The following is a 144,179-nucleotide window of genomic DNA, read 5'->3' on the forward strand; positions in this document are numbered from 1 at the left end:
GGAAATTGAAGCAGTCATCAAAAATCTCCCAACAAACAAAAGCCCAGGGCCAGATGGCTTCCCAGGGGAATTCTACCAAACATTTCAAGAAGAATTAATACCCATTCTCCTGAAACTGTTCCAAAAATAGAAATGGGAGGAAAACTTCCAAACTCGTTTTATGAGGCCACCATTACCTTGATCCCCAAACCAGACAAAGACCCCATCCAAAAGGAGAATTACAGACCAATCTCCTTGATGAACATGGATGCAAAAATTCTCACCAAAATACTAGCCAATAGGATCCAACAGTACATTAAAAGGATTATTCACCATGACCAAGTGGGATTTAGCCCTGGGCTGCAAGGCTGGTTCAACATCCACAAATCAATCAACGTGATACAATACATTAACAAAAGAAAGAACAAGAATCATATGATCCTCTCAATAGATGCAGAAAAAGCATTTGACAAAGTACAGCATCCTTTCTTGATCAAAACTCTTCAGAATATAGGGATAGAGGGTACATACCTCAATATCATAAAAGCCATCTATGACAAACCTACAGCGAATATCATTCTCAATGGGGAAAAGCTGAGAGCTTTTCCCCTAAGGTCAGGAACGCGGCAGGGATGTCCACTCTCACCACTGCTATTCAACATAGTATTAGAAGTCCTAGCCACAGCAATCAGACAACAAAAAGAAATCAAAGGCATCCAAATCGGCAAAGAGGAAGTCAAACTCTCCCTCTTTGCAGATGATATGATACTTTATGTGGAAAACCCAAAAGACTCCACCCCAAAACTGCTAGACCTCATACAGGAATTCAGTAAAGTAACAGGATATAAAATCAATGCACAGAAATCAGTGGCATTCCTATAAACCAACAAGACAGAAGAGAGACAAATCAAGGAGTCGATCCCATTTATAATTGCACCCAAAACAATAAGATACCTAGGAATAAATTTAACCAAAGAGGCAAAGGATCTGTACTCAGAAAACTATAAAATACTCATGAAAGAAATTGAAGAAGACACAAAGAAATGGAAAAACGTTCCATGCTCATGGATTGGAAGAACAAACATTGTGAAGATGTCAATGCTACCTAGAGCAATCTACACATTCAATGCATTTCCCATCAAAATACCATCCACTTTTTTCAAAGAAATGGAACAAATAATCCTAAAATTTGTATGGAACCAGAAGAGACCCCGAATAGCCAGAGGAATGTTGAAAAAGAAAAACAAAACTGGCGGCATCACAATTCCAGACTTCCAGCTCTATTACAAAGCTGTCATCATCAAGACAGTATGGTACTGGCACAAAAACAGACACATAGATCAATGGAACAGAATAGAGAGCCCAGAAATGGACCCTGAACTCTATGGTCAACTCATCTTTGACAAAGCAGGAAAGAATGTCCAATGGAAAAAAGACAGTCTCTTCGGCAAATGGTGTTGGGAAAATTGGACAGCCCCATGCAGAAGAATGAAACTGGACCATTTCCTTACACCACACACAAAAATAGACTCCAAATGATTGAAAGATCTAAACATGAGACAGGAGTCCATTAAAATCTTAAAGGAGAACACAGGCAGCAACCTCTTCGACCTCAGCCGCAGCAACTTCTTCCTAGAAACATCGCCAAAGGCAAGGGAAGCAAGGGTAAAAATGAACTATTGGGATTTCATCAAGATAAAAAGCTTTTGCACAGCCAAAGAAACAGTCCACAAAACCAAAGGACAACTGACAGAATGGGAGAAGATATTTGCAAATGACATATCAGATAAAGGGCTAGTATCCAAAATCTATAAAGAACTTATCAAACTCAACACCCAAAGAACAAATAATCCAATCAAGAAAGGGGAAGAATACATGTGCAGTCATTTTTCCAAAGAAGACATCCACATGGCCAACAGACACATGAAAAAGTGCTCAACATCGCTCGGCATCAGGGAAATCCAAATCAAAACCTCAATGAGATATCACCTCACACCCGTCAGAATGGCTAGAATTAACAAGTCAGGAAACGACAGATGTTGGCGGGGATGCGGAGAAAGGGGAACCCTCCTACACTGTTGGTGGGAATGCAAGCTGGTGCAACCCCTCTGGAAAACAGTATGGAGGTTCCTCCAACAGTTGAAAATAGAGCTACCCTACGATCCAGCAATTGCACTACTGGGTATTTACCCCAAAGATACAAATGTAGGGATCCAAAGGGGTACGTGCACCCTGATGTTTATAGCAGCAATGTCCACAATAGCCAAACTGTGGAAAGAGCCAAGATGTCCATCGACAGATGAATGGATAAAGAAGATGTTGTATATATACACAATGGAATAGTATGCAGCCATAGAAAGGAATGAGATCTTGCCATTTGCAACGACATGGATGGAACTGGAGGGTGTTATGCTGAGTGAAATAAGTCAATCAGAGAAAGACATGTATCATAGGACCTCACTGATATGAGGAATTCTTAATCTCAGGAAACAAACTGAGGGTTGCTGGAGTTGAGGGTGGGTGGGAGGGATTGGGTGGCTGGGTGATAGACATTGGGGAGGGTATGTGCTATGGTGAGCACTGTGAATTGTGCAAGACTGTTGAATCACAGATCTGTACCTCTGAAACAAATAATGCAACATATGTTAAGAGAAAAGAAAAAGAAGATAGCAGGAGGGGAAGAATGAAGGGGAGTAAGTCAGAGTGGGAGATGAACCATGAGATATGATGGACTCTGAGAAACAAACTGAGGGTTCTAGAGGGGAGGGAGGTGGGGGATGGGTTAGCCTGGTGATGGGTATTAAAGAGGGCACGTTCTGCGTGGGGCACTGGGTGTTATGCACAAACAATGAATCATGGAACACTACATCAAAAACTAATGATGTAATATATGGTGATTAACATAACAATAAAAAAATTAAAAAAAAAGAAACAGAACACAAACACATGAGGAAGACATTCCAAACACCATACAAACAGATAAGAGGAATTCAGCAGATAAGAGGGATTTTGTAATAACTTTGTAAAGTCAAGTGTGCGGTGTGAAAGTATGGAGGCTCCTGGGATTCCCAGATAGGTTGCAACTATCAAGGGCTTCTCCCCGGGCCCCTGCCAGGTGCTCTCTAGTGAGGCTGGGGGTGGGGTAAGAGTTGAGAGAGTGTCTCCCCAGCTGGTGCATAACTGAGGGAAGGAACTGGCATATGGAACAAAGCTCAAACCACTGTGGAAAAGGCAAAAACCTCTGTCACCTTTGGGGCTTAAGTGAAGACTCATTGCATCTCTGGAAAAAGTGAAAGAAAAATCCCTCTGTCCATGGGATCAAAGATCAAGAAGGAGTCCTGGGTCTAGGATTCTATGCCAATGCCATTAGATAGCTCCTGCCATCGGGGAAGGACTGGGTGCAAGATAATTTGGTTGCCATGAAGAAGAGGGGAAGGACTACTGAGAAAGACTCATCCCTGAGACCCAGACATACAAAGTGTGCCTAAGACAGAAGTTGGACCAGGGCAACAAAGAACCCCCATCATCTTCCCCACTGAGGAACCATAGTCTACAGCTTAGAGAAGGGCAAGACCATGGACAGAGAGCCTGTCTGAGGACTAGTCTCACAGAGAAGGCTGAAAACAGAGTGGGAATATTGAGAAACCCCTCTCGAGCCCACTCTAAGCACAAGGGATCACTGAAGCTGGTGGTGCACTAAAGGTAACTCAGCAACACCAAAATCAAGCTGTAATTCACCTCCTCATACAACTGACTTAACCTCCACAGAGCAATCTATCAAAAGGAAAGGTGTGCCCATTTACCAAGAATGAATATTGTTGACCCCAGGCTTTTCTGTTCCATGCACAATGTCTGGCATTTGATAAAAAATTATGAGATACAGGGGGGAAAAATACAAGACAAAAGCAATCTACCACCAACAGACAAAATAATCAATGGGTCCAGACTCAGAGATAACTCAAATTTAAACTATCTGAGAATTTAAAATAACTATGATTAATATATTAAAGACTCTAGTGGAAAAGGTGAACAACACGCATGAGCAGATGAACAATCTCAGGGGAGAGAAGCTACTAAAAAGATTCAAATGGAAATGCTGGAAATCAAATTAGTATGGAGAAAGCTTCCACAGGCTCAATCCTAGACTCAACACAGCCAGTTAATTACTGAACATAAAGGTAGCCCAATGGAAATGACCAAACTAAAGCATAAAGAAAAAAAGGAGTGGAAAAAATAGAGCAGAGAACGCAAAGGCTATGAGACAACATCAAAAAGTCTAGCATAATTAATTGGCATCCCAGAAGGAGGGGTTGGAAGAGGGGAGTGGGGACCAGAAGAAATATTTGAAGTGATATCAGTCAAGGATTTATCAAAACAGTCAAAAACATCAGACCACAGACACAAGAAGGTCAGAGAATCTCCAAAACAGGACAAACACTAAAGAAGAATAAACACACCAAGACACATCATATCCTAACTACATAAAAACAAAGATAAAGGAAAAGTCTTGCAAACATCATATTACCAACGTAAGACCAAAGGGAAGAATTTGTAGGAGACTTCTTGTTAAAAACTTCGCTAGCTAGCTGTGAATTGTGCAAGACTGTTGAATCACAGATCTGTACCTCTGAAACAAATAACGCAACATATTTTAAGAAAAAAGAAAAAGAAGAAGATAACAGGAGAGGAAGAAAAGGGGAGTATGTCAGAGGAGGAGACGAACCATGAGAGACGATGGACTCTGAAAAACAAACTGAGGGTTCTAGAGGGGAGGGGGGGAGGGGGATGGGTTAGCCTGGTGATGGGTATTGAGGAGGGCACGTTCTGCATGGAGCACTGGGTGTTATGAACAAACAATGAATCATGGAACACTGCACCAAAAACTAATGATGTAATATATGGTGATTAACATAACAATAAAAAAATTAAAAAAAAAAAAAACACTTCGCTAGCTAAATTCTAGAGAGAGATTGATCCTGACCGGCCCCGCTAACCGCTATTTTCCCTATTTGAGCAAAGCTGTGTGTCCCTCTGACTTATGGCTGTGGCCAAGTGACCACATTCACCTCTCCTTGAGCACAGTCTGAATTTCCCATGCCATGCCTCTGCACACTTTTTAGATAAGACACCATCTGGAACCAGTTATGGAAGAAAATGCATATGTTGACAAATGGATTTTATTTTCAAGTACTGTCAAAATAAGATATATCGTATAGTCAGTGAACCTGGGCACCAAGGAACAGACTTTTCAGCAAGAAAAATGGAGCATCAGAGTCTCCTGGAAGGAGAGTATTTGGGTATAGAGTGCTGAGGATGGCCTGACACAGCACATTTCAGACTACGTGGAAAATAAAATCTAGAATGAAACTTTGGGACACCTCAATGCTTATCCGAGGTGTTTTATTACCATGGTTTTTAAAAGAAAATGGGAGAGAAAATATGGATAATAAAGATTTATTTTCAATTCCATTTGCACCCTGCATATTTTTATTTGAACACTTTATATTGAGCCTTTCTATATTTGAGAAGCAATAAAGGTGGGGGTTAAGAATCTGTTCTGCATATTTTTATTTGAACACTTTATATTGAGCCTTTCTATATTTGAGAAGCAATAAAGGTGGGGGTTAAGAATCTGTTCTCAGGCTACGACTTGCCTCTTAACACTATTTGACTTTGGAAATGTTAAGTTACCTCTGAGGCTGTTCCTTCGTCCTCAGAAGGTCATTATGAGAGTTAAATAGAATTCAGGGCAAGTGCTAAGCACAATGCCTGACACGCTATAAACACCCAATAAATTTTAGTTGCTGTGAACTTAATTACTACTGTTCTTCTTCATTCCATTATTTGGTCAGTGTCACTTTTATCTTCGCAAGGACACAATCTGCTAACTGTCTCTCTTTGTGTGCCTTATTCTTTGGACCCCTCCAAAGCCCAAGATACATTTTTCTGTGACTTTTCACACTCGTTGCTCATTTTTCTTTATGAGGTTTAAAAGGTGAGTGCCAGCTCTGAGCTTGGACGCTGACACAACTCTGCACAGACCCAGAACATCATGTGCTTTCCCTATGATGCAGCCAGAGAACCTTTCCATCCCTGCCTGGGCCCAGTGTGCTCTGTTTGATGGCTCCGCTCATCTTGGAGGATGAGGCACAGTGGATTAGCATGACTTGATCAAATGAACTTTAACCCAACCAGCACTCTGTGGGTCTGTAAAAATATTTTTTTTAAGATTTCATTTATTTATTTGACAGAGAGAGACACAGCGAGAGAGGGAACACAAGCAGGGGGAGTGGGGGAAGGAGAAGCAGGCTTCCCGCGGAGCAGGGAGCCCGATGTGGGACTCGATCCCAGGACCCTGGGGTCATGACCTGAACCGAAGGCAGATGCTTAACGACTGAGCCACCCAGGCGCCCCTGTAAAAATATTTCTAAGAATTGTTCCATTTGCAGCGATTGTCATCCAATGGACCTGTGTTGTACACACAGGCATCACTTGCAGTAGGATTGTGTTCTGGATCAGAAGCTAGCAAACTTTTCTGGAAAGGACCAGATAGTAAATATCTGGGGCTTTGTGGGCTACACACAATCCCCTTTTGTCTTCGTATTCTCTTTCTTTTTTTTCCTCCACAACCCTATAAAGATGTAAAAAGTTCTTAGCCTGTAAACTCTATGAAAACAGACTATGGGCAAAAATTGGTCCACAGGCTCTAGTTTGCTGACCCCTCTTAGAGATCTCTGATTTCCTCTCTATTAGACAGTTTGGCAATCAGGAAGAATACACCCTTAAATTTTCTTCTCTTCGCTAGAATCACACTAAAATCTTGTTTTCAGCTTTTAGGGAATTGGACTCTCAGAGGTTTACTTGGAAAAAAAGAGGTATTTTGTTGAAATACATTTTGAAATGCATCGTGTATATTCACATACACTCACATGTGGTCTCTGTATCCCAAGTAGTTGAAGTTAATAAAAATGTCTGAACTTTTTCATCTGGCTGCCATGGGAACATAGGTTAAGACAAAATGTATATCCTACACAAGCACCAGGTTTTCTGGCTGATGAAGTATTTCATGTGTTGACTTTGGAAGGGCGTTCTCTTTCCACTAGAGCCTGCCCAGATGGCTCTGCTCTCTGTCCCCTCCTCCTGCTCGCCTCTGTGTCCCTGTGACACACGTCCTCCTCCGTTGTCTCCTTGTCTGCTGGCCTCTCCCCTCCCCCCGCCCCGCCTCTTCACACCGCTTGCTCTGTGGGCCTCCAAGATGAAGGTCAAACATCTGGTTTCCATCTACCCACACTGTTTAACTGAAGCCCAGCCGACCAGATTTCCTGTTCATAAATCATTACTCATCTGGAACACACTCAGGACCACTTTGGGGACTGTTTACTCAGAGTATCTCCTTTTTTAGAAGAACTGCCTCCCTTCCATGTTGTTTCAAGTTGGCCGGCATCTTCCAGGTTGATAATTTACTCAATTTTTATATTTGAAAAGGAGACAACAGGGAAGTGATGAGGCATTTCAACAAATTATGTCAAAATTAGAGTTTGGTAAAACATAAGAGTTTACAATAATAAAAGTAGTGAAAACACTGGAAGTACATACCTGTGATATTAAGGAGGTATGGTGATTGATACTTTAAATAAACTTTTCAGCAGCAGAGGCTGTTAACATACACTCACAGCCATGTGCCAGGCAGCACTGGAAATCCTAACTCACCTAATTCACAACAACCCTGCGAAATAAGGACTTTTAGCTTTATGTTACAGACGAGGAAACCAAGGCACAGAAAAGATAAGTAATGGGCCCATGCAGGTAGGAAGCAGCCGCTCTGTCCTGTGATGGGAACCGAACAGTCTGGCACCAAGTCTATGCCTTTTAGCACCTGATTTGACTGTTTCCAAGCTTCTTCAAATGTACAATCATCCTAGCTTCACAGCTGGAGAAACTGAGGACCAGAGAATAAAGTAAATGAAACCATCATAGCTGTTTTTAAATTTCTCCAAATGCGGTCTCTTTTCTTAGGACTTCTGGTAGGTTTCAGTGCCGCATTTTATGAGTTTATTGTAAGCTTCCAAGAAACGTTTTAATTCCCCTATGTGGAATCAAAGTTAAAAACCCAATTTCAGGGCACCTGGGTGGCTCAGTTGGTTAAGCGACTGCCTTCGGCTCGGGTCGTAATCCTGGAGTCCTGGGATCGAGTCCCACATCGGGCTCCCTGCTTAGCAGGCAGTCTGCTTCTCCCTCTGACCCTCTTCCCTGTCTCATGCTCTCTCTCTCTCTCAAATAAATGAATAAAATCTTTTTAAAAAAAACCAATTTCGTTTTTACATTTTTCATAGAAGCACATGATGTGTGATATTTCTCTTAACTCAGTTATGTCATAGGAGAAATAAAATGAATATGTCAAAATATCTTAACCTAAAAATTGACCAAATCAATCAGACGTTTTTCCTATGGTCATAATGTCAATGACTTCAGAGGAATTAAGTAAGAAAATGAAAATGTGAATTAAGGTAAATGCCACCGAGTTCTGTTCTAGTTCTTGGGTCCTACTGGGCAATGACCAACATAAAGAACAGGTGATGACCGTTTGTGGTTTAGTAGATGATAAACACGGTGCTAGGTGCTGGGGGAAAAGAGATGGAGTTGACCATTTCTCTCCCTGAAAAGAATGACACTGTCATGGCAGACATAGTATCTGTAGTGAGATTCTTGTCAACTACAGCAATTTGCAGAAATGTAGGTTCTCTAAATGTGAGAGATCAGCTAGTCCTTCTCCAGCATTTCTCAAATGGCGCGTTAGTAGGATGGTGCTGGTTGTGGAGGGCAAATCATGTGTAGTAACCAACAACACCAAAATCTCAAGAGCTTCATACAGCAGAAAGTTAGTTTTGACTCACATTACCTGTCCTATATGGTGCAGCAGTGGCCCCCAGCCCACACAGTCACTCAACTTCCCAAGCTAATGATGCCTCCACAAATTTGTAGCTACATCACCAAAAACATGGGGCCAAGTTCATCATGGAGAGATTGAAGAGTGTGGTGTTTTTACTATCTTAACAGGATAGAACACATATCCCTTCTCCTTGGCCAGACTCATTGTCTGGACCCACTACCTGCAAGACAGACGGGATATAAGTGGGAGCTGGTGAGTCCCAATGTGTACTCAGGCCCAGAACAAGGAAAGTGACAAATCTGCTCCCTGGTCTCATTATCTCTTCATACCTTAGGCTCCCAAGAAATAACTTTAGGAATATGGACAGATACCCTATGTTAAGAGACAGATACCCTGTGAGGGATAATTGAATGGAGATATTGATTCTAAGATATATTGCAGCTAAATATATTAATTACTGGACCTTACAAATTCCAAGAACTTGGGCACATATTTTATAATCATTATATTTTTGAATCCTGAAACAACTCTATAAAACTAAACAATTTACCCGAGGATGCACAGGTCATAAGTGGTAAATCTCGTATTGGAACACTAGTCAATTAGACTCAAAAGTCAAATGGCACTCGTGTGCCATTATCCCACATGCAATGCTGTTAATAATCATCTTGTGAAATGCAAAGAAAGTGGTATGCAAGGTTTTGTGCATTTTTTAATTTGATTGGCATAAATATTTCCACTTTCTTCTCTTCTATGTATGCCTTGTAACTTGGTTGTTGCCTCTACCTTGTTCTTTCTTTAGTCTCTCTTATTTTGCAAATATCTTTTTCATTGGTTTGGCTTCTTTAATACAATGTGTGCCACTTCTACTGTGTCCCAAGTGGATGCACACATCATGGCCAAATAAGTACATACAGAAAAAAGCAGAAAAATATTTATTTTTAAAATTTATTTTTATAAAAAGATGGTATCCAGATAGTGCTTAATATATGATTCAAGTCTTCAAATTCTATAAGCCAACTCAATAATCATTAAAATTTCCCCTATTGCTTAGTGGTTTTTGCTATTTATAAGCAAAATATTTATACTAAGAAAAATTGGAAATTGATTTGGGGAACTGATACTGACATATGGAATTGGCTGCTAAACAGAGATGAGGTGATAGTCTTCAAAATCTCTCCAACCTGAGAAGGAAAGCTGACAATTCCTGTTAATCTCCTTGGTTTCAGATCACCTACTGAGACTAGTGCTTTAGAATACTTGATAACAAATATCATGGTACCAAGATGTCTTGACTCCCCCTTACTGCCTTAGTAAGGAGCTGAATGAGAATGCAAACTCCAGTCCAAGGTGATTGCCCAAAAGCAGAAAAATAATAGCAAAAGTTTATCATTTGTTAAGGAAAGTTCTTTCTCCCTGTTCCTGGCAATATAGTGATGCTAAGTTTTAGATAAACATTTCATTTGTGAAACTGCATCATTTCCAAATCTAAAGTTAATGTATCAGTAAGAAAAATGAGAACTCCTCACAATTGGAATGAAGCTATCTGTGAAGAGGCAGAGGAGTTCAAGATGCTAGCTCTTAATATCATTCTCAATGGGGAAAAACTGACAGCTTTCCCCCTGAGGTGAGGAACGCGGCAGGGATGTCCACTCTCACCACTGCTATTCAACATAGTATTAGAAGTCCTAGCCACAGCAATCAGACAACAAAAAGAAATCAAAGGCATCCAAATCATCAAAGAAGAAGTCAAACTCTCACTCTTTGCAGATGATATGATACTTTATGTGGAAAACCCAAAAGACTCCACCCCAAAACTGCTAGAACTCATACAGGAATTCAGTAAAGTGGCAGGACATAAAATCAATGCACAGAAATCAGTGGCATTCCTATACACCAACAACAAGACAGAAGAGAGAGAAATTAAGGAGTCGACCCCATTTACAATTGCATCCAAAACCATAAGATACCTAGGAATAAATCTAACCAAAGAGGCAAAGGATCTGCACTCAGAAAACTATAAAATACTCATGAAAGAAATTGAGGAAGACACAAAGAAATGGAAAAACGTTCCATGCTCATGGATTGGAAGATCAAATATTGTGAAGATGTCAATGCTACCTAGAGCAATCTAGACATTCAATGCAAATCCCATCAAAATACCATCCACTTTTTTCAAAGAAATGGAACAAATAATCCTAAAATTTGTATGGAACCAGAAAAGACCCCGAATAGCTAGAGGAATGTTGAAAAAGAAAAGCAAAGCTGGCGGCATCACAATTCCAGACTTCCAGCTCTATTACAAAGCTGTCATCATCAAGACAGTATGGTACTGGCACAAAAACTGACACATAGATCAGTGGAACAGAATAGAGAGCCCAGAAATGGACCCTCAACTCTATGGTCAACTCATCTTCGACAAAGCAGGAAAGAATGTCCAATGGAAAAAAGACAGTCTCTTCAACAAATGGTGTTGGGAAAATTGGACAGCCCCATGCAGAAGAATGAAACTGGACCATTTCCTTACACCACACACAAAAATAGACTCCAAATGGTTGAAAGACCTAAACGTGAGACAGGAATCCATCAAAATCCTAAAGGAGAACACAGGCAGCAACCTCTTCGATCTCAGCCGCAGCAACTTCTTCCTAGAAACATCGCCAAAGGCAAAGGAAGCAAGGGCAAAATGAACTATTGGGGTTTCATCAAGATAAAAAGCTTTTGCACAGCCAAAGAAACAGTCCACAAAACCAAAAGACAACCGACAGAATGGGAGAAAATATTTGCAAATGACATATCAGATAAAAGGCTAGTATCCAAAATCTATAAAGAACTTATCAAACTCAACACCCAAAGAACAAATAATCCAATCAAGAAAGGGGAAGAGGGCGCCTGGGTGGCTCAGTTGGTTAAGCGACTGCCTTCAGCTCAGGTCATGATCCCGGAGTCCCGGGATCGAGTCCCACATTGGGCTCCCCGCTGAGCGGGGAGTCTGCTTCTCCCTCTGACCCTCCCCCCTCTCATGCTCTCTCTCTCATTCTCTCTCTCAAATAAATAAATAAAATCTTAGAAAAAAAAAAAGAAAGGGGAAGAATACATGAACAGACATGTTTCCAAAGAAGACATCCACATGGCCAACAGACACATGAAAAAGTGCTCAACATCGCTCGGCATCAGGGAAATCCAAATCAAAACCTCAATGAGATACCACCTCACACCAGTCAGAATGGCTAAAATTAACAAGTCAGGAAACGACAGATGTTGGCGGGGATGCGGAGAAAGGGGAACCCTCCTACACTGTTGGTGGGAATGCAAGCTGGTGCAACCACTCTGGAAAACAGTATGGAGGTTCCTCCAACAGTTGAAAATAGAGCTACCCTACGATCCAGCAATTGCATTACTGGGTATTTACCCCAAAGATACAAATGTAGGGAGCCGAAGGGGTACGTGCACCCCGATGTTTATAGCAACAATGTCCACAATAGCCAAACTGTGGAAAGAGCCAAGATGTCCATCGACAGATGAATGGATAAAGAAGATGTTGTATATATACACAATGGAATAGTATGCAGCCATCGAAAGGAATGAGATCTTGCCATTTGCAACAACATGGATGGAACTGGAGGGTGTTATGCTGAGTGAAATAAGTCAATCAGAGAAAGACATGTATCATAGGACCTCACTGATATGAGGAATTCTTAATCTCAGGAAACAAACTGAGGGCTGCTGGAGTGGGGGTGGGGTGGGAGGGATGGGGTAGCTGGGTGATAGACATTGGGGAGGGTATGTGCTATGGTGAGCGCTCTGAAGTGTGCAAGACTGTTGAATCACAGATCTGTACTTCTGAAACAAATAATGCAATATATGTTAAGAAAAAAAGAAGAAGATAGCAGGAGGGGAAGAATGAAGAGGGGGAAATCAGAGGGGGAGATGAACCATGAGAGATGGTGGACTCTGAAAAACAAACTGAGGGTTCTAGAGGGGAGTGGGGTGGGGGGATGGGTTAGCCTGGTGATGGGTATTAAAGAGGACATGTTCTGCGTGGAGCACTGGGTGTTATGCACAAACAATGAATCATGGAACACTACATCCAAAACTAATGATGTAGTGTATGGTGATTAACATAACAATAAAAAATTTAAAGGGGAAAAAAAAGATGCTAGCTCTTTTGGGCCCCAACCAAACACAGGCCTAGCTCAGAGACTTTGTATTTATGGTTGCTCCTTCCAGGAATGCTCCCTCATTACCACACCCCTGCCTTTCATCATATATTTTCATGGCTGGCTCAAATCTTCACTTCCTTCAGATGCCTGCTCAAATGTGTTCTTTCCAGAAAGGTCTTCCCTCAGCATCATTTATAAAGCATACACACACATCACTCTCAATTCTCCTACTCTGCTATATTTTTTTTGCTCAGCACTTATCATCACCAAACATGCTATGTATTTATTTGCCTATCTTTGTATATTATTTAGTATAGGCTAAACTGATCAACTGATCTAATAACAAATAGACTTGAATATGCAGTGTCTCAATATAATACAAGTTTTATTTCTTGCTAAAGTTGGCAGTTCATCCCTATTCCACAGAGTCACTCAGGCATACATACTCCTTCCATTTTGTGGCTCTGTCAATCATTCCCCAAATCCAGAAAAGAGAAGATAATAAAATATGGGGAGATGTGCATTAGGAGATTTTCATTGTCCTCCAATCAGAATATATCACTTTTACTCATTTGATTGGAAAAGATCCTGTTATATGGCTATACACAGCTTTAAAGGACATTGAGAAATGGAGTTTTGGTGTGCATGCCAAGAAGAGACTGGATTTTGCTGAACAGCTTACAGTTTTGATCTAGTGTTCTTCCACTAAAATGTAAGCTACTTGAAAACGGCAACTTTGTTTTGTTCACGGTTATATTCACAGTTCCTAGAACAATGCCTAGAATATAAAGACTATCAGCAAATTCATATTAAATGAAGGAAAAAATGAGCATAAGCAAATTTGGTTTGAAGATTTGAATGTAACCTGAGAAGTCTGAGGCTACAGTCTGTATACAGATGTACACCTCAAAAATAAGAGAAAGGAATCTAAGCAATATTTTAGGTAGTTAGGGCACTAGAAAACTCCCAAGTGGAGCTAAGAGAGTCTTAGATTTTGCCTTCAATCTCCAAGATGCACCTCAGGAACGGGTTAGACTGATGAGTAGCCCACACACTCATCCACACCACAAGAGACTATGTCCTTTTACTCTCTTAAGCTGGTCCAGAAGGGCACTAGAACAAGGAAACATTCAACAGTAGAAGGTGTGGCCTCCAAACAGACTTACCAAGGGCTTCCATCCACATTCAGAGCAACATGTCAACAAAGAGACATACATTACTTTTTCTAGCCAGAAGAAAACAATAGGTGCTCTGAACCTTTGACTAGTAGATGGTGTTTTGCATTTTTCATCTTGTTTTGTCTCCACCGTTCACATCAGATGTGACAGACATTTAGTCATTTAGTGCCTAAATGTTGCAGGTTATCTGCACCATTTCAAGACCATGTATGGGAAGAAATGGTTTTGACCAGAGATCCTATACTTAGCAAGCAGCAACAGCTCTGTGTTATTACCTCTGGATGCACCAACTGTGTGTGTGTGTGTGTGTGTGTGTGTGTGTGTGTGTGTATCTGTGTTCTAGGTAGCCAACCACTGTTCTGCAGACTACACTAGACAATTTGCTTTGTACTTCCTTTCCGGAGATTAGACTTTCCTGTTATCCATATAGGCAACCGTATTAGGAGTGGGTAAGCAGGTACTTGGTCAGTTGGGCCAATTAACCTTTCTCCAAAAGTTGGAATGAGGAAGACAGGTGGCTCTGGATCTAATTTTAGTGATGATGTTTTCTGATACAGGGAAGCAGGGGATGTATTAGGAGGTCCTGCAAAGTGGAGAAGTATATTGATTATTTGGGTTTTTGTGACAGCTAAATGATGTTGGGGGAAAACTCACACATAAAAATGTCTTTCATAATAATGATGATGATGATCTTTTTACTGAACATACACAATATGTCAAGTAGGGTACTAGATACTTTACTTGCAAGAACTCTAAGATTAATTATACCATTAGTTATTAATATCTCTATTTTACACATTAAATAAAACTATCTCAGAGAGCTCAAACTAACCCAAATGTGCTAGTTTTCTATTTCTGCTATAACAAACACCACAAACATAGTAGCTTAAAACAACCCAAATTTATTATTTCCATTTTGGAAATTCTGACTTCCAAAATGGACCTCACTGGGTAAAAATCATGGTGGGCAGGGCTGAATTCCTTCCTGAGGGCTCTGGGAGAGAATCTGTTTCCCTGCCCTTCCCTCCTTTAAAAATGGCCAACATTCCCTGGTTCATGGCTCCTTCCCCCACCTGGAAAGCCAGCCACAAAGCATCTCTCTGGCCTTGAATCCATGATCACGCCTCTCTGACATAGAGTGTATTATTAACTTCAGGAGTAGAGGTCAGTGATTCATCAGTTGCATATAACACCCAGTGCTCATTCCATCATGTTCCCTCCTTAATGCCCATCACCCAGTTGCCCCATCCCCCCACCCACCCCCAGCAACCCTCGGTTTGTTCCCTAGAGTTCTGAGTCTCTTTTGGTTTGCTTCCCTCTGTGATTTTTCTCATTTTATTTTTCCTTCTCTTCCCCTATGTTCATCTGTTTTGTTTCTTAAATTCCACCTATGAGTGAAATCAGGTAGTATATTTCTTTCTCTGCCTGACTTATTTCGCTTAGCATCATACCCTCTAGTTCCATCCACATCGTTGCAAATGGCAAGATCTCATTCTTTTTGATGGCTGAGTAATATTCCATTATATATATACATGCACATTCCATTATACACACACACACACACACACACACACACACACACACAGCACCTCTTCTTTATCCATTCATCTGTTGATAGACATCTGGGCTTTTTCCATAGTTTAGCTACTGTGGACATTGCTGCTATAAACATTGGGATGCAGGTGCCCCTTCGAATCACTCTGTTTGTATCCTTTGGATAAACTGTTGGTGGGAATGCAAACTGGTGTAGCCACTCTGGAAAACAGTATGGAAGTTCCTCAAAAAGTTAAAAGTAGAGCTACCCTATGACGCAGCAATTGCACTACTAGGTATTTACCCATTTGGTTTTAAACCTTAGAGCTAAAAAGAACAAGAATAATTTTTCTCTTATAGAAAGCTTTTCATATATACGCAGGAAATGACCGATGACCTCTTACCTCCACATCTTCTCTTTGCCACAGGAAGAGCTCTGGTTCTCTCAACCACCCTCCCAGGCCAGGGACTGACACCACCTCCACACTCTGACCACACTGTCCTGCACATACTACGGTTTACCAGTGTTACTTTTTACCGATGTAATAGTTTACCAATACCAACTTTTCCAGAGTGGCAATTCCTTGAATGTGGCCTAATCAGACCTCCACCTAGATACCATATTTCTATAAATCCTGAGATCAAACTAGCTCTTCAGTGAGTATATCAGTGTCTATTCATATTTAACTGATACTAACACTGACTAGAATTGTTAAGATCTTTGCAATGTGCTACTACTAAATACTACTTCTTTATCTCATGTTGGAAAGTAGTTTATCTGTGGGACTTAAGTAAGCAGACCAAAACAAAAGTATTTCTATTTATGCCGATTGAAGTGGATTTTACAAATCCAGTCCCTTCCATCAGGGGCTCACCTCCCTGGTTTGCGCCACCTATAAGTGTGAAAATAGTGTCTTCTGTGTGTCTGTCCACGGCATGGATAAAAATGCTCAACAGTGTGGAACTGGGGACAGAGTTCTGCAATTCAAAGGCCAAAAATCTTTGGGCTATTGAGTCAACGGTTCCTTGGGACACCATTAGCCACTTAGCAATTCACCTTATTATACCAGCCCCCACCCCACAGGTGTCCAGCATGTCCACAAGCAGATCATAAAAGGCTCATCAAATGACTTGATGAGGAACAGATGATGCGTGAAGTCAACCACATTTCCCAGCTAAACTCCTACAAAAGAAAGAAATGATGTCTGTGGGTAGTGGCAGCTATGAGAGTAGTTCTTAGATCTTAGTTCCTAGATCTTCCACTGAGTGAAATGCAGTGATAGGGAAGATTTCATACTAGCCACCTTGCAAAACATTATAATTATCTTCTTTACTATGGTGAAAACATATACAATCAAAAAGCAGAGTCATATAACCAGGTATGACTTCGTAACTTTGGACATATCCCTGAGTGTCCTCAGTGTCCTATCAATGAAATGAATGCAATATCTATTCTGCCTGTCTCTCTGGGTTGCGATGAGTATCAATTTAGCTGAGATCATGAGCATATGCTGTGAAAACTACAGACACGCCCTCTATCCCTGTGTACTTGAGGCAATCTTAACATCATCTGAGCACACCTTTCATGGCCCCACCTCAATATCAACCAGCTAAGGAATGCCATACGTCTGGGTGCAAACCTCAGGAAAGTTCTAGTTGTAATAACTTCCTTAAAAATGCAGCTACTACATACAGACAGTTTGGAAGTTAAGAACAATTCATACAGCTGAAAACGTTAATAGTACTAATCCCCAAAACAAAGTTAATCATCCTTTGTTTTAATAGAACAAGTTTCATACTTGACAACCCAATTCGTATTTATGAAATGACTCTGGCACCCTTGTGATGGCTCATCCAAAGAAAAGAGTGAGCCAATCTCATTGAAAAGATACCTCTCATGTATGGACAGTCACACCTGCTAGTTGGTACCATTAAAACACCAAAGAAATGATCGACACAGAGAATAAGGGCTCATTTTCTGCACCTCTCATCCAACACATAGAGCACCTGGTCAGAGGTGTGAGAAATGTGGTGAAACAAGGATCACAGGCAAAAAGCCAGTACTCCTGCCAAGTGTGTGATCTTGACTTAGCCACTCCAAGCCTCAGAGCTTAATTTCCTCATCTGTGAAATAGGTTCATTGTACCGTCTTCTTCTCAGTACCTTATTCATCATGGTACCTTCTCCACCATTGTACCTTCTGTTGTGAGGGTTAATTGAAATAATGTATGTGAAATTGCCAACTCCAAAGCCAAGCTAGACCATAGGCTTTTCCATGACTAACGCAGTAACAAATGTTTTCCTTGATATGAATCATGGCTAATTCATACAAGACCAACCTCCACAGATGCCTGAGCATCGCCTTTGATCTCAAGTTTAACATTTGTCATGGAGTCAGAGCTTCCATCATTATATCACAATCCCCAACTGATCTTGTAGTTACAAAAAAAAAAAAAAAAAACTTACCTAATGTGTAAGCGCTTCAGAATAACCTTAACTTGATTGTACTTCCAATAATAAAATGATCAAACTTAAGATAAAAAGTAATTTAAAAGTAGAGAGCAGTGAGACCATGCTGAACTAAGATTAAATCGCAGAAATGCAAAGTAGCTTCCAGCTTTAACGGTAATATTTATAATACCTTTTGATAGTGAGGGAAAATCATGTTCTATCATAGCAAAAGGAAATATTCACTGAAGACTTAAAATAAAAAACCTATATTGAACAGTGCAGTTTATGAAGAACATTCCACATACATTAGCTCAGGGAACGCCTTTTGCAGATGTAAAAACTGAAGCTTAGAGAAGCGAAAGAGCTTCCTCAGTGCCACACAGATATTCAGCGCCCACGCTGAGGTCCTGTTCTACCCCACACCCCAGAGGCCGTGCCTTTTCCCTCTAACCCCAGGCTCTTCATGGTATAACTACTTGCTTCCAACCTCTACCTCACCACTCTTAGTGAAAATACAAAGAGTGAGCCTGAGCCTGCACCACACTGTCTCCCTTCCTGGTTACTATCCAGAGGACTTGGGCGCAAGGCATGCTGGAGATTAGGATATTAGCCACACAGGTTGTAGAGTCAGGGAAGAATGAGACATGGCTGGAGGAAGTCAGGAAGACCCATGCCTTGTGTCCAAATGGGAGAAGCACATTTAGACATATCCAAGCAGATGAGGCTACCCAAGGAAAAACCACAGGTGGATTCACAAGTGGATCAGCTTGCCTCCCAAACAGAGGAAGCTGGTGCTCCTTGTCCACCTGGCTCAGGTAATCTGCAGACAGGGGTGGGAGCAGAGGAACCAATATCCTGTGCTCCTGGAGGCTGCAGAAGTCAAGCAGGAAGCCAAACTTCAGCCAGAAGACACAGGGTGAATAGCAGCATCAGGCAGGGCATGGGGAGGGGCTTAGTCACACCACTTGGGGCTCACTAGAGGTTAAGGAAGCAGGAATTGGATATCAGACAGAAGAATAATTCAGGACCCTGCCAGGTGATGAGCCAAGGATGCTGACATATCTCCTGCCCTGGTGAAACTGGTCCAGGAAGGATGGGAATGGACTTTCCCAAGTCTAGATAAACATAGCTAGAAAAGGTCGAGGAAGAAGGGGCCCAGTGCTCATTCTGCCCCCATTACCCTCTTCATCTCCACCCTGTGAACACTGTGCTGCTTTATTGTTATTATTATTATTATTATTATCATTAAATTATATGTTCATTTATCAACAAAGAGTCATTGAGTTCCTACAATGACGAGGGGTTGTGCCAGGTGGTGTTTATCTGATGGTAAGTGAAGCAGTCTTGGACTCTGCCACCAAGGACAGACAGGCTAAGAGAGCACACTGGTGATGGGCAGAGGGGGAGTGGGACCAGGGTGAGACAGGGTAGTCACTCCCTTTGGTCACAAAATTTAAGGGAGCACCAAAAGCCTCAGCAATCAGGTAAATAAGACAATATTTCAATGCAATATTTTAAAAAGTTGAAATAAATGCAACACAACCCATGATGAATAAAATACAAAAATATCAAAATAAAAAGAGAATCTGGTGACAGAAACATACGGAGAAGAAGCCAAAATCACTCACTCTGCCATAGCTGGGGGTACTACTGTGGTGAGTCCTGCCTGCCTGCCTTTAAATATATATATATTTGCACACATCTGAATGTATGATGGGAGTGATGGTTCTCCCCTTGGTTGGATCCTTCAGGGTTATGTTTCAATCCTTTATCACTCAGAGGTGTTCTCAGGTTTGTATTGTCCTAGGAGGGGTTAAGTAGCAGCTGATGCTTCCAGCAGAGCATATTTACTGCCACCCCTAGTGTGTTCCTCACTTTTGCTGTGTGTCCCCTCCAGGGAGCCTTGCTTGCCCTCGTCCTCAGGAGCTAAGTGATGGAGACCCACAGTGTTATTCACTTCCTGGATTGTAGAGGCAGGAAAGGGGAGTGCGGGCCATGATATCATCTTCAAACTTCTCCCCTCAATACGTGGCGTGCCAATTCCACCCACACTACTGTTGGCCAAAGCAAGTCATGTGGCCGCACCTACCCTACAGGGGAGAGAGGGGGGCAGCTCTGCCATGGCTTGTGATCAGATCACGGCCATCCTTTGGCCAAACCATGACAGTGAGGCATTCTTGCCCCTTTGGCTACTGTGGAGGGAGATGGGCACCAGATCTGCCATCCCAACAGCAAAGAGAGAGGCATGCTGTGTAGAAGAGCAGAGAAGGCTGGGCAGCCAAAAAATGGCAATGGTCCAGGTCACAAACACCTTCAGCTACCCAAGGTTCCCATGCCTTTTACATGGGCGTTCTCTAAATAGCACACTCCCTGTTAATCTTTTCCTATTTGTTTTTTTTAATTTGTTTTTTTATTTTTTTTAATTAGTAAACTTTCTTTTTTAGAGCACTTTTAGGTTTGTGGGAATGCCGAGCAGAAAGTACTGAATAGGGCTCCCTTATATCCCCTTTGGACACACACAGAGCTTCCCTACTATAAACATCTTGCATTCATGTGGTACATTTGTGAAAACTGAACTGAATTGGTTGAGGTTCTTAGCCAGGGAGGAGCCCAACCCTTTGTGGCAAAGAATCTGAGTCCTTGGTGGTCCTGCCTCTATGGAATGGCAACCATTTTCAATTAACGTTGCCAGTGTGCTCAGTGGTCCATGGAGGCACAGCAGGGAAACCTGGGGGCTGCATCCCTATTCCCCTCCACCCAATTCGTAGCAAATAGCTTTTTTACCCTGGAGGGTCAGGATCGATCATGCAGGCACTATAATCCACTTCTCTGCCAGTTAGCTCTATAGCATGAGGAACTCTGAATGGCCAAGTAGCAGCATTATTTCCACGGGGTGGATAGAGGAAATAGTCCTTTCTAGGGCACTACAATCTCTAATGCAGAAGATCCCAGCATCGTGGCAACATGAAGAAAAAAAATGCAATCAGTTTATCAGGGATACTTGTGGAAAATTATAAATTCCCTTCCCTTTTATTATTCTTACACCCATATATATTAGTTATGAAAGAAACAGCACCATACCTTGACCTCTGGCTAAGAGTATATAGGACAGCCTGTAGGACAACACCATAACATCTCATGGTGTTATTCCCTGGCTGGCACAGATCTATGTTTTCAGCAAACCATTTTTATTAGTCATTAGGATGATCACATACATTCTGATTCTCCTCTCTTTCCAGCAAGCTAGTAGGAAAGTCCTTCCTCCTTCCCTGGAATTTAAGTTTGCCTTGTACCTCGATGTGACCAATGACACATGAGTGGAAGTGATAATGCCCATCAGGGTACACATTACCTTATTTTTTTTTCTACCTCAGGAACTGTGGAAACATTAGTGAGGATGAAGCCTTCATCAGCCTGAGTTCAGGCTGGATTGGACCTGAAATGTGAATGAAAAATAACCCATTGTTGTGCTAGGGTTTGTTTATTACTTCACCATAACCTAACCTATCCTAACTGATTCACCTTTCCTTCTACAAAGTCAGTTGCTTTTGGGCCATGGGGTACATGATAACGCCAGCGAAATTCATTTGTTGTGAAGTGATTCCCTTTGGAGACAATGCTGTGGCAGTGAATAAGGCATTCTGTAAGTCCATGGATGGTAGTGCTGGCAGAGCACAGTCCCCAGGAAAAGCAAACCCAAATTCAGATTGTCTGTTCCAAGTAGGACAGACCACTGCTCCCTCTTGGTGGAATGGGTCCAATGTTATCAACCCACCACATGGAGTTTTTGGTTGGTCCCTCAAGATACCATATTGGGAGATAAAGTTTGCATAATTTGCTGGCGAGTAAACCACACAACAGAGACAGTGACCAGGCTCACCTTGATAAAACAGAGTCCATATCATGGATCTCATACATAGGCTTGATCATCAGATCCAGGGCCCCTTGGGTGTTTTTAGACGTTGATCATTGGAGGAAAGATGCTAACAAAGATCCCCAGGGTGAGTCATCCCATCTGCCTGATGACTGAGAGCATCCCCTGCAGTGGGGATCTTTGGGCAGACTTTCAGGTGAGATGAATATTTTGGGCTCATTTCAAAAGGACCAGGCTTTTATCCCGAATCTCTTTGTCTCTAATCCTCCAGCCTGCTCATTTTGGGTCCTTGACTTTCATGCCATGGTCCATTCATCAGTATGGCTCCTCATCTCTCACTGTTTCTTCACCCCTGGTTGCTACAAAAGCAGTGTGAGGACATGTGCTATTGGTTGTTATTTTCCTCCCAATTAAGGTTACTTCACACCAAGTGATTGTCAAAGATCTGCCTGTAGAAGGTTTTCCCTTCTCTGCTTTCCTTCAGGGTACCCTGAATAAGAGCTTAGCACACCATCAGTCCACATCACATGGCACCAAGGCATTTTGCAATATATGTGTGTGTATATATATATATGACATTTGTGATAACGGAACTGAGTTGGTTGGGGTTACATATATACATATATATATACATATATGATATATATATCATATAATATATACGTTAGATATATTATGTATGTTGTGCTCCATCTTTCTTCTCCTCTGTTACTGTCACAGATGTGGGTTGAAGAAGGAATGGCATTGTGAGGGAAGTAGGAACGTCAGCTACTAGCTCACGCCAAGCTCCTGTGTCTACAGACCCTGCTTGTACCAGCCCAGATCTTCCACTAACTGATGGAGTGATGCTGGGTGCACCTGCCTCCATGGCAGTTTGGCAGGGTGTATCTGGCTCATGGCTGGCAACCTTGGTGGCATGACCACCTCATGCTCACTGGCATGACAGAAGCTATCTCCAGAAGAAGAGTCCTTATGTGCTCAAGGGGATGTGGATAAGTTCCAAAATCCACAGGAACTCTGCTGTGACGGTGTCCAGTCAAGGCTCATCACTGGCCTCTCAAAGAATTTCAGAATGGCTGTCCGTGCTGGATCAAAGGGACACGTAGGGGCCTCACAGCTGGCCCCCATGTGCTGTTCCAAGTGTCTGTCTTATGATAAACTAAAGTCTTTAAAGAAAATAAGCTAATAACAATAAAAATAAATTTAAAAGATGTAAGTCCTGAAGTTTACAAAATTAATTCTCAAAGCAATGAAAAAATAAAAAACTCAAAACGTTTTTAAATTTAGAAAGGCAAAATGAAGTAGCATCCCCTGAGGTTATGAACAATGAAGATGCCGTTAAAAAAGATTAAAGGATATATAAATGAAGGTTTAAAATGATTCAAGAGGAATAAAATAAAAATAATTTAATGATTATGGAAGAAAGCTGGAAATAACAGAGAGACAGTAACGCAACAAGATAGCCATTCTAATTCTAATACTTTTCTAGACGAAGACACAAAGAATCCTCCAAATGGTCTACACAATCCCTCTGATCTCCAGCTTGGTGGGGAGACCAGGCCATGTTCTCAAGATGGCTTCAAATCAGATAATTGGCTTCCTGCCTTACCCCAGCAAGGATGTGGAAACTGGCAGCCTTCGTAGCTGAGATAAATTGGCCCCCAGCAGGACTTTGGCACGTAACCCCAATGTCCCCAGAGATGTGCCCACACCCTGGTCTGGGCATCCTGCCAAGAGCAAGGCAAGGCCATATGCCAGGGTGTTACTGCTACTGGTCCCCCATCTTCAGAGGCCTTGCTTTTTCTCCACTAGCAGGTAATGGAGAGCTCAGGTCAGCCCACCGGCTCTTGGGCCCAAGGATGACCTAAGATGCTAAGAAACCCGAGGCCTCTGTTCACAACACCTGGGGTTTCTCTGGGCACTGAACCTTGGTGAGCTCCCTCTCCATTTCAGCTGTGGTACCCATGGTGTCTGAGCCACCGCCTGAGGCCTCCAAGCCAACCGCTATTAAACGCTTGCCTGCCTGACGTGACAATTGAAACTCACCTTGCTTCCGTGATTAATAGCTGACCCCGGGGACTCTGCCCCTTGCTGCCGTTCCTTGAGTAAGACATGGCTTCTGATGCGAGGAGGTGGGGCCATGGGGCACTTGCCAGAGAAGGGCCCGGGGCCTGGGCAGATGTCCAGACAACATCTGCTACACGGTGTTCTAACCTGCTTGTAGAGATGACACTTACACATGGGGGTAGCAGAGATGAGATTTGTAAGGGGAAGAAAAAAAAACAATAGATGTGAGTTCATAAAAATTTAAAGCCACAAAATGTAAGGAAATGATGAATACTTTAAAAATGTGCAATTAGTTAAAGTCATTCAATAAGTGAAGAAAGCTTTAAAACAGAACAATAAATAAGCCAAAAGACAAATAGCACAGCTAGCAAGATGGACTCTCAGACTGTGTTGAATCCAAAAGCCAATTTGCGTCCATTTAGCAGCTGTGTGACTCAGGGCAATTACAAAACCTCTCTGAGCCTCCGTCACCCTGTCTACAAAATGAAGAACTTGCACCTTTGTGGGGAGAACGTGATGTGCTGGGCGCCAGTTACAGAGTACAGTCTTGGGCCTGAAAAAGCCTTCATGTCTGTTACTGTTAGACTTTCTACAACAGTTTAGGATGAATTCTGTTGGTTTAAAATGTTAACTTCCCTGATAATTTAAAAAGTAAAATAATGCCACATAAATTCTCATATATCGAAGGAGCAAAGATTTAAGAAAATCAACATCTTTCCTATCAGACAGATGGGACATTCTAAAGCCCATTAGTAGGAGTAGGAATTGGTGTCACTTTTCTGGTGGGCAACCCGGTGACGCACACCAAACACAAGAAGGAGAACAGTCCTGACTATATACTTCCCTTTCTTACTATTTATTCTGCAGGAACAAAAATGTAACCGTGTTAAGGTCTATGCACGAAGCTACCTATCACCACGTTATTCATAATAGTAAAAAAGTGGAAACAATGTGGGTGTTTGAAAAATGAGCTGGTGTGATCGTGGGTCATGCACAAGCGTGAAAGATCTCAAGTGCGTGAAAATGATACTGCAGAAGCATTATCAGTAAGGAGGAGCACCGTGGTGAGCTGTTCAGCACTCAACAATTAATATGCTTTCCCCTTGACCTTCTCTCCTCCTTCACCCTTTGTTTGCAGAAGCAGCTCCCCTGTCTCCGGCTTCCCACCTCCCATTCCCTGTGAGCCCCAGCGAAGGTTCCACCTCCAGGTCTATCCTTACCTGCCAAGATCCCCAGCTCCTGCCTTGCTTCCCTTTGCTCTCTACACGTCTCTCCGGACAAGAGCATTGGCATTCAAGGCTTCAACGGTGCAGAGATTCTCCTGAATCTGTCATCCGATTGACTTCCACCTCTGCTTCACTTGTGCGGCTAACTGCTTGCTTGTTAGCTTACACACCGGAAGACCCTCAAAACCAGGATTGGTCATTTTCCTGACCGGTCCATAACTCATCACATGTTCCCCATCTCAAGGAATGGCTCTACCTCGAGCTCCGTTCTATAACCCGGAGCTGGAAGCCGCCAGGGGCTCACCCCTGTCCTCACCAGCCCATCCAGCCAGCCCCCCAGTCCTCTCATTCTGGCCCTGCACCTCCTCCATCCCTCCGTGGCACACAGCCCTGATGAGGGTCTTTGTCCTCTCTAGCTAGACCACTAATAGCCTCCTTTCCTGCCTCCCTGCTCCCCTTGATGGAAACCAAACAGTTCGTGGGGACCGCAAATGGGGAGTAGACTGTCCTGCTACAATGATGTGTAATCGTGCCATTTGCCCACTTAAATTTTTACTCGCTGTCCCTCCAAAACCTGCAAGCATTGGCTGGTGCCCAGGTGCACACGGAGCAGGGACGCTGCAACCCTCATGACCACACGGAGCTGCCCACCCCGCAGTCATGTCTCGCTGGTGCCCGCAGGACGACTCAGATGCACTTCTCTCTTTTTTATTCTCCCCTCCACTGGAACAAATACCACCGTGTGTTCACTCATGGGTGCAGCTGCCTCTGCATGCTACTTAAGAGCAAGGCCGAGATTTTCTATCTTCTTATCCTGCTGCCTTTCCCAGGGCCTGCCTCTCAGGGGCTCTGGGTCGCAGGCGCACCTTTATCCCAGCTCCGCACAGAGCACAGCCGACACTGTGTGCGCATCTGCTTGCCTGACTAGACCGGACAGACGAAGCCTCTGTCGTGTCCAGCGCTATCAACGCCGAGGCCCGCAGAGCACGTGGCACTGAGCACCAACACACACCGATGAAATAGTGAGTTAAAACTCACATGGACCGCCGCCGGCACACACTAGCATGACTGTCCCTAGATCTGCTTGGATTTTATAATTACCAGATGTGAGGATGACCAAAGGAGGCCAAAACCCAAGGCCAGTTTGAGAAGGGGGACCTGGTCTGTAGCTTCATTTCCAGAAACTTCTTCCTCTGAGAACTTGGTTTATGAAAATGTCTTCAGCATTCGGCTCACACTGCCCGTGGCCTTCTCTTTCCTCGTGGCCCTGAATGCCCAGCACATCCAGGACACACTCTGTTTATTTATTTTTTTTATTTAATTTAATTTTATCATGTTATGTGAGTCACCATACAGTACATCATTAGTTTTTGATGTGGTGATCCACGATCCGTTGTTTTTGTATAACCCCCAGTGCTCCATGCAGTACGTGCCCTCCTTAGTACCCATCACCGGGCTAACCAGTCCCCCCTCCCCCCTCCGCTCTAGAACCCTGTTTGTCTCTCGGAGTCCATAGTCTCTCATGGTTCATCTCTCCCTCAGAATCCCCGCCCCCTTCATCTTTCCCTTCCTTCTCCTAATGTCCTCCGTGCTATGCCTTATGTTCCACAAATAAGTGAAACCATATGATAATTGACTTTCTCTGCTTGACTTATTTCACTTAGCATAATCCCCTCCAGTCGCATCCATGTGGATGTAAACGTTGGGTGTTCATCCTTTCTGATGGCTGAGTCATATTCCAGTGTATCTATGGACCACCTCTTCTTTACCCATTCGTCTGTTGAAGGGCACCTCGGCTCTTTCCACAGCGTGGCTATTGCGGACGTGGCTGCTATGAACACTGAGGTTTATTCTTTATGAAGGCAGAGTTGCTGAACATAATCCTCCGACGGCTTTGGCAACTGTCCCAGTCGCACACGGGGCAAAGACCTCTCGGCCTTACCCTGTGTTCTGTCCTTCTGTTGGGGTCACATGCAGGGACCCTGCAGTCAGGAGGACTCCATTTCCAGGCCAGAGCTGCAAAGTTTTGCACAATCTATATAAAACAGACCAGATGCCGCAATCCTGAACTTTAACGCAGTGTCTCTGAACCAGAGATTGCAAACTGGTGGCCCAAGGCCCAGACTTGCCTAGCAGACATTTCTCTGGCAGCAGTGTGTTAACCTCGTCCAACCGGAATGCCTGTAAGAGAGGCATCTCCCCCCATCGGCCTCAAGCCCCACAGTCCCTCCTCTGGCCTTACTCATCTATGAACCTGCCCTGCCCGGGGCAGACGGCTGTGGGGTCTGTAACCACGCCTAAAGCAAGCAAGTGAGCTCCAGACCCGGGGCCAAGCCTGAGGGTGGCCTCTGAGATCTGTCAGATCCCTCAGATCTGGGAATGCATTTCCCCAGCCCGCTCTTCTCTGCCCACCCGGAAACTCCGTAGCGAGAAAGGTGGGGACCTCGGGGCGGGGCCCGGTCACCGAGAAGGTGTCGCTGTCCGCACTGTCGGGGCGGTTACAAGACAGAGTGGTCTGAGGCGCTCCATGCTGGTGCAAGTCCTCTCTTAAAACCAAAAATTAACTTGGGGTGGGCACTGAGGAGCGATTTCTGCTGAACAAACTAGGGAATCAGGGTCCCAGGGACACCCGGGACACGGGTCCTGTATTTTCGCACAGATGAACGGGGGCTGGGGCGGGCAGCAAAGCCTACTGCACCCAGCTATTTTTAGCTCTCCTCTCGGCCACACTGGCAGATGCTTTCCTGCTAAATGGCAGGCAATGGGTTCCATGTGTGCAATCAGGAATGCGGCGCCTGAAATGCTTCCAGAGGCTGAGTGTGTTTCCTTAAAAGGCCTGAGAAAGGGGACAGGAGCACGGACCCCGCGCGGAGGACGCATTTCCATCCTAGGGAGCTCTTCGGGGACAACCAGCAAACCAACGAGGACCTGCACCCGAGTGTCCTCTAAGTGAAAATAAGTTTTTATTTTAAAACTCAAACACAGATGAAGATTTGAGCCCATAGATGTGTTGCCTTCTGATAGTCTGAGGAAAGACAATCCCTGTGTGATTCATCGGTGGCTGAGACTTTAGAGCCGCTCATATAAATCCCCTTCAGACATTTACTTTACACATCAAAGCTGTTTGGCCTGTTGGTTAGAGCTTGATGTTAAACAGACCCCGTCCTCAGCTCACGCCTTTCCCAGGGCCATGTCACAGAAGGAAAGTTTTCAGAATATATTCTAAGAAGAATAATATGCCTAAGGTTTTGTTTCTGGAAATGGTTAACATTTGGTTTTGATATCCCGAAGTTGTGTCTTATCATGAGTAGCTTTCCTTCCCTTGATGAGATAGGAAATTCAACAAACTCTTTATTGTGTATAAATAAGGCCCAGCCCTCTACTGCTAACTACAGAAAAACAAAGATGGAAATGCGTTTGAAGTCTTTTGCACTGAACTAATACCCAACCACTATACTGTTTTCCAAAACCTTGTCATAGGTGCCGAGCATTAAGTCTGGCCCAGGAGTCAGTGAAGGCTGATGGGAAGTTGGGGTGGGGTGGGGGGGGTGGGATTGGGTACAAGCTGGGGCACCAGGCACAGACCACCAACCTCCAAATCAAGACATGCTGCCAAAGGGCACCTCGCTGAGATGGCTGGGTTGACAGTCTTGGGTTTTCCTGGGCCACCGTGAGGAACAGTCAACTGAATGTCAGTAAGTCCCATTGGCTCAAGCGCTTCCCTTCAACCAAAGGTAAAAAGCTTTGTTTTTGCTATTTTGTTTTCTCTTTGGAAACTATCCAGAGAATTAACTGAGAAAAGAGTAAATTTTATGCCACTGGACGAACTACACAGTCTCCTAAATGGCACGTACCGTGGCGTGCCGTGGATGCACACACAAACCCACCCAGGAAGGGATATGTTCATGGATCCAGTAGGCCCACATCCTCCTGACCAGAGTCCCAGTGACCTTCAGGATCCCAGGCCTGAAGGGAGGTGGCTTCTTTGCCGCCGCCGTGCCCCCCTCCCCACCCCGCAGTCGTCCTGTCAGTGACTGGCTTGGGAAAGAGGAGTGCCCTGGGGAGGTCTGCTGGGGGCTGTGGGGAGACACTCCCTCACTCCCGAGACAGCCACAGAAAGACTGGTCCTGCTTTTCCCTAAAATAGTGCCATGACTCAATGAGAACATCTTAGTACCAGCCTGGAGCAGAGAGCCCCACCTGAAGATCGCAGACAACGGTGAGAGAACCTGGACCCTCGAAGGCGTCCTCCAGCCACCTGAGTGACCACTCCCACAGCCCAGGCTCCAGATTTCCTGTGCAGCCAAGGTAAAAATGTCTCTAGGGTCCAAGCCAATTCGAGACAGGGTTTCAATCCCTGGCAGGTGAGAACATCTAATGCACATGTCAGCATCCACACGGGTCTTCTCTAGACCTCCCTGGCCTGGTCTCAGCAGGATTCAACATAATTGAGCATTCCGTGTCCTTGAAACATTTTGCTTTTGTGCTTCCCATGACCCTTTTCCCTCCTGGATGCCTTTCTCTTGCTCCAGATGCTCCTCGTCAGCCTCCCGGGCTGGCCCTGTTCCCTCTGCTGAGCCCCAGCTGTCCATGTACCAAGAGGCCTCTCCTGACCCCCTCTCCCTTCCTCACCTACACGCGCAGACCAGGCCATCTATCTGGACTCACAGCTCAAAAGACGTTCTATTCCCAAGCCGGGCCCTGCCCAGACTTCAGCTGCCTTCCTGATACCGCCTCTAGAAAGGTCAAGAAGCATTCCAAATTAAAATGCACATGGCAGAGTTCTTGATGACCCCGCCCCACTTCTGAAAAAAAGCAAATGGCACATCATCTGAGTGAAAGGCATCATGGACTATTTAGCTTCTCTTCTTACCCATGTGTCTAAGTCATCAGCATGGCCTATGGACTCTACTCCTCCGAGTAAGTCCAAACCCGTCCTCTCTTCTCCATGTCCATGGCCAACACCTGGCTCAAGCCTCCATTTTCTCTAACCAGGGCTGTGGTTCCCACAACCACCTCCTCCCCTGGGTGCCACAGCCACACCAGCCACCCTCCTGCTTCTCCAAAGTGTCAGACTCCACATGCCAGACCCAGAAGAGCCTTTGACCAACCTCTTCTCTCAACCTGGAACCCTCTCCCAGGTCCTCCGAAGGCTGGCTCCCTCCCACCCTTTTGGGATTAGCTCATAAACCAACTTCTAGAAAGGCTTGCCCTAACCACTCCCCCAGGACCCACACAGACCCTCTTGGCACCCGCTGATGTCTCCTTATGTACTGCATGGCCTGACATTTGCTGCCCATCTCCCTTGCCACGTGAGCTCAGTGAGGGCAGGGAGTGTGTATTGCCCATCTGTATCCGGATGCCTCCTTGTAGCACCTGGCACATGACAGGTGCTCAGCAAATGTTTGTTGAGTGAGCGACGGGATGATTTCCTGTGCAGCAGTCCAGGTTCTGGGCTTCAAGGGCCAGAAACTCACTCTGCTTAACACAGAGAAAATTACTTTATTAAAAGGATATTGAGTAGCTAACAGCAACTATGGGAATACTAGACAATCATTTCCAAAAATGGACAGGAACCAGGTTGCTGAGCAGCCAAAACCACAGCCAGAATTCACACCACAAGCCCTACGGCTCTCTCTAGGGCCCCTGGACCACTGGACACTGGGTGGTCCTTTACCAAAACAGTTTGCCGTCCCCCACCTGGTGGAGTGCTGGCCATATGTGCGCTTCTGGGAAGAGCCCAGAGGATCCGCTCCATCACTGATCCCACAAGAGTAATCAGGAGCGGAGTGTCTCCTGCCGTTCTCTCTGACAATCCTCTCTCATCAACTCGATCTTGTGTCTCCACTTCAGCTCCTGTGGATTCATGTCCAAACAGGCTGGTGGCCAGTGCCTTTCACACCATACTCTTCGGCCCACCCATGAGTTCCCCTGGAGCCACGGTGGACAGTTCCAGGTGTGCTGACAGCTCTCCACCTCAGCGGCCTACGTCCCCCTGCTTCTGGGCCTAAGGACTTTCTAGCAACAGTGTGGTCAGGCACCCTAGAAAGTGCCGGACACTTCACAACCCCAAGGCAGCCCCAACCAAAAGACATGAGAGTCAAGAGAGAAGCCCCCATCCTCCCCTTCCTCATCACATCCTCCCCAAGTGGGATGAAGCCTCAGTTGTCCACGGCCACCCTAACTAGAGTGGGAACCTGCTCAAAAATAATGCACCTTCTATTGACTTTTCTGGGTCTTTCTTCTCAATTCCCTCACCTGTGCTTCCTACATACTTTCCCAAACCAGCTACCTGCAACCCAGCAGTCAGCATCCACTCTCAGATGCACCCGAACTAGGCCTGGTTCACAAATGACCAGGAGCTCCTTGAACCCAAATGCTCCTATCAAATGCAACTGCTCTAAATTTAAGTCTTTAAAAATTGAAGTATCCTTTCTCGAGTAGACCGACTCTACCATTTTTTTGTAGTGTGCTAACCATTTCTGTTTCTAACATCTCCTGGAAAAGTAGCGCCAATCCTGGAACCTCAGCATTCCTCTCAAATTCAAACATGCTTGGCAAGATCCCTCTGCAGATGCCCAAGTCCATTCCACGAGATGACATTTTGCAACAGTGGCCTGAGGGTCTTCAGAGACACCTCTGACTTAAGGCAGGAAAATAATATCTACTTTCCAGGTTGAGTATTACTTGGAAGGTGTCCCCATTATGCACAGAGGCCCTTTCTCCCTTGGTTATTTCCCATTCCCCACCACCAAATGTCTCTGGGCTCCAACAACTGGACTCTAAAATACTCCTTCTTTGGTTTTTTGCTCTTTGACAATTTTATGCTCACCATGTGGGATCCAGAATCAGGAACAATGGGGAAAGGCATCCCTGAACTGGCTCCACACTGGGCCTCCAAACGTCTGAAAGACTGTCCAACTCTGGAGTCATGATTCCAAAGAAACAGGAAGACCTCCTGGGAATCCAGTGGTGCTTAGAACAGCCCACCACTCACACCTCAGCCCAGAGGGAGGTGGGAGGCACAGTCAACATCAAAGCTCAGCCCAGTAAACTGAGGTCGGAGCAGGAGCAGGCCCCTGGGTAGCAGCCCCTAGCTTCTCTGGAAGCCACACCCCGATGGGTGGGCCGGGAGAACCTGGCTCCTGAGGACCAACCAAGTCCAGCTGGAAATCTGACAACAAGTAGAATTTGGCTGGGAAATCGGATCCATTCCCTAAAAATGAATCACCACGGGGGAAGAAACTTAAAATTGACCATCTGGGTTCATGATATTGGCTTCCTACAAAAAGACTGGCTGCCATTCATGCTTGTTGTGATTGATTGATTTTTAGTTCTATAGAAAGTTGTTGGTGAGGGGGGAGCGGAAGGCACTTACAGTCACAAATCCAGCAAAGATGAAGATGATTGGACTGAAATGTGCTAATAGTTGAGTCCAAACAGATGTCCCCGTGACCTGGCCACAGAGGCTCAAGCAGGCCACCTCTACTCAGGCCCTAAACGTGAGCCAAATATCCAGCTTCTCCGAGTCCTACCCTGAGAAGAGCCACTCTGGATGAGAAAGAGATGAGAGTGGCTGTAATAAAAGGAAAGAGGAAGGATGGAGAGAGATTCTCTATCCATGGAGAGAAACACTATGTCTTGGGTAGGGTGCTGGGTAGAACGTGTTTTTTGCCGGGAGAGTACAGAGCCACAGCTGAAGTCCAGCTCCCAGGGAAACAGTCTGAAGCCCCTGGAGAATGAAAGTGGGGGTCCTGCAAGAATCCATACACCCTTGGATGGTCTGGAGCGCTGCCTGAGATTGTGTGTGTGAAGCATCTAATAGATCAGCTGACACACGTCCGCTACTGGATAGAAGTGAATTTGGTTATTTAAGTTCACACTAGCTGTGAGGACAGGCCAAACCTCAGGGCATCACCCTGAGAGAAGTTTAGGTCTTGCTCACAAAATCCAAAACAGGCATCGCAAGCCACGTTCACAGTACCAGGCTGGAAGTTCTTTAAGGCTACCCCAGAAAGGACTGCATGGATATTTGGGTGAGGGACATGCCAGGGTTCGGGGAAAGACACAGGGTCTGCGGTATGGTCTGGCAATGGATGGGTCTTGAAAAAAAGTCCACAGTTGTCAGGGGTCAGGGTTCCTTCTGCTCAGACCACACTTTGCTGAACGCAAAGTCAGGACAGATGATCTAAAACAGGGGTGTTAGTTCCTCTGTGGGAATCCATGAAAAGCTGAACACAAAAATTATATCAATTCTTGAATATTTTAAATTTTTCATTGTTATGTTAGTCGCCATACATTACATCATTAGTTTTGGATGTAGTGTTCCGTGAGTCATTTTTGTGCATAACACCCAGTGCTCCATGCAGAACGTGCCCTCTTTAATACCCACAACCAGGCTAACCCATCCCCCCACCCCCCTCCCCTCTAGAACCCTCAGTTTGTTTCTCAGAGTCCATCGTCTCTCATGGTTTGTCTCCCCCTCCGATTTATTCCCCTTCATTCTTCCCCTTCTGCTATCTTTTTTTTTTCTTAACATATGTTGCATTATTTGTTTCAGAGGTACAGATCTGTGATTCAACAGTCTTGCACAATTCACAGTGCTCACCATAGCACATACCCTCCCCAGTGTCTATCACCCAGCCACCCCATCCCTCCCACCCCCCACCACTCCAGCAACACTCAGTTTGTTTCCTGAGATTAAGAATTCCTCATATCAGTGAGGTCCTATGATACATGTCTTTCTCTGATTGACTTATTTCACTCAGCATAACACCCTCCAGTTCCATCCACGTCGTTGCAAATGGCAAGATCTCATTCCTTTTGATGGCTGCATAATATTCCATTGTGTATATATACCACTTCTTCTTTATCCATTCATCTGTCGATGGACATCTTGGCTCTTTCCAGAGTTTGGCTATTGTGCACATTGCTGCTATAAACATTGGGGTGCACGTACCCCTTCAGATCCTTACATTTGTATCTTTGGGGTAAATACCCAGTAGTGCAATTGCTGGATCGTATGGTAGCTCTATTTTCAACTGTTGGAGGAACCTCCATACTGATTTCCAGAGGGGTTGCACCAGCTTGCATTCCCACCAACAGTGTAGGAGGGTTCCCCTTTCTCCGCATCCCCGCCAACATCTGTCGTTTCCTGACTTGTTAATTTTAGCCATTCTGACTGGTATGAAGGGGTATTTCATTGAGGTTTTGATTTGGATTTCCCTGGTGCCGAGCGATGTTGAGCACTTTTTCATGTGTCTGTTGGCCATTTGGATGTCTTCTTTGGAAAAATGACTGCTCATGTCTTCTGCCCATTTCTTGATTGGATTATTTGTTCTTTGGGTGTTGAGTTTGATAAGTTCTTTATAGATTTTGGATACTAGCCCTTTATCTGATATGTCATTTGCAAACATTTTCTCCCATTCTATCAGTTGTCTTTTGGTTTTGTGGACTCTTTCTTTTGCTATGCAAAAGCTTTTTATCTTGGTGAAATCCCAATAGTTCATTTTTGCCCCTGCTTCCCTTGCCTTTGGCAATGTTTCTAGGAAGAAGTTGCTGCGGCTGAGGTCGAAGAGGTTGCTGCCTGTGTTCTCCTTTAGGATTTTGATGGACTCCTGTCTCACGTTTAGGTCTTTCAACCATTTGGAGTCTATTTTTGTGTGTGGTGTAAGGAAATGGTGAGTTTCGTTCTTCTGCATGTGGCTGTCCAATTTTCCCAACACCATTTGTTGAAGAGACTGTCTTTTTTCCATTGGACATTCTTTCCTGCTTTGTCGAAGATGAGTTGACCATAGAGTTGAGGGTCCATTTCTGGGCTCTCTGTCCTGTTGCATTGATCTATGTGTCTGTTTTTGTGCCAGTACCGTACTGTCTTGATGATGACAGCTTTGTAATAGAGCTGGAAGTCCGGAATTGTGATGCCGCCAGCTTTGCTTTTCTTTTTCAACATTCCTCTGGCTATTCGGGGTCTCTTCTGGTTCCATACAAATTTTAGGATTATTTGTTCCATTTCTTTGAAAAAAGTGGATGGTATTTTGATGGGGATTGCATTGAATGTGTAGATTGCTCTAGGTAGCATTGACATCTTCACAATGTTTGTTCTTCCAATCCATGAGCATGGAACGTTTTTCCATTTCTTTGTGTCTTCCTCGATTTCTTTCATGAGTATTTTATAGTTTTCTGAGTACAGATCCTTTGCCTCTTTGGTTAGATTTATTCCTAGGTATCTTATGGTTTTGGGTGCAATTGTAAATGGGATCGACTCCTTAATTTCTCTCTCTTCTGTCTTGTTGTTGGTGTATAGGAATGCCACTGATTTCTGTGCATTGATTTTATGTCCTGCCACTTTACTGAATTCCTGTACGAGTTCTAGCAGTTTTGGGGTGGAGTCTTTTGGGTTTTCCACATACAGTATCATATCATCTGCAAAGAGTGAGAGTTTGACTTCCTCTTTCCCGTTTTGGATGCCTTTGATTTCTTTTTGTTGTCTGATTGCTGTGGCTAGGACTTCTAATACTACGTTGAATAGCAGTGGTGAGAGTGGACATCCCTGCCGTGTTCCTGACCTTAGGGGAAAAGCTGTCAGTTTTTCCCCATTGAGAATGATATTCGCTGTAGGTTTGTCATAGATGGCTTTTATGATATGGAGGTATGCACCCTCTATCCTTATACTCTGAAGAGTTTTGATCAAGAAAGGATGCTGTACTTTGTCAAATGCTTTTTCTGCATCTATTGAGAGGATCATATGATTCTTGTTCTTTCTTTTGTTAATGTATTGTATCACGTTGATTGATTTGTGGATGTTGAACCAGCCTTGCAGCCCAGGGCTAAATCCCACTTGGTCGTGGTGAATAACCCTTTTCATGTACTGTTGGATCCTATTGGCTAGTATTTTGGTGAGAATTTTTACATCCATGTTCATCAAGGATATTGGTCTGTAATTCTCCTTTTTGATGGGGTCTTTGTCTGGTTTTGGGATCAAGTAATGGTGGCCTCATAAAAGGAGTTTGGAAGTTTTCCTTCCATTTCTATTTTTTGGAACAGTTTCAGAAGAATAGGTATGAATTCTTCTTTAAATGTCTGGTAGAATCCCCCTGGGAAGCCATCTGGCCCTGGGCTTTTGTTTGTTGGGAGATTTTTGATGACTGCTTCAATTTCCTTAGTGGTTATAGGTCTGTTCACGTTTTCTATTACTTCCTGGTTCAGTTTTCGTAGTTGATACATCCCTAGGAATGCATCCATTTCTTCCAGGTTCAGTTCTTGAATATTTTAGATCAAAACGTCCCCAGAGCCCGCACTTCATTTCCCCTGCTATTTCTTGGTCTTGGTCACTGTCATCTCTCACTGTCATCTGAATTTATGCCACAGTATCCTCACTGGTGTCCCATCTCACTGCTCTGATGTCTTGTCCTCGCTCAGCAGCCAGAGGACCCTTTAAAATTCATGGCAGAGCACCCTGGTCCCTTGAGCATGCTGAGCAACAGCCCCGTGTCACTGAGTAAAAGCAGGAGGTTTGCAGGGCCCCCAGTGCACCCTCCAGGCCTCTGCTCCCTCTCTGCAGCCCAGCTGTGCTCTTCCCCGGCTCTCCTCTTACCCTTGAGGTGCGCTCTGTGCTCTAGGGTCCCCTCTGCCCAGAACCCTTCTCAGTTAGCCACCTGGCCACCTCCATCACCATCCCCAAGTGTTTTTTTCACAGTGGACTCCCCAGCCAGTCCCCCGTGGCCACCCTGCTGGGATTTGGTGGCCTCCGGCCCAGCCAGCTCCCAAAGCAGCCTGGCTTCTTGTCACGTTTCCCACTCTTGTCTGTCTCCCACCGTGAGATTGGGAGGCCCTCGGGGACACATACAATGTGCTCAGTATCAGTCGAATGAATGAACATAAAACCAACTGTCTCTGTTGAACAAAACAGAATTAGATGGAAATGGGATCTTCGTGCTACAGTTGGAAATCTGGGGTAGCTGAACTCATTGATGACTGCTCAACTCTATTTTGTAACTAATATGGGGGCAAAAAAACAACTTGAAGTTTAGGGTCTAGGTGTAGGGGAAGGGATAGCACTGCAGCTGGCCAGAAGATTTTTGTTGCATTTGCTTTTAATATATTTTCTCTTTGAAAGAAGGAAACATATATTTGTGTGTGTGCGTGTACATATATGCAATTATCATATTAAATACACAGATTTGTATCCTTTTTAACATTCTATGATAAACCACAACTGATTAATGGCATGGGCCATTTATCAACATTATGACATATTTACTGACTCTCTTTTTCTTGTTGTGGACAAAGCAAGCTGAATTTAAGCATCCCCCTCATGTTGGCCATTTTGATGATCTCGAATTAATTTTTGTCATCACAAATAAAGCCACAGAGTATACTTTTGAACAAGAATCTTTATGCATCCCTGATTTTTTCCTGGTAGTCATGGAAACTTGCACACATGGCCAGTTGAGATTATGGAAATGTTGCACATCATGGGGGGGGGCGCGGGTAACGTGGGTACATTCATTTGTCAAAGCTCATCAAACAACACACATAAATAGATGCATTTTGTCGCATGTAAGACTGAGGGGTTTTTTTTTAGTGTGATGGGGTGAATAGATATCCCATGAACAGTGCCGAAAGCTTGACACCCATCATTCCCCATCTCTTGGGCTTTTGTTTTCCCACCCAAAGTGCCCACACCAAGGGGAGGGCCAGAACTGCCATAGGCATGGAGCGTTATAAGCGGCTGGGTGAGGAAAGAGGAGGGGGAGACTTGAGGCAGCTGCTGGGGGTGAGGACCTCTGGGGCAGAGGCAGCAGGGCATTTGTATGAAGCATTTGTATGGAATCTGTGAGAAACTTCTCTCCAGAACCCTCAAAGTGTCTTCAGTGAAATGTCCATTTGTCAATAATGAGTTTCACATGCTACTGGGGTGCCTCGGGTGTGAGTGTTCCTTCTAGATGCCCCCTGAGGGCAAGGAGGGGAAGGGCAGTGATCAGCCCATCACAAAGGGGGCCAGGGCCCAGAGCTCTGTGCTTGTAACGTTCCTTCAAGAGGCTGGTGTTGCCTGCCTGGTAGATCCTACCTTCTCAAGAGTGGATCACCAAGGGCCCAGCTCAGAGCACACTGCCCCGAGGACTCCAGGTCACTGCCTAGGCAGAAGAGGACCACAGCACAGGTCCTGGTGGCCTTTAGAGGGCAAAGCAGTGCTTGCTTCTTTCACTTCCCATGGGGAAAGGAAGGGACTCACTTCCTAGGGTGGGAGGAAGGGGCAGGAAGTGTGGCAGGAAGGGGGAGGAAGTGTGGCAGGAAGGGGGAGGAAGTGTGGCAGGAAGGAGCAGGAAGCATGGCAGGAAGGGGCAGGAAGTGTGGCAGGAAGGGGCAGGAAGTGGAACAGGAAGAGGCAGGAAGAGGCAGGAAGGAACAGGCTACTAGCCCCACCCCCACCCCCCCCCCCAGTTTCCTCCAGAGAACTGATATGTGTCTCCAGAGAGCCAGCCTGGGGACCCTGCCACAGAGGGAGCCCAGGGCAGGGCAGGGTGAGGTGGCAGGGCAGCAGCAGAGAGCCAGAGTCAGCCTGGCCCCTAGGGGCCATAGGGTGCAACACAGAACTTCACAGGCCTGGAGGGTGAAGAAGAATGGGGGAAGAAACAAGCCATGGACGTCTCCACTCCAACTCCACCAGGCACCGTGAGCCATGAGTCTAGCCTGAACTGGGGTTCACGGCAAAAGGCTGTGAAGACTATCTGGGATTTAAGTTTTAAAATCAATGGGACCCAGCCTTAAGATCCATTAGGGATGGTTTTCATAACCAAAAGGGACTAGAAAGTGATAGGATTCAGCTGAAAGCCCTCGCAGGCCCTAGCTGCATCATGGCCGAGTGGGGAGCAGGGTATTGGAAATGCTAAGACTGTCTTATGGGCTCAATGGTGCACTCCCTCCTCCCCCCCAAAAAAGATAGGTCAGAAGTCCTAAAACCCCAGTATGTCAGGATATTTGGAAATCACATCACCACAGCTGTAAGTAGTAAAGGTGAGGTCACTCTGCACTAGGGTGGGCCCCTAATCCCATACGGCCAGTGTGCTTATGAGAAGACAGCCGTGTGCAGACAGGGGCAGAAGCAGGGGGATGCAGCTGCAAGCCAACGGATCACCAGAAATTGAAGAAACAAGAGAGGATTTCCTACAGATTTCAGGGGTAGCATGGCCCTGCCAACTCCTTGATTTTGGACATCCAGCCTCCAGAGCTGTAAGAGAATAAAGCTCTGTGGTTTTAGCTGCCCAGTTTGTGGTAGCTGGCCAAGGACTATTTCATGGCTTATGGTATGGACTTCGCTTGAACACACACAGCTTGAGGGGACGTACACAGGCATATTTATATGGAAAGAGGGGGGTGTTCCTCTGGGGCTGGGAAACTTTGGGGCAGCCATCCCTGAGAAAATCACAGAATGGACTTTTCCCACCCAGGTTGAATATCCATTTGAAGGGAATTCATGACCATCACTGAGCTCTTTGTAAACCCCCTGTGTTGGCTTTATCCAAAAAAGGGGTCCTTAAAGATGAGGAGGGGTCAGCATGAACTTGAGGGCAGAGAGGGCCCCTGGGAAGAAGTGTTGGCTTGGTATGTTGCTCGCCCCGAATAGGGATGGGGAGAGGAACCCCACAAGGCTTCTGCACAGGATGTGAGCAAAGGTGCCCTCGCTGTGAGAACGTCTGAGGAGTTCCCGAAGCTTTTTAGTTCCCCGGAAGCTGCCTTGATGTCCAAACAGGTTCTCTCAGTCCCAAAGAAGGCAAGGAAATTCACATCCCCAATGTCCCGTGAAGTCCTGAGTCCTCCCTCAAATTTCTGCAAATTCTCAACAGGGGTCTCCTCTGTCCACCCCATCCTTCTACTTCTCTGTCTCTCCTCCGGCTTGATACGGGCACAGAGCTCAGTGCTTCTACCAGTTTCTAGGCAGATGGGGCCACGCTGAGTGCATTTTGAGAATTTAGAAAGTTCACTCAAAGATCTGGGTGGAAGTCATAGGGAGTGGATCACAGGGAGCTCTGCACACCCTCTGACCGCCTCTCTTTCCTCTCTGTAGATTAACTGACAGATTCCTCCCTGATCTGACATAAAGCAGTTCCGCACACACCCAACATCCCTGCCGCTGTCAGGAACGTTTGTCAGAGTAGATGTGTAACTAATTCAGTAGATGTGTTTTTTGTCAAACTAATTCAGTTTCAGGTGGGCTTCAGGTGCCACCTACATATGTATTTATTTGTTGCTTGCGTTACTTCTGAAGATGGGAGAAAAAGGTCTTTAAGGGAAAAAAAAAGACTTTAGGCTTTGTCTTTGAGACTCCAGAAGAGGGCTAGGGTGTCCTGACCAACTGTGTCCCATCTCTCAGCCCCTGTGGGGCGGGAGCCAAGCCAACCCTGGGAGACAGTCACCTTAAAGAAGAGGCAGGTAAGGAGGCCAAGGCTCTGGGTCCAACTAGAAGGTAGAGTTCAGGATAAAAGCCAGCCTGACTTTGAAGATCACAAAGACCCAGAAAGGATCCTAAGCAGGGAAGGCGCCACGGAGAGCTGCCATGCCAGTGGGCTGAGCCCGGGTCTCCCCACACTCCGTGATAGAGCAGTCTTCCCCTCCCCTGGAAACAAAAGAGCGGTGGGCTGGGCTGGGCCCCGTTGGTGGGCTGGGCCCTGTTCCCCTGGCCTGGGGTCCTCGTGACAGCAGGTGCTATGGAAACAAGATAGCCAGCAACACCAAACCCATGACACTTTCAATATACTTTATTAAAAAGTTTCTCTGTATAAATTTCCTAAAATTTTTAAAATTAAAATTAAACACCCTCCCCAACCCGGCACAAAAAAAAAAAAAAAAAAAAAAAACAAACAAAAAAACACAACATTAGAGGAATGCCAAAAATATTCTCTATTATGACTTTTTTCATCCTTTAATGAAGGCATTGGTCCCACAACAGTGCACAAAGATTAAGGGATTTTGCTTCCTTCTAACTAGATCATTTGTTAGAGGCTTTAGAAAAGGAAAATTAACTTGAAATCTAATCTAGGAAATTGGGCGGGGGGAAGTTAAAAAAAAAAGCTGGACTCTTGTTTCTTCACCTTACAAGGCTTTCCATCTAAAGTCGTGCTTACTGAAGAGGGAAGAAATGAACCAAGCAGAAGTATATAGATAGCGGTGAAATGTGGAGTTCTATCCTAGACCTTACACTTGGCCCAAAAGAGGCAGAGTGTGAGACTCCAGGGGGAGTATGAGTTTATAGAAATGTTCACAAAACACCAGCAGTGGATAACTATTACACAACGTTCGAAGTATACGATATAACTGCCCGGAGACAGAGAGCATTGGGTCCACAGACACATTTAGCACCATATTGATAGATCATGCGGCAGAACGGTTCCTCCCAAGTTCGAGTGTAAATCAAAGCAGGAAATGGAACAGTGTGAGGATGTCTATACCCAGAGCTTCTACAGAGACGACTTGCAATGGCTGACTCCTTCTTCTTCAAGAGGTATGTGCTGCTGGTCAGCCACCCTTAGGTCCCCAGGGCAGCAATGACTCCGGGGTTGACGAGCGCTGAGCATTGATGGAGGGGCGGGCGGGGGAGGGCAGGAAAGAAGTACAGGGGAAAAGTCACGTTACTGACGAAGAAGGACACTGGGTTTCTCACGAAAACTGTCCCATGGACTCTGGTTTTCCTCCCTAATCTCGCTTTTCCGTTGAGTGCCTTTCACGGCTTCCCTAGCAGTCCCTGGCCTGGGTTTGGGGCCCTGTGTGCAATCTGAGCCCTTTCACTGCCTCGCCCGGCCCCAGGGCCTTTGTGCACACCACGCTCGCCCCATTCTGGCTCTGGCTGGGCTCTCGTATCCGCAGTTGAAATGGCCAACATCATGCAGATAGTGGGTAGCCCCAGTGTCAACACTAGTATGGAGAGGAAGAATAATTATTTAAAGATGAAGAGGGAGGAATAGTTGGGTATGTGTTTCCTCGTTGGCAAGAATCCAAGTATACAAGTATGTTTTTAGGAAATAACAATAATTCAGAAAATGAATTCCCTGTGTTTTATTTGAATTATCTTCCTTATCTAAGATACCACCCACCTCCTCTGTCATAAGCTCTCATAATCATTGTCTTTCAAATATCTTCATGAGGTGAATAACTGGCCTGGATCTCTTCTCTGATTTGCAAAAGCCACAAACCCAAAAGAATCCTCAGTCACTTACCAGGAGCGCAAACCGTTTCACATTCTTTCTGTGAATTAAATCTGTTTTCGTTGCCACTGCAGCCTCCGTACCAGAATCTCATGCAGCTTTTGGTCTCCACATCGTAGTACCATTTTAAGATGAATTTCCTGCAAGTTCCTTCTTCTTTGGGCAACTTGCATATATCTTTAATAACAGGATGAGAAAAGAGCATTCATTAGGACACCCGAGGGACTCTGCCCCCAGCACTTGGGGCTGAAGGTCTCAACACAAGGCTGACAGAGCAAAGAGGAGAGTTTGCAGGAGGGAAACCCTCTTCGCCTCCCCAGGCCCCTGCCCCCACCCCCGGGCTGTGGGATGCACGTGATTCTCACCCACAGCAAGAATACAATGACCTTGATGGAAAGACCTCACCAACTTCCCTGGGATACGAAATGCAAGGCATCATTATTGAATAATTTCAGATGAAATGAACTGTGTTTTCCCTTTCCAGTCATGGGGCCATTTGCCTTCCAGTTCCTTCCATAGTAAAGCCCCACTGAAGAAACTGCATCTTAATAAAACTATGTCGTTTTCTACTCCTCTGCAAAATAGCAACTACGTTCTGTCAGAACACAGTTCAAAAATGAGGCCATACATTTCATGACAAAGCCAAACAGATGTGAAATAAAAGTTAAAGTGGAAAAGAAAATTCCTTTTTGAGTGTGTGCATTTGTGTGCAGATTGTGTGTGTGTGTGTGTGTGTATGTGTGTGTGTAGCTGAGGGCCTTCGAGAGCAGCTAAATTAAACAAGTAAGTAAAAGAAGTGCTACCACTGATCTAAAACCCACAATGGCAAAAATGTCACAGAGCAAAGCTGTTTTGAAGACACAGAAGCATTCTTTTTCCAGTTAAGGAAGTTTATGTTTTAAATACATACTTCTGATGCAGCCCAGCTGCAAAGTAAGAGCTACACTCTCTCCATGATGCCTGGAAAGAAAAGTTTACAGCCCTTCTACAGTAAAATATCTGTTTACAGAGTTTTCTGGCAAACTCCAGACCATGCTGGGAAAGAGACGCATTACTGTCAACCATTATCCGAAAGTTTGAAAACCGTAAACCTTCCTTTGACCAACGTCCCTGGAGTGGACGATGCTACACGTTTATGGGAGTAGCCTACATGCCCGAGTCACAGGGCCCTCCCCCTGCAGGGCTGACATCTCCATGGGCCTCTGTCCCCACCCCCGTGAGTTGCTCACAGCTGCAGAGGTTGGGAGCATCTACAGTTCTGATTGCACCAAGAAGTAAAAGGAAAACCAAAGTCTTGGGTTAGAGAATCAAAGGTTGAGTGAATCGTCATGGACCAGACTCAGAGGTACACAGGACTGAGGCTCAGAATTGGCCTAAAACCCTCTCTGATCACGTGGGGAAGCCATTACCCAGGCACAAAGACTGGGGGCTCCACAGGATCCCCTAATTGCAGACCCTTTCAGAGGCCCAGGTAGCCAGAAAGCCCTAGGAAGAACCAATGAAGCCAGAATAAAATGATGACAATTTACGAAAACAACTTTTTTTTCCTCTCGAATGTGTCAACAACTGAAGGAGAATGCCTGGCTTTCAAGAAATGTCATGCAGGGGACAGAGCAAGGCAAAATGATTCAACCACCAAAACTCTCCCCTCGTTTGCTGGTGGGCTCCCCGTTTAGTGGGAAGCTCAGACCAAATGGTAGCCTCGTCCCCAATCCTTTCTTCCCCCCAACATCCCCCACATGGCTCGTGTTCGTTCCAACTTTGTTCCAAATGCTCCCAGTGCCCACTCCCCCATGCTCTCTTAAAACGGGCACAGGAAGTCCTCCCAGGGACTTCAGCCTGAGGTGGCCCTGTGGAAGGACACTCTGCTCCCTGACTGGTTGGCTTTTCCGGCTTACTAGGATTTGCGCCCTAACTGTCCAGCCCCAAACTATTGCTCTTGCATCCCACACCCTATATGCCAGTGAGGGTCGCTGCTAAGACCCCACAGTGCTTCTCAAGGTGACACAAGGTGCCGGCACTGTGGGCACCCAGATATTTGGTAGACCAAGAGAAACATATTCACGAGGGCCCCACACTGTTAAAAGACCAAAACGTGGGAGTCTTCATTTTTAAGCATGAAAACGGGAGGTTTGGTCCTTAAGAAGCCTTGTACTTTTAAATTCCCATCATCATCTTGGTTTCTGAGATGCGCCATGCAGACTGGACTCACCCATGCTGTGTCTATGCAGAAATAACCATTTAAAAGACACAAAAATAAAAATGTCTTGTGTCCAGAGAGGTGTGGTTGGAAGGACCTCATTGAGCTTCTCCCCAGAACAAGTCTTTGGACACAACAGTTGCTCATGTGCTCACTCCAAAATGAGTTCACCCCTTCGGGCACAGCCTGGAGAGAGCCTGGGGTCCTCTTCGACCTGAGAGGAGGTTCTGGTTGCCCGTGTGCCCATTTTCTCCTCCTTCCATTGAGAACCCAAGAGGAGCCGAAAGGACAATAGGAGTAAAAGTTATCAATAACCTTTCCTGATTCACTTTTGCCCAGAATAACATCATCAATACATTTCATCTTAAAAGGTAGACTTGAGGGGTTGCCTGATTCCGATCACCATCTGGGTGAAACTTTCTGGTGAAACAGTGACTGGTCCCTGGGCATCAGTGAGCCTCCAAGCACAAGAGGAAACGGACACCAGCACAAAGTCTAGAAAACCCTGCCAGGGAATCCCAGCTGTTCACGGAAGCTACAGGAGCCAACCTAGGAATTCTAAAACAGAATCATGGGGTGCAAGGCGCCCCAAGAAACACTGTCCATTTTTGTAACAACGACGTGTGCATGTTCACACGTGTGCATGCATGCCCATGCATCACATTCGTGGAAAAAATCAGGAGGGATATTCATTGGGTTGTTAATGGTGGCCATCAGTACTGCAACCATGGAGTGACATTTTCTTATGCTTTCCTGTATGTTCTAGATTCTCCACAATGAATACCTATGATATTACTCTCTGAAACAGAACACATTCCATTGGAAAATCTTCCCTTTTCTTTATAGTTTGAGATTTCTATAGTGTCTAAGAGCAGCATTTTAAAAGTTATCAGCTTGGATATTTTCCAAGCCAACACGTGACTGGTATTAAAGTGCTTCCTAGAGCAAATCTGGTGTGTGCGATGGAGGGGTGGGTGTTTATGTTACAGTTGTAAATATGTGTAAACATGCTCCTCATCGATTTAATGGTTTCAAAGACAAGAAGAAGGTTTAATAGCCTTCAGATCCAGCACTGTTGATATGGAATCAGGTGCTTCCAGCCACAGAAGCAGGTATGATTTGCCTGAATGAGTGAATGCCCGAGCCAACATTTTGAGCTTTAATTGGCTCAAAAGGTACCAAGGAAATTTTTTGTATTTTAACTTTATTTTGAATGTAGCTGTGGTTAAGGTTTGGATCCTTTGCTTTTTTACATCTTGACTAATAGATTTTCATTTTTTAGGACTTTTCTATTTCACAACAACAACAAAAAAATGCCAAATGCCCTGTGAGGCTCATCATAACCCAAACATTGCCATCAATATAGGTACATCCTCAGGCAACAACAAACGCACAGCCTTCAAAAGGGCTATTTCTCTTCTACCAAGCAGGGAAAATTTTTATAGCTATTTAATGGACCTCAATCTGTGAGATTAAGTTAGTTCTATAAATGACCATTAACATAAAGTCATCTATTTTCCCCAGTATACCATTTGGTGCTAGCCAGTGTGACAGACTGGGACACAGCCAACCAAATACTGTATTTTGTCAAATCTAAGATATCTTAATTTCATTGTGCACTATTATTTTATATCCCCCTAAATAGGACAAAACACTGTCAACAGCCATGACATGTCATCAATTGTAAGTCACACTTCAATTTCAGAAGTTTTACAAGGGGAAAATAGTGAATCTTAGAATCAATAAAATAAGTAAAACATTGAAGAACTTCCTTCAGAGCTATGTAATTGACTTACTAACACCTGCTCAAAGTGGTTATTCCTACAGATGGTTAATTTCTAGAATAAGTAAAAAAGAATGTTACACACTTGGTGAATATCTGGGCTCTCTTCTGCATTGAAACTTTTCTGCAATTGGTATGGGATAAGCCAATAACTTAGGATTCTCTTTGTAATATTGGAAAAAGTATATTTTCTGAAAAAGAATTGTGTGTTGTTTAGAAACTTCATAGCTTTGCCTTTAGCAGTAATATGCATAGAGAATATCTATCCAAGTCCTCTTAAACCAAAAATGAGGACGAGAGAGTGCCAAAAACCTAAAGCCAAAATTAGCAACTCTGTAGCAGTCCCAAAGCTAGCCGCAACAAAGTGGGCTACAAACATGCCTGGCCCAGTTTTAAAGGCTGTGAGAATTGCCAAAAGATTGGTTTAAGTGTTGCTAACGGCCCTCCTAGGTAGCAAATGGATCACAGAAAAGTGGATGTGATTCTTCTACATCCTGAGGAAAGCATAAAGTGGGATGGGGTATTTTGGAATGTGGGGATTTGTTTCGTTTTGCTGAAGAAAATACAAGTATTAACCATTTAAAACAGAATCATGCAATATTGCAAAGTCTGGAATCCTGAGTGGTGAGTAATGATGCCTTCAGTCTGCCACTGTAAACAACCTTTCCCTCAAAGTCCAGGCCTTCCTGCTACACCCAAACTCCATGCCGAACAGGGCCAGACCTCATTTGGGGGACAAATAATCCCCTCACTAGCCCCCTCCCAGTATGTGCCTGCATCAAACAAAGGAATGCCTGATAAACATCTGTTAAGCATAATTTCAAAGTGGTCCAACATTAACCTATGCCAACAAAAAGTCAAGCTTTAAAACTGCTCGCTCTTCCAAGATGTCCATCGACAGATGAATGGATAAAGAAGAAGTGGTATATATACACAATGGAATATTACGCAGCCATCAAAAGGAATGAGATCTTGCCATTTGCAACGACGTGGACGGAACTGGAGGGTGTTATGCTGAGTGAAATAAGTCAATCAGAGAAAGACATGTATCATAGGACCTCACTGATATGAGGAATTCTTAATCTCAGGAAACAAACTGAGGGTTGCTGGAGTGGTGAGGGGTGGGAGGAAGGGGGTGGCTGGGTGATAGACATTGGGGCGGGTATGTGCTATGGTGAGCGCTGTGAATTGTGCAAGACTGTTGAATCACAGATCTGTACTTTTGAAACAAATAATGCAATATATGTTAAGAAAAAAGAAAAAGAAGAAGATAGCAGGAGGGGAAGAATGAAGGGGAGTAAGTCAGAGGGGGAGACGAAGCATGAGAGATGATGGACTCTGAGAAACAAACTGAGGGTTCTAGAGGGGAGGAGGGTAGCGGGATGGGTTAGCCTGGTGATGGGTATTAAGGAGGGCACGTTCTGCGTGGAGCACAGGGTGTTATGCACAAACAATGAATCATGGAACACTGCATCAAAAACTAATGATGTAATATATGGTGATTAACATAACAATAAAAATTTTTAAAAAATAAATTAAAAAAAAAAACTGCTGGCTCTTCTTCTCCTCCATCCGATGACATGGACGGGGGACTTTTCATTTCATAGGGTTTTGCCCACAAGTCCCTGCACAGACTCAAACACTGGTCACCATGTGTTCTAAATCCAAAGTGCTAAACTGTAACAAAATGCAGTTCCTTAAGGTAGAATCAAACCCCAGAGAATCTTTTATTCGTGGAGGTAAAAATAGGGCAAAGAAAAGAATCTCACATTTAATCCTGGGACAGGGATACATCTCTGTAACTACAAACCATGTTTCTAATTAACTGGTAATGCAGAAAAGAAGAGAAATTAAACTGCACTCGTGTCTACAGATAAAAACTAGCTTTTAAACTTCATTTGCCTGCATTGTCTAGAAAAGACATCTTTGGAGAAATACTGCATGGTATGGTAATCGCTATCTGGATGCAAAATACGCAAGCAACTACGGAGCATGAATACAGTTAGTATATTTTTAAGTTACTTAATAAAGTGATTCGTTGTCACTCTTTTTCTACCTGCAAAAATATAAATATCATGGAAAAGTCTTTCTCCCTGGGGAAAATTCCTAAGACGACTTAATTATAGCGGGGAGGTGGGGGAGGGGGAGGAGGTTGGGAGAGAGAGAGGAAGCTCTCATCTCCTGATTCTGACTCCTGATTCCATTGTGAGGTTTAAACATTTTTTTTAAAGATTTTATTTATTTATTTGAGAGAGAGAGAGGGAAATAGCATGAGAGGGGAGAGGGTCAGAGGGAGAAGCAGGCTCCCCGCTGAGCCAGGAGCCCGATGTGGGACTCGAATCCTAGGACCCTGGGATCATGACCTGAGCCGAAGGCAGTCGCTTAACCAACTGAGCCACCCAGGCGCCCGTGACGTTTAAACATTTTAAAGTAAATATCAAATTGATTTCCTTCAAAAAGAGTTCTCAAAAATGGCGTGTGGGTGTGTGTGTGCCCGTGCATTGAGCAAATGTAGAAGATGAAGTGCCTTCTGCAGCAAAGTGCTGTTTTGTTACTGTGGGACTAGGGGTAGTGATCAATTATGTAGGGTCTTGTTCTTGAGCACTGGGTGTTATATGCAACTGATGAATCACTGAACTCTCCATCTGAAACTAATGATGTACTTACTATATGTTGGCTGACTGAATTTAAATTTTAAAAAAGCAAGTTATATCTTCGCACTGACTTGAATCACTAGCTGGGAAATACACAGCCATGCACGGGCACACACAGGGAAGAGTTAAAGAACCTCTAAGTTCTGGGCTTGAGGTTATGTAGTAACCACAATGAAGGAGAAAGGTTAGAATCATCTGTATCTAACTACTTGTAGCCATAGAAGACTCACAAGCCCGGACAAAAACCCTTTTCTCTGCCACATGGTGAGAGGAGACATAAGCGGGAAAGGTCTGGATTCAAAGGACTTTCCTAACTCTGAGCCTATGACTCAGTCTTAAACAACAAACGTAAGAGGCCAACCAGATTCTTGTTTAAAGATTATGTTGTTTATATTAACTAAATACCCTTTATATATTTGTGTCCCTTCTGGACCGCACGTAAGAAAACCAGAAACATGCCCAAATCTCACCATGGAACTTACTCTTAGTCATTTTATTTCAGTGAAGAACTGGATTTTCTGGAATTTTGTATTTCCTACACTCTGTGAGGGGTAACGTTCCCAGCGAGTGGGAAACAAGAGACAGAGTTCAGTGACTTTGAAGTTAGAGTTTCATCTGTCCTGACCATATCTTTGGGAGCTCTGTCTGAGCTCAAGCACCATGTTGGGAACCCATTCACCATGCAGGTGACTGAGGCAGGAAGCCGGAGTGGCTTAGAGCTACAGGTGCCCCAGTGCAGGGCACAAAGGCTCATCCGTGGTCTCCTGATGCAGGTCTCAGAAGATTGTTTCTGTGCAGAAATCGAGGAGGCAGAAGAGGTCTGGGTATCTTCTCCATCCCAAACCCTACTTCCCATTGTGTTAATTTAAGTTGAAAATTAGAACATTAAAGGTTTGTATAAAATCTTTTTAAGCAATTCCTAACAAGTTCAAGTTTAATTACCCAGTCTACCTTGAATTCCTGAATCGTTCCCATAAATTTAGACCAAGAGAAGAGAATGTCTTGCTTTTCTGTCAATCTTCCCAATGGGAAGGCTGCAAGAGTTTGAAAAACACATGGCTGTCTCTACCACAGACCAATTCCTAAACTTGTGTCCAAAAGCGAATTATTTTAAACCTTTTTCAGTTCTCTAAGTAATTCATTGGCTTAGAGTAATTGCACATCTATGTTTGTAATTCCACAATTCCTGCATTGACTTAGTTTCTTTCCAGTAACTCCTGACGCTGCATGTCAGGATGGTTGCAGCTGAACTAAGGGATGATAGATAGACAGACAGATGGACACAGACATAGAGATACAGTATAAGATACGCATACAGACACAGAAAATAAATACAGATGTACACACAGACATGGCTATAGGGGAAGTCCATTGATGGAACAGAATATTCTAGCAACAGAGAAGATTGTCTTAGAAACAACTAAAAGCATCAAGAGGTCTCTCCCCCCAAGTGGCCGCGAGGAGATGGGTGTGTGGAGTCAGAAATCATCCAATTTTATGTAAACACAGATGGGATAGGATGCAGTCTCTACAGAAAGGGTAAGATGGAGAAACAGACATCATTTTCAAAACTTACAGAGGAAAGAGCAAAATGAGGAATCCTCCAGAAAGGCTCAGAAAGCAGTGTGTCGGAGCTTCTGACAATGCAGTGCATACTGAGAAAGCACAGGGCTTTTAAATCCAGCACCAAAGCAGTGAGCCTCAGCAAATGCCTTTTATCAGAGTCAATTACAGAAATAAACATTGTAAAGAGAAATGCCTTCGTCCTCCGGACAGTGGCCAATACATCAAAGAATAAGGACATGTCCCCAGTGAGTGGAAACCTTTTGCTTTGGGGTCCATAAAACAATACCATATGTAAATGCCCACGGAATTTTGACTTTGGATATTACTGCCAACATCTTTTGCAGAACACCCATAAGCCGAGCGTATCAACTGTATCGATAATCAGTTTCTCGTGAGCGAACAATCTAAGCTCACGTTCCACTGAATGAGGGTTGAGGTCACACAGAGTCGCAGGGTCCCATTGCCCAGCAACAAAAGCATATAAACAGTTGTCAGTTTCAGAAACAGGTGTAACTCGTCACTGATTGAAATGTGCACACCTCGGGCTCAGGCACGCAGACGGGGGGACGACAGACTAAGGCAGGTCGTGTGCTTAGGGAATTAGGACCAGAACGTCCATCCCAGGGGTCACTTCCAAACCCATGTATTTCATGCATTCTAATCTGTGTTGCTTTGTGTCCTTTTAAGCAGTTGTTATTAGATTAAGTCACTGAGGGAACGAGTCCTATGCTTCCGGCATCACAAGCCACAAATCAACTCTAACCCCATCAGGAGATACAGGAGAATCCGATCAACAGACACATGAATTCCCGGCTCTAGCCCCAAAGCACCTTTGAAGAGTCTGGTGACAGGAAAGGAAAGTGGCCATTTACAACTTGGACTATGCAGAAGAAGACCACATTGGGCCACAGAATGCCCACTGGGAACTTCCCCACAGAAGTCGGGCTTGCCTGAGAATTAGAACCCCAGTGGACGACCCAGAATCCAGGCTTCAAAGGCTTGAGAGTGTCTGGAAGGATGCTCTCTCAGCGCTGTGAATGGACCTAACACTCTCACAACTCACCTGTCTCACCACCGGCCACTGGTTCCGTGCTCACCATGAGATTGATGGTTGAACTAGAAGCCGACCTTGCTTGTGGAGGTGGAGGCTGAGCTTTCTCTATAAAAGAAAAACACAGGCAACTATTTGGAAACACGGAAGCTAAAGGGCTTAGGAATTCTCGGGGACCGACGGCTCACTTGAGGGCGAGACCTGCAAAGTCTCTCCAGACACTACCAATGTCTGTCGTCTGCAGGTTCCGCTCATCTCAACAAGCAAATGGAGGAAATCTCTGAACATTTCCCACATAAGCGCTTCTGCTTCCATCCATGAAAATGGAGCCCTGGGGTTGAAGGGTCTTTGCACTCGTATCTTCCTGGATTGCATGGTGACTGCCGGGATTTCCCTTTCCTCAGGCAGAATTCCTTGATCCGAGTTACACTGGCCCACAGAGAAAGGAATGTGGGCCCCCTCCGCATCCCAGGAGCAACACGGGTCAAGAAGAAGGTGAGGTGGGGGAATCTGGGAGAACTTTAGAAGATCAGGGGTGTGAGTAATTAACAGGGACTGGAATGCATGCAAGAGTAGGTCTCGGGCCTCAGGGCCACGGAGGAGCGAGGGGGACAATGGGCCACAGAGGGCAGAGCCACGGAGGGCAGAATACCAGCATGGCGGACCAGGGAGGGGAGCCCTGCGGCCCTTCGCACGGTGGCTGTGGACGTCCCCTGGCCTTGGGCTGGTAAGACTCCCAGGGCTTGGTTACCCTCTGAGGAGCCAGTGAGTCTTGGTGGTGTTTTCTGCTCACCGAACGTGGAGACACACTTGGTCGTGGTGGGCAGTCAAGACTCCGGCCAGGTTCCATGGACCTATTTCTTTCTCTCAGAGCAAGGGCTGCCCTCGGGCCAGATGGATCTGGCTTCCTCCATGAAGTATCTCAGGACCCCAGGGGCAGGGCAAGAGCTCCCAAGGAATCCAGCCTTCCGCTGCATCAATTTCTGAGACTGGGCATCACCCAAACACACAAACCTAACCTTGTTGTTTCAGATTCAATGAATCGGGATCATTCCCTTTATGGCCTGTTTGAGGCTGCACGTGGAAATCGGGGACCGACTGTTCGGGGCTGACCGTGTACTCACTTGTGCTGAAACTTCCTTGGTAGGCAGCTCTGACCTGTGACTTCAAGTAGCAGACCACGGCCACGTGGTACGTGTGCCCGGCGAGCAGGCCCCCGACGGTGCGCTCCGTCACCGACAGGTTCTGCCGCAGCACCAGGGACTGGTCATGGGCCGAGGTGACGGTGAGGTCATAAAAGTAAGGGCTGGGGGGCTCGGGCCTCTCCCAGCGGAGTTTGGCGCTGTTCTCAGTGATGTCGGACACCTGGACCTCTCGGGATGCCTTCACTGGAAGACAGGTGGAGCAGAGTGCAGAGATAAAGCTTAAAACCCTACATGACTGTGACCCACAGGCGACAGACAGCAACAGAAAGAGATGAATCAGCAGGCAGGGGAGCGGAAATTTAGGTGAGCAGGGCATGAATTTCTTGTTCGAGCTCCTGAGGAATATTAGTCTTGGAAGCTACCAACGTCCGTGAAATGTGGAATGCATCATCTCATTATTTCTCAGCAAGGTACAAAACGATTTTTTTTCTACTGAGAATCACTCCTGTTCAGGAGAGACTTTGAAAATACACGGGAAAGCATTCAAGACGGAATGAGCTCCATCATTTAAAATGCATGAAGTCAGGAAACTTTAGGACGTGACAGGAAATTCTTTTAAAGGAATCCCTGCTCTGGGTCTCAGGAAGCCCACCTACCCTCATATCGAATTCCGTCTGGAAGGTGTTTTCCCCACGGACAGTATTAGCACATATTCAGTCTGGGGGGATGGGGGGGAAGCCTGACTGTCCAGGCTCTGACCTGCCAGTCGGCTCACGGAACACCCCACTATCACCACAGCGCAGCCTGGGGCCTCTTTCCTATGGGAATATGCTTCCCGAACCCTGAGGCAGGGTTCGGGGCTTGGCCTGAGCAGTGGAGGAAAGAGGCAGCAGAGCGTGGGAGACTCACTCCATCTGCTCTTTCTGTGGAGCTCACGAGCCTCAAAGAGGAAAGAGAAAAACTGCTTTCTAACAGAAAAAAAAAAAAAAAGCAATGTTTTGACAATCACATGCTCTGACCAGCACCTTCTCAAATGCATCATCTAGAGGTACCATTCCTGGAACAATGACTGCATTTCATTCGCTTTATAAACAGGCTTCAGGGGGCATGCTCTGAACACAGGAAATGAGGATGTCCCAAGCTGGCAGCCCTGAGCATGCTTTCTTACCCGCCGGCTTAGCAGTGGCCGGCTTGGTGGCAGCCGGTTTGGCTGCCTGGGGCTTGGGGGCCTCGGGCTTGGTGGCCACTGGTCTGGCTGCAGCGGGGGGTCTTACAGCTGCTGGTTTCGCGGCCACCGGCTTTGCGGCCACTGCAGGTCTGACCGTGGCTGTCTTGGTGGCCTCAGGCTTGGCAGCCACGGGCCTCACGGCCACGGGTCTCGAAGCGGCTGGTTTGGGCGGGGCTGGCTTTGCTGCGGCTGGCTTTGAGGCTGGCAGATTTACCACAGTCACTGGTTTGGTCGTGGTGGTCACTGGTTTGGTCGTGGTGGTCACTGGTTTGGTCGTGGTGGTCACTGGTTCTGTGGTGGTCACTGGTTTGGATGTAGGACTTGAAGTAACATTATTTGGGATATTTCTGTTAAAACAAATTAAATATTGTTTCAATCCATACATATTTTCGCCTGCCCTCTAAAATTTACAAAAACATAGTCCCCATGAGCTATGTGAACTTTGCTACTTTATCAAAATGCATGCAATAGTTTTTATATTTTACATATAGTATTGCATACATTAAATTCCTTTCTTTTAGAATCTGTGCCAGAGAAAAGATACTGAAATGCTATATATAAAGTAATAGAATCATTAAAAATGAAGTCTGTATTGTACTATGAATACATCTGACATCTTATTTTTTAATTTATAAAATATAATAACTATTTTAATTGTTATTATCATTAGCAATAATGAAATAATACTAGAACAATGTCCTAATTTTTAAAAATTAACCAACTGAAACATATACACCAAAAATTAAATAAAACCAGTTAATAGCTACTCCCATTCTAAGAAAGTATCCACTCAAAAAATGCTATGATGAGCTCAAAATGATTAAGTCAGCATGTACTTTCCCTCCCAGAGCTTACTGTGTATATTTATTTGCCTTAATTTTGGGATGTGGGTGGGGTTTTTTTTTCCACAATTTATTGATTTATTATGGATTCCTAAAAAACACAACCACATAATCAGACGCAACAGCCCAGAGCTGGGCGTCCTCTGCTCGTTGCCCGGAGACGGACACTCACTGATTCATCAGTCTGCCCCTGCTCTAAGACACAAGCGTCATAGGTTCAAGGCGATGTCCTACCACTTCAAACACTAGGTTACAGCGTTCATTCTGTTTTCCTGAAGATAAGGTGGAGGATGGTTCAGGGAATGTTTGAGAGAAATCACAGAGATAACTAAGGCCAGGAAAAGAGCAGCCCTGCACCCGGACGAAGCAGGACACAGCTCACAGCAGCCTCAGCAGCGACGGCCAGTCTGCTCGGCTGAGCGTGGAGCCCGCCCTCCAAGGACAAGGACAAGAGCTGGAGAACTTCAGGGCTGAGAGAGGGAGGCGGGCTCTCTGTCCCCACCGTGGAGGTCAGCCAGGAGTAAGGCACATACTCGTTTGTCAAGGATAATTCAAGTCCAAGTCCCCTCTGGGTGTTACGGTCGGAACCCTCTCCTACCCAGAAAGCATGACAGTCTGTGGCACTCCCTGGAGGGGCACAGGTTGCTGGCACGTTGCCCGGGCTCAGTTCTAGCCACCATGTCCCTGTCACCTCGCCCTCTATCACACGGCCACACAGCCCACCTCTCCATGCCTGGAGCTGGTACCACAGATAGAGCTGGGCCAGCATCCCTGTGGGTACAAGCCCCCCAACCCCCACCCTCTCGTTAGCCTTCCTAGTGGAACACGCACGTTGCCTCCCAGTGTCACCACCATAATCTGTGCTATCATAGCACTAATCATTTTAAGATTTGGGGCCCATGTTTTGCTTAATGTAGTCAATCCTTCTGTAGGAGATCACTTCATACCAGGTGCAGTAGACTGTTTCAACACATGGCCCCAATTTCCCACCCTCTCCCTTCCTGTGCCCTTCGAAATGTGATGTGATAGGGCCTCCCGTTGAGTCGAGCCCCCAACTCTTGAAGCTAGGCTGGCTGGCCATTGGACATCCGTTGGACATCCATCGGCCAATGGAATGTGGCTGAAGTACCAGTGTGCTGGTTCCAACCCAGGCCTCAAGAGGCCTCATGCCCTCTGACTTCTCTCTTGGAACCCTGCCCATTGCCCTGGGAACAAACCCCCAACCTTGCCTCCTGGAGAAGGAGAGGCCATGCAGAGCAAAGGGGAGCCAACCGGCTGAGACCATCCTGACCCCCAAGCACAATGGATGGGCAACTGACCACAGACAAAGAAGTGAGCCCAGCCAAGGCCAGAGGACTGCCCAGCTGAGCCCAAGCAAAACTTGCTAACCCATAGAACTGCGGATTAAATAAATAGCTGCTTTCAACCACTAAGTTTCAAGAATTTGCTCTGCAACAAAAGCAAATGGATACAGCAGATTGAAAAGAATGCCCCACATGACATTTTGGAAGTCACATTTTCTGGATTTCAATGTCTTTACCCAAAAAGTTAGGCATTGTCTGGAGGACCTCTGCATTCTTTCTATACTTTTTGTACTTTTGAAGACAATTATTACAATACTTACAATTGTTTGTGACCAAACTTCACAGGATTCTTAATTGACAATTGGTCCCCTTGGAACCAATCACACTGTTTCCTGATATCTGGGGACAAGTAAAAAGCATTTTCACCTGAGAAAGAGAAAAAAAAATTTTTTTGAAGATTGTATTTATTTATCTGGCAGAGAGAGAGAGAGAGAGAGAGCACAAGCAGGGGGAGGGGCAGAAGGAGAGGGAGAAGCAGACTCCCCACGAGCAGGGAGCCCAATGCAGGGTTCGATCCCAGGACTCCGGGATCATGACCCATGATGAAGGCAGATGCTTAACCGACCGAGCCACCCAGGTGCCCCAGAAAAAATAAATAAATAAGTGCACGTTAATCCCATGCAAATTAAAATTAATCTGCTAATGAGTTAAAAGGATTACACAGCAGGTAGTCAGTCCATAAATATTTGTTAAATTAATTCATTCCTCCAGACAAGCTATGTCTGGTAAATTTAAACATTAAGCACCATGGTACTTGACCCATAAAATATCTCAAGCCAAAATCTTCTGTTTGGCAATATTTGGGTGATTGGGTTGAAGAAAATATTTACTCAGTGTAAGGGGGAGAGAGGACTAGAAGAAAAATCGAGCACAGAGTTGAACAAGTTCCAAGCTCTTGAACATCAAATTGTAACCAAATTACTTTTAAAGTTTTCTCAATGTCGTGCTTAATAAAACTTTTGTTTTTAGTCTTTGGAAGTAGTGACGGTGGCCCCGGGGTGAACTTGCTGCCTCACCTTTGCTTCATGTTTTTTCTCTAACACTTGCGAGGGACAGGCCTTTGCAAATGTGAACACGGTTTTCATGGACCTTGCCTTTCCCTTGAATAGTAAACTCTCTGTACATGCATGTTTTTCCTACTTTCTACAGCTCCCTCAGTAGTTAGATACTCTCCTGTGCTGACCTGGGGCTGGCTCTGTACTGTACCAAGCCCAAGAGCATAGGGTCAATGATGCACCTCCTCACGGATCATCCAGTCTACCAGGACCGCAGGCCACAAAGGAATAACCAGCAGGCCACAGAAAAGATACAATAAGTAGTGTCCAGATTGAGGATGACAGAGCCTTGGGAGTGGGGAGCATTCACACTGAGTAGGGGCAGCTGGGGATATGCTTTGAAGATGAATATGGGTTTGCCACTAAAGCAGGGAGGAGATTCACATCAGCAAAGACCCAGAAGTTTCCAAGTGTGGGGTTGGTGGCTAAGCCCAGATCAACACAACTCCTTCGAGGAGCTTCCCCACTTACTGTGTCATGCATAATCAATGTGCACTCGATCCACTGTGCCCTCTCAGGGACACGGGGTCTATGGCTGGGAGATGCGAGTCAAATTTGGTTGAATGAGTGAGTGAACAAGGACAGGATTTCCTTCTGTGTGTGTTCACTGCCATCCCTGGCTCCTAAAGGGTGTCTGGGACATGGCAGGTGCCAATACATATGTGTTGAATGAGTGAACAAGTCAACATCAGCACACTAGATGTCTTTTCTGCAGCCCCATGTCCCAGAGAGCCCAAGGTGACGGGCTGTCAGAAACCCTCGGCCCAGCCCACACTGTCCGATGTAGGACTTACTGCTCACGAAGGATGGTAACAACCTCCCAAAGCGCATCATGGGCTCTTCGTTGAGCTCAGTCGACTTATCCAATAGTTTGAAGAAGACGTCGTTGGGCTCACTGGCGAAGCCATATACCTCTTTGATGTTGACCTTCCTGCCAATGCCCAGAATCACGAAGAAGTAACCCTTGCATTTGGCCTGCAAGATGACTCTCTGGGCCTCTTCCAGCTGTTCCTTTTCCACCTCACCTGTCAGCATCAGAACCATGATTTTCAGGTCCCGTGGGCTGGGGGCACTTTCAAAGACGTTCTCTATGGTGTATTCAATGGCGCTGCCCAGGTCCCTGGTCCCCTGAAGCTGTGTCATTCTGTTGAGAAAGTCCACCAGCTTCTCCTTGGAGCTGTAGTCAGTCAGGGAGACTTCCACCTTCACGGGCGGCACGCTGGCGTTCCCTACGGACTCGTAGGGCGCATGCTGCACAACGGCCACCCTGGTAAAGTGCTGGGAGGCCTTGGGGTCTGGGCTCAGGTCCAGCTGTCTGACCAGGTACCCTATGTACTTCCTCATCTCGTTGAACTGGAACAGAGTGGTGGACTCAGCACTATCTAAGATGAAAGCCATGTCGATGTCCACATCGCTGCCCGCCGCTCGCCTGTCCCTGAAGGAAGGCCTCCAGGTGCCAAATCCACAGGATGGGTCAATGTTGCAGATGTCTAGAAAGAAGCATGGGAGCCTATTTATTCTGTGACTCCCACAGCAAGATAATTGTACGGCAGTGTGTCGGGAGTCAGGAGCAATTAAAATCATCACATAATATAGGAGCCTCTTTATAGTTTGCTGCCATTTTGTGGCCAGATTTCAGTTCTCATCGCCTAACACTAAATGAAATAAACCAGGAAGTTAAAGTCCTTGTTAGTATACTATGGCATTGGCATTAGAAGAAGAGGAAGAGGAGGAAGAAGGAAAAGGAGGAGGAGGAGGAGGAGGAGGAGGAGGAGGAGAAGAAGAAGAAGAAGGAGAAGGAGAAGAAGGAAGAAGAAGAAGAAGAAGAAGAAGAAGAAGAAGAAGAAGAAGAAGAAGAAGGAGAAGGAGAAGGAGAAGGAGAAGGAGAAGGAGAGGGAGAAGGAGAAGGAGAAGGAGAAGGAGAAGAAGGAAGAAGAAGAAGAAGAAGGAGGAGGAGGAGGAGGGGGAGGAGGGGGAGGACAGAGAGGAAGAAAGGGGAGGGGAGGTGGGGGGAAGAAGAAAGAGAAAAAGAAAGAAGAGGAAAGAGAAGAAGGAAAGGAGAGGAGAAGAGAGGAAAGGAAAGGCAATTATTTCTTTGCTGCTGTTTAAAGAAATGTGTTCCAGAAAGTCACAAAGATAAATAATTGAAATCTGGATTCCAAGGTCAAAATGTAAGCAAAGCCTCCTTTCTCCTTTATCTCCTATGAAATAAATCCTTCCCTATCAAAGAGAAGCTCTGTTTGAGGGGTTCCACTTTAAATATGGAAGCTACTTATATAGGAACTGCACTGATAAATGTGAGGCTCTTTGAGTCTTCCTTTAACTCAAGCCCTTTCTATGGACGGAGACCATTGATTCAAATGTCGCTTTACAGAGAGTACCATATGTATTGTAACAGATATTCCTGTTAGAGAAGCACCTTACCCAGGCAAACATGACACGTCAGGACGTTCTGCAGGAAGTCCGTGAGGTCCCTCCTCGCGGGCAGGACGAGCGCATGCCCCACTGCTGTGTTATTGATCTGGTTGAAACGAAAGGAAATGCTCGGTAGGAGTGTCCATGGTAAGTAACTACTTGAAAATGTAGCTGAAGAAGAGTCACATCAGAAAAATAAACACCCCAACAGATCAGTACCCTCTCGGGGGTTTTCTTGGTAGGGTCGGGGAGGGTGCACTGAGCTTAATAGGACAACACAGGTTTTCTTCTGTGGAGATGAACTGCAGATCAAATCCCACTCCTGCACTTTCTGCTGGGCCTGGAGGAAAATTATTTAACCTGCCTGGGGTCCAGTTTCCTCAGCTGCAAAACAGGGATAGTGGTAAACTCCCCATGTCTAATTTGATAAGGCGTGCGAAGTGCCTGGGCTAGCCTCTAGGAAAGAGTGGGCACTTCGGCAGTATGGTCATTGTCAGCAACAATTCCAGCCCCTGACAAACGTTAGCTCCATCCTCCCCCGCTCTCCCGGGTCCAGAAAGGGATTTAAAGGCAAAGCAAGTAATAAAATCACTTCTAGAAGACTCAAGAAGCCCTGCTCATCATCATGGCACTTAGCACACCATCACTAAGGAGTCATTTAGTGAATAATTAAATTTAATTAATGGATGATTAATTGACTTCTCCAACTTGCTGAAAGAGTGCTGTCAAGAGCCATGTGGTTCTGGGTCCCTCAGCCCCTGTGAGGGAAAATGTACATAAATGGGGCCCTTACAAGGGTAGACAGCTAGCAGCCCCAGCTGGCTTCCCAAGCTCAGGGCTCTGGGCTCAAATTGGCCTGCGGTTTAGCAGAAGAAGCCCCGAGAGATGGCACCAATGACCAGACTGCCTTTTGCTGACATAGGCAGTGGTAAGACCATAGAATGCGCAGTCTGGAAGGGAAGATGCTAGAGACCAACCTGCCCCACCCCGCCTTTCACAGGGGAGAAATCTAAGATCCAGACAGGTTAAGTGACGTGACCATATTACTTGCAGGGACTTGAAGCCAGAAAGTGAGGGTCGGGGGGGGGACTGGAACTAGGGCTCTTTCCCATCATGCCCACCGCCCACTCGTCTTGAGCAATGCCACTGGAGTTGGCACCGAATAAATATTAAGTAGCCAGTTAGTATAATTATTATATGTGTCATTATAACAATTAAACAAGCTATGTAAGCAACTGATAAGGGAGCAGTTCGCAGCTTCACAGCGAAGGCTGAGCCTTGGCTGCCATCTTGGCTGAGGAAAGGTTTGAAGAGGGGTGTAGGTAGGGGTGCTGGGGTCACTGACACTGGGGGAGGGGGGACTTCACTAGGAGACTGTAGGCCTCAGGGTCAGCCCTGGGAGATTCTCCTCCAGCAGGTGAGGATGGACCCAGTGGGAATAAATCACAAGCATTTGGCTGTCACCCTGGAGCCAGTCACCCGGCTGTCCTGGAAATCTCACTCGAGTAATTGCCAATCACAACAGCCTCACCCTGGGGCTTTAGGAAACTCTGGCATGAACTCATCAAGGAGGCATGACGGGCCTGGGAATCCTCCCAGAGCCCAAGAAGAACAGAGCGAGGTGCCAACGACACCCACAGGGCACAGACCTGCAAGGCGTTGATGAGCTGCCGGTCCTCCTGGCTCGTGAGGAACAAGGGTGTGATCCCTGCATCCGAAAGCTTCAGCACAGCCTCCCTGAGCTGCGGGGACGCCCTCGTGGGCTTATTGCTGAAGAAAACAGCCACTTTCCTCATCAGGAATCCATTCCTCACACGCTTAAACGTGTTTCTGGCCACGAAGGACATGGCTGTTTCCAGACTCTGTTGCTTGGATGTCAGAGCCACCTGGAGGTTCTTGATCTTGTCCAGGAGGACCGACTTCTTCTTGGAATCGGCAAACCGGATCTCCGTGGTCACCTCGTTGTTGTAGGTGACCACGGCCACGCGCGCCCCGCGCGGGCAGTTGCTCTCAGCAATGGTCAGGTCGCCCACAATCTTCAGGAGCACGTCCCTCATCCGGCTAAATGTGTCTTGGGTGACCCCCTCTGAGGTGTCTAAAGCAAAGGCCAGCTCCGTCGGGAAGACAGGGCATTCCAGGGGTCCTGCGGGAAGTGGCGGGTTTTCAAAGACAAATTTTACTTACTGGAAGAGGGGCTCTTCTTTCCGCAGGAGGAAGTCAAAGGGCTGAAATCAACTTACCATAGCAGCAAGCTATGAAAGAAACAAAGAGAGGCGTGAAACATGTTTACTATGTGAGAATGTCAAACGTAAAAACAGAAGAGTGTCAGGGACAGGAGAGAATCGTGTACTTACGACATTTATCTTTGATGCTCTGCACAAGTGCACATTGCTTTAAAAGAAAAGGAAAGAAGTGTGAAGGGTGGGTGGACAAAAGGCTTACAGCGCAATGACTGGAGCTGTACGCATGCAACTTACATCCATGGAGTCCCCTCTGTTGCCTTTGGGACCCTGCAGAACAAGGAAAGAGAGAATGAGAAGCTGGACAGACAGGCAGAACCACCAACGCGAAGGAACCATCCTCAGCCCCCAGAAACACAACAGAGGAAGCAAAGGTGGTCCTCAGATGACCTTGATCATTTTCAGGCTCTCCCTATAAATTTGACTTTCCTGCTCAAGGAACAAAAGAGAGACAATTTTGAGGGCAAAAATGTTTCCCTCGTGGGCGCCTGGGTGACTCAGTTGGTTGAGTGACTGCCTTCGGCTCACGTCGTGATCCCAGGGTCCTGGGATCAAGTCCCACATTGGGCCCCCCCTGCTCTGCGGGAAGCCTGCTTCTCCCTCTGCCCCTTCCTGCTATTCCCTGTTTGTGCCCCCTCTCTCTCTTTTGCTCTCTCTGTGTCAAATAAATAAAATCTTTTTTTTTTTAAGATTTTATTTATTTCACAGAGAGAGATAGCAAGAGCAGGAACACAAGCAGGGGGAGAGGGAGAGGGAGAAGCAGGCTTCCCGCAGAGCAGGGAGCCCGACGCGGGGCTCGATCCCAGGACCCCGGGATCATGACCTGAGCCGAAGGCAGACGCTTAACGACTGAGCCACCCAGGCGCCCCAATAAATAAAATCTTTAAAAAAAATGTTCCCCTTGCAAGATAAGTAGCTCCACACTTTGGAAACCTGGGAGCTCATGACTAATCAAAGGGATCACACATTTGGGCTTGAGTATCAACACTGCTTCTCCCGAGAGAAGAGCTTCCTTTCCACCTGCTAGCCTAGTACCTCCTGTTCACATTAGGGACAGTGAGGATTCCCTTAGCTAACCCTCGGCTCCAGGTGTGAAGCACACCAGCTGGATTCCACCCCAGAGGAGCTCCGAGGACAGACCCATGGCCACCATGGCCTCTCATCCCAATGCGTGGCTGCTCTGATGGTCAAGCAGTCATCTTGTGGGCCAGTCAGGTGTCTTTCCACAAGACTAGTGACTGGCTTACTTTCTCCCATTAAATGCTTCACTTTTTAAAGGCAGCAATCATCTGACTCAACCTTCACCTAAGCTCAACCCATCTAATCCCTCAAGTTTTCCTTGTAGGAGTGACTGTCCGTCATTCTCTGAACCTCATCAAATTTCGTATCGGGTGATAATAGAGGGAGAGCTTCAAATAAGGAAACGAAGACATTCACAGTGAAGAGACATACTGGAAAGGCTGCAGAAGGTCGCCCTCCTGGCCCCAGGGGGCCGGGCACTCATGGGTTTTAAACCACAGATCAGAAGCTCTCTCGGGAATTTTATAAACCAAGGGAAGTAGTTCGCAAGCCGACATCTGACATAAATTATACTGTCTACAAGACGCAACCAAGAGGTATTAAAACTTGTACTTTTTTTTTTTTTTTTGGTCCTGTACACAAACCTCAAACAAACCTACACCAGGAAGTTATAAAGGCAAATTACAATATATCCTAGACGACAAGGTTCCACAAGAAACTTCTTTTTAAAGTTTCTCGTTGCTCTAAAACTCAAAAGCTCTTTTCTCCATTGTGGTATCCAAAAAAAAGCGGTTTATTTAAAAAGGGGGGGGTAGTAACAACCAAAGTGCAGCAGCCCGCTCTGTGAGGAGATGAGACAGCAGAAAGTTTATAAAGAGGCGTGTGTAAAGCATCCCGTCCCCGTGGCTTGATCAGAATTGGGTGGGTACTCACAGATGGTCCTGGGTACCCAGGGTCTCCCTTCTGCCCAACTGCCCCTGGAGGTCCTGAATTTCCCTAGAAAGGGCAGAACAAACACTGCTCAGCATGGCAGAAGATTGCAGGGGTGGTGAAGGTGATCTAATCCAACGTTCCGCGTCCCCACCAGAAATCTCTCACTGTAAGATGCTTGCCCGAGAACCATTAATGAGACTATCGATGGATGCACAAGAAACCAAGAAATGACAATCAGATCACTGTTCCGTGGAGACAACCAATCCAATGTTTTAAAACTTGAATAGTAAAGGATGTAGTTTGACTGTCTTCACTGAGCAAATGAACAGGATAATACGATGGTTTTCACTATATTTTAAGCTAAAAATAACGGTTTCCCACAACTAGACCACCATTCGCTAAGTCAGGACTCATTGCAATCTTAAGAGGATGAGTAAACATTCACTGAAGAGAGTTATTCAGCGCTAAAAGTCGCATAAGGAAGAGGACTCTCACGGTAGGAAGGAGGGGAACGTGCGGTCTGGTGATCTTTGAGATGCATTAGAGGAAGGGGCTCTCTGGGCCTCCCCGTGAGGACGGCATGGCTGAAGGAGGGCAGCACAGACAACCACAGAGGGTTGGTCTGGTCTGGGGCTTAGGATTCCTCTTCTTCTACCTTCTACTACCCCTAGCCAGGTTGCGAGTGAGGAAGGATAATTTTCACCCCGCATGTTCTCATTCCCCACCTGCATCCAGGTGCAGGCAGACTCACCCTTCGGCCTCTGATGCCTTTGGGTCCTGGGGCTCCGCCTGTCCCCAGCTCACCAGGGGCACCCTGGGAAGAGAGCCAGAAAGAGACGCATTAAGCTCTGAAATGGAGGGTCTAGCTGAGGGTCCCTGGGTCATCTGGACCACACTTCCCAGGGCAGCCAAGTGGCTCACTCAGATTTATGTTCCACTAGGTTCCTAGTATATCTGTGTTCTTTGCACAGTCAGCCTTAGCTTATTGAACCCATAATGACAATATCATACAGATCACAATATTTTTAAGTTTGCAAAGTATGTTACTGCCGTGTCATTTCCTTTAACCCTCATTCACCTCCACATAACAGGTGAGGGAGGACCTCAGAGAGGCGGGGCCTTCCACGGGTCCCTGGTCAGTAAGCGGCTGACCCAACGCTAGCACCACGATATTCTGATTTTCAAACCAGACTCAGCCCAAACAACGGTGACGTTTCACCACTAAGGGAGTATTTATTTACCTTTGAACCTGGGTATCCAGGGAATCCTCTTTCTCCCTATAAGAGATAAATAAATAACTCAATATTTGGTCCCAATTTAAAGGCATCTAAAATAAATTATTCTTAAGCAGAAAAAAATACATCCCTGGAGTCATCAAGAGAAAAAAATTCAGAATATTACAATAAAATTTTGGGAAGTAATTCTTTAAAAATACAAGCTGTCTGCATGAAAGAGTGCTCAACATCACTCGGCATCAGGGAAATCCAAATCAAAACCTCAATGAGATACCACCTCACACCCGTCAGAATGGCTAAAATTAACAAGTCAGGAAACGACAGATGTTGGCGGGGATGTGGAGAAAGGGGAACCCTCCTACACTGTTGGTGGGAATGCAAGCTGGTGCAACCACTCTGGAAAACAGTATGGAGGTTCCTCCAACAGTTGAAAATAGAGCTACCCTACGATCCAGCAATTGCACTACTGGGTATTTACCCCAAAGATACAAATGTAGGGATCCGAAGGGGTACGTGCACCCCAATGTTTATAGCAGCAATGTGCACAATAGCCAAACTCTGGAAAGAGCCAAGATGTCCATCGACAGATGAATGGATAAAGAAGAAGTGGTATATATACACAATGGAATATTATGCAGCCATCAAAAGGAATGAGATCTTGCCATTTGCAACGACGTGGATGGAATGGGAGGGTGTTATGCTGAGTGAAATAAGTCAATCAGAGAAAGACATGTATCATAGGACCTCACTGATACGAGGAATTCTTAATCTCAGGAAACAAACTGAGGGTTGCTGGAGTGGTGGGGTGTGGGAGGGATGGGGTGGCTGGGTGATAGACATTGGGGAGGGTATGTGCTATGGTGAGCGCTGTGAATTGTGCAAGACTGTTGAATCACAGATCTGTACTTCTGAAACAAATAATGCAACATATGTTAAGAAAAAAGAAAAAGAAGAAGAAGATAGCAGGAGGGGAAGAATGAAGGGAGTAAGTCGGAGGGGGAGACGAAGCATGAGAGACGATGGACTCTGAAAAACAAACTGAGGTTTCTAGAGGGGAGGGGGGTGGGGGGATGGGTTAGCCTGGTGATGGGTATTAAAGAGGGCACGTTCTCGTGGAGCACTGGGTATTATGCACAAACAATGAATCATGGAACACTACATCAAAAACTAATGATGTAATTATGGTGATTAACATAACAATAAAAAATTAAAAAAATATACAAGCTGTCTGAAGCTCAAGAAATCTAGCAGATACGCACTTTTTTGCCTCTGCGTCCTTCACTGCCAACCCCGTCTCTGCCATCATCACCCTGGGGGCGGAAAGAGAGCATTACTTTGGGCCTCCATGTTGGGCACGGCACAACCACCTCTGTCCAGAGCCCTGAGCACAGGGTGCTTGGGTCCCTGAGGTGTTCCCAGATCAAGGAAGTGTTCCTGCGCCCACCCCATCCTCCAGGTGCGAACAAGACCGCATCTGTAAGTGGGCAGGCCTAATGGATTCCTTTGGCAAAATGGTGCCGGTGTGCCTCCCATATAAAGAACAACGGACAGCCACTGGGAAAGACAGGGCTTGGGCGTAGAATCAAAGCCCCACTGAACCTGAGACTCTTAGAGCTGAAGGGACTTCCAAAGGCCATCCTGACTCTGTGCATCTAGGAATCTTTGATTGTCCTTCAAAGCAAGAATGCGGGACTCAGTTTTTCATGCCTGCCCGGGTCTCCTGTGCTCAGACCTTGCCCCCCCTGCAGCCCTCCCCTCCTTCCGGTCGTGCCACTAGACTATCTTCTTTCCAAACGCCCCCCTCCTGTGCTCTCAGATCTGCCCCATCACACCCCCATGGGAGACTTTCAGAACTGGACTCCATCAACTCTTTCAAAAGAATCAGAAGAATGCATGTAAACTATACATTAATATCCCTAAACATACGTGGAACATGCTACCTAGTTCATTGACAGCTTTAAGTAAACGTAACAGCTTAAGAGGTATTGCCCAAAAATATATGGACACAGAATCAAGAAGAGATTTCCTTCAGTGGTCTGAATAGATTTTAAAGTCTGATTTTCACCCTTCTGCTCCTGAAACTAACAATAACAGAAATGGATCTTTTAAACTTCAGTTTCCTCTAGAGAAGTTGCATACATGCAAAAAACATTTTAAAGTTCAGGATTATAAATCAGATGAATCTGGTCCAATTACAGTGTTCAGGTATACTGCCTCATTTTTTAAAAATTCTCAATGTTCTGTTGACTTCTTTCCCCTGTATAGGAAATGTATATTACAAAATTATCATTAGTGAGCAGATTATTATTATAGATTATTTTTAAATAACATTTTTTCAAATGAGTTATCGAGGTAATAACTTCTATCCCCAGGATGTCTCATTCAAAGGAAATGGTTTCAATCTGGATGGAGACCTGATCAGATCCAATTCCATTTTAGCCAAAGGACATTTATTTTTTTGCAGGGAAGCCCCACCCAGTCATGGTCACAAAACACTTGCAGGACCGAAAATGAAGGTGCTTCAAGCTTCATTGAGTCCCTGAATTCTTAGGAGAGAAAGTGTCTTTACCCACTCTTCCTGGTGAATTGAAACTTATTTTGAAATTGATTTGCTGTTTATAAGCAGAAGGTTTCACTGTCTTCAATCGGATCCCCAAGGATACAAGAAGCCACTATCGAGTTACCTTTATTTGGAACCAACCCAATTTGTAAGGATGAAGCCTAGCCCAAAGCAAGGCCCCAGCCTCCCCGCCTCCCACCTTTCCGCGAAGGGTGAGCCACAGCACGTCGTGACCTTACCGTCTCCCCTCGGGGGCCCCGGCTCCCGATGCCTCCCTTTGGTCCTGGCTCTCCAGGCTCACCCTACACACAAGAAACAAGACTGAGACAGCTGTGGGTCCAAGGCCAACTTAAAATGTGATTCCAAACCATTTGTGCTCTGAGCGATGCCAGTGGTAAGGCTGCTGCAAGCTGCTAACTTCACCTTTTAGATTCTGATAAAAATGATTTTTTAAATTCCAGTGTTCATGTGTGGACTCCTGGAAAAGAATCCAGGAAGGTCTGTGTTTGTTCCTTGCCTTAGCCTGGCATGGGGACATGCTGATGGGGCAATGAGAAGGGGAAAAGAAGCCAGGAAAATCGGTGGGCGTTGAATTCAGCAGGGACACCCAACAACGCCAGCAAGAGGCACAGAGACAACTGTGAATTCCCATGAACACATTTCCTTGACTGAGAAAATGCCACCCTTTCAGACTGTTTCTGATAAATTGTGGTTTCTCTTCAGGCTTATGGAAAGTCTGTTCTCAGACAGCCTTCATAGAACAAGCTGCCGTTATCCAAAGTAGCCGGGGATCTGGGGCTCTTAGATTAGCTAAATATGGCCAGCAGCGCTCCGCGCGCACACCACCACAGTTTAAAGAATGTGTGTTCAGCACGGCTCCGACGCTGTGCTTGAGCGCCTCCAATCTGCTCTAGGGCTCTAAGGAGCCCCGTGCCGCCACACGGACAGATGAGGGAACCCCCAGCTGCTGGCAGGTTCTGGCCCCACGAGAGCCAGCCCGCTGAGCACAGCCCGTGTGTTCCCTTGAGGTGGGATGGGACAGGGATCCCACTGGCCAAGCCGGCTGGCGACGGGAGAAGCTGGGTATGCGTGAGGCAGGGGGGCACACAGACGGATGACACAGAGGCTCAGGGGGTTCTGGCTGGGGCTCGACCTCAGGACATGAGCTTGACGTTTGTCAAGACAAACCTTTCTTCCCAGGGGACCGGTCCTGCCACGTTCTCCAGGAACACCTGCGGTCCCTCCGCTTCCCTGGAGCATGAGGAGAGGAGCATGTCAGTGAAATATTCACCCCCCACTCCGCAAGCCAAAGGGCCTGAGCCCTACCCCGCACCGCGCTACGCTCAGCTCCACGCACGGTGCCAGAGACCCAAATGCAAGCCCGCACGGACAGGGCTTGTGCAAGTCTAAAACATCAGGGTGACCGCGTGGCACCAGTGTCCGTAAAGGGACACATACCCCGAGTCCCTGACTAGAGGGACCAGCACCCAGGTTTCATGTGCCTCTGTTTCCCTTTGCACACCTCCACACAGACACCTGCATGTGCAGGTGTGGAATCCTGTGTACGTGTACCCATTGAGGGAGCAAATAAATAACGATGAAACATAGCTCTTAAAATGGAGTGCAGCCTCCAGAGCCCAGAAATGACCAGAACGGACGTGCCAACAGGGGGTACCAGCTATTTGTCATCAGTGACCATTCGAAGAGCTTCACCTCACCCCCACTCCACCCTAAACTCTTGACTAATCACAGCTTAAATAATGTGACCAAAACCACAGAAGCTCGGAAAGTAGGTATTTCTCAGATTGCAAACTGGGGAAGGACCGTCTACGCAAACAATGGCTCGCACAAAGTTCCTGCTTCGCTATCCGACATTTCGTGCATTTATGTCACGACAGGTCAGGCCTTTGCCAGTTTTTGGTCACTCTGACTTTCCATAGCAAATGACAGGGTAGCTCCCTCGATATCCCATCAGGCGGGAGGGATGCCAGGGCTGGGCGCCCGGTCCCCGCTCAGCTCTGACACGTTCTGCGCATGGTCACCAACCGCCGAGATGGACGCTCATGCCTGTGGTCGTACAAGTTAAAGGAGCAGCTTGTGTGTTGAACCTGCGGGTGGGGGACACCTTACACGAAATACCGAACCACAAGGCAATCTCCAGGGGCCACCTATGAAACAATTTGGCGTTCGCAGAGAATCGGGGCAGATTTAGTTAGACCTTAGGCAGTTCTGCCCTCAGACTTTGGAGATGCAGGACGGCCTCCCTGTGCTTACCACCCAGCTGGCGCATGTTGCCAGGGAGGAGGGGAAGGGAAGTCCGTCTACAGCAACACCATCCCCGGGACCTCAGCCTGTGCAGCCCTGTGCTCTCCACTTGGCTAAAGACGGGGGTGAGATCAAGCCGACTTACCCGAGGCCCAGAAATGCCTTGTTCGCCGATCAGGCCTGGAGGGCCGGTGGGACCAGGTGGGCCCTGAAAAGTAAAAGGCCAACGTAAGTGCTGTGTGAAGGTGGCACTCCAGGAGGAACCTCAGGAGCCAGAAGCCCGAGCCTCACTTCTGCCAGGCAAAAAGCCTGCTAGAGACCACGCTTCTGTCTCCGCTTTAACAGTAGCCCCAACCCAGGACACAAATGGGGAAGTTAGTTTAAAAAAAAATACAAGGAACAAGGGGCACTTGGGTGACTCAGTTGGTTAAGCAACTGACTCTTGATTTCAGCTCAGGTCATGATCTCAGGGTCGTGAGATCGAGCCGCACGTGAGGCGCTGCGCTCAGTGGGGAGTCTGCTTGAGCTTCTCTCCTTCTCCCTCTTCCTCTGACCCTCCCCCCCCGCCATCTCTCTCTCTCTCTCTTTAAAATAAATAAATTGAATTTTTTTTAAAAAATTACAAGGAACAGGAATTCAAACAAAAGCTTGTCCGCAGATGTCCACAGTAGCACTATTCACAGTTTCCAAAAGGTGGAAAGAGCCCAAGTGTCCACCAGCTGATGCCTGGGTAAACAAATTGTTGTCTGTCCACACCGTGGAATGTGACTCAGCCACAAAGAAGAAGGAAGCATAGACACCTGCTACTACATAGAGGAACGTCAAAAACATGATGCCCAGTGAGAGAAGCCAGACACAAAAGGCCACATAGGGTATGATTCCCTTCCCGTCAAATTTCCGGAACACACAAACCCACAGAGACAGAAGGGAAATGAGTGGTTTCCAGGAGCTAGGGGAGGGGAGATGGGAGTGACGGCTTAACGGGGAGGGGGCTGCTCTGGGGACGGTGAAACTCTTTTCTAACTACATAGAGCTGATGCTTGTACAACACTGCAAATGTACTATCTGCCACAGAATTGTTCACCTTACAATGATTAGTCTCGCGTTCAACTCTGTAAAACTGACGGCCACCTCAATGAAATTAAAAAAAAAAAAAAAAATACCAGGGCATCTGGGAAAGCATCACAAGGCACGCAACCTTGCCAGGGGTACTGACCTGTGTGCCTCGGGTCCCCTGCTCTCCCACGGAGCCTGGCTGGCCGGGGCCGCCCTTGTTGCCCTTGGAAACAGAAGAAGATGGAGGGGGAGGGTCAAGGTAGTTTATGCCAATGTCAGCTGTGTGTTCCACAGTCACATCTGGACAGGGAGACAGGGGAACAGCCCTACGCGAGGGGCGGGGGCCACTGGCGCCATGCCTCCAGACTGAGACATGACCCCGCGCCGCTGGGGTCACTCTGCACTCTTATGATGGTTTCTCAGTCTTTTCACACCTTCTGCTCAGGACTGCTTTGTGAGGTGGGGAGTTTTTAATCCAAACCTGCCTTGTGCAGGTGAGTAGACACTGAGATGGGCCAAGGCCCAGATAAGCAAGCACATCGGGGCTGAGGGATGCCCGGACACCGCCTCCCCCATCTCTCGCCTTTGCTTCTGCTCCTCGTCCCCATGGCCACTCAGTTTCACAAGCCCTTTAGAAGAGGCTTGAGTTAAGGAGCTGGTGGAGAAGGTGGGGCCAGCTGTTTGAGCTTCACGCCTTGCTGGCCGAGGGACAGTGCTTTTGGCTCCTGGGCGGGATTGCATCCCTGCCCTCTGACAGCACACGGTGAGTCCCGACGTGACAGCAGAAAAGAGGCACCAAGGGAGAGACCTACCTTAGCTCCCGCAGGTCCCCTCCGGCCGAAGCCACCCTGTGGAGAAGTCACAAACTCAGAGGGAGCCTGGGGACGGAGCCCAGGGCTCTCTGCGACGGGAGCCGCCGAGCACCAGACGCCACGCCTAGCGGGCCCCGAGCAGACGCGCGCGAGACACCCTTCCTCCTGCTCTCATCTCTTCGAGCTCTTGCTTCCATGCTGCCCTGTTAACCACCCAAATGCAAGCTTTCAGAGTTAACTTCAGACCTGCCAAGCAAAATAATGACTCGCTCTTGCTGCACAATCCCAGCCAGTTTCAAACAAGGATGTGAAATGGTCATGTCGACCCGTCCGCTTTACGACCATTTTCCTAACTGCGGGGAGAGGTAATGAAATATGTTCATTCTAATGGAAGGGAGTCCCAAACTCTCCAGATGTTTCTGGCCAAATATAACACATACTCCATTAAGTAAAGCATCGGGAGTGCACGTATATGTGAACCTAAAAGCCCAACTGTACTTAGTCTGGGCTCATGACTTGGCAACAACTTCCTTGATGTTCCAGAAGTGACCCTCAGTTCAAATACATGTGGGCCCGCTGCGCTAAGTAATCCTTTAATCCCAATTTTGTGATGCTTCTTCTCCAGTGCAAATGTATAAGATGGGAATGCATGAAGGTCCTGGGTGTATCTCTGCGAGGTTAAGGGTTAGTATTCTGGATTCTGTAACACGCCAGCTCTGTTAGAGGGCTTAGTGCATCTGCCGCATCAACCAAAGAAAGGCATTCTCCACTCCCAGCGGACCAGCCCAGAGATTTTCTGGGGTGATTGTTTTGCCATTATTCACTGTGGTGGCAGCATCTGTAGTGCAAGATTTTGGCCTCCTTCCATGGACGACACATTGACCAGTGGAGGAGGAGGAAGAGAGAGGCCAGACTCCTTGAGATTAACAATCTGGCTGGCCTCCCCCAAAGGGGACATCCTGGAGCATGACCAGAGGCCACCAGTGCTCAAAGACGCACGGCTCATGCCAGAGGTGGCCTGCAGAAGCCTGCAGTGGTGGCATGAGGCGTGAGGTGACCCAGGGGGAAGGACACATCTCACCCTGGCATGAGCCTGGTGCAGCGAGGTCGTAAGGGAAGGAGGAGACCAACAGCCAGGCTTCGCCCAGCTTCAAGGGTGAGGTAAGAGCCCTCGACCATATCAAATTCAAACCCAAGTTTCTACCTTGCCCACAGAAATCAAACAAATGGTACGCATGGCTCTGTTTTAAGTCCTTTCATGAAAACAAGTTTTGGCTCTGCTCGCCCACGGAGCCAACAGCCCATGTGACAAGAGAGTATTTCCCCAGTCGCTGTTCATTATACAGCTCCTCAGCATTATCCAACTCTAATCCTCAGAACTTTGAAGGTGGCATTTTCAAGTTTTGTTTTCTTCTGAATCTTAAAAGCATAACTGAAAAAATGATGCCCGAGGCCGATCGTCTGATCACGGGTGAGAGTCATTCCTTCCAAAAGCCCTCAGCGCAGGGCATGTCTCAGACGGTCCAGCCGCCGATCGATCCCCCGGCACGTGCGGCTGGTGGAGGTGACATTCTTGCCGAGCCTGCTGCGGCTGGGCTGCCTCCACTGGTGAGCAGAGCCATCCCCTGCCCGCCCCCTGAAGATTTATCAACTTTCAGACCACTCCTCCCCATGCAGGGACTCTTTCCTACTTCCAGAGCCCCGAGCTCTGGGTTCCCAGGAAACCTCCTACAGATTGTATACATTGACTTCGGCTTTAGCAACCCTTTAACAAGACTCAAAGAGCTGGCACGCAACGAGCTATCCTGCAACAGACATTTGTGAAATGTCTTGAAAAGGCAGCTGCAAGATACCATTCAGGAGAAGCCAGAATCTGGTTGCATCCTTGAGTTACAGCAGTACAGACAATCATTTAACCAACCAGTTTACGACCGTCAGCTTTCCCGCCCCTCATGCCCTCACCCCCCCCTGTATTCCTGCTTCCGTCTGGATTTTTAAAATATTTAGCCGGATAAGACGAAGAGAAATATTTGAAAGCAGCAAAGATATTACTTTTACAAGTATCTGTTGGATGTGGGTTTTTTTGGACGGGCAGGAGGCAGAACCAGGGGGGTGGGGGAAGAGATGGAGCACGGAGCAAATTGGAAGAATGAAAAATTTCTATAAGCCGCAAGGTCTGGGTGACAACAGTTTCAGAAATCCCCTTAAAGTCCCTAAGTATAAAGTTGCTGAGTAGCTCTGCCCCAAGTCGTGTTGGCAACTCCGGCGGCACTTGCTAAATCTTCCCAGGGAGCCCCCCAAGCCCCAAGAGGCACTCACGTCTTTCCCGGGTTCTCCAGGGCTTCCAGATACCCCGTCTCTCCCAGGGAGACCCTGACGTACAGAAAACATTGGCGTAAGATTCTCACCTGCAAAGAAGACTGTCTAACTCTGGCACACTGTGCCAGACACCACAGGAAAAGGGGCACACACCCAGGGTGGTGCGCTGCTTGGTGGGGTCCCTTAGACGTGGGCCGGGCCCATCTCCACAAGCCTCTGGCTTGACAAGCATTTTCCATTAATATCTAAGGGGCACAAATCTGCAGGAAAGAAGCCCCTCTTGGTGGCAGCGGCTATTGCTCCCTGTTGGGGAGACCCCTTCACCTGCACACACAGTCCGCTCCCGGCTTCGTGTGCCCCACGGCCCCGAAGACCACTTCCGTGGCCTCTGTGGCTGGGGCAAGCTGTTGGCAAACGGGACCTGGGAATGCAGAGTGCCGTACCATGGGGCCGATGTCTCCAGCTTCTCCTTTGGGTCCTCTCTGCTGACTGTCCTGCCCTGAGTCACCCTGTGAACAACACGGGTCAGGGACATGAGCCGCGCGTGCAAGAAAGGGACGCCTGAAATTCACATGAGGGAAAGAGACGGGGGAAGAAAGGGTTTGCAGCTTCTCTGGTTCTATGGCCCTAAAAAAGCCCTGCCAGGCCGGCCCCCTCTCCTCCTGGCCAGAACAAGGCAAGAGGGACCCCGGCCACTGCCCTTCCCAGAGCCAAGAGCGGTCCGTGACCCCACAGTCAGGCTGTCCGAGTGGGGTGGGTGGGCTCTGCAGGACGTGGCCGGGGGGGGGGGTGGCTCAGGGCCTTAAGGTTTTGGCCGCCTCTAATAGCTTTCTGACCACCCGATCCTGCTGGATTAAAGTGCCTGAGACCCGCTTTTAGGGAAATTTCTGAGGTCTTCGTATGCTAGGCCTTGCAGACGCTTGTCTTTGCAGGGGAGAGAGCAAATGCATCTCCGAAATTGTAGGAAAAAGACAAACCACCTATGTTATTGACACATTTTAAGGCAATTTCAAAATTCTGGTTTAAAATTCTTCCTTTCAACCCACTTTCCCGCAACCCTCTTGCCCAAATGTGGGTCTCAAACTGTGGATGAGGAAGCTCCCTCACCGGGTCACCTCGAATTCCGGTGTCTCCTCTCTCTCCTTTGTCCCCTTTAGGTCCTTTGTCACCCTAAATAAAAAGCACAAGCAGAAACAAAGATTAGATAGGGTTTTTGTATCTCACCCTTAAAGTCACGTTCTTTAAACAGAACAGCCTTTCCCATTTGCTCATTTACATGAAGGTAAAATGACTCCCAGATGTTTCTGATCTGTTCAGGTAATCCCAAATATTTACTGGGACCTATTCTGTACCAGGCACCAGGGAGTTGTTTAAACAGAACACACTCAGTCCCTGCCCTACGAGACATAACTCTTCAAACAAACAAACAAACAAACAAACAAACAAAAAATCTGATGTAATTGTCCCAGCTGACAGAGGACAGAGGTGATGCCAAGGATGCACCCCTAGAGGACATCAGGGAAGGCTGCCTGGAGGAAGCAGTCTTCACATACGTGAACAAAAGAATATATTCCTTAAGGAAAATGTTTTTTGTTTTTCCACAATGGCAACACTATGGAAACATACTGACCCTTCTACCGGGATTCCCTTTTTCTCCAGAAGAACCAGGCAATCCTTTGTCTCCCTGTCAAAGACAATAAGAAAACGTCACTCCTGGCGCAATTTCCAGATCTGAGGGATGAGCGGCCAGGATGTCCAGGACTGGACGCAGTGTGGACTCAGAGTGTGAAATCGCTTACATCTTCACCGTCGAGACCATCTAGCCCGATTTCTCCTAATTCACCCTGCGAGGGAACAAGACACAGCCGTGAGGATAGGAAGCCATTCTGGCAGAGGAGAAATGACAGATACTGGGAATGCTTTAAATTTAAAAAACGGAAACAAGCGTAGGTACCTTCTCTCCTGGGAATCCGCGAGAGCCCTGGAAGGTAGGGGAAAGGGGAGACATTAGCTCCTCCCTGGAGGCCAAAGAGAAGAGGCTAGAACAGGCAGGGGGAGCCCCACCCCACCCGAGCACCCCGAATCCGAAATTCCGTGTGGGGGACTCATCCGTCTGTGCCGCCCTCTCTCCATCACATGGAGGATCCTAAGGCTAATTTGCCGGGACCTTGGCTCCCTGAGCAGAAGGGGACCAGGCTCCAAGATCCCTTTGTGACTTTGCCCCTCGTTGGCCCCTTCCCCTCAGCAGCTGCTTTCAAACTTCAGCACACGGAGGAGAAAACGCATCCAAGTATTTCACACAAGGAATCTTCTAGCACTTGCCATCCACTCTGCCCCAACACTTCCCTGGCTTTTCTCAGGGTCCGGGGCTGGAGCTGCTGGCCCCCAGCCCTCCCTCCGCCCTGGCCCGTGCGTTCTCTGTCCTTGTGACTGCCTCCTGGCTTGCCCATAGGAAACTATTCCACTATTCTCAGGCTCCCTTCCCACGGCTGCCAGGGCTGCTGAGCCCGCCAGACTTTGGAGCCGCCCTCCAACGAGAGGCTGCTGGCCGCTGGAGCCCCCGGGGGCCTTCCTCCCCAAGGAGGCATTTGGGGAAACTCTCTCACTTCTGCAGGTGCCACGGAATGCCCTCTACCTACCAGGGCCCTGGGGCTGTGGGTCCCCCCACACTCTCAGGGGCCAACACACTGTACCTTTACTCCTCTCTGCCCGGGGCAGCCCTGGAAACCTTGAGTGCCGTTCACGCCCGGAGGACCGCGCTCACCCTGCCCGGAGAGACAAAGTCATTTACAGGTTGGAGCCCCTCCTTGTCACATGCCTCCACTGAGTTTGCTTTGCAAGGAAAGGCGTGTCCTAGAAAGTGGATTTTGCTGGCAGAGATGCTGTTTGATCCCAGTGAAGCCTCCGGCACCCTGCACCCCCAGCCCTGGGCAGTTCCTGCCCCTGAAGGGAGTGGGGCCTGGAAGGGTCTGCAGCTCAGAGGGTACCTCCCTGGAGGACCAAGGGTGGGCAGGCTTCTGGGTACTGGGTGCTAGGAGAATCCTCGGCCTGACATCTCCTCTGCACCATCCCTGTTTCCCAGCTCTCCAAAGGGTCTTGGGGTCAGCCCTGACACCCAGCACTTCCAGCTGGGAGCCCGTGACTTCACCTACTCCCCACCGGGCCCTTTCTCCCCAACCCAGGGCTGGGCTTCCTGCTAGTGTCTCAAAGCCTCTCAGACCTCACTGGTCCCAGGAACTGCTCCCTGAGCCCCCAGCTGGACCTTCCAGTGGCCCCAAGTCTCAGAGGCCATCAAGTGTCTCCCTCAGAAACAGGACCAGGAAAACCCCGCACCGCATGCCCACATGGGTCAGTGTCCGGGGGCATCCCACTGGGCTCCACGGTGTAGGGGTCTGAGGGCAGTCGTTGAGGAGGTCAGAAGTTAATGTTTTCCCAGTAGGAACGTCACTGGAAATGGGACAGACTATGAAGCCCACAATTCAACCCCAACGTGTGAGGAATAAGGAGGGAACGAAAGCTTCAAGAACAAATTGTCTTGTACTTACGGGTCCACCCTCGTCACCGGGGTAACCTCGATAGCCATCTTCCCCGGGAATACCCTAGAACAGAGCAAATCAGTTCCTCAGCTGAGACCCATGGTTTCCTTCGCTCCACATTCAAGTGTCCCCCGACCCCCTTCCTTTGATAGAGCAGTGCCACCGATCAGCATGGCTTTAGCTGCCCCCTTGAACTTGGGCTTCCGCTCATTGTTCCAGCATAATTAGTCTATCAGAATCTTAAAGACTCTGATCTACTGAGAAATCCTGTCCGTTTCCTGTCACTTAGATGCATTTGCTAAGAATCCCTGTTGTCCATCCACAGCAAGGTTGCTAGTGATGCCCACCGATTTCAACAGTATTTTATAAAATGAAGAACCAGTGCATTAGAGAACAGATGCCCTCACCCCGAGGAAAGAGAGAAGGTGGTGGGCATCCAGCTCCCCTCGGGCCTCCTGTTGAGCCCCTGGGACTCTGCTGAGATCTAGCTCCAGGTGTAAGGGAAGGGCAAAGCCCCCTTACCTTTGGCCCGATGCTGCCAATGGGCCCACGGTCTCCCCTTTGTCCGGAGCATTTGCAGGGAACTCCACAGCAAGCTTTCTCGGCAATGTTGTCCTACCAAAAGGAAAAGAAAGTTCAGGTCTCAACAATGTCTAGGAAAAAAAAAAAAAAAAAAGCATAAATATGCCGTGAAGGTCAAAATCCGATGTGCATGGATTTCACAGTGAGAGATGAAGTTCTGCTCGCGTGGCATTCCCTCCGAGGCTGAGCAGTCAGGATGGCGGTGGGAAGTCACAAATGGGAGCGTGAAGATCGATCAAAGTCAAACAGATCTTATTCACAGTGTCACCTCAGGCTGGGCCTTATTTCTACAAGTTTCCAACATACATCTTCAAATTTCAAAGGTTAAGCATAACTTACACAGTCTTAAACTCCAAAGAGCAAGACCTAAGAAACAAATTGCCTATGGCCCGGACAGAAGGATCTCCAAAACTGAGATCCATACATCCTTCCTCACAGCCAGGGTCAGAGCACAGATTATGGGGCCCGCCCGCAGGAGGCCTCGGGCACAGCTGCCGTGTGGGGGACAGACACAGGTGGCCTGCGTCTTAACCACCAGCATCACACTCTGGGTCACCAGTGGGGTCTACACTCAGCAGACACCCTCGACGTTCCCTTCCCATCCTAGCCCCTGGCTTGACGGGGAAAGCGCACGCCCAAGAAACATTTCCAACTGCTAAACTCCTGGTGGTCCGATACTTTTCTTGCGCTGGGCTTCTTAAGAGTTTTCGCTTTCTACCATGTCATCAACTAACACAACCTCCTTCCACCCAATATCAAAATAAAGTCTTAATTCCAGCCCCGGGAAGAAGTAACAGTCAATTTGTCCCACCGCCCACTCCTGCCTCCAACAAACAGTCCCTAAACTGACCACTCAGCCCCACACCCCCCGAAGGCCCGCCTCACTCCAGGAACTAGCACCTCCAGCCAAGAGAGGCTGAACCCAAGCACTGGGAAGCCTCGGGGGTCACCTTTATCTACTCCAGAGGAAACTAGGAGAGAAGGCAATGGAGATGCATCTTGGCCCAGAAATGGTCTTTCTTTTCCTGCATAGCCTTGTTCTCGCATGCAAGCTTTCTGATACTTACAACACTGTTTCCTGTTTGGGGACAGTCTGGTATTTTGCCTTCGTGGCAATCTTATGAAGGGCAAGACACTCACGAAAGGGAGCAGAGGAAACCAGCAGCTGACACCACCAGCAGCCTGCGTGGGGACCCGCCGTCCCCTTGGCTGTTTTCCCAGCTCTTGGATACCTCTGTTTCCAGGACTCACGCTGGGGGTGGCAAAAAGGCAGGTCCCTCCCAAGTGAATTAAATGAATTGAATTTTGAATTACCCACCCAAAGAGCCCCTCTGTCACTCATCTGGCAAACAAAAAAAAAAAAAAAAAATGCCTTCATTATCTTAAGATGACAAAGAATTTGGTATCTGGACCGGTTTGTGGGTAGAGACATAAAAACTCACCAGCTGCTCTGCTAGCTCATAATCGAGGTCCAGCAAGTTGAGCCTCAGCGGCCTGTTGTACAGGAAGCCTCGCCCGAACTCCAGCTGCATCAGCTGCTCCAGGTTGGCTACGCGTTCAAGGCCCACCAGGATCAGAGCCTGGACCCCTGCAAGGAGAGACATCCATTGTGGCTCGCCCAGCACTCCAAACCACAACCTCATCATCCTCCTGACTTTTTATTTTAAAAGAAAACTTCAGTGTAAAATGTGGCTTTTACCTGAAACGTATGGAATCAAACTAGTTAGCTACCCTGGAGAGTTAACATACTGGAACCTTGGACACCTCTGGGCAACTATTCCAGCTGTAGAACTAAGCTGATCAGGAGAAACACAGGAAGTGACAACAGGAAACATATTCATACATAAATTCGTAAACTCTGGCCTGACCTGACAGAACACAGGGATGCTGCGGAAAGAGCTGCAAGGCCTCACCCCCAAAACTAGATTAACAAGTCTTGTCTTTTTGCTCAGGAAAAGCCAGCTAAGAAATAGAACATCCTTATGGTAAATATTGCTTCTCTAAGCCTCTGGTGTTGGCATTCACGTTCTGATAGTCAGTGCTACAAATTCCAAAGCAAACAGATATATCTGAAAATAGGCATCCCTGTTTATCTAATCACCTTAAATTTGGAAAATGTGTTCGTTATTTGTTTGTCTAATGAGCGTCTTTTTGCTTAAAATGGTGGTATTTTTGAGCTGTGATCAAAGTGTCATGTTCTTTTGCAAAAGCATCATGCTCTCTAGATGTTCTACCACCTGAATGAGTCTGAGAACCTGAGGGGCCTCTGTCAGGACTTGGTGATAAAGCCATCTGTGGTATGAGAGGAACCCTGACAGCCCCAGGCAGGTGACAGAGGGCCAGACTGTGGGGAGGAACCCCCGAGGGTTCCCCAGAGCACTCCTGGCTCTCACCCAGGCCAACTTCTCATGTTTAGAAAACCCACAACCCACCTTCTTGTCGGAGTTCCTCCGACGCCTTTTGTAAATCAGCCAGACTTCCATCCACTCCATCCGTAAAATGAATGACCACCTGAAAATAAAGGATCGGTCAAACCCCAGCCACAATTAGAAAGAAACATTACAGACTTCCAGAGAGGAGACTGGACTGTTCAAACCCTCCATCTAACAGTTGAGGACACTGGGGCCAACGCTGAGGAATGATCATCCCCCGGGGCATAGCTCCTTGATACTGTGCAATAAATGAGGGATAAAATAAATGAGTCTATTGTGGTGCTTGATTAACTAAAAAAATCACAATAAAAATAAAGACAGTTTATCTCATTTTCCTATTTATGTGATATAGTTTCTAGAAATTGTGTGTGTGTGTGTGTGTGTATGTTTGTTATGGGCTGAACTATGTCCCTCCAAATATCATATGATGATGCCTTAGCCTTCAGTACCTCAGAATATGACTGTATTTGGTGACAGGGCTTTTAAAGTGTCCTTAAATTTAGTGAGATCATTGGGGCGAGCTCTCATCCACTGTGACTCGTCTCCTTCTAACAAGAGGAGATTGGGACACAGACACACAGAGGAAAGACCGTATGGAGACCGAAGGAGAAGGTGGCCTTCTGGAGGCCAAGGACAGAGGCCTCCGAAGACCAACCCAGCAGACACTCTGATCTCAGACTTGCAGCGTCTCCTGGATTGTGAGAATAAATTTCTGTTGTTTCAACCATCCAGTCTGTGTAATCTGTTACGGCATCTGAGCAGACTAGTGGTGGGTGGGTGTGTGGGGGTGGGTGTGTGTGTGTGTGTGTTCACACTATATCTATGTATACATGTATGTATCTATACATCACACTGAGAGAAAGAGAGAGAAACAGAGCATGATGTCCTTAATGGATAGGACTACAATTAAACATGAATTAGTCATCACTTCAACTCAGTCAAGCTTAATTACTGATTTCCAGGAATTTTTTTTTAGAGTATTAGTAAAACTACTGAAATGAAGAAGATAATACATTTCAGACTATTATGATCAGTTGACGATAAAGCACTTTCATGTTCAGGCACTGCCAACCCCATCAAACATGAAGAGTATTTATAGATGAAGAACACTTTGGGGAAAGGGGCATCTGGACATAGAGGTGTTCCTCCTGACCAATAGAAGTCCAGAAACCGCACAGGAAGCTGAAAGAAGCGGGGGCCCATGCTCACCTTTACATTGTCTGGTGAGGACTGTCTGAACTTGTTCTGATAGACCTTCAGTGTGTCTGCAGTGAGGACATAGGGGTGCTGGCTACGCATGTTCCGGAACTTCTCAAACAGCTCCGGCTGGTACTCGGCAAAGTCAAAGGCCTCCACAGGACCTGAGGGCGTGTTGGCCACCACTGACACTCGCACGGTGGGCATCTGGCTGCCACTGCAGCTGATTCTTTGCATCTGGCTGATTCTATTCAAGACGGCGTCCACCTTGGACTCAAGGCCCTTTTGGGTCACAAATACATTCTGATCTCTTGATCCATCAAACCCCAGAATCACATCCAGGTTACAGGCTGCAAAAGCAACGTAGGCAATGAGCTCTAAGTCAAGGTGGCCGAAATGAGTCCAATACACAGGCACAGCCCCAGGATAGGGACCGGGCCTCAAGCTCAAGGGCAAAATGAGATCCTCTATGTATGAGCTTTGAAAGCAATCCGTCTGCCTCTCAGGGAACACCAGTGCTGACTCTTAGGAACTGAGAGTGTAGGGCATTTTAATGGGTTTGCTTTTCTGGGGTGTTAGTCAATTTTGGCCTGCTATCCAGTCGGTGTTCACATACATCCCCAGATTGTGCTTTAAATTAAATGCATTTGAGAACTCAGATACTCTGATCTCAAATAGTTGATCTAATAAAACCTATAAACACAAACAGGTATCAATAAGTCTGAATTATTTGGGAGATCCAGGAATAGAGGGAAAAAGTAAATCTTAGAAGAACAACAAAATACAGACTTCCACCCTTACCCTGAAAGATAACGTATCTTTGTTGATAACAGGGGCCAGGTGGTTGCCAGGACCCAACCCACCTGGATATAAGGAAAATGCCTAAAGAAGCCAAAGGTTCAAGGAAGCCATGGGCCAGCACCAGGCACCTAAATAACTCAACAAGTCCTAAACATCGGCATGACAGGATGAAAATGTACACATAAAGGGGATCGGTTACCTTTGGAAATATCAGTCACACCCGGACATAAGGTCTCATGCATTGCATCATGCAGAGTTTCCAGAACTTGCTCGCTCAATTCAGACAGCTCCTGGACATTCCCCACTCGGAATGCTGTAGCACTGTTGGATGCTATTTTCCCAACCTCCTCTGAGTCGATGTTCTTCACGCCGACGGCAAACACTTTGACACCTTTCTGGGTGAGTGCCAGGCTGGCCTCCTGGGCATCCTCCACTGATTTTCCACCCGTGATCACAAATGCTATCTGAGGGACCCTCTGATCCAGGCGGCTGCCCGCCTCCGGCACGAAGTGATTCTGCCGCAGGTGCTCGATGCCCACCTTGGTGTTTGCATGTCTCCCCCCTTTGTAGACCACTTTGTTGATGGCGTCAATAATCTGCTGCTTGGTGGAAAAGTCCTTCAGGAAGAACTCATCAGTGGGGTCAGAGTTGTACTGGACCAGCCCCACTTGGATGGAGTCACCCCCCTCATACAGCGTGTCCACAATTTCAGACACGAAACGGAGCACTTCCTGGAAACTGTCCCTCCTGAAATTGATGGAGCCATCCAACAGGAACACAATATCTGCTTTCTTTTTCTCTAAAAATGATTAAAATGGAAATGAGGAGAACTTTTGTTTCCATATCCATACCAAATATACAAAGTGTAAAGTAAATGGAATAAGACATTCCTGGAACTTATTCACAGCGAACACCTTTGCTTTATTCCATGCCTCTATAGTTCCCAAATTCATAGCCACCATTATGCTAAAAACAAGAAGATAAATAAGTCATCTGAATAAAAGGATAGGAGGCAGAAGGACTCAGGGAAACTGAGAACTGAGTCTGATTATCCCATGCAAAATGGTATCCTGTCACAGATTCCACAGTCTATAGACTCAGATGTTTTAGGAAATGCCACTAACCACTTTCCTTCTGGCCAAAAATAAACAATGATGCCTGACAGGAGTCGAGGGAGATGTACTAGAGGCAGATCAAAAAAGGGCTGGAAGAAACCGATTGGAAAATGGGAAGCAGACCCCATAACACCTGTGGAGGCTTGCCTGCCAACATGCTAAGAGCTTCAGGGAAGCCTGCCAAAAATCAATGGCATTTGGGGGTAATTTCCTAATTATAATCAAGCCATCAAGACTGGAATAAAAGAGGGGTATCAATTAGCCAACCTCAAAGATTCTGTACTATTCTTAGAGCCAATGAATCTATGGCTAACCCTCAATACACCTTCATAGAACATTTCAATGGGTCTCTGACTAGCCTCAGAGAAGCCTCATGGAAGAATCATTGGCCACGTTTTCTGGGATATGTTTCCTTCTGTTTCAACTGAATCATTTTTCCAGTATTTGGTTTCTACTTTTATGTGCAGCAACAACTCTAACAGATGAAAATTATTAAAATAAATGCTAATTATATTTTTCAAGTAAAAGATAATTGATGACACGCTCTGTAGTTACAGGTCCTATGGGTCGTACCTGGCCGTGAGGGAGAAGGTGTGTCCACTGCTGGAGGTGCAGGTGTGACCCCAGAGGGTCCAAAGGCATGCATGACCCTGTCTTCTATGCTGGGGAGCTCTCTGAACTCTCGCACCGTGAAGATCAGCCTGGGGTCGTTGGTGATGGTCTGTAGCTCTGTTCTGTCTATATTTCGGTCTCCCACTCCTAAACTCACAATCCCTGAGGAGCTAATCACCTGCGAAAACCTGGAAATATCATCCTGGGATTTTCCACCCAGAAAGAGAACCAGGTGTTGGGGCACCCCGTCTTCTATCCGGCTCCCAGCAGACTTGACAAAGAAGTTTCTTGCCACAAATTCCAGAGCTTTGCCAGTGTTCAGTGGGGACCCCCCTCTGAACCTCAGGCGACGTAAGGCATCGAGCACAGCAGCCTGGGATTTATGGGTCTTCAGGAAGAATTCTGGGAAGACCTCATTGCTGAACTGTACAACCCCAATCCTCACTTTATTGGGGCCAATGTTGAGTCTGCGAACGATCTTGATAACAAAGTCCCGAATATGTGCAACGTCATCAGGCTTGATGCTGTCAGAGGTATCAATTAGGAAGACAATGTCTGCAGCATCGCTCTCAATAGCTGTAGATAGAAAGAAAAGAAAAGGAAAACTCAGTACATGACTGGTCGTTTATCTGGTTTTGTTTCTGCTTTAGTTTCTGAACTCTGCCTTATATTGCACCACAATACTAATTAACATTAAAATTATAAGCTGATGTACATGTGTTTATCTCTTGAGCTTTTTAAAATTAATCTCTAAAAATTGAGCCTTTTTCACCGAAACAATTTCTGCTTTTTGAATTATTGAAAGTTCTCCAAAACTTTCTCTAAGTTTACTCTATTTTAATTTTGGCTTTGCGGTCTGGGTTACAACTAGTTTTAAAAAATGTAAACAGCATTTAGGAACTGGATTATCAGAATCTACAGACTCACAAGCTGTTACTACCTGAAGGGATCAAGATCACCCGGAACAACATCTTTGGTATACAAGAAGAGAGAGACAAATGAGGTCAAATGTCCTCTCTGTTTGAGGCCACCACTTAGGCAGTGATGGGTGAAGAATGCCAACTCTCTCCCAGTGTGCCACAATAGGTCCCCAGGTGTTTGACTCATGGGATTTCCTCCTGCCACATACCCCTAGGATTTATACAATTTTTTTTTTGTTTTCATTGTTCTTTTCCCTATTTTCTTTATATAAATCCATTTTTAAATACAAAGTTAATCAAAAAGTCCTGGGAAAGATGAACCATATTTTCCTTTTAGTTCGAATTCTAGGTCCTTCTTGGATGCCATTTTATTGAGCTACTCATACATTGCCACTCAACAAATTCAGCCTCTTTTGCCTCATAAATCAGTAGGCTACTTATAATGGAAACACAGCACAGCAAAAGCTGAGCAAGTCATGGAATTGAGCCATTAATATTGAGAAACAGAAAAGCTGGCCCAGTACACACAGCCAGGCTCTGGGTTCTCCTGTAGAACACAAAGATTTCACAGAACACAAACATCAGAATCCTACGTACACAGTGACAAAAAGAAGACAAAAATAACCAAACACCTGCCATCCTGGTTAATAGGAATGCCTGCTGCTTCTTTGCCAATTACAGCTTTAGCCCTAAGACATAGAAAGATACCTAATCACAGAATTACTTTCATTTCTTGACAATACCCAATCCAGGCCAAACTGCCATTTGGCAGCCTTCCACAAAGTTGCTTACCATGAGCTCAAATCCTATCCTGAGTCCTTTCTAACGCCCCTCTTACTGAGATGCTCCATGGTTCCCCAACATGTGTATCCTCCCTCCTTGCAATGAGCAACAGACATAACTAGTTCAATATCAGGTGTCCTTTTATTTTATTTTAACTTATCACGAATACCATGGATCTATGAACTTTTTATTTTTTTATATTAAAAAAAATACTCAGAGAACAACAACAAATACCCCATCTTACCGGGAGAAGGATAGCGAGTGCTGGCCAGGATCTTCTGTATCTGCTCTGAAGTTAGGGTTGTGATGGGGGTCAGCAGTTTCTGCTCCAGGCTGGGCAGCTCCCGGAATGTGCTCACTGAGAACACATATTCAGGGCTCAGAGAGATCTTAACCAACTCTTCCCGGTCCGCATTCCTTGCGATGGTAAATGGTGCCACGCCAGACTGCTTGAGCTCGGCTGCAGAATCATCTACCTCATCATCAGACTTCCCAGATGAAACGAGGACCAGGAACTGAGGGACCCCCTCTTCAATCCGGCTCCCCAGTGGCCTCTTGAAGATATTCCTTGACACATACTCCAGGGCACCACCAATGTTGATCTGCCTACCACCTTTGGGCCTCAGCCGCCTCACTGCATTCTGCACTTCATCCTTACTAGAATGGGCATTCAGCAGGAATTCCACCCTGGGGTCATCGCTGAACTGGATGACTGCCACCCGAGTCGTGTCGAAGCCCACGTCCAGGTAGTCAACCAGCCTCTCAATGAGGGTGCGGATGTACTGAAATTCAGGACCAGCAGTTTGGGACCCATCAATGAGAAAGACCACATCCTTCTTGCTTCCAACACCTGCGAATCACATGTTATCAGGGGCTTCACCTTTGCTGGCACCAATTTCTTAGTGTTAATGAACCACCTCCCGGTTTGTCTTGGAATCACCACCTGACAGGCAAAATATCCTCATTCTGACTCTTCTAGTTAAAATACCAGTCCCAGGAGTGAATTCTGGCATTACAGTGATTACAAGTCAGGGGGAAGAGAAGGAACCAGCAAAAGACAAAGAAGAGTAACTCTGAGGGAGGCAGAGAGTAGACACACAAGAGCCATGTCTAGACCACATAGGGATGGTGTTTCAGGAAGGAAATGATCTCAACTGTGACATGCATCAGCTTCTTATGGACCAAGCAAGATGGCATCTGAGAATTGTTCATGGAGGGACCTTGACAAGAGCTATTTCTGTGGAGTGGTGAGAGTGAAAGACAGATTAGGGTGGATTCAGAAGGGAATTGTAAAGATTTAGAGAACTCTTTAAAAGGGAGACAGAAGCACGACTGGAGGGGGAAGCAGGCATCGAGAGTCTTTAAGAAAGAAGAAAAAGTGATGTGTTTGTATTGTGAAGGGAATCATCCTTCTTTTCCTTGGTGGAGAAGCAAGGAAAGAGAGAGAGAGAATGGTGAATGGCACCCTTGCATAGGGTGAGAGGGGCAGGTGCCCAGGAGGCAGAGACAGCTCACCTGGGAACAGGTGGGGGATGAGATATGGACAGCGGTGCTGGGAAGAAGGAGGGTGTAAAAGAAACAAAATAGGAAGAAGGCAAAGGTAGAAAATAGTTATTTTGAAGAGTGAGACAGCAAATATGTTGTAGAAACATATGCTTGTATTTAAAGTAAAGAAGTTGCATGTGCACTATGACAAGATTTCCAAAGTGTATTCTTGAGAACCCTGGTACCTCAGGATGCACCATATAAAAGGACCCTGCAAGTCAAATAAATTTTGGAAATGTGGCTTTCTCTTATTGAATTGGAGATGTGCAATACACATCAATTGGGGTGGGGGACTTCTTTTGCTTTGTTTATCCCACTGTTTCCCAGATTTATTTGATCACAAACCCTTTAGAACATTCCGTAGAAGTCTGTGGGGCATGCCATACTCTGTCTTGGACACCAGCAAGGAAAAGCCAGTCCTTCTCAACTGTACCATGTCAGTCACCCTCACCTCCTTCATTCACCCAAAGGGTACCATATCCAGCATCTGACTTTTTCTCATTTGTTTCTACTTTTCCCTTCCTTTTGTTCCCCTCTGCATTTCCTTTTTTTCCCCTCTCCACCCCGTGAGGCTTCAGAGGGCAATCTGTAGAGTGTAAGCCACAAGGGAGCAAGGATGCTGCTGCCTCCTCACTACTGTGACCCTCCCCACCGGAGTGCCCAGGGCAGGCAGGCCCTCGTGGTACTGTGAAGGGATGGATAAATCTCAGCCCCCTTCATTCTCAGCAGCCAGGCTCCCACTGTTTCTAGCTTATCGTAACCAGGCCCACAAAAGGGAAACAGGAAAGATGAACTAGAATGAACTACAGTTATAAGAGCAAGGTGGACTCCTGCCAATTAAGACATTTACTTCTCAGCACCAGCCACATTCAAAAACAATCATCACACTTTAGCTCTGGGAATACCAATATTTCAGAAACTGTGCCCCAGCTTGGGGGACCCTGTGATCATTTTCCCTCCCTGATCACAGAAGGCCGCCAGCTGGACCTGCCAGGGGCAGCTTAGAATTGATATTGAGCTGGTGCCACCAATGAGATGGCCCCAGCCCTTCCAATATTATGCAGAAGCCTCTACACACTCAGGGGATCGGCATTAAAGCCGATAAAGCACATGCACCTCTTTGAAAATTTAATTTGGCCCAAAACATGAATCATAGCATGTTCCCAGGGTTCCGCCACTGCTGGCCACTGAGACCAAAGGCACATGGCCCCTAATTCTTCATGAAAGGCCAGTTTTTACCCCATATGGTGGAGAAAACCAACAGAGAACACTTCTGAGCCCACAGTCCAAACAAGTAGCCCCTTTTGGAAACAATGACCCAAGGACTCCCTTCCTTACCTGGGCTCGTTGGGGGGAGCAAAACTGGCTGCAACCTGCTTAGCTCTTCCCGGCTGAGCTGGATGACTCTGTCGGAGATCACCTGCTGGACAGTCCCCAGCTGCCGGAAAGTGGGAATGGCCACGGCAAAGTCGGGGATGAAGGAGATGGTCTGCATCTCCGTGATGTCAGCATTCCCGATGCCGATGCCAATGGGCACTGCCCCTCCCCTCTTCAGGACCACTGAGGGGCCTCTCACGTCATCCCCAGACCTGTCCGCCGTCAGGACGATCAGGAGCTGGGGGACACCTTCTGTTATCCTGCTTCCGGCCGAGCTGATCAGAATATTCCTCAGGACAAAGTCCAGGGCAGCCCCAGTATTGGGGGTTGGCCCTCCCAGTAGGGTCAGCCTGCGTACAGCATTGACCACACTCTGCTGGTCCATGTAGGAATTCAGGTAGAACTCGGGTCTGGTCCGGTCGCTGTACTGCACCACGGCCACGCGAACCCGGTCCGGGCCCACATCCAGGCTCTCCACCACTCTCTGGACAAATTCTTTCAACAGAAGGAAGCCACTCCTGACGCCCTCAGAGCCATCAATCAGAAACACCACATCTTTTTCACCTGAAACTGGGAGGGAGACAGCCTCAATGACACACGTGACCCAAAGGGACCATCTGCTATGGGTCGAGGTTGGGCGGAATAGTGGCCCCACACAGGTATCCAATTCGGAATCCCCAGAACTTGTGGAGGGGACTTTGCAGGTACAACTACATGAAGTGTTTGGGGGATGAGGAAATTATCCTGGATTATCCAGGTAGGCCCAGTATAATCAATCATTTGTCCTTTTAAGAGGGAGATAAAACAATGAGAGTCCAAGGAAGAGCTCTAAGGGAGGAGGCAGAGGCCAGAGGAGAAGATGCTCTGTTGCTGCTTTGCAGATGCAGGAAGGGGCCCCAAGCCAAGGAGTGCAGGCCGCACAAGGCAAGGGAATGCATAACCCACAAGAACCTCCAAAAGGAATGCAATCTGGTTGATACCTTGCTTTCAGCCCAGTGAAACTGGTTTGGGATTGCTGACCTCTAAAACTGGAATCCATTTTGTTTTAAGCCACTAAATTTATGGCAATTTGTTACAGAAATCGAAAATGAATGCAGCAATATAAATGATAGACAGATAGACCTTTATTTTAGAACTTCTCAATGCTTGAGGAGCATTGTCAACTTTCAGAGGTGTACTCAGGAAACAGTGTTGGGTGGAGGAGAGACAGGATGGCAGAACCTGCGTAACCATCAGCCCGTTACATAGATGGGAGCTTTCAAATGATTTGTTGCAAGTCACAGTGGATCAACAGGGGAAAACGGAGACCAGATGTCAGGGTTACAATCCAAAACCGACAGTGTACGGCTGAAGAGTCAATGCAGAAGTTCTAAATTCTCAGTTTTTAATCAAAAGGGTTATACTTGAAATTAATTACTCTTTTAACTGCATTTTTACCAACAAATGGAAAGCGGTTAAACGCAAAGTCATGGTAATAAAGATCAGCAGTTGGAAATTCCAACTTTTATGGAATGGTGGGAATGCACCCGCCTCTCGTCACGCCTTCTGTTCGTGATGAATGAATTGTGGATGAATTACAGCAGAGTGAGACCCACTTAAAGTAAGACATTAGAGGACAATGAAGCTAAAGACTGTTTTAGCTATAATGTACCCATGGTGTGTGGCTTTTATTAAGGCATATAGTAAAAATAGGGTTTTTGAAAGGATTTTTAACTATTGATGTGTCTAAATCTTTATCATCTAATTATGAAATATCTATCTAATTATGAAACATTCTAATGTCACCCTGATTCTCCTGATTTGCCCTGAGAGCAGTTGGACAATTAAAGTGGGAAAATAAAGAGCCAGCAGCCCTACCTTACTCATGCATTGCAGAACTGGGCTGCAGAAGCAACCAGAATCTCTATGCCATACCTGGTGTCGGTGCCCCATTTTGCACTGATTTTAAGAGATTGACGATCTGTGGCTGAAGTTCTCCAATCTTGGGAAGTGACTCGGTGGCCAGGATGAAGACGGGGGATGGCACCATCAGCTCCAACTCAGCAGGATCTGCGTTCTTGGCCTGCAATATGAAAGTCACCACCCCGCTCTGTTTCAGGTTGAGTGCAGGTGTGTCCAAACGATCCGATGACCTTCCTGCAACCAGCAGCACCAGGAACTGAAGCACTCCATCCTCGATCCGGCTTCCAGCAGACTTCACAAAAATGTACCTCTGTGCATAGTCCAGGGCATAGCCCAGATTGAGGGCTTTGCCGGTCTTTATCTTCATTCTCTTCACAAGACTCAAGATTTCGGGCTTATTCTGGTGCTCATCAAAACGGGACTCCACCCTGACATCATCGCTGTACTGAGCCACTGCAATCCGGGTCCCCTCCGGTTTCACATCAAGCTCGTCGATAACCTTGTAGAGAAAGTCGCGGACGGCAGAGAACTGGCCCACGAGATTGGCTGAGCCATCAAAGAGGAATAGAATATCTCGCTTGCTTTCTACAACAAAAGTAGGTTGGGACACAGTGAGGGAGGAGAACGTAATAGGCACCGAGGTGACTTCAGCCCAGCACCACTAGCATTTGGTAATGGGAGGTCACATAATTTGCCTGATGATCACTGTACCAGCAAGGAAGGAGAAAACCCACTGTCAAAATTTGAAGCACCAGCTGTCATTAAAATGTCCCATTTCAAAGCAGTGCATATTTGCAAAGGACTAGATAGAACTGGATGGGTCTACCCAATCTAAGCATCATGCTTCTTCAACAAAGCAAGACAGTGGAAGCCCGAGAGGGTCCTATCCTTGCATCAGGAGGTAATCACCCTAGGAGAACAGTGTTTTCCAATTGTTATAAGTTAAACTATTTAAAATGTGGTCCTTACAGTCCTTTTGCTTAAGAATTGACCCATCTCTAGCAACAAAGGCTGACATGGGTTAACCACCCAAGGATAAATGAGTTGACACCTATCTGCTCTAACTGGATTATCTTCTCCTAACTCTGAGGTTATGGGCTAGGACCCCAAAGAGGGCCCATCATTACTCTGTGGGTCATTCTGTCTATCAGTGCATCCCAGCCTGCTGTACTTAGCCAACAGAAAACCGGGAGGACAGCCCACAGGGGGCTCTGAAATGTCACGTGAGCATTATTTTCAGCTCAAAGAGTTCTTAGAGGCATTTTGATTAGGTTTCAGTTGTCTCAGTCTCGCTCCCCATCGGTGTGATGTCAGCAAGCTGGCAGATCCAATGCATCCGAATCTCACCACCGTACTAATTTGCAGTGATAGCAATAGTCCAAGCTTCCTTTGGAAATCATTTTGTCATCACATAAAGATGCAGCCCTTGTTGGATTTATTAAAAAATAATAATTTTGGGGGCGCCTGGGTGGCTCAGTCAGTTGGGCATCTGCCTTCAGCTCAGGTCATGATCCCAGGGTCCTGGAATGGAGCCCCACATCCAGCTCCCTGCTCAGCGGGAGGCCTGCTTCTCCCTCCCCCACTCCCCCTGCTTGTGTTCCCTCTCTCGCTGTGTCTCTGTCAAATAAATAAATCTTAAAAAAAATAATAATTTTCTACCTTCAGCGGATTTTGAACATAAAAAAAGATCATATAAATAAAATAATTTCCATCTGTAAATGACCCCGATGCATTCTCCTGTATGAAAGGGACTCAATCCCTCTTGCTCTCACCTCCATTCTGGATCTGTGCTCCAGAACCTTCACAGGCACTGGGGCAAAAAAGAGGGGGGTTGGGGATAAGATGGGAGGAACAGAAGCTGGATCTTCTAGACTTTCTTTTATGAACGAACACTCTTTAGACAGAGGATCTAAGCTTGCTGGTACAGTGTCTCAAAGCCCCCAACCAAAATACTTCAACCCCAGATGCCCAGTCTTGGTTCTACAGCTCAGCAGGCTCTCATGTTCAGACTGGGGCACCTGCCCCCACCCCGGGGGGAGGTGTTGGGGGAAGGGAGCCCCGCGCAGTCGGGGAGCTTTACCTGGCTGGGCGAGGGGCACTTCCTCCACACCTCCGCTAACATAAGTGGTTAGGGGCTGAATCAGCTGCTGAGGCAAAGCTGGCAGGGAGCTGAACTCATCCATGAGATACACCAGGCTTGGGTTAAAAGCAATCTGCTCAAGCTCTGCCTTATTCGCCTGGCCAGCGCCCACGCAGAAGGTGAGGACGCCTGCGCGCGCTAGGGTATTGGCGGCCGGCAGGTAGGCGTCGTCAGACCGCCCGGCTGTGAGCAGCAGCAAGAGCTGCGGCACGTGGTCGCGGATCCTGCTGCCGCCAGCTTCCGCGAAGTGCTTGGCATGGACATAGCCCAGGGCCGCGCCCGTGTTCAGGCCCGACCCCCCCTTGAGCTGCAGCTGCCTCAGGTGGGCCAGCAACTCTGACTTTGTCTGGTATGTGTTTAGGGAGAACTCTGTTACTGGAGTGTCACTAAATTGCACTAAACCGACACGGATATTGTCGCTTCCGACATCAAGGCTGTTAACTACGTTCATGACAAAGTCCCGCACATAAGGGAAATTGGTCTTTCCAACGTTGAACGATCCATCCAAAAGAAAGATGATATCCCTTTTGTTTACGTGAACTGCAGTGGAGCACAGAAAACAAAGTGAGACGTACACAACCCCGAGGGGCACACATGCCAACATCGAGAGCACACAGACAGTCGGTGAGGCAAAGCACATCCGGCTCGCAAAATATGGCGGGAGGCTGCATATTTTCCTCTAGTGGTGGCTGGTGTTTGTGAGGCGAATCGATAGCCAAGTTGACGAAACCAAGTGGGCTCGTGGAGAGAGAGAGAGTGCCAAAGTGAGAGGGTTTGCAACCAACAAAAATGATCAGAATCCTTGGAGCAGAACCTTCCTTCCCTGGAAGTGAAGCGACCAGCATGCCCTGCCTTTCTGCCTCACTCAGGTTTATGACCGTGGTCATGGCCAGGCTTACATGGATGAGACCGGGTCCCCCGGGCTCACCTCTACACATTTGCAGAGAGATTTCCGCTTACAGATAGATTAGAAGGGTTAGCCCAAGGCACCTGAGAACACGAAGTCCTGAAGACTGGACAAAAAATTAATAAAACTGTGCTATTCTCACCCTGACGTATTCCTAGGACGACCCCTTTGTCCTTCTCTCTTGGTTCTCTTCTGTTGGGAGTCACGGCATTGCCTGGCAATAATCCCACGGGGTGCCCGTGGGAATTCCTCCAGAGTGAGATAATAGGATCATGGAAATGTGTTAAAATGCAAAAAGGCTATTTGCCATGCTTGGTTGAGGATAGGCACATGAAGATTCAAAAGAACAGTTCTCAAATTAGAGAATTTGTAGCAGCACACTTAACTATCTGCCTTTAAAAATATATATATGTATCTCCCATCCCTTCCCTGGTGTCTCACTAAAATTTCAACCTGACGACTAATTTTATCCTGTGTCCTATCAAATGACTTTGGCTATGAGAGTGTGGAATGGAAGTCTGAAGGAAGGAAGAGAGAGAGAGGCTTTCAGAAGAGCAGAGAGCCTGAAGAGAAAGCATGCATCATGCAATATGGGTCATGCAGCCAACAGTCTTCCAGTGGTGAGGTTGTGAGGCGGAAAAGCTTGTTTCCGTGATATTCATCTTCGTTAAGGACGGCGAACCGTACTCATCCCGTGTGTGAGCTCACAGACTGTTACCGTGTCTTTGAAAATAACTTTTCACTGATAATCATATTAAGTGAAAGATTTTAGAAACCACTGGGTTTTTAATCTCCACGCCCATTCAAGGACTGAAGGGAAATCCCTCAGAGAAAAGAGAGAGGGTTAACATTCTGCACTACTGGGGGCTGGGCCACCGAGTGGGGACTATGGGCCCAGGAAAGCCAGAGCCAAGCCACATCTTGGTGGTGGCAGAAACAGGCTGACCGGGAGTCACCAGTACAGACAGACCTGGGATCTGACAAGAGGTAAAACTAGAAGTGACCCCCCCTAGGCCAGAAGCTAGAAGGACAGGTGGCCCCTGGCCCTATAGTTTCCGTCACATGATTTCTATCTGATGACATGTCAAGTCATACAATTCTTATCATATGACATTTTAAGACCTACAGTTGTATCACATGGCATTCAAGTCACACAATCCCCAACTCAGGGTAAAAGGAAGCCTGAAATAAATCTTGTTTATGGCTCTTGTTTCCACCATTTAAGTTGTTTCCATCATTTAAGACCTGTCTCTCAGCTGAGCACAAATAAAACTTGGTTTTGTTTTGATTTTTTTTTTTTTTTTCTCAAAGGCTCTGCCTGCAGACCCACCCTGCCGTGAGTCTGACTTCCTCCCCACCATACCTTCAGAGGTTCCGGAGAGGGTCCTGAGAGGCGCCAGCAAGCCGGGCAGCACGCCCTGCAAAGGGGCGGCTCGGAACTCGGTGGGGATGAACACCAGGGAGGAATCAAAAGCAATCTCTTCCAGCTCAGCCTGGTCGGCAGCCTTGCTCCCAACGGCAAAGGACATGATGCTGCTTCTCTTCAGCTCCTGGGCAGGCTGGCTGATTTCATCTAAGGACTTACCGCCTGTAATCAGCACCAGAAGCTTAGGGACCCCCTCGGCGGCCCGGTAGCCAGCCGAACTAGTGAACAGGTTGTTCCGAACAAAGTCCAGAGCGGAGCCCGTGTACAGGACTGAGCCTTCCATGGGTTTCATTCTCCGCACGGCAGTAATAACTTCCCTTTTACTGGGGTAGCTATTGAAATAAAACTCTGGCCTCACAGTGTCTGCATACTGAGCCACTGCCACTTGGATAAGATCCTGTCCGATTTCCAGCCTCTGGATGACTTTGGCAATGAAGTCGCGGATTGCATTGAAGTTGGCCAGTCCCAGTGCGGATGAGCCATCCACCAGGAAAACTATGTCTCTCTTGTTGACTTCAATGACTGTAGGTAGCAACATTATAAGGTGAGTAGAATGGCCTTACCTAGCACATTCAACTATGACTCTCTATACAGCTAATTCGACTCAGAGGGCACTCCCGTTTGCTCTGGCCAGTGTGAAGTCAGTGGGAGCCCCAGGAGAATCTGTCAGAACACACACATTACTACCAGCTGCATCCTCCCTATGGGGTGGCAGGTTGGGCTCCTGACCCACCCACCCCCACCTGCTCCTAGTACTTTTTACGAAACAGTCGCAAAAAAACAAATTGAGTTTTAGTAACCACCTGTTTAGCACATTGTCAGTTAAAAAAAGCCAGGAAGCTCTTTTCTGCCCAAAGTCTACAGGTTAGATTTGAGAGTCCAGAATGAAGCCATAGCTTAAATGAGTAAAGGAGCATCACTGTCTACCCAGAGGGCCTTTTGTTTCACACCCGTGACATCATGAATATCTAGCACCAAGATGACAGAGCGTGAACATCCCCATTCCCTTCCGTTCTATTCTCCATGCCTGGGTTTTTCAGGCAAAGGAAAAAAAAAATTGCTTGACATCATAAAACTTACAGAAAGGAAATCGATGTCAAAGCCAGCAAGTGGCACAGAAGGATTTCCATGTAAGAGACCTGCTTTGGGAAGGGGCTAAGTTCCGTGTTAGGGCTGTGATAAACCGCACAGCAAAAGCATCTGGACGAGGTCACTGCCTCATGACTATAAACTTGGGTCCACCTGCTGCATGGACACACAGGCAGCCCGCCTGAGCTGCGGGCACAAAGAATTGGGTCAGACACATACCCAGTCCAAACCCCTGCTAGGGCTTCCAAGACTTAGAAGGATGTCAATGGTTAAAGCGGAGGCAGAAGTGCTTGCCGTTTATTAAATAATTACCTGGACATAAAAAGGCCTCCATGACTCCACCCTCTCAGGTGGATTATATGTCTTGACATTGGACCATATTATTACCGGTCCAAACTCTCCTCTTTCAGAGAAAACATGTAAATGCATACATGAATACAAAGCATCCAGGGACAGGCATGCGGAGACATTGCTTTGTCAGCAGTCTGTGGTGTAGACGATGAGTTCCAAGTCCTTAAACGCTCCATAGAGACGTGCAGACACATGAATTTTTTACTACGTGTATGTGCGAAAGACACTGAGTGTGACACAGCCCTGCCTTCCCCTCCCCTGCACACATACATAAAAGACACACATACCTACAAATATACAGACAGTTAACCACACACGTACGTTTCATGCACACACGGATCGTCAGCCTGCCTGGATGCATACACTCACACACACACAGTCCTCCTCCACCCCTGAGGTAGAAGTTGATCCTGAGACCATAAATGCAGAGATTCTTTCATCCCATGTATGTGCAGGCGTATACGTATATAACACACACCGTAGATGAATAGAAAGACAGGTCAACTGTCATCCCTGATAACCCAGGCTGACTCCCTCAGCTGGTTGAGTGGCAGCCTCCCCTCCCCCTCCAGTAAGTGACATCCTCGTTCTGGGCATGTGATACCAACCCAAACAGAGCTGTCTTCTGCTGGAACTGGGTTTGAAATACCCTTGTTGGGAGGTGAACCTAAGGTCCCGCTACTCAGCGGGCTTCTGCCCTCACCTCCCGTGGTGATAGTCACCAGCGCACCCCCCAGGACACCACATCCCCCCAGACCTCACGAGCCCAGGACCGGGGGTAACTGCCCTGGCTCTGCCACGTTGCTGTCTACAAACGTCCAGACCCCACCTGTCGCTTCTCGGTGCTGTCTTGTCTCCACCCTCCTGCCCCCATCCTCAGCGACTCGGGACCTTGGGCCCCAGGAAAGCCCGTCCTCCTGCACCACCCCTGACCCCGCACCTGCTTCTCAGGCCCCACCTGCCCTTACTGTCTCTGGAGATTGCTACCCCCCACCTCGGCCTGGTCTCCGCCTGGCGCTCACTCATCCTCCCCCTGCCTCCACCACGCCAGGCCCCAGATCTGCTCCTCCTGCTCCACAGCCCACCCTTGGGGTAACACGCACCAGCCCACGAGGGCCAGCGCTCTCCTGCAAGCTCTCCTCTCCCAGCCTCCAGAATGACCACTTCATCCTCTGCTCTCGGCTCAAACCTGGCCCATGCCCACGCCTGATCTCACCGCACAGGTAGGTCCCTGAGAAACCAGAGCCACTAGAGGGTAGTCCCTCAGCTCCAGCCTTCTGTGCATCAAGTGAGCTCCAGCCCCTTTGCCTTCTAACTGTTCTGGAAAGAGGCCAGGCTCCTTGGTGTTGCAGGGACACCGCACCCGGAGCATCGTCCCTTTGCTGTCCCCTTTCTATCCTGCAGCTTCTCTAACCCGCCTTCCCTGGCCATCCCATCCAAAGCTCCCTCCCCCTGTTCTTCCCCTCACAGCCCCAGGCTGCCCTCATCTACCTTCTCACACTCGGAATACTGCGTCTGGTCATTGGCTTATGTTTCCACCATCTCCCCATTATCCTATAACAGGTCAGTGGCCAAGTCCCTCTCATCCACCAGCATTGTGTCTCCGGTGCTTGGCAAACTGTCCAGCTCACACCAAAGAGCCAAGGATCTTTGTTGAATTGTCACAAATAGTCACAATGATCAAAGAGGCTGTCTGTGAGTGAGGAGCTAACACTCTAGCTTGGGAGAACTGAAATGAAAGCAGTATGCAACCCATGAAGAAGAAGAACATGAAGCTTCTCCTGGAACAAAAATGTCTTCATCCAGTGTAGCTCCTTTGTCACAAATTCTAGAAATTGGAGCCCGGAAAGTTTGTGCAGCCTGCCCAGGATCACCTGGTTACCATAAGACCCAGGACCGAAGGCCGGGTCTCCTAGCTACAGCTTTGGTGTTTCCTCAACGTGGACAGAACCTATGGAAACCATATGTTTGTTTCCAGAACTGTTCAAGTCCAGAGAAACCTCCGTAGGTTGTATTCCAATCAGAGGGATGTCCAGAAACATCAAGGGGATTTTCAGGATGGAACTGGGTATCAACTCTGGTTTTCCCTACCCAGTAATAATGCAGAATACCACGGGTAATCTCTGGCAAGCAGATGAGATCACCAGTTAAGGTAACTTGGTACCACTGGGTCTGCCTGAATCTTAAAAGTCACAACCTCAAGCACAGCTGGACTCTTCTTTACATTTTGAAAACACATTCTCACCTCCCACACTTGTTACATGTATATTTGTTAGGTAATGGGATTTGTTTTATGTTTATAAATTATTCCAGTTGGGCTCTTTTGCCAAAAGCCCTCTGTTTGAAGGTATGTCATGATTTCACCACTCAAAAGAACAAGTCAGAAATTTGACAAGCGCAGGCAAACAGCATCTCCTAAATATTCCAAGTGAGTGCTGTGTTGTTGCTTACCTTCAGAAGTGTGGCTCTTGAAACCCACCACAGAGAGGACCCTGCGGGGCAGCCCGCACCTACTTAGGAGCACACCTCTTAACAGGCTGGCTTCGAGGCAGTGCCATTGTCCGGGACCAATTTTCGCAGAATTGCCATGAGCCCCTGAGCTCCGTTTTTCAGATGACTGGACCGTAAGTAAACAATACAATGATGCTCGACAACCTCAGAGTAACAGCTCTCCTGAATTCACCTTCAAAGCACACTTCCTTGGCAATGCATGCATTAACATGAGCTTTCCGCTCACTCCCAGATCTTGTGTCCTCTTCCAACACCACAACAAACACAGACATCACAACCAAGAGCTAGCACACGTCAGAAGGACTCCACCATTGGTACTTACAGGTTCTCCTGAGGCGAATCATTCTGTAGGAGCCTGCCTTACCTCTATGAAAACCAACACACAAAACCCCCCACTCCCCCACGGATGGCGAGAAGAACATACGTACCTTCTGTGACAATGGTTGGCGGTTGTAAGACAATGTGCCTTTGGGCCACGCCAACAATGTACGGCAGTAATTGCTCCTGGAGGTCCCCAAAGCTACGGAATTCCGGGACAGTAAACACCAAGTTGTCATTGGTAGCTATGTGCTGAAGCTCGGCCCTGGAGGCGGCCTGGGCTCCGAGGCCAAATGAGAATACGCTAGCCTGCTTCAGTGCTACCACCCCGTCGCGGATCTCATCACTAGAAGGCCCAGCACTTATGAGGACCAGCACCTGGGGAACCCCTTCCTCCACTCGGCTGCCCCCTGCCCGGGTGAAGTGGTTCTCCACCACGAAATCAAGGGCAAGGCCGACATTGGCCAGCTCCCCACCAGTGAATGCAAGGGCTTTCACTGCATCCAGAACCTGGGCCTTGGTGGAGTAGGTATCCAAGGAGAACACGGTTCTGGGCTCATCGCTATACTGGACCACCCCCACTCGGATCTGCTGAGCTCCGACTGAGAGTCTCTCAAGGAGATTTACAAGGAAGTCGCGAATGAATGCAAAATGGACACTTCCGGTGTTGTTTGATCCGTCAATAAGGAAAATAATGTCAGCAGAGTCTTGTGCTTTAAAAGAAAGAAATGCAAAAAATGTGAAAGCGTTAGAACAAGTGACCACATGCATCGTTCAGTGTTCTGACATGTTTCTTTGGAAACCAATAAGAAACACGAAATATGGACACACAAAACACATGTTGATTAAGGAATGTGAAATTCTCTTTTAGTTCTGCATTCTGAATGGATAAGAGGCAACTTCTTAGGAACCATGGTGTAAAGTGGGGCATTTATATCAAATTTTCATTTGCACCATCTCTGTAGTTACACATTAAAACATCATATTCACTTGTCTGAGAAAGCATGGGTACGTATTCTAGAAACTTCTAGGAAATTTGGAGGGAGATGTTGTTGCTTGGAATTGTGCGTTATCATACCCACAGGAGAAGATAAGGGAGTGTGTACTATTCACAGAGGTCCAAACAAGATTTGTAATTTTTGGACATTTCTCTTATAATCCCCAAGTGAGTATAGGAATTTTCTTTGTCCAAATCCACAGCTAGGAAATAGAATCTCAGATTCAGCGTTTGATGACTTATCATCCCAGCATGTTAGGCAATTCTTTGAGCAACAGTTTCTTCTCTTTTCTTTAAAAACCCAAATGGCGCAGGCACGCAACTCTGTGAATTAGAAAGGAAGAACTCAAGGTACACTTAAAGTTCTCATCTTAAAAATACTCTCATAGATGTTTGGTTTGATCTTTTCTTTTTTTAATCACCTATTTTATTTGAATTCAATTAGTTAACATATAGTGTATCATCAGTTTCAGATGTAGAGTCCAGTAAATCATCAGTTGTATATAACACCCAGTGCTCTTTACATTAAGGTCTTTTCCTTTCTCATATGATGTTTAGTTGCGTGGAACTCACACGTGGGTCTGGGATTAGGCTAAATGTCTTGTTGTGTGTTTTTGCTATTGCCTCTGTATTCAATCACATAATGCAGAACAATGTTAAACAGAGTGATATGAAACCAGTCATGACATAATTATCCAACCTTATTTTTATGACACCCTAAACTGACTGCCTAGTGAGCCCATGGGCCTCTAATAAACGCTGAATCAGGATTAGCTCTGGAGTTTTACAGATGGACATAAAAATAGAGACCTAGGCCTCTATTCTCCCTGCAATGGCAAGCTAGACACTCCCACCCCATTAGGAAGAATGGGGGGTTTCACAGAAGCACTCTGTAAGGAATAGCAATCAATAATTTAGAAACCTGAGTAGAATATTTCAAAGGCTCAGCTAGAACACTTATATCAGACTGATTTAAAACTAGAGGAAAAGCCAAGTTAGTCCGGTGAATGTTTTTTGATAACTTAAGTGCATGTCAGGAACAGGAAAAGATTCTATGGGAGCACACGTGATATTTATATTCTGAGATTTTAGGAAGCTGTATTTAGGATATAATTACAACACTATATATATATATATATATATATGACTATTCATTCTGACCTTTTTAACGACAGTGAATATTTTATGTTTAAAATGAATTTTTCCTTGTGCCAGCAAAATTGCTTTCATTTTCACTATGGACGTAGGTTACAAATCTGATCTCATAAAATGAGAGAATTTTGCTATAGTGCCATTATGTTCTTCCCCAAGTTCCCTCACAGGGTAAGCCAAGCCAGGGATTTCTAGAATCAGGGCAGCTCTTTCTTTCACTTCCACAAAATTCCTGACACTTTTGCAGGTGAATTCCTTGCATAGTGGAAGATATTAACTTGGAAATATGAGATCTAATGAGAGGGATAATTTGCTGCAGTAATTAAGATCTCGTATTTTTAATAAACATCACACCCAAGTACTAAATAAGAGTGGGCCTTTGCAGGGGCACCTGGGCGGCTCAGTCGTTAAGCGTCTGCCTTCGGCTCGGGTCATGGTCCCGGGGTCCTGGGATCGAGCCCCGTGTCGGGCTCCCTGCTCGGCGGGAGGCCTGCTTCTCCCTCTCCCACTGCCCCTGCTTGTGTTCCCTCTCTCACTGTCTCTCTCTCGGTCAAATAAATAAATATTTTTAAAAATTATTAAAAAAAAAAGAGTGGGCCTTTGCTAAGAACGCCAAAGCATTTGCTAGTCTTTAGCCAAAACTTAAGATTCCTGAGGGATCTTCGGGAGGATGCAGTGCCACAGAAATGGTGCACAGCGTCACTGGGGCCAGACGCTATGCCAATCACACCACCATATTCCTCAACATTTCCCAGGCCTGAACAAATGCCCCAGAGAGACAGTGGAAGATTGGCCACTGACTCCACATACCAGGTCATTTAAAAGAAGCATTAGCTATGAGCCTAGGGTCAAGAAGAGGAAAACGATACCTAAAACACAGGATGACGCAGTCCTTATTCGTTGATTACTTTTTAATTAATTTATCATATTATTATTTTTTTGGTTGCAGTTCACAGGAGTACATAAAGAAGAGAAGCCCTGTGGGAAAATCCTTGAACTTTTCTCTTCCTAAAGGCTGGACGGCAGCAGGTCATAGAAACATGTTGGATAATTTGTCATCACTGAAAAAACAACATTGTCCTCTGATGCACACAATGATGGGACGAACAAGGGCATGCTATGTTATCCAGGAGAACCAAAGCCTCAGACAAACACAAAGCTATGGGTTCTTGTGTACAGCAAGCCAAACCAATGACCAGTATCAACTCTAAGGATAACCAGGTGTAACTAAACTTAAAAACAGGAGGTTGTCTGGTTTTCTGCTTTAACAGCTCGTGTATCACACCCTCTGTGGCATTTTCTATAGAGAAGTTTCACAATGTCCATGGAAACATCAGGCTCCTTTAACACTATTGGAAACACTCTTTCCCTGAGCACATTTGTGTGGGCACAATGCCTTCCTGAGCTCGTGGGATGCTTCTTCCTCTTTTTAAGAAAAATAAAAAAGATCACATATGTATTTCCTATGCAAATCTACAAAATTGTAGATGGATTTTGTGAGTTCTTTAAACCTACATTTTGTAAAGAAAATAAGGTTGACACTGAAATCCTCACTGAATACAGACCACTTTTAGCTTTTGCTTCAGTGCAAAGAAAGGTTTTCTATCTTAGTGATATGCATTTATAAAAGATTTATAAAAGAATGACAAAGAGATTTTTAAAAACACAACCTTTGGAGACTGATGACTTGAGTAGGGTTCATTTAGAACAGTGGGGACCATTAACATTTCATACACATACAGGTAATGGGAAGAAATGGCCCTAACTTACTAGCAATCTCTCTACTGTCCTCTGACTACCTTTCCCAAAAACTGTAAGCAGAGAATGATTATTATTTTACTTTTGGCTGTGGAACATGCAATGGGCTGTGATACTGGAGGAATTGCAGAGTGAAGTTAATCAGAAAAGACAACATAAACAGATTAATATTCCACCCTGGAGCTGCTAGTGGCTTGGACACTAGAAGACAGAGATGCTTCCTTGGCATAAAAACAAAGGTTTTATCATCTGTGTGGAAACAGACTATATCGACAGGCTCCTTGTTCATTGGTAGAATGGTTAAACATAAAGGCAAACTCATCCCCTCTTTTTCCTGAGTCGGCCAAACTGGCACTCGAGAAAAGATGTCCCGTTTCTCTACTGATCCCTTCACTGTATGGACAGTGGATTAGTTCTTATGCCTCCATTCAGAAATGTGATTGTTGGTGAATTACTGACACTGAGAATATTGTAGAGACTGGGATAGGTCATCATAAATACCCTCGTGTCATTTCCTTGTGGCCCAGAGTTTTTGGTTTGGGATGCTCTGGGGGGTCCCAGCTCCTTCTATAATCTGGCAGGATTGACACATCCATCAAAAAACATAAATGAGGCATGTCACGCATAGCAGAGGATGCCTTCCGGCGTTAAATGTAAATGATCGAGGCGCTTACTCACTCCTCTGTCAGAGATAAGACCTGCTGGCAGGGGTGTTAGCCTTCCCACCCTTGTCACAGCTGAGATCATGGGTGACCACTGGGGAGACCACTCTCTGAAACAACTTGGGGTTGGTTAGTTCTGGAACCCTTCTCTCCTCCAAGCTCTGTCCAAGATGGCCGGTTCCTTCTCCTGACAACTAGTCAACTTCTTCCCCAGCCTTTGCTTTCTGAATCTGTTATGGGAACCCGACATCCATACTGTGTCCCTACAACTCCCCTATTATCCTGACCACAATCCAGAAAGCTCTACCTTTCTCCAGACTCCTTATGCCCCTCCTGTCTTTCCACCAGGCCCTCCCACGTGGCCCTTTAGATTGGTCAATTTATGCCTCAAAATCTCAACTCCTCCTTCTCCCTGCTCCACCCCATGTGTTGAATTAACAAGAGATGGACTCTCCACTGGCCACCCGGCCTCCTGCCTCCTATCTCTGAGCCCCTGCATGGCAACAACTTTGGAAAGCTTAGGAGAAGCCACGGTCATGGATCTTGCTCCTGTGGTCACTTCCTGGGTGCAGTGTGGAGCCTGCCTGCCCAGGCTGCTCCCCACTCCCTCCTCCTTCGAAGAATCATCCACCTCCTCCTCCTCCTTAGGGCAGCTATGTGCCCTACAGGGATCGTCGACCTTCCTAAGGGATTCCTTTCCATCACGCTCAGCCTGGGTCCACACTGCACACCCTGTGTTCATCTCTGGAGACTTTAACATCTCTGTGGCTAACCCTCCTGAGCGCCAGCCTCCCAGGTCTCCAGCTGCCCCCTCCCCAGCAGCCCTCTGTCCACTGCACCCTAGGCACATGAAGGCCACGTGGGCCTGTGAGCGTCACTGGACACTAACGACTGCATGCCCACGGTCTGCCCTCGGTCTCCCTCTGCACACAGTGGTGGCATTCGCCGGGTCACATGCCTGGCTGCCTCTAGGGCTCCTCCCCCTCCTGCTCCACCCCGCTGTCCCCGTCTTCCCCCCTCCTCCCCAAGGCAGGACCCCGCGTGGGCTGTTGCAGGAACTGACTCGCTACCGTTCTGGGTTTCCTTCCCGAGAAGATCCTCTTGCCTCTCTATCACTCTCTCTTTGTGAGCTCCACATGCCCTTCCAGCAGGGAGCCTTCTTTCCAGGAAATGGGCTCTCTGTTCAGGTAACAGGTGCGAGGGCTCTTTGCTAGACGCCTGCCTCGCTACGTGGAGGCTTCCTTTGCTAGGGATCGTAGAAGTACCTCGTGGGGGGTCATAATAGCAGATGGGGGTATTTTTAGAGTTCAAATTTAAGCGTTCGAAAAAACCCCCTCTTGGAGGTAGGTGAGAGCTCTATTTCAGAAGGAGCTCCAGGGCACGGTCAAACCTTTGTTTTTAGACCCGTGAACAGCCATCTCTTCCCGCTTGCACCCGCCCGCGGCTAGCTACAGTGTTGCTCGTACACCAGCGGTGGCCAAGCTTATCACGAAAGAACAGCGAGGCGGGCAGCAGCTTGGCCATGTTGCCATTACCTGTGATGTCTTTAAGGGTGTCTGTGCCTCCAGCCCCTTCTGGAGCCACGGATGACTGCACACAGGACACTAAGTTTCCTACTATGTCATGAAGTGAGGTAAAATTCTCTAGGTTGAAAACATGCATATTGAGCGGTTCGCTTGCTATTTCTTTTAACGCTCCTTCATCTGCATCCTCAACTCCAATTGCAAACACGTTAACATCAGCAGACTTAAGTTCCGCTGAAGGCAGAGCAAGGCCGTCGTCCGAGTGTCCATCAGTTAACACTACGATAACCTGAGGGACTCCATCACTGGCCCGGCTTCCAGCAGCCTCAGTGAGGTGGTTCTGCATTACGTATTCTAATCCTTTTCCGGTCTCATTGCTTCCCCCAATATAGGACATGTTGGAAATGTGGGAGAGGACTTCTTGCTTAGTACGGTACGTATTTAACAGGAACTCGGTATGTGGGTTGCCGTTGAACTGGACCAGAGCAAAACGGAAATCACTGTCTCCCACAGCTAAAGATTCTATAACATCATACAGAAACTCTCGAACAAGTTGGAAATGTTCCTTTCCAATGCTCCAAGAGGAATCCACTAGAAATATTATATCGGCAGCAGCACCACTTTTGACATCTTTAAAAAAAGACATTGGTTTAGATTTTTCTCCTGTTCAGGCAATGACTTCCTATCGGCACAAAACCTTCCTTCCTACGCTGTCTGGGCTTGAACCAGGCTGTCACTTGAGGGAGCCGTGCCTCACTCACGCTACGGGCATGGAGGCTGACTTACCTGAGCTGCGGGAACCTGAGCTCGAGGACTCGACGGCTGCATATGGCCCAAGTTTCATATGCCATGAACCCCATACGTGAGCCAGTGGCAGGCTCCAGAATGGAGGGGGAGCTTTCCCTGGAGTGTCTTTTAACTCAGGCGTGATTCTCTGTGACAGTTTGAGCCCCAAGACCCACCTGATGAGACCAGAAGGCTATCCCATCAGAGATCACCAACCAGCATTTTATGAGTTCATCCTTCAGTCTGGGCTCTGAGACTGGGCCTTGAGAAGAAGGAACCGCAAAAACTTCTACCGCTTTACATCAACTAGCCTCCACCGCTTTGGGTAATTTGCGAGAAAAATAAATGTAGTAAAGAGGTCTTCCTTAAGGGAAGACTGATGTAACTGTAGTGAAAGGCAGTGTCTCATTTTTCTGTCTTCTTAGCATGAAGAAGGTACTCTAACTAATTACTATATATAGAAATACTATATATTTCTCAGGTCCAGAAAAGCCTTTGCAGATGTTATTTATCTTTTTCAAAGATGAATCCAGTCCTCTCTCGAAAGTGGAAGCGGGGGCTCAGGGTGCCAGGCTATGGGGGCCGAGTGCCCTTCTGCACTGTGAGCCAGGCTGGCCGCACACAGCTGGCTCCTGGACTCTACTTACCTCAGGCTGCCCGGATGCCCCAAGTAATGCCCCCCTTTCCGTGAGGTGGAGCTCAGCTCCCTGCCATCTAAGGACCCGAGAGCCCCGTGGGGGGATCCTTGCCCGAGGCCCAACTCTCCAGGCAAAGGAGAAGAGGACCCAAGGCCATCCCTCTGAGCTCATAATGCATGAAGCATTTCTCAGTTTTCTCAAACTCTGCAAGTAAATTCTTGAGAGGGTTAATTCACATCTATTTTTTAAAAACAGTTTTGAGAAACTAATTTTTTTTAAGATGGGGTGATTCTAGATGAAAATGTCTTTTTGTGCCCAGAGTTATAGAGGGAGGGTGATCTATGTGCTCCATTTTCAAGAAAAATGTTTATTCTCAATATTTGTCTTGTCCTGGTTTTATATGCTATGAGATCAAACCAGTGCCAGAAATGTGGAAAAGCCCTTCATTGGGTAAAATATTTGTGAAACAAACTTTCTGCTCATACCCAGTGTAAAAACAAACCACCTGCAAACCAACTTCAAGATATCAAACCCAAGTTATAGTAAAAATGAGCCGTCTCTCCCTGGATACAGAGCATCTGGAAAAGCCTGTATGCTGAATGAACATCCTGTAACAAAGGGCTTCACCATCCTTTCGAAGTATGTCTAAGTTCTATCTCAAGCTCGTGAGGTCTAAGATCTACGATCAGAGAACATATTCCTCTGAATAAAAGTAAGAAGTGTTTCTGGATCTTACCTGCTTGCTGCTGTTGGGCACGAGTAAGAGAAAAGCCTGAGAGAAAAAGACAAAACATGGCCACCAAGGGCAAATGTCGATGTTTCCTCATTTTGAATGTGTCTAAGCACCAAGTGGGAACCTGAACGAGAAAATAGGGCAAAGTAAAATGATCAGTTTTGACAGATTACAAACTATACATCAAGGACTTATCCCTTTTATGAAATGTAGTTTTGACTAAACAATACATGAGAATCTTTGAATCTAGTGATTATATACCTTTGGCCGTAGCTTAAAAGGGACGGGGCGGGGGGGGGTGGGGGTGGCAATTAAACCTTGCTTCCTCTCAGATTGAGGCAGGCAGCAAGTCACCAAACAAATGGCAGAAGGAGTCAAGAGTAAAGGTGTTTGTGCACACAAACAGTAGCAGGTCTGTGACACCCAGCTTAATTGTGTAGATGAGGTTTGAAAGAATCCCATAGGAAATCTTCAGTTTATGGAGAAAATGGGCTTTGCCCAAATTAGAGTGGGTGCAAACACAACCATGGCCTCTGGACCACTTCAAATCTTGCCCTTACTCTCTATTTAGCACTCTTTTCCCAACAAAAACCTGCTGTATGCCAACCACCAATCTCAGAATGGAACACGTCCAAGGACATTGAATTGGCAAGCCTATGAAGCCAGACCTGAGGGTTGACCGTGTTGCTACGTGATCTCCCATAGCCATGTACCAGCTGGTGGCTGCACGTGTGACTTCCAACCAGCCAAGCTCATGCTCAGATGGGCTTGGTAGTCTGTGTCACCAGACCTTTGCCCTACAAACAACACCCTCCCCTTACCCCAAATCAGAAAGCACCCCTACTCTATCAAAATTCCAATGGCATTTTTTTCATAGAAATAGGGGGGAAAAATCCTAAAATCATATGGAAGTTTAAAAGACCCAGAAGAGCCACAGCGATCTTGAGAAAGAAAAATATAGCTGGAGGTGTCACATTTCCTGGTTTCAAAACATATTACAAAGCTACAGTCATCAAAACAGGATAGTACTAGAATAAAGACAGACATATGGACCAATGGAAGGACACAGAGATCCCAGAAATAACTCTCACCTCATGTATATGGTCAAATGATCTTTCATAAGAGGGCCAAGGCTGCACAATAAGGAAAGGGCAGTCGTCAACAAATGATGCAAGGAAAACTGCATATCCACATGCAAAAGAACAAAATTAGACACTTACCTTACAACATTTACAAAAACTAACTCAAAATAGATTAAAGATCTAAATGTAAGACCTGAGACTCTAAAATTCCTAGAAGAAAACATAAAGGTCTTCATAACATTGGATTTGGCAAGGATTTCTTTGATACGACACCAAAAGCAAATGGGACTTGACCAAACAAAAATTTCTTGTAGTGAAGGAAACCATCAATAGAGTGAAAGGCAACTTACAGAAAGGGAGAAAACATTCACAAACCATGGATCTGACGAATGGTTCAAATCCGGAATGTATAAAGAACTCCCACAACTCAACAACAGCAACAACAGCAAATAATCCAACTTAAAAATGGAAAAAGAGCTTGAATAGATATTGCTCCAAAGAAGATACACCAATGGCTATTAAACACATGAAAAGATGCACAACATCACCCGACCTCATCATCAGAGAAATGCAAATCAAAACCACAATGAGATATCACCTCACACCCATCAGAATGACTACTATCAAAAAAATATTAAACAACTATTATCAGTGAGGATGCAGGAAAATTAGAACCTTGGTGCCCTGTTGGTGGGAATATAAAACGGTGCAGCCTCTATATAAAACTCTAGGGAGGGTCCTCAAAAACTTAAAAATAGAATTACCATATAACCCAGCAATGCCACTTCTGGGCATACATCCAAAATAACTGAAACAGGATTGCAAAGAAATATCCGCACCCCCAAATTTATTGCAGCATTAGTCACAACAGCCAAGAAGTAGAAACAACATAAATGCCCATCGATGGACGAACAGGTAAAAATAAATGTGGGAGGCACATAGAGCGGAGTACTACTCAGCCTTAAAAAAGAAGGGAATCCTATCGTATGTGACGTTGTGGACGAAACTTGCGGACACCGTGAGAAGTGAAATGAGCCTTTTACAAAAAGACACATACTGCAAGGTTCCACTTAGAGGAGGTATCTGAAGTAGTCCAACTGCTAGAAACAGAAAATAGAACGGTGGTCGCCAGAGGGCGGGGGAGGGGGAGGGGGAGATGCTCAACAAACGAAGAGTTCCAGTTTTGCAAGATGAGAAAATTCTAGAAATTCACTGCACAGCAAGGTGCATACAGTTAACATTACTGCACTGTTCACTTAAAAATGGTCAGGATGGAGGGCGCCTGGGTGGCTCAGTGGGTTAAGCATCTGACTCTTGCTTTCAGTTTGGATCATGATCTCACGGTCATGAGATTGGGCCTCGCGTCAGGATCCACAGGGCAGTCTGGGATTCTCTCTCCCTCACCTCCCCCCACAACACTCTCTCTCTCTAAAAAATAGATAAATACTTTTAAAAATATGGCTAAGATGGTAAATTTTATGTCATGTTTGTTTTACCACAATTTTTTAAAAAGGACAGGAAAAATCACCTGTTTTCAAAAGTAAGGGTAACAATATACCCCTTAAATGTAACCATCGATTTAACAGGTATAATATAAACCTTTTTGAGGTGTGATCACGGCGAAGAGCTAAAATGGGAACAAAATACAAGTAAACATTTTCTTAAAGCATGTGTCCGTGCCCCTGGAAAGAAACAGCACAATGTTTGTCCTTGCCCATAAATAATACCTGGAAAGGAAGAAGAAAAGACGTATTGGGCAGCAAAATATTAAGTTTTGGGAACAAGACTTGAGTCTTATGAAAGCAAAAGAGAATCTGATGTAATATTGAGACCTGGTGCAAAAATTATTTCTGCCCTCAGTACCACCTGAGCTCTGAAATCGGCTCCACGGAAGGCCTAAGCTTTTGCACCTGTTGACCTTACCAGCTAGACCTTCCCCTCGCCCTAGGCACTCCATGGGCCCAGTGATTCTGCTCACAGCTGTCCACCGTACAATGCAGGAACTCCATCTTCCCCACATTGCTAATGAAGTCAGGGTTAAGGATGGTCTGATATCGTCAGTGTTGTCATACAGATCAACACAAGTCATGACAGCAGAGGAAAGTCTGTCTGACTATCTAGTGAGGTGGCCTTGGTGGGAGACCAGTGTTCGGTTGGACTACTCAGCAAGACAGCATTGAGGGCCAAGGAGAACCAAGAGGCAGCCCCTGTGAGGCTGCTACCTAAGGACACGGGTACAGTGAACACAAAGAAAACCTAAGCTCAGGCCCATGGTTTTGCTCACCAGGGGTCAGGCCCAGAGGGAGAAGCTGGGATTCAGATCTCATGGCCCAGCTCTGAGGAACAGCGAGACACAGAGTGTGGGCCCTCCGCCCAGTCGGCCAAAATTTGGTGGACTAGACAGAGAAAGGTAAAACCATAAACAAGAGAGTGGATTCCAAGATCCACTGCACCTTTGGATTTCCAAGGAAAGTCAACAAAGTCTCATCCAGGCTAAGACAAATCTACCCTGCGATTCCAATTCTGAGAGCTTGGAAAGAGAACCACCTGTCAATACAACTTTCTCCTGGAAATGTATCAACACCGCAAAGAAAAGGTTGTTCTCATGATGATCAGGAGGCCAGTCAACAAGAGGACATCCTTCTTTCTTACAGTAAGACGACAGCTGGTGGTCATAAGGGCAGTATTTCAAAGGCACAGCCCAATCATCTTGACTTGAAATGGTGAACACGCATTAGATACAGATCAATACGATAGAAAGGGGCAGCCCCCAGTGCTCGGTGCTTTGCTGCCACAGTGTCTGCAAGTCCTAGTTGAGTCCTGGCTGGTGCTCGGGGCACTTCCTACAGGCACCACTTAGCTGGTTGGTCTGCTTTCTCTACTGAGGATGACCTTCCAACCAGCCCCACGATTGCCCCCTTCACTCCCTAGAAATCCCTCAAGCCAATGCTCCACCCTGGGAATCTTCCAGATCTTTCCATCCAGCCATACCTCCCTTCCCCCACACACTGTTAAACCTATTCCCGAATTTTTCTTCTGGGGAAAAGAAAAAAGTAAATGCGAGGTCTATAATTTGTGTGTGTGTGTGTGTGTGTGTGTGTGTGTGTGTGTGTGTGTGTGTGTGTGTGTTCTCAATGAGGATATACACTTCTTTTAGAGGGGGGAAGAGGGGCAGAGGGAAAAGGAGAGAGAATCTCAAGCAGACTCTACACCCAGCATGGAGCCCAACACAGGGCTCAGTCTCATGACCCAGAGATCATGACCCGAGCCAATATCAAGAGCCTCTTAACCAACTAAGCCACTCAGACACCCTTAGGATATACACTTTAGAACAATGTAAAAGGACATTGTACATGTGCTATTATTGATTCTTTCTATTAAAATTAAACATTGGATTTTTCTATCACCAATAAGCATCCTACTAGAAAACTGTTTTATGGGAAAATTGTCCATGTTATTTGAATTCTACTGGATTCTTTCCAGCCCTTTCTAAAACAACCTGTAATATTGTAATTGGTCAAAACCTTTTTTAAATATGGGACCCACAAATTTCAAAGGATTTGTCGAACTCCCACAAACGTGTGCACACCTGTATCTGTGTATACGGGGTTTTCTGGGGATAGGGTCCATGTTTGCATGTGATTCTAAAAGCATCTCGTCTACCTCCCCACTAAAGTTTAAGCACCATATACCACCGCTTCAATGGAAAATTTTAATGTGAATCTTTCAGGGAGTCCAGCTACTTTTTTTAAGTATTTGATCCACGCACAAGATGCAAGATTCTAAGTAGTGCTTTTGTTTAAGAATAAGAACAAGAGAATATCATAGGACGTCATCAGAAATCACTGGACTGTGCAATCCATGTGGAGAAAAGATCTGCTTACCCACTGTTGGGTGTGGGACGGCAGGGCCCCAGGCCCCTGCAGGCAGCTTTCACAAATGGGGTGCACTGTGTTCAGCAGCTTACTAACGGCTTTGTAACCGTCCCTGCATCCCGCACGGCATCACATCTGACTTCTGAGAATCCGCGAATCCTCTCCAATATTAAACACTGAGTAGGCTCTCTATTGAGAAACTCCAAAATAATTTTCTCCTCTTTGATGAAGCTCAAAAAAAACCTAAACTGTAATGAGATGAAATCTCTTAACATCTTCCTGAGGCATTACTTACTTCAACCCTTCTCTAAGGAAAATGAATCTTAAATCGGTTGAAAATGACATGTAAAAACTTTTATTTCTGAGATATTCGTCTTTAGAAGAGTAACCCCATAAATGAAGTGCTGCCCATTGAGACACAAAATAACGAAATGAGGGTACAGTGCACAGGAATTATCTCTTCTAAAATCTACCCAGATATTAGGGGAAAAGGAAGGGAGGGGAGGGGAAGCCTGGAGGGGAGGGGAGGGGAGGGGAGGGCAGAGGAGGGCAGGGCAGGGCAGGGGAGGGGAGGGGAGGGGAGGGGACCAAGGACAGAGGGGGCGGAAAGCTCTTCCCGTTCTGGTGACCATGCTTGTGTTATCCAAGCCCCACTCATGACTGATGAGCTCACGTGGTTTGGCTGAGCTGAATTCCCAGGTGGGAAAACTGCCTTCGGTCCCACACACTTTTCTTGCCATCATGCTTAGGAGCCAGTCATGTGGCTCAAGTGTTCCTAGCCCAGCTGCTGGATATTTGTTAATGTTTCTGTTTGCAATTAAGTCTATTCTATTTATCATGTCACGGAGTCCCAATTTTTAAAACTGAAGTTTTTGAAAGATGTCAAACATCATCTTCCCAAATGATCACCAGCCTTGCTCATTTTAATGAGGGAGGACACAGACACTCCCTCATTACCCTCCCCCCACCCCTCCCCACCACCCCAGGAAATAGAGACAAGACAGCACAAGTAGAATTTACCGGCACTTCTATCTCACCCATGGGATTTCATGCCCTCCGCCCAACAAACCAATGGCTGCTTCCCCCCCGCCCCCATTTTATATATAGCTGAGAAACTGAAACCAGGGCAGGTAAGGCCACATGGATAAAACAAGATAGAACCAGAATCCTAACCAAAGTCTGCGTTTGCAAAGCCCATGGGAAGAGCCCCAGGAAACCCTGAGAGATGGTGCCAGGTCTGGCCCGGATCCCGAGGAAACTCCCCATCTCTTCTGGGGAAAAAATAGACTTCTCTGGGGACAGATTCCGTGTCAATAGGATCCATTTGTCTGCTGCTCTTCTTTTAAATATGAAAGCAAAGTCAGAAGTGGCTGCTAGAGGCCCTAGGGTTGGGTGTGGTGAGGTGCTTCTTTGTGTGATAGATTCTGGGTCCAGAAGTCAACAGATCCAATCATAGAACTTCATTAAATTCTCATTCTTATCTTTCTATGTGGCATTAGTAATTCCTTTCTTCACTCTGCCTCGTTCTGAAAAGGATTTGAGGTGCCTTTTTCCTTTTTGTAGCTGCCCATCTGAAGCTCACAAAGACATCTCTCATTCCAAAGATGGCTTTCCATGGACCTCCGACTCGCCATCCTACTGGGTCGAATTCCAAAGACTTCCCCAAGCTATTCTGCAATTCCACGAAATTAGTTTTCATAAAGTCTATTCAAAAGCTTTTTCATTTTCCATGTCTGGAAATCTTTTTTAAGAAAGAGACACACACAGGCACACAAGGAAATCATTTTGAAACAAAGGCTTAAATATATCCAGAGGCCCCATTTTGAGAGCATTTATTTGCTCTTCTGCAAGCACTGCTTTTTTTAAAATCAGGCTGGTCCTCCTATCAAGTTCTAGGACTTCTGTTAACTCCTGATGTCCCGTTTAAAGCAGGAGCGACAGAAATCCTTGAAGACCAGGCGGGTGTGTGGGCTCTCTGCTGCGAGACCGGGAGTCACACCTCAGGAAACCCCAGGGGCCCCAAGCTGGCAGCCCACCCTACTTCTCCCTCCTTCTCTCACTCCCCTTCCCTTCTGGCCAGAATCCTGGGAAAGGAGTCCCCATTCTCACCCCCAAGGGAGGAAGCGAAAAAAGGATTTATTAGGTCCTCGGTTAGGGAGGGAAGAGGGTGGAATTTACTATATTCCTGCCATTTGAAAGAGCGTTGGGGGAATCCTCAAAAGCAAATGCTTTGGAACATTCCAGAGAAGACCCCCCCCAAATCGGAAGGTGGTCTTTTAACTGTTTATTTTACAACTTGAACCTCATCTTTCCATTTTATGAAAATGCACAAGGGAAAAGAATATCAGCCACACACACATATCTGTAAACCATTATCTGTTTGACCCAAGCTCTGAACGTGTTTCCTGTGATATTGAAACTTTAACTCTTCTGATGATGTATGTTCACTTAGCCTGTAACCCACAGTGTCCTTTGTAGACACTCAGTAGCCAACTCAAGATCTTTCATCTTTGGTAAAATCGAGTAAAACAATACCCATTCAGCAGCTCATGTATTTAAACAGAGCAAATCTGGAAGAGAAGATTATTTAAAATAGGCTTTTTTTTTAATTAACTTGAAACATCTAATATAATATTACCAACACCTGATTTAGTGTAACAGCCTGGAAAAATTCTACTTCCTTACTTCTGCATCATCAATGGTCAGTTAATCTCCCCAGGCTCACTTATTTTATGTGCAAAATAAGGCTAATGGCTGATGCTCTCACTGGTGGGGTTCTGCTAAGATTTCCTTCCATCTGTTTCCCTGGGCCTGACCAGGGATGGGTCTCCTGCTGCCCCCACGAGAGACAGAGAGCTCCCCGGGGGCACATCGGGCAATCTGTGAGCCTCAGCTGAGCTGGCTCTAACTCTGGGTGCTGGCCCGGGTCTGCTGAATCAACTGATGAAGATTCCAGAAGAGAAAAACCAGTTTCCTGGAATGGCTTCCCTGGAGACCTGAGTCATCTCCAGCTGCTGTTCAATTTTTAATTTTCAAATTAAATTGGCCCATGAGCTCTTTCTTCCAGTGGCCAATGCTCAATGCTCTGGGTCCATGAAAACTAAATGTATGGCGCACACCAGAGAAATCTTACAGAGCTAGTTCGCACCATGCGTTCCCCTGGCCGGTCCTAGCTCGTGAATGTTTCTCGGTATTTTGTGAGTCTTAGAATTCAGGAAGGAGAACAGCAGGACCATGCTCTGCTAGATGCAGCCAGACCCCTACAAAAGACTAACCATTTGCCTTTGGGAAAGGGTTTGGCAGAACTTTTCCTGTTTGTCTTATTTTTCTCCTCTTTCCGATTTTTTTTTTTTAAACAATTACCTCTCTGCTAAGGAAACTTACACACAACTCCACAGAAGACTGGCCAATGGAAAGAAGTGCCTTTCTTCACAGGATACCCTAAAATATTCTCTAACAACTTTTCCTCCTTTGATATTCCTGGTCCCGGGTTCTCTGCTTACGACGGGCTCACATTAATAAGGGTAGGAGCGCCCAGAAATGCTGACTTGGCTTTTCTACTAGCACTGTGACCTCAGACAGGTCATTCGCCTCTCTGTGCTCCATTCTCTCGTCTGAAATGTCAAGGGTGTGGAGAAGGCATCCACCCAGGTAGTAATTTTTTGATATTTAAAATAGCCAAATGGAAATGGCATATTTGCCAAGCATAAGGTGGGGTCTATGTCTCAGTCATTCCGGAACCCTCCCTCAATCCCAAAGCTCCCGGGCCCATGGAGCAGAGCAGGACTCATCGAGCTTGAACGAATATGAGAACACATGGAGCGCGTAGAGGGTTACGTACCTTCTCTCTGGGCTAGAACTCTGTCCTTTAGGACCCTGGCAGCGGGTCGCTCAGGCTAACAATCTCAGTCAACGATAAATCTGAACAAAGATTTAAAATGGGACGTTCGTAATGATAGTCTGTGTGAATTTTTTTAAAACATGTTCAGGTAAGTTGCCTCTCAGGAGAAAGTAGCAAAGGGCTGGTAATGCAAAGTTTGGGAGTTACTGGATCAGTTCACCTTCACATTATTCCTGCCAGTTTTAAAGTTCAAAAATCCTACGTGGAGACAGGATGACCTGAACATGCAAATTCACTTTGGTTCTGAAACAACTTACTGTTAATTTAAACTTTTCTTAGGGGATGTGGGCAAAATGTTTCTTTCATAAGTTCTTATTTGGCTCGTGTCCTTGCAATGAAATTATTTGAGAGTGCAGAATGCCTCGTTTCAAGGCGTAATTTCACCTTGGTACCTGAGCACAGAAAAAATAAAATTCTAAATTTATATCCACTTCAGATATTACAGTCACATTTTAAAATATGTGCTTAAACAGTCTAACGTTACCCATGAGCCCTGCTGAGATGTCTATCAACCTACTCCCTGCAAACCCAGAAACCACACCCTGAAGGACTCCCACCACTTGGGGATTTTTCCGGAGCTCGGAGGGATACACACACCGCCCTCTAGCGGACAGAAAACCAGCCTGCGCTTTCAGGATAGGCTACACCGGGATGAATGTGCTAACTCGAACTTTCATCTCCCTCCCAGAATAGACCTATGAGACCAGAAGGCGTTCAAAATTATGCTTTCAAAAATCAACATAATGTGGAGAGCCCCCTTTTGTAAATCAGGACCCTGTGTGTTATGAGTGGGGTGGGTGGGCGTCACCCATGCTTTAGAAGGAGCAAGCAGCATCTTTTCCTTAAAGTGGAGGATATAACCTTCCAGATTTTTTACACTGCAAAGACAGACACCGTATCTGGAAATGCAGGGAGCGAAGAGAAGTGTCCTTGTCTAGTTCCAAGCTGTCTGAGTTAGCAGGAACTTTTTAAAGCTTCCCTGCTTTAAAATTTGAATTATGTCAGGCTTCCATTTCCTCAGCTAGAGCTACTAACAAGATTTTTTTAAATGTCAGGTCCCTCCTGAAACGTCAGCTCTTGGTGCCACAGTGGAGTGGTTCTTACTGCGTGCTTTCCACGGCGAAGACACCATGAGAGCCCAGGGGTCGCCGTGGAAAGGCTGCCTGGTACACAATGTCCCACTGAGACGGGGAAGCCGCCTGTGATTCCTCTCCAAGACATAACAGATCCTCTCGGGTTCCTCCAAACAGAACAGTGACAAAAACGAATTGTCAAATAAAACTTCTGGCTGAGGTCATTAGCATGCCTGCAAGACAGTCTTGTAGGACAGACTCTGTGGCTTGTTGCTGGCTTTTAAACCCTAAATGTGGAATTTCACATAAAAGCGGGTGGTGATGCAGGCTGCTGGTGAGGACCACACTTTATCTGGTTGTCTAAACACACTGAGCAACCTCCCCGGGCAGCAAGCTCCCGGGGCAGGAACTCTCGAACCAGCTTCCAAAAGGGCCGGAGGGCTGATTTCAAGCTGGCTTACAGCAGTGGCCTCTGCAGCCGCCTGACCCAAAACCACGGTCAGATGGGGAACCTCATTTGAGCCACGAATCCATCATTGATTATCAGTTGGGGGGGGGGTTCTTCCTACTTTATCATCAGTGATGTGTTAGGTTCTAAGCTATGAAAATGACAAAAGGCACTCATGTGGACAGAATAAAGGGAGATGCAGAAACAAAGACATTTCTATTCAGAAAGATCTTATATCAAAAATGCCCTTAAGACCCCTTGTTTGGACACTGGCCGTATAATCCATCAGCTGAGAGCCACACGCATGGTGGGGTGGGGCACACATCCTCCCAGGAGCTGGAGCCAAGGGCTAACCTTCTAGAGGCTTCCCCCCGGCCACCTCCCAGGAAGGTGGGGTGGCCACACCCTCCAATTCCCCCATAGGAAAAAGGCAGGATGGCCACACTTTTCCACCTTGCTGTGGCGCTCTCTCCCAGGCTCTGTTCTCCACCCAATGTCTTATTCATGGTTTTGTCACTGCCGGACTAGGGAAAGAGAAAAATAAGCCTCAATGGCAATCCCTTGCCTCAAACAAAGATGGTCAAGATCACATGACCATTCCTATATGTTGAGCTCCTACAAAAGCCCCTCACCTCCCCATCCCTGTGCCTTCACCCTCAGCAACAAGCCCACATTAAGAACAAAGTAAAGTACAGGTCCCACTCCCCTGGCCCCCAGCCCCAGAGGTGGCCTGAATGAGGCAAGAAGCCCACTCAGGTCAGGTGCTCGGATCCTACAGCTCAAATCCTCCAGCCAACATCGAGCTCCTAGCACTTCTTCCTCCATCGGCTTGGAGAGCCTTAGAGAACGTAAACCAAGTTTCCCATGACTTAGAATAAAACAGGACAGAAGGACACTGTCCTCTGGAACAAATCAAATGGCCCATTCCAATCTAGATATCAATTAGCGTGGGATCCTCCATTGCTTGGCCATCTGCTTTCCTGAAACGGTGAAGATTTTACTACCATCTCAGCCACCCACGGGGTGTGCAGCCCCTGCACGCCATTGAGCATCTCAGAGCCCCTGCCCCTGATTCTGTGTCCTGAAAAGCGGGGGACCACACCTCAGTGGCTTCCAACCAAGACTCTCTGCCATTGTCTTTAGTCCAGCAAAGAACTCAGAAGCTCCGACGACGTCCAACAGCCAGCTGCTTTTCAATATCATTTTGGTTAAGGACAAAGAATATTTGATTTTAAAGCCATTTCTGTTCAGTGTTTTGAAGTATTGAGAATGGGTGCCCTGGGCGGTCCGGGGATCCCAGGCTGAGGAGGAGAATCTGCCCACACGGGCTCCGAGCCCCTGTGCAGCCCTCCAATCCTACGGTTCTTGTGTGGAGATAGCTGTGTGCTGGGCGAGGAGCTGGCGGGCACCGGTCAGCACCCCTGCCCTCTGAGTGCAAGACACACCCCTGCGCTCAGAGCAGTTTGTTCTTGGAGTTCAGACCAGCCTCTTAGTGTGCTCCTGGGCCAGGCTGTGAAAGGCTGATTTGTGTTTATACTCCCCCCTAGGAATCCCCTGGGTCATCCCAGCGACCCCACCCCTGCTTCAATCCTGGCCCACCTTCTAACACTTGAAACGGGTCCCCAGGGCAGGCTGGCACCTGTCAGAGAACACTTTCCGCCCTGGGCGTCCCAGCTCGGGAACAGGCCTTGGGCCTCCCAACTTGGCACCCGTGCCACATCTGGGCAAACCGGGTGGGCCCCACGGCCCTAGGAGCCCTGCCTTATCCACTGGGCGTGCGGCCGAAACACCAAATGCCTTCCCCTCCTCCTCTGACCCCGGCAGCTCCTTTACGCAACAGCCCCCCCACCCTACTCCCCTGCCCCAGGACAGAGATTCCAACAGTGACCTCAGGTTCCTGAAAAGAGGAAACCCTTGGTACTGGCCAAGGAACTCTTCACTTGGCCCTGAGCCGGTGCACCAAAGTCGCCCCCAGCCCCCGAGGGCAACAGAGGTGCTCCACCAGCCCCTGCCCACGCGAACCCCCGGGCAGGATGCCCGCCTGACGCGCCTGTGGGGGAGAATTCAGACAGAATCTCCCCCAAAGAGCTCCTCAACAAGTAGTTAAGAATCCCCGCAAGACGCTTCTGCTAACGAAGCGGATTCCCCCCGAGCTCCAGAAGGAGGAGAGAACGTCAAACAGACCTCGAGCCCAGAAACACTGCAGGAGGGGTGGGGGAAGCCCACGGCGCCACGCAACTGCAGCCCACCTGCAAGCCGGGGCCCTGGCCAAGCTGCAGAAACCCGGGGGCCCCAAAGTGGGAAAGAAACCTCAGCTGAATCTTCCAGGGACCAGAACCATGTCCAGAGCACTGACGCTAACAGCGAACACGAGAGCCCCCTAGAATGCTCGAACTGAAGCCGTTCCTTCTGGCCCACAAGCTCAGGAGAGCGGAGGGGACCGTGCACTTACCCTGAGCAAATCGGAAGACGTGTATGTGCCTGGGCTTCTGTATTCACTTAGGGTCGCATGGCTCTTTCCCCGCTGACGGTGTCTGCTTCCCTGTCTGCGGGAGCGGGGCTGCGGGCAGAGGAGGAAACCCCTTGCAGTCCTCGCAGGAGGCTGGAGTGCTGGAGAACTGAGCGGCCTTCGGTGGAAGACTGAGCTCCAAACACTGGAGCCGGTCCAAGGATACAGTCAGGGCTTCCTCCAGCTCCCCGCCTCCCCTCCCCTCCCCTCCCCTCCCCTTCTCCCGACCCCTCCTCCTCCCCTCCCCTCCACTCCCCCTCCCCACTGTGGGCCTGACCCAACTGTAAATGAAAACCAGACTCTCTGTGCTCTGTTGCTTCTGGCCCCCGCTGCAGGCTGATGTCACCCTCCGAACCTCCGAAGGCCGTCTTCACCCTACAAGCCTTTAGCTGGACTCCTGCAAACCCCAGCTTTTGAAAAGAAATCCACCTCTTCCACTAGCCACCTTTTGGGCTGGGCCCCTGGTGGCAAAGAGAATGAAGTTTGGAATTTTTTTCGCCTGTATCCATGGTTTTCCTGCCTGTTTTCCAACACCATCTGCGGGGAAAACAGGAAATGCAATCTCCCCCCTCCACCCTCACCACGCCCTCCCCCTTCTCCTTGAAGTTTCTGAATTGAGACTTCTCCTAATAACTTCCCTTTCAAATATAAAAACCCGCAATTGGCATCTCCTCAGCCTTGTGCAAAGCAGAGCTCTGTTCACCAGTGAAAAGACAAGAATATGAAGCTACCCCTTTTTAAAAAGGTCTCTCCATAATGACTCTGCCTGTGAGACCCGTGGTCCCATCCTGGGACACAGACAAGAGGAACAAGGATGGTTTCCTGGCTCAGAGTTTCAAGAAAATTCTTGAGAAACAAATTGCCAGGCTTTGCACATCTCACACCGCTTTGATACACATTATCTCTTTTCTCCCAAACATCCCCACCCCCAGCCCCTTTAAATACATATTTGTCTTTTTTTTTTTTTTTTTTTTTTTTGGTTAGGTGAGATTATGGCTTCATTTTACATGTGAGAAAAACCAGGGTACATAGCAGGGCTCGGTCGAAAGCCTGGCCTTGGACACCCCCAAACCTCCCCTGCTCTCCATCCTGCGACGCTTGGTGAGATTCCCGGGAACTATCAAGAGACCTCTGATAGATACTTTTGACTTTGAGGTCTTTCCACAGCCAAGTGTGGAAAGTGAAGATATCATGAGCTCCTTTCCACAGATTATCCCCTTGGAGTTCAGGGAAGTTGGGGAGACAGCACGCGGAGACCATGCCTGCTCCCAGACAGAGTGGGCAGCTGGTTAGACAGGAGCCATGGGCAAGGGCAAGGATAAATAAGTAACACATAGGGGGCATCGGGGTGGCTCAGGCAGTTAAGCGTCTGCCTTTGGCTCAGATCATGATCCCAGGATCCTGAGACCGAGCCCTGCATCAGGCTCCCTGCTCCATGGGAGGCCTACTTCTCCCTCTGCCACTCCCCCTGCTTGTATTAGCTCTCTCGCTGTGTCTTTCTGTCAAATAAATAAATAAAATCTTTAAAAAAATAATAGGTGACACATAGAAGCCTGAGGGCCTGACATCCCGGCTGTGTGGCTTTCAACGTCTTGGCCTTGTGGCTTCTAACACCCCGGGGCTGACAGATCAAGAGCCACAGGTGTGAATACAAGCTCTCCTCTTCAACTTCTGCCCAGGGTGACCCCCTAGGTGCACTATAATGCATTTGCATGCAGTTTGCCACCCCCCATCCCCCACTCCATCCACCCCCCCCACCCCACCTAGGGTCAAAAACTCCCCCTCCTGACCCGTGGGAGGAGTCCTCCTGATGATGGGCAGGAGACCCCAGCAGAGATCACACTGCCTGTCCATGACCCAAGACCCCCACTTACATAAAAAAAAAGACCTGCCCTCTCTCCCACCTTGAGAGTGTACTGTCCTTAATAAACTGCTCTGTGTGTGCTACTTTCACTCTGGCCACCTTTATTCCAGCGCAGATCCACTCGGGGCATTGGAGAACCGACACCCCCATTCACACACACAGACTCGCCCACCTAACACTCCCCTCCCGTGGCGCGGGAGCCTCGCCCCTTCTCTGTGCCCTGGGGTTCAGCTCCAAGAACGTCTGGCTGGGGCACAGCGAGGGAGGCCTGCACTGTGCCATTTCCCTGCCCAGCGCCTGTACATGAAGAAGCAATGAGCAGAGGCTCCGAGCAGGAACCACACTGTCCCTGCGGCAGGTGGGAAGACCACATCCCGCGCAGGGTCCCCACTGCGCAGGGCAGGCGCGGACTTGGGCCCCGTGCGCCTGGGACACTCGCCGCACTTGGCTGGTTGGCGTCCGCGGGTTGGGCACTGTGGAGAGCCGTGTGTCCGGGCATCACCTGCTGCCAACCAGGCAACTCTGATTACAACTTCCTCTTCCAAACAGTAAGCTCACGAGGCTAAGTGGACAGTCATGTGCTAGGTGCTCCCTTTCAGTGGATCCTTTTTTTGATCAAGAATACAACGAGTTCCTTTCAAAATAGCTAAGAATACACATTCCTTGGTCGTGGGAATAAGTGGGTGCTTTTTTTTTAATTGAAGTAGGGTTGAGACACAATGTTTCATTAATTTCAGGTGTGTAACATAGTGATTGGACAAACGCACACATCTCGCGGTGCTCCCCGCATGTGTGGCTACCATCCCCCACATACAGCCCTGCTGCTGTACCATTGACTATATTCCCTACGGTGTATCTTTTATTCCTGCAACTTGCTCATCCCATAATTACTGTTATTTAAAAGGCAAAAGCAAGGGGCGCCTGGGTGGCTCAGTTGGTTAAGCAGCTGCCTTCGGCTCAGGTCATGATCCCAGGGTCCTGGGATAGAGCCCCGCATCGCGCTCCCTGCTCGGCGGGAAGCCTGCTTCTCCCTCTCCCTCTGCCTGCCTGCCGCTCCCCCTGCTTATGCTCTCTCTCTCTCACTATCTCTGTCTCTGTGTCAAATAAAAATAAATAAAATCTTTAAAAAAAAAGGCAAAAGCGATACATCATTTAGAACAAGATTTAAAGATGGAAAGAACCCCTGTTCAATCAGGAACTATACTCTATAATATTTATCTGTATCTAGCATTGGATCTAGACCCTCTCCAACTCTGCCTGTGACTGAAGAAACTTCTAGAAGCTGGTGGCGGAAACCTCCAGCATCCTCCCTTGTACTCACTAGACAGAGCATTTTGGCTCCTTTGGTTTCCTCACTTAACCACTGGGCTTTGAGATTCTCACTGAAATGTCTAAGTTCCTCTCTGTCATGTGGTCCCAGGAAGAAACCACCTCAAATAACAGCACCGACCTAAACACCCGAGGATCCTGAGTCTGGGCCCCCTGAGGGACCTCAGAAGCCACAGAGTCTCTCAGTTCAGTTTCCCCTTCAATGTTGCGTTGAACCGGCCCTGGCACCTTGTCCCATATCTTTCTGCACAAGTTAGGGAGGCATAAACCCCATTTCCCAGGCTGGCTAGTGTTTAGGGCTTTGGGTAGGAACTGGGCTTCCCCACTTCGATGAGCTGCTGTGACATAGGAGAAGAGGAGGTAGGTGCTGGAGGTTTCTCTGCTGGTCTTTCTTCCTCTGGCCAGCAGAGCTTGCAGGCACGAGGGACCCTCTCCCAGACCCCTTCATGGGCCGGGGGCACCCGCCCCAGCCAGTGGGTGTTATCTGCTGCTAATGGCTCACACCTGCACCCCCGTTGGAGGCTTGTCCTTGGCTGCTAGGAGCCGTCTCTTCTGGAGAAGTTGCAGTGTGCGTGGCAGACAGAATTCTAAGGGAAACTCCCGCCTCTGGGGTGCCAAGGGGCCGTGGGGGCAGGGGCGGCTGGGTCGGGCACCGCAGAGACCCATCGCAGGCCTGGGAGTTGAGGGGAAGTCGGGAGGCAGCGGCGGCCTCTCTCTCCATCCCATGATCCAGGCAGTAGCTAAGGAGTGTGTCCACGTCCGTCTCTCCCCTCTCCGTTCCCTACCCCAGAGGGTGGCTGTGCAGGCTCTCCGGTGCAGCCCCTGGCTCCCCACCTTCCAGAATGGGCCAGAGGAGAGGCTAGGAAGTCCGGGGAGTGGTTCCCGGAGGCCCAGCCCCAAGCCCATTCTATTGCCCCTGTCGCCCCCACCATGGCTCGCTTTCTGCTCACAAGAGCTAGAGCTGTTTCTTTTGCCTATACCGACCCCCAACCAGCACAGACCTATTACATCAGTCCTGAACTTTCTTTCAGGTCTAACAGCTGTGTTTATATATATCATATGACAGGCAAAAAGAAATCATGCTAGGCCCAAATGGAATTGTAAATGCCATGTGGTACTTCATTAGTCGCCAGCTCAATCACACATAGGACTCCTATACCTGGTTGCCTCTCAGGCTTCGAGCCTCTTCTCGAAAGATTGTCTCTATTGTTCCTTTTGTACCTCTCCCTTGGCATTTCTTCTGGTAAGTTCCATCTGCCATTTGCAGTCTCCACCAAACCAGCAAACACATAAAATCAACCCACACGGATACAGACTATATATAACAACATAACAAATTGCAACATCTCATCCGTACTATAATATAATGTGGAAGAACACACTTACATAGAATTTAAATTCATTTTCTAAATGTGAAATGATTTCTTCTCAAATACCATTCTCACTCAACATGGAAAAGAGAATGTAAATAACACCACTGGCATGACCTTGAAATTGTAAACGGCATCTCAGTTGAGAGGGAGACCGACCCATTTAGTTTGTGAGAATCTTAAGGAAGGTTATGGGCAGACACCTTGGACATCGAATGATTCACATCCAGCTGGAAAAGACCAGAACTAACCTATTTCCATTTTACATAATCTGCCCCAGATGGGTTCCCTACAACCACCCCCATCCCCAAGGCCATAATAACCACCGGATAGCACTACGGAGCTGAAGGAACCCAGAAGCCTGTCACTGTAACCTGTATCCCCAGTTGAGAAATGAGCCCGTGATCCCCTGGCAAGCCAAAAGGTGCCTCACTGCCTTCCACACTTAAAAACACCTTTTCTGGGTCACAGCCAACACCCCCCCGTCCTCAGCCCCAAGGATATAGTTTGAGACCAAGAAAGGATCTTCCCAACAAGCATCAATAGATTGGGCAAATAACAAGCGGGATGAAGACCACAGCATTATAGGAAAAGAAGAATCCCACTTCTGCAAAATTGGCCCTAATCTTAAGATCACGATATTCCGAAAATAAAAGGACAACACCTTGTCATCAGCTGCACATTAAACTCCACAGAGACATAAAGAGGCAAATGGTGGCACCTTCCTTGGGTGAGGGTGGAGAGGGGTGAGTTCTAGGGTTAGGGCACACGGTCGCAGCGCATTTCCCGGCCAGTGCAGTGAGGATTCCGGAGTTTGCACCATCCTGCACATTGGGAATCCTGCACTTGCCGACGCTTGGAAGGCACCGAGAAAGGAAAGACAAGGCAAGTTAACGGGCATTTCTGCCTGTAAGATAAAAGTCAAATTCCCAGACGAGACCGAGTGTGGATGGAGGGGAGAGTCTCAAGGCTTTCTGCCTGCTCGCAGAGTCTGCCACTTTCAGAACTCATAGCCAGCACCTGCATCAGCAGTTACGTGCACAGATTTGCCTGAGAGGCTGGAGTGCACCCCCTTGGACGGGGGCCACGGGAGAATCCAGAGGTAGCCTAATGTAAAATCCTCCAGAGGTGCAACTCCACTATTTCAAGAGAAGAAGGATTGTAAGCCCAACCAAAGAGGAGAATTTGAGGTTTCCGCTGACCCCACAACCAGAGGGCAGCTGACATTCGTCAGTGCACCCCGGTGCCGGTTTCAAGCGTCCTCGGGTGGCATCATGGAAAGCAGGAATGAGGCCCCAGGGCCTTCTCTGCCGCTAGTGAACTGCACGTCTCGGGCGCGTCAGCTCGGCTTTCTGTGGCTCAGTTTCCCCATCTGCAGAACGAGTGAATGGCAGCTGTGCCCAGCGATGTCGGGACAGGTCCAGACAGAGCCCCACCGGGGCCAGGGCTGTATCAACCCTATTTGCCTCCGCCTGATTCCCAGCCTCCGCTTCTTTCCCTGCCCCAGGTTGTAAACACCTGACTCTCCAGATTCAGCTCCACCCAACTCCAAGCTCAGGGGAAAGAATAGGAAATGGGCGGTGGGCTGGCTACCCCCTCCCGCGCTCCCTAGGCACGCATATTGACTCAACCCTTCCACTGTTCCGGTCCACCCCTGCAATAATGCCATTGTAGCAAGTTTTGAGAGTCTAAAGCTAAATGACATTTCACCTCCAATCACTAACACATACCAAGCTAGGAGGCTATGAAGGAAAATACTGTGTTCATCATCACGTGCTTGAGGCCCTCTCAGCCTGTGCTTCAAGAGAGCTGTGCTGTTCCTGCAGAACCTTCCAGCATGACCTCCACTGGTTGATCCAGGGAAGAGCATATGACACAGGGGGTCCAAACCAAGCTCTTCTCCAGGGTTTCTGGCTGTGCCTAGAGCCTGCCAGTCTCAGGCAGTCTCTGATATGATGCCAGGAGCCGCCATATTTGCAGCCATTTGGAGGAAACCAACCCCAGAGAACAAAGCAGAGAGGAGAGAAAGGGAGAGAGAGAGGACCACAGCTTCCCAGGTCCAGATGTCTAAAACCAAGTCAGCCCCAGACTCTGTCTCACCCTATCCATCTCAACTTTCCCTTTGATTATGTGAGCCAAAAAATTATTCATTTTTTATACTAATTTGAGTCAGGTTTCCAACGCTTGTAACCAAAGGAGTCTTGCCTGATGCATGAATAAAAGCTGTTCACAGGACAACTTCCTAATGTGCGTCCTGGGCTAGCAGATCAGTCAGGCCACTGCATAATTACTGCAGGGATTCCATGATTAGTTCGGCTAGAGTCAAAATAGACCCCTTTCTGATTTTCCGTGATTTTTCTTAAAATCATTTTTCTAATCAGGAAGTGAAGTCTTTGTCACTGAATGGCACATGGGCTCGAAAATCTAAAATAGAAATTAGATGTTCACAAAAGCATCCACCCAGCGAGACATGAGGGAGGGCTTTGAGTCCTAAAGTAGGTCTTTGACCTTCAGTGCCTGGGAAATACCTTGTAACAGTGTACGTTCTTGCGAAGAAATGCCTTACAGGAGGAGTTTCATATTTATCTTGAACGAGTAACTTTGGGGGAACATGTAGCCCCCTCTGTCTGGGGGAGTCAGAAGATTGCATTGAGCAGAAGTAATACGCCAGCACTGAGCTGGCTCTAGGAAAATTTGTGTAAAATTGCCTAGTTAAAAATATAGCATTCTTCCCAGAATTTTGTAAGCTATAAACCATGCTTAGCCGATTAATTTTAAGGATGTCAAACCCAAATGTGAGACAAGCCAAGAAACTTTTGCAGTGGATTGGAATTCAAAAATCTTAGCAAGGAGATGTTTGGTTTTATAATTAACAGACTACACCAAAATTCCAATTTTGACTCATTATTTTAAACCTTGAAATATAAATTTCCATTTATAAAGGAGGGGTGGATTGGTTCGTTTTCTTTTCTTTTTTCCTTTTCTTTTTTTTTTTTTTTTTTTAGCAATCTCAACCTTAGGATTGATTTTCTCTTGGGCATAAAGTCAAATGTCTACTCATTTCAATTTCAATGTCTTCTGAGTTCCTTCATTTACTCCACACATGTGTGCTGAGGGGCTCTTATGTGAAAATGCTGTGCCAGGAAATGAGGGAGATGCCCAGATGCATCAGACATGGAGCCTTCCCTCCAGGACCTTCTTATATCCCGGTGAGACGGAGGCCAAAGGAGGAGGTCTGGGGAAATGAACAGAGCAGACGCTTGGGGGCCACCAGAGGGCATCCTCACTCCCGTGGGGAGAACGGAGGGACTTGATCCTTGGACCTTTGATATGGGCAGCAGGTGGCTCAGGAACAGGAGGTTCCAGTTATTTTTCAAGAGTGAGCTGAGGCTGAAAACACAAGGATTAGTTGGGAGTCTGGGTGGGAAGGACACAGGCGCGAGAGCCCTGCCCTGTGAGGATAACCCCTTTCTCCCCGCACGGGAATCAGGAGGCTCCTTTCAAGAGCAAGGAAACCAAAGAAGGTCCGGGCCCTGGGGACACAGGGCACAGAGTAGGGCAAGGTGAGACGCGACACTGACCACGGAAAGGGTGAGGGCCACTGGGTACCATCTTACAGTCCAGAGGAGGACTTGTCCCTTCCCGGCGCCTTGCCCCTGGGCCTCCCCAGCAAGCAGCAATCAGTGGTCTGTACCCTCTGGAACTATGTCCCGAAACTACTGTCACAAAGAGCCACACCAGAGGTGTAGTGTTAGAGGCTGGGAGTCCAAAACGCAGGTGTCGGCATGGCCACACTCCCTCTCAAGCCTCCAGGAGAGGATCCTTCCTTTCTTCTTCCAGCTCCAGAGAGAGCAGGTGCTCCTTGGTTTGTGACAGCATGATGGCAGGCTCTGTCTCTGTTGTCACATGGCCTCTCCCTGGACGTGTCTGTCTCCTAAGGACACCAGTCATATTGGATCAGGGACCCACCCCACTCCAGTGTGCCCTCTCCCTAACCAATCACTTCTGCAACAACCCGACTTCCAAAGATCGCATTTTGAGGTACTGGGGCCTAGGACTTGAGCATGTCCTTTTTGGGAGATACAGTTCAACTCATAACACTATCCCGGCAGAAACCACAAAGTTACTCCATAAAGAAACCCACTGAGCCAAAAGAGAACATATTCAGAGGCTCATCTAGAGAGTCTGACAGAAAAATAGGTGGGTCCTCACACTGCTGTGAAGCTCCTATTCCGACAAGCTCCACGTGTGAACACAGAGCTTCCGACCAGATTTTCATGGCCCATTCTTAAATACGGACCACCAGTCAAGCCCTCTAGGAAAACTCATAAATAAGAAACAGACACTTAACCAACAGAAATTAATTAATTAGTAGTTCATTGATTAAGGAACTTAAAGGCGACAGAAACAATGCAGGAAGCAGAGAAAACTTTCCAGGGGGTAATAATGAACATTCGTAGAAAGCAAAGAAAAAATATTGCATCCAGGAAACAAGACAAGGACGTTATTTTTTAAATGAGATTATTTACTGAATAAGAAATCTTTTAGGAGTTCAAAACACCATAAGAAATCTCACTTATGTGTAGATTCTAAAAAAAAGGCTGAACTCGCAAAAGCAGAGAACAGTGGCAACAAGGGGCTGAGGGGGTGGGGGACCTGGAAAGAAATCAAAGGGCACAGACGCAGTTTTAAGATAAGTTCCAGGGTCTGATGTGCCCCATGGTGATGATAGTTAATAACACTGTTTAGTATACTTGGAATTTGCTAGAGAGTTGATCTTAAGTATTGTCACCACACACACACACGCACACACACACACACACACACACACACACTGATAATTATGTATGGTGATGGATATGTTAATTAACCTGGTGGTGATCAGCATTTCAAATGTATACGTGTATCAAAACATCATGTTGTACGCCACGAATATATACAATTTTTATTTGCAAAAAATCTGGGGAAAAAATGTCATCAAAACTAAAAAAAAAAAATCAATGTTTTGGCAGATTAACTAAAGGAAACCCCTCGGAGAGTATGACCAAAACTCCAAGAGAGAGAAAATAAGAAACAGAGAAAAGACCAGAAAATTACAGGCCCATCCGGGAGGTCCAACACCTGAGAAACAGAATCACAGAATGAAAGAACAGAAGACCATAGGGAGGAAATTATCAGATAAATAATATTTTTAAAAATCCTGGAATTGGAGGGTATAAGTTTCCAGCCCATACATTGAAATGGTGAATGAAGAAGGACCCTTGTCAAGACACATCACTGTGACATTTCACAAACACAGACAATAAAGAAGAAAGATCCTAAAACCTTACCAAGAGGTAAAATGCAAAATAAAAAAATGGGAGTTTTATACAAAGCATTAGGGATCAAAAGACCTGTCAGACATCCTCAGGGGCAACGCTGGAAACAAGGCAACGATGAGGCAATGCCTTCAGAAGTCTGCAAGAAGTAAATATTTCCACCCTAGAACGCTACACCCGACCACTATTAATAGAACACAGGGGTAGAATAAAGACACCAATAGGCTAGATCTCAAATAATTATTTCCCAGTTCCTTTTCTCAGGAGTCCGCTAAAGGATGTGCTCCACCATGTGGAGAAAGAAAACCAAAAAAGGAGGAAAACATGCGCTCTGGCAGGCAGGGATCTAAGAAAAGATTCAGGAAAGGGGCATTTCCAGGTAGATGATGAAGGACAACAGCCTGCCAGGACCAGAGCACTTGGGTGGGGGGGTTATAAAAGGGAGGCCCCAGGAACGTAGAAAGCACATAGATTAGTGTAGTGTTTGTTTATGACTGAAAGAAGCTTGGGGAGGAAACATGGGTCAGCCCCTGGACAAGCAAACCAGAGAAGAGGTCGTTAGTAACTTTCATAGTAATGTCAGAAGAATTGTTGAGCCCAAACACGTGACACGATTATCAACCGGAAGAGGGGAGAGAGTGGTACAGTTAAGAGAGCTAAGCCTTCACGTCCACAGAAGGAGGTCAGATCTTGGTACTGAGAACACTGAGAACAGAACAGGCATTCCACATGGATACATGGATGAACATAGAACAAGAAAGAACAAAAAGAGTGAAAATGGTTTCAGGAAGGGAAGGGTGGGACAGAGGGTTGCTGAGCTTTAGTTTATAAAAAAAAAAAAATACATACTTTTTTTTAAAAAAGAAAGAAAAACAGAATCAGAAAATCAAATAACTTAGCTCTGGATTTAATACTTTGTTTCCAAGATTTTCTGACCATAACGAAAGGCTGGAAAAGCGGGAGGGGGTCCCTAAAAACAGCATTGAGTTGACACGTCCGAAAGCATGACTTTTCAATTTGGAGAAATGGATCGTTTGCCTTAAAAACTTCCAGGCATAAATTTATGTAAACACGATTGTTCCATTTTCATCAAAAGAAGAATAAGAAGAAAGGAGGAGAAGGAGAAGGAGAAAGAGAAGCATTGAACCCTTTCTTGAAATCCACAGGTCCTGCAGAATGGCAGAAGCCCATAATAGGGAATGACAACCCAAACATAATTGGGAGATGCTTTAACTGTGTCCCAATGTCTCAGCTTCAAGGACACTGTAGTGGAGTGCAGTGCGCACCAGACAGCAATGGTGTTTGCAAGCCCTGTCCACATAGGCATGGACTGAGATGGCTCAGCCGTGCCGTGCCATTATGCCTTCCAGAAGAAGTGTTTTAATCATTCTTCGAAGAAAAAGGGCTTATTTAGAGGAGTTCCACTTCTAAACATGGCTAAAAATATCTGGTCTTCATTAATGCCAAATGAACTGCCATTTCCGTGTTCCAAGAAATTTTTCCTGCTTGGAAAAGAAGGTCAAAAGACCATTTTGAGAGCTGCGCCCCAAATGTACCTTGTTTTGTCAGTGAAATTTACTGCTGATTTTGTGTTTCTAATTATTTGAGACAACACATGTAGAACAGCGACTACAGAATGTGACACATGATCATCTCAACTGCATCTATGTTTGTCATCGTTTAACTCTTTCAACGAACTCTTAGTAAGCAGGATGCACTGCATTTGATGTAAGGATTCCAGCTAATGACCCATCCATTCCACCATGCAAAGGCAATCTGAAATTTCCCGTATTCTTTGCTTTTGCCTTGTCTACAAGGAAGAGAGGAAAACACACTGGGTGTGCTAGAGTGTATTGTTGTCCCCCCTACCCAATATTCATTCTGTTCCCCAGGAGAAGAGTATACATTCCCTCCAATTGCCTTTGATTTGTAGAACCTACTTCCACGCAGATTGTAATTCCCACCCCACTGTCAGGCAAGACAAGCTAGGCATGACTAGCTAAGGTAGACCCAGAAATGCATCACGGATTTCTGCAACACTAACATTCTCTTCTGCTGCAAAACCAGTGTGTCCAAAATAGGAGCTGCTTCACCAGGTTAGGCTTCTCCAGACTGCAGGATGTGTGGCATAGAGCCCCTGCAGCCAACCCATAGCTGCCCTTATGCAAAATGACAAAGAAATAATCATTCAATGTTGGAAGCCACTGAGATTTGGGGATGGTTTGTTATCCTAGCACAGCTGACTAACAGACTAGATTAGCAGTGATTGCACCTGCTACCTACTGCAAAGATGGTGGAAGATCATTCCCTAAGATAAAAGTGTTTTATCTGCCCATGCCCTTCTTCTCCTTAAATGTGTCAAGCTTTGTGTTCCTCCAGATCAAATGATACACTTCATGTTTTATCTGCACCCCACGTTCTGAATGAGCTCTTTGAAAACTTCCATTAAAAGAACTTGTTTACTGAAAAATGATTCTCCTTGGTATGGATGATCTTACCAGCCACTCTATGTCATAGTAACTTTCCACAAAATCCAAATAGCCCAGTATAGCTCAGTTCCTCTTGATTTAATTTGCCATTTAAAAAAAAAATATGGTGACCAAGAAAAGTTATAATGAACAAATTTTGTGTAGTTGCTAAGAAATTTAAACAAGTTTAATGTAGAAGTAGAATAAAGTAAATAAAAAGCATAACCATCCTTGTGAAAGGGGAGGAGAGCGGAGCCCCGGAACCTTCAGAGGCAAGAGGCCAGGATCACATCTCACTGGTCCACACTCCCCGCAGCATACCCCATGAACGTTTGGGATGAGTTTTAAGAGCCCTGAAGGGTGGGCAGGTCAAGGGATCATTCTGTCACACCCTACCACTCCTCAGACATGGACGTTGCACATCTCCAAGGGAGTTAGGACATAGGGGTTGCAAACCAACTCATAGCTCATCAATCTTCAGTGCCAGTCCCCATACTTGAGCTTCCAGATCCTAGGGAGGTTGTGCCAACCAGACCCTCCCACATGCCCTACCGCTTGGTTCTAGAGACATCTGTACTTTGGCTTTAAAGCTTCCACAAATCAAAGGCACTGTGGTCCTTCCTGGCCATTCTAGGGGGCTTGGGGCATCCCTTTGACTTGAGCCCCTTCTTAACCTCTTCCCAAAGCAACTGTCCCTCCCAGTGCCAGAAACTTCCCTTGGGCCCTTAGCATGGCTGAGAGTCTCCTGTAAAGACACAGTCCTGCCTGTTCTGCTCTGTTCTGTTAATGGAGGAGATGAGGAAGACTGAGTTTCTCGTCTTAGTCCTGGTTGGATGATTGATTTTGATTTTGGTGCCGTTCACCACCCATTGGTACCAACTGCTTGTCTGCCATCAGGGGCCTCCTTGAGCTTTCATCCTGTTCTCAGCTCCCTGAGTCTCTGTGGGGAGGCCTGGTCTCTGAAAGATGGAGACCAAGGTCAGGAGGCCTCATCTGCCGTATGCTCTGACACTCTGCAGGGACATCTGCCACCCCCATCAAGTGACAATGACCACCATCAAATGGAGGCCCAGTGCCAAGGGCATCACATGCTTGCCTCACCTAACCTCATGACAACTCCATGAGGTCCCCCTGGCACCACTGGCATCTACAGATGAGGAAACCAAGGTGTGGAGCAATTAAGACATTTGCCCAAGCTCACCCATCTAATAAATGGCAGGGTAGAGATGGGAACCCAGACAGTTGAGCCCTGAACATCCTCCCGAGACAGAGACATGAAGAAACATAGCTGGGTCCAGAGTTCAGCCCTACAGGTGCCTGGGACAGGGATGGGCAGACGGGGCCACAACCACAGCCCCTCATTTGGCTTTCCTCCTCCATTCATAACTTTCTCAACATTCCTTACTTCTCCCTCCTCTTAAAATACCATGATGTCTGCCCAGATTGATTCTGTAAGAGACCTGAAAGAAAATCCAATTTCTCAACTCCTAGCACATGAACAAACACATTGCCAACCAAAACCACTTCTCCTCACAGTTTAATTGGATGTTGTCAGTTGGCAAGGGAGACAAGTGTTAACTCTCAGCCTGCTCTTCAGTCCAATAAATGCCTCTCGTCCCCCATGAGTCTGTTCCAACTGCTGGTGCAATGGAAAAAGAGAAACTCACATCATGTCAGAATGTGTCAATCCATAGAATTGGAGAATTGGAGAATCAGAGGCCCCCTGAGAGAGCATCTAATACAAACTCTTCACAGTTACAGATGAGGAAACCAAGGCAGGAAAAGATCATGACTCATCAGGCACAAGGAGAACTAGCAGCAGAGCCAGCTCCGGAATTCAGTCTCCTGGTTCCCCAACCCTGTGACTCACAGGGTCTGTCTTCACAACCTTCTCATTTTTCTGTGGTTCTCCCTGGGGGCTGCTCAATTTTCTCACCCTTAACCACAATCTTCCTGAAAAGAACATCAAGTTTTTCTCTACTCTGTCTATTTTCAGTCTCAAAATGTAGGCAGCTTTTCACTATTTCAGTCTCTTTTGGAAGATACACTGTAATGAGATTTTTCTTCCACATAACAAATCAACCTTGGTTTTTCCTTCATGTCACCCACATCTCCTAAGTGGCTCTGAGTCACATGTCTGCAAGCTGCATGGGGAAAGAAAGAAGTTTCCTTTGCCCATCGTTGCTAACTTGCCAGCCCCGGGTTCATATCCAAAATTAGAACACTTGAAGTTTCAATACAGATTTTAAGAAACTTGTTTGGTGTCACAAGTCTCCAAGATAATGAACATGTATTTTACCCAAGTTTGATATCCAAAAATTAAAGGGGAGTAAGTGCAGGGCTGGGGGCAAAATTCTCTCTCTCATTAGCCCCAAAATAAGCATGAATTTGTCCCAAACTTGGTAAGAAGTTTTAGGAAAGACTGCTGAACTGCTCCATTGGACTCTGGGGGTTATGTGTCCTTAATCCACCCAACCAAAGCAAGCTTGACTCCATGGCCCCACTGAAGTCCATCACCTCCTGCCCTTACTGACCATTCCTCTGTCTCCATAGAGACATGGGTTTCTTCGCACTTTTCCAGCACCAGCCTGTGCTTATCCCTTGAGCGTAAGAAAGCCACGATATTAGAAACCTGGATCTTCATAAAGAAAGGAAAAGCATCAGAGAGGGAACACATGAAGGGAAAACAAAATCTGCTATTGTTCTTACTCTTAATTGGTATAATAGATAATTGCTCAAAATAATAATAGCAACAATGTATCAGATGGTTATAGCATGCGGATATGAAATAAATGGCAGCAAAGTTGTAAGGTGCCGGATGGGGGAATTGGGACTACTCTAAAATACCTGCATTGTCTGTGAAACAGTGTAGTGTTCTTTGAAATTGGGCCCAGATTATTTGTAAATTTGTATGGCAAACTCTAGAACAACCACCAAGGTTTTTTAAAGATGTATAATTTATATCTTGAGGAAAGAGAAAATTAAGTTATATAAAATGCTCAATTAAAGCCAGAGAAGGCATAAAAGTGGGGAGAAGAGAACAAAGAACACGTGCAATAAATAGAAAACAGTTATAGACATGGTAGATATTAATCCATCTATATCAATAATTACTCAAAAGAGGAATGGTCTACACGTGCCAAGTAAAGACAATAATTGTCAGAGTGAATTAAAAAATAACCCAACTAGGGGCACTTGGGTGGCACAGTCGGTTAAGCTTCAGACTCTTGGTTTTGGTTCACGTCATATTTCAGGGCCATGGGATCCAGCCTCGCCTCGGGCTCAGTGCTCAGTGCTCAGTGCAGAGTCTGCTTATCCTTCTCACTCCCCCTCTGCCCCTCCCCCCACTCATGTGCATGTGTGCCTCTCTCTCTCTCTCAAATAAATAAACAAAATCTTTAAAAAAATAAGCCAACTCTATGTTTTCTATAAGAACCCCAATTTAAATATAAAGCCTCAGATAAATTGACAGTAAAGAATAGAGAAAGATATACCTTGCTAACATTTATCAAAAGAAAGTTGGAGTAACTATCTTAATTTCAGACAAAGCAAACCTGGGGACAAAGAAAATTATCAGAGATAAAAAGAAGCATTACATAAGGAGGCAGTTCTCCAAGAAGAGATAACAATCCTTAACATGTATGTACCTGACTACAGTGCATCAAAACACATTAGGCAAAAACTGATAGAAATGCAAGGAGAAAAACCAAATCCCCTATTATAATTAAAGACTAAAGCTCCTTTCTCAGTAATTGATAAATCAATTAAACAAATGATAAAGATTTAAGTAACAGATAATCAGTAAAGATATAGAGGAACATCACCATCAATTACCTTGATCTAATTGATATTTTAAAAATACTCCATCAAACAACAGAATCAACATTTTTTTTCAAACTTATATGGAATATTCACAAAGATAGACCATACTTTGGGCCATAAACATACTTTAGCAAATTTAAAAGAATAGAAATCATACCACATATAGAATTAAACTGCAAATCAATAACAGAAAAATATCTAGAAAACCTCCAAATATTTAGAGGTTAAACAACTTCTAAATAACACAAGGGTCAAAGAAGCATCAAGAGGAATTAAAATATTTTGAACTAAATGAAAGTGAAAGTGTAATTTATAAAAATTTGTGCAATGTAGTAAAACACAGTGCTTAGAAGGAATTTGTTCAAATAAATGCATATATTAAAAAGAAGAAAGACCAAAATTCAATGATCTAAGGTTCCACCACAGAAAACTAGATAAATAAGAGCAGCTTATTTTCCTTTCAAGTACAAAAGAAAATAAATAATAGAAACTAGAGCAAACATTGATGAAATTTGAAAACAAAAAAAAAAAATTTTGAGAAAAATCCAAACAAAAGCTGGTTCTTTGAAAAGATCAACAAAATTTATAAACTTCTAGTTAAGCTAACCAGGAAAAAAGAGAGAATACACAAATTACCAATATCAGAAATTAAAGAGGTATCATCAGGACTGATCCCATGGACATTAAAACAATAATGAAGGAATACTTTAAACGACTCCATGGCCACAGATCTGATAACTTAGATAAAATGGACCAATTTCTTGAAAAACACAAACTACCAAAACTTACACAGGAAGAAATAGATCATCTGACTAGGCCTGTATCTATTAAGGAAATGAGCTCATTAGCTAACATTGTTCCAGAAAAGAAGGCACTAGTCCCAGATGGTCTTACTGGTGAATTCTACCAAATATTTAAGGAAGAAATGATACCGATTTCCCACAATTTTTTCCACAAAATGGAAGCAGAGAGAATACTTTGGAACTCATTCTACTAAGTCAGCTTGACCCTAATATCAAAACTAGATAAAGACATTACAAGAAAGGAAAACTAGAGACCAGCATCTCTCATGAGCATAGATGCAAAATCCCCAAAAAATAATAGTAAAATGAATCCAATATATAAAAAGAATTATGCACTGTGATGAAATGGGATTTATTTGGGAAACACAGGCTTGTTCAACATTTGAAAATCCATAGGCTAAAGAAGAAAATCATGTAATCATATCAATTGAGGCATTTGCTCAATTTTGTTGAGAAAATATTCAACAAAATCCAACACCCTTTCACGATAAAAACTCTCAACAAGACATAAATAAAGGGAAACTACAGAAAATCTACTGCTAACATCATAATTAGTAATGGCAAACTGAACACTTTGCCCCTAAGATCATGAACAAGACAAGGAAGTCCTCTCTCACCATTCCTATTCAACATCACACTGGAAGTCATAGCTAGTCTAACAAGATAAGAAAAAGAAATAAAAGATATACAGACTGATATAGAAGAAATAAAATGGTCTTTGTTCACAAATAACATGATTATCTAAGTAGAAAATCCCAAATAATCAAAGATAACATCAAAACAATAAAATATTTAGAAATAAATGTAATGAAGGGAATGCAAAAGTTATACTCTGAAAACAAAACATTACTGAACTAAATCAAAGAAGAATTAAATAAATGGAAAGACATCCCATGTTTGTGGATTGGAAGACTTAACATTGTTAAGGTGGTAACTCCCCAAACTAATCTACAGATTCAGCGCAATCCCTATCAGAATCCTGGCTGAATTCTTTGTAGAAATTGACAAGCTGATTCTAAAATTCAGAGATTTGCAACGGATGCAGAACAGCCAGAACAATATTGGAAAACCAGTACAAACCTGGAGGACTCACTCTTCCCAATTTCAAAACTAACTACAAAGGAACAGTAATCAAATGGTATGGGTTTGCATAAGGAGAGACATATAGATTAACAGAATAAAATGGGGTATAGAAATAAACCCATACATTTACATTCAAATGATTTTCAACAAAGGTACCAAAACAATTCCAAGGGGAAAGAGTCATCTTTTCCATCATTGGTGTTAGGAAACTGGATATCCATATCCAAAAGAATTAAATTTGACCCCTACCTCACCTTGTAACACATCACATACAAAAATTAACTCAAAGTGAATCAAAAACCTAAATGTAAGAGTTAAAACTATAAAACTCTTAGAAAAAAACCCGGGGGTAAATCTTCACAACTTGGATTAGGCAATGGTTTTTTAATTTTTTTTAGTTTTTTAAAGATTATTTATTTATTTGACAGAGAGAAAGAGACAGCGAGAGAGGGAACACAAGCAGGGGGAGTGGGAGAGGGAGAAGCAGGCTCCCCGCCGAGCAGGGAGCTCCATGCGGGGCTCGACCCCAGGACCCGCCCCCGGACCGTGACCAGAGCCAAAGGCAGACGCCTAACGACTGAGCCACCCAGGCGCCCCTAGGCAATGTTTTTTTACAGATGACTCTAAAAGAACAACAACAACAACAACAACAAAATAAATTGAATTTCATCAAATTTAAAAGTTATTGGGTTTTGAGACCTGACTGTCTCAGTCAGTGGAACACATGACTCTCGATCTTGGGGTCATGAGTTCAAGCCCCATGCTGGGCATAGAGATTGCTTAAAAATAAAGTCTAAAAAAAAAAAAGTTATCATGCTTTGAAAGACACCTTCAAATGGAAAAACATCCCACAGAATGGGAGAAAACATCTGCAAATCATCTATCTGATTAGGGATTTGCATCTAGAACGTATAATGACCTCCTATGATTCAATAATAACAAGAAAAAACAGTTTTTAAAAAATGGGCAAAGCATCTGAATAGGCATTTTTCCAAAGGCCATACACAGATGGTCAATAAGTGCATGAAAAGAACCAGCTTCATTGGCCATCAGGGAAATGCAAATTAAAGCCACAGCAAGATGCCACTTCACAACTGTCAGGACAGGTAGACAATCCCCAGTGAGGATTCAGAGAAGGTGAAATGCTCATATACACTCACTACTGGTGGGAATGTGAAAACACGACTTTGCTGAGTGCTTGGGAAGACAGTCTGGCAGCTCCTCCAAATGTTAGACATAGAGTCACCCTATGAGCCAGCAATTCCACTCCTAGTTTTGTATCCAAGAGCAGTGAAAGCACACATCCGCACAGAAACCTGCACAAAATGTCCATAGTAGCATCATTCATAATAGCCTCAAAGTAAAAACAATCCAGCTGATAAGTAGACAATGAAATGCGGTCTATCCCTACAATGGAGTATTATTCAACATTAAAAAGAAATGAAGGACTGATACATGCTCCCACACGGGTGAAGCTTGAGAACATGATGCGAAATGTAAGAAGCCCATCACAACAGACCAGGTATCGTACGATTCCATTATGTGTAGGGTCTGAAGAGGCGAATCCCTAGGATCGGTAAGATTCGTGGCTGCTTGGAGCCAGAGTGGGGCGGCAGGCGGGGAGAGGAGGGGAACGAGATAGAACAGGACGGGATGGGACAGTGTAGAGCTGGGGAACGGGGTAATACAGATCCTGTGTCAACCCGGCGATCAAGAAGTTCGGGCGCAGCAAGAACACAGAGGGCGGGGCGAGCGCACCTGGATCTCAGACACAGTCCACTCACTGCCCGGGGGACTCTGAGCCAGTTACTCCACCTGAGCTCCAGGTTCCTCTGGGGTAAAATGAGAATAATTTGCCCATCTTTCTGGTTTCACAAGGTTGTCATGGAGGTCGGCTGAGAGGAGGCAGTGAAAGTTCCGAAGGCTGCGGCAGGGGTGACAGGTGAAGAGCCTTGGTGTCTCATCGTCCCTCTTCCTGTTCTCTCTGCCTAGAAGTGTTCTCTTTACCTCTCCCTCTTCTCTGCCCAGAACAACTTTAGCTATCTCCTCCTCTATCCAGCCATCCTTGGCACCCAACAGAGTGACCCCCCCCACCCCCGCCACGGCACCCCGGTGGGCTGTGCTCAATGTTCCACGCCGTCGCTTCGGTGCACTGGACGTGGAAGGGGAGGACAAGCACCTGGAGAAGGCAGTGCCAGGCACCCCTTGCAGGGGGTGCGGGGGGAGGTGGGAGATAGCAGGAAGGAAGGTGGGCAGCCCCAGGACTCGGAGACATTGGCAGGTGGGTGGGGACGCTCCCGGAAGATGACACGGCAGTGAGTAAGGGCGGAAGCAAACTGGGAGAGCCAGCTCACCTCCCACCCGCCCACCGCAGCCACAGACCGGGAGGGGCTAAGCACTGAGCGGGGGTTGATGAGACGCCCTGGGAGGAGCAGACAGACTGCCAGGCAGCCATTCATAGCAACTGGCACAGGCACGCCCGCTTTGCTGCCACCTCGGCCCTCCCTCCTCCCTCCAGGGGCTCAGTAATGGGACACTCACCGAGGAAGCTGTTGGCAAGGGCAGCCACTGATTCAGGGTTTACAAGCAACGGTGAAGTCCTTTTTCCACTGGTTGCAACAGCCTAGGTGCTGTAAACACTATGACCATACCAGTGGGTCCCCACCACGCCCTCCCCTCGTCTGACCTCTCCAGCCCTGAGCAGCCTCCTCACCACGTCGCAGAGGCTGCGTGCTGGAGAAGCACACGGTGATGCTTGAAAAGACACCGAAGATGTAGGTCGAACCTGCCAGCCAAGCCGGGAGGCAGCAGGTGGGCTGCAAGCCTGTTTCCTAGACAGACGGAGAAGGGACAGAAACAGAGGTGTTGGTGTCTCCAGCAGGATTCCCGGCAGCAGTGTGGCCAGGAAACTGGTGGCAACAGGATGGGGGCATCATTGCTTCATTCATTCATTCATTCATTCATTCATTCATTCTTCGTACAAGCAAGCCATCCCTGAGGGCTATTACATGTCAGGACCCGCCCCGAGCTAGAGAACCAAAACACAGACAAATATATGTGGTTCTCAGCACAAAGGGAGGCTTACATATCCTCAGGACACCCTTTGATCACCTTCTAATTCCCAAGGGAAGGATCCCGTCCAGGCAGCTGTGGAGAGAAGCTATTGACACAGTCAAGGTGTCGGAGCCCAGGAAAAATTCCCGAAGCCTTCCCACCTCATGAATTGCTTAGACCTACAGGGATGGGGTACATTTCTGCATAGTGTTTAGGGATAAGGGCTCTGACAGCCGAACCATTGGGCTCCCCACCCAGCCCCTAGAATCCTAGGGGAGCCCATCACCCACCAGCTGCAGGTGCAGCAGATAAAGGCTGTCCCCTGCAGCTTTCTCTGCAGGCTTGTCCTTGATTAATGGGAGCCACCCCGTCAGAAATGCTGGGAAGTTATACCCCCCTCCAGAGAGGAGGCCCAAAGCCAGAGACTGATGGGGGCAGGGGTGCAAAGCCCTCCAGGGCAGATCCCACCTGTGCTCCGGAGCACGTCACTGAGCCCACCTCCCGGAGCCAGACCTGAAAGAGCTGTGAGCCAGGATGTCTGCATCAAATCCCAGCTGCGCTGACTCACCTGGGCCAGGTCCTTATGCTCTCCAGCCTCAGTTTCCTCCTCTGTGAAGTAGGGAGAATGGGAATACTTGCCCAGACAGTTGTGCAGTTGCTGCATGTGCGTTAACACAGGCAAAGAGGTTGGGCCCAACCCCAGCCTATGGAAAGCACCTGGCTGTCCGTTGCTCGCTCTGAGACGTGCCGGTTGCTTTTCTGAGCCGCATGTCAGACACCCGCTACCCCTCCATTCCGCTTCCTCTGGACCATCGTGCTCAAACCAGCCACGTGCCTAGTTTTCATGTTAGGCATATTCATTAGGCATTTGCTTAGCCAGCACTTAGGCTGAAAGTTTATTTCCAGGGAGAAAGCATGAAGAACTGACTCTAAGTATATAAATACAGCAGGGGCACCTGGGTGGCTCAGTCAGTTAAGTGTCCAACTCTTGATTTTGGCTCAGGTCATGATCTCAGGGGCCTGGGATCGAGCCCCGTGTTGGGCTCCACGCCAAGAGGGGAGTCCGCTTGAGATTCTCTCTCTCCCTCTGCCCTTTCCACTCCCTCTCTCTCTCTCTCTCAAATAAATAAATAAATCTTTTTAAAAAGTAAAGAAAAAAATAAATACACACAGCCTTTGCAGGCAGCTTTAGAGCAGGGCGGGGATTGTAAACAGGCTGCAGGTCAGAATCAGCTGGGGGCTTATTAAAAATGTTAGGTCTCCTTCCAACGCCACCTCCCGCCCCTGGATGTCTAATCCAGTCACTTGTGGAGACCCTTGCCAAGCACCCAAGATGGTGGGTCATAAAAGCCTTCCTGGAGGAGTAACGCCTGCCTGAACTGGGTCTGCCCGGACGTGAGCAGTTGTCCAAACGGGGAGGCAGCTGTGAAGGGGACGTCGCAGGCAGAGGCGACAGGGAGAGCAGAGGGGTGGCCCTGGAATGGCTCAGGGGGTGCAGGGAGCTGTAAGCACTCCTGTGTGGCAGGAACGTGAGGGGAGGTGGCAGGTCTGGTGCTGAGCCGGAGCGGGCTGTGGTGGTTCATGATGCCCACGACCATCACGCTGCCCCACCAGCCCCTCTCAGCAGCTCCCACAGCCCCCACCGGCTCTCCCTGCCTCCTGTCCCCCCACATCATTCCAGGAGGTAATCGTGAAGCCCAGCAGTGGGACCAGGTCTCAAGAGGCATCTCTATCAGGCCACTAGAACTTAACAATGACTCCAAAGACCTCGACGTGTCTTCTGGAAGCTTCCCTCTCTGCCCTCCTTCATCCCTTGATGACCCTCAGGGGCTGTCTTTGCTGGGTGAGAAGGAGCTGGACAAAGGTGGGGGCTGCTTCCCCCAGGATCCCCGGAGTCTCATCCCTGTGGTGTCCTGCTGGTGCGGTGCACGGTGCCCACGTCCTTCCTCCTGGACCCACAGAAGGAGCGACGGGGGCTGGCCTTCTCCAGCACCACAGCTGCTGAGATCACTTACAACAGGGAACCTTGAGGAAGGGGGTGCATGCAGATCCATCAGAAGGATACAGCATTAATTCTGCA

General features: G+C 46.6%; 1 protein-coding gene across 12 annotated transcripts; it reads right to left on the minus strand.

Annotated features, from left to right (window-relative positions):
- Window positions 1–41,245: 41,245 nt before the first annotated feature.
- COL6A3 (collagen type VI alpha 3 chain) lies at window positions 41,246–121,407 on the minus strand. Of its 12 annotated transcripts, none has more exons than XM_027588099.2 (46): window positions 121,271–121,407; window positions 120,932–121,039; window positions 109,192–109,233; window positions 108,104–108,224; window positions 105,956–106,573; window positions 99,962–100,564; window positions 95,520–96,104; window positions 93,190–93,789; window positions 91,122–91,694; window positions 89,169–89,777; window positions 86,530–87,135; window positions 84,544–85,158; window positions 83,055–83,654; window positions 82,067–82,404; window positions 80,858–80,936; window positions 79,868–80,013; window positions 78,366–78,458; window positions 77,853–77,906; window positions 77,001–77,072; window positions 76,262–76,288; window positions 76,107–76,151; window positions 75,938–75,991; window positions 75,415–75,477; window positions 74,751–74,816; window positions 74,308–74,361; window positions 71,989–72,024; window positions 71,337–71,399; window positions 70,266–70,328; window positions 69,044–69,106; window positions 68,095–68,157; window positions 66,555–66,605; window positions 65,302–65,337; window positions 64,812–64,874; window positions 64,061–64,123; window positions 62,345–62,377; window positions 62,222–62,258; window positions 62,108–62,119; window positions 61,517–62,010; window positions 59,877–59,973; window positions 58,247–58,942; window positions 56,658–56,763; window positions 54,132–54,538; window positions 52,943–53,206; window positions 51,831–51,926; window positions 42,577–42,741; window positions 41,246–41,929 (listed from the first exon to the last, which is right to left on the minus strand). In XM_027588099.2, the coding sequence occupies exons 4-46, from the start codon at window positions 108,192–108,194 to the stop codon at window positions 41,889–41,891; spliced, it is 9,540 nt and encodes a 3,179-aa protein (XP_027443900.2). In that variant the 5' UTR covers window positions 108,195–108,224; window positions 109,192–109,233; window positions 120,932–121,039; window positions 121,271–121,407; the 3' UTR covers window positions 41,246–41,888. The 12 variants fall into 12 exon arrangements, with proteins under 12 accessions (XP_027443900.2, XP_027443899.2, XP_027443895.2 ...); XM_027588098.2 differs by having other exon boundaries at window positions 109,192–109,280; XM_027588094.2 differs by lacking the exon at window positions 109,192–109,233.
- Between the last annotated feature and the right edge of the window lie 22,772 nt (window positions 121,408–144,179).

Source organism: Zalophus californianus, chromosome 3, assembly GCF_009762305.2.
Source record: "Zalophus californianus isolate mZalCal1 chromosome 3, mZalCal1.pri.v2, whole genome shotgun sequence".
NCBI lineage: Eukaryota > Metazoa > Chordata > Mammalia > Carnivora > Otariidae > Zalophus > Zalophus californianus.

What these genes read in the sequence shown, in the direction of transcription:
- COL6A3 (XM_027588094.2), bottom strand. Translation starts at nt 108,194, where the DNA reads ATGAGGAAACATCGACATTTGCCCTTGGTGGCCATGTTTTGTCTTTTT. An exon ending in CACCCTTAAAGACATCACAG is followed by an intron (nt 100,565 to 105,955) that starts GTAATGGCAACA and finishes TTTCTTTTAAAG; the next exon opens with CACAAGACTCTGCTGACATT. An exon ending in GGGGACCTGCGGGAGCTAAG is followed by an intron (nt 71,400 to 71,988) that starts GTAGGTCTCTCC and finishes TCTGTTTCCAAG; the next exon opens with GGCAACAAGGGCGGCCCCGG.